Here is a 121,896-nt window from a genome sequence, read left to right as displayed (position 1 = left end):
ACGATTTATTCACCATATCGCTTGATCAACCAATCAACAGGAGCTGAGTTGCTGCCCCATAGATTAACATAGAGAGGGTGAAAAGGAAAATCGGGTGAGAGAGAACTCTGGACCGTATACTTTCCCATTGTTTGAGGTCTTGGAGAAGGAACCGGAAGATCCATTTGTGAGGGTTTTTTCCCACAAACCAATCAAATTGGTAGAGCCACTCATGAAGTGCTGTTGAGTGTGTTCAACGATATCTTTTAGCTTAAGTCGGGCCTGTAAGTTTAATATGATGCTGCTTTTCCAGGCCTAGGGGATTAATCAATATTCTGAGACAGTGCCCTCTAGTTGTAGACATTTTATCCAGGTGAAACAACATCCTCCCGTCTATCACATTAAGCTATATAAAGATTTTGCATGCTTCTACGAGATCAGCTTCCATTATCCTGAAGTCAAGAAAGTCTAGGCCCATTATATTCATTCACTTGCATTTTTATGAAATGGTGATAATGTTGTTCAGCAGGCTGAAAGCTTTAAATAATGGCTAGCATCAGCACAGTGGAGCTCCTTAAAACTGTGATTTCTGTGAGATTTAGAGTGCTTTGAGTGAGGTGCTATTCAGCAAAAAAAAAGAAATGTTGTGATAATTCAGTTAAATTGTTGGAAAATAAATTAATTCCTTGATGTGCTGTAAGGCATATAGGTGGCCTACTGAAGGTACTTGATGCCTCATTTGGCCATTATTATTCTAGCAAATTAAATCATTTCTGTAAAGTGCACATAGATTAAAGGAAAAGTACGTAAATCCGCAATAGTATTTGGAACAAGCTGCCAAAGAAGGTAGTAGTGGCAGATACAATCATAATATTTAAAAGGCATTTGCGGAGGCACTGCTATAGGAGGGACAAGGAGGAATCAGGCCAGAGATAGGAAAATGAGGTTAGCATAAATAAGCATCATTGTCAAGGTGGATGGAAAGGACTCCTATCTGTGCTCTGTTTCTATGATCTATGGCTGGAAATAGAGTGTGGAGAGGGTCACCTGTTCTGCAGGGAATGAATATGGAGTTCATTGTTGAGGATCATCCTTCAAAGATTGATGGATAGCGCAGAAAGTTAACAAAGGATACAGCAGGGTATAGATTTGTTACAGGCATGGGTGAAAAATAAGCTTAAACTAGACAAGCATGGATGTCAGACATAAAGGGTATGTACTATATACAGCAAGTAGTATGACATTGTGATTTTATGCCCCTCTATAAGGTCTTGTAGGTTCCAAGGAATAAGGTAATCTGTTCTAACTCTCCCCATGGTATATTGGTTTATGTGAACAACACTGTCAACCAGCTGATCTATGTCCATCTACGTTTAGGCAACCATCCTTGCTATCTACAACTCCACTAATCTGTTCAATAATCAGACGACAGACATTATCATCTGAATCATTTATATGAGTTGTACGTCTACTTCATTAGGATTTTGAGATATATCACCAAGACTTGCAAATGCCAGCTCGACTTACTTCAGTTGTTAAAGTCCATTATTAAGGATGAGGTTTCAGGGTAATGGAAGCACACAATAAAACAGGCTGGAGACAGCATGGTATCCTTAATGGGAAATCTTGCCTGACAAATCCGTTGGAATTCTTTGAAGAAATAACAGGCAGAATAGACAAAGGGGAGTAAGTGCACGCTGCTTACTTGGACAGCATTTTGGCAAGATGCCGCACAGGAGGCTGCTAAAAAAGACAAGAGCCTTTGGTATTACAGGAAAGATACTAGCATGGACAGAAGATTGATTGGCAGAAGGCAATGGGTGGGATTAAAATAGGACTTTGGTGGCTGGCTGCTGGTGACGAGTTGTGCTCAGCCAGGGTTGGTGTTGGGTCCAATATATTTCATGTTATATGTTGATAATCCAGATGATGGAATTGATGGCTCTGTCAACAAATTTGTGGATGATTCAATATAGGTGGAGGGACAGGTAGTTTTGAGAAAGCAGGGAGTCGGCAGAAGGACTTGGACAGATTAAGAGAATAGACAAAGAAATGGCAGATGGACTACTTTTCAGAAATATGCATGGTCATGAACTTTGGTGTAGACTACTTTATAAACTGGAGGCAAATTCAGAAATCAGAGGTGCAAAGGGACCTGGGAGTCTAAAGTGCAGGATTCTCCAAAGGCCACCTTGCAGTTGAGTCAGCTTCCTCAGTTTAAACTTGTTCACACCAAATAGCGGTGAACACAACTGCAGAGAAAAGTCGCACAAAATTGGAGTTGGAAAATTCAACAAGGCTTTACTGGATTCCTTAACAGGCAAGGGTCCCCCAAAAAACCCTCACAGGCAAAGTCAAAATCCAAAAAATATTAACTAGAATTTCAAAAAATTAGTAATTCCTACAAACAAAGGCAATACTTCACTTATAAAAGACAAGACAAAGAAACAAGAGGCAAGGAACTCATATAGGGTTACAAACAAGACACAGGGGATTAATTAGCCTAGGAAGCAAGTGAGCGGGAATGGGGTTAGCTTTGTCATCTCTGCCTCCCTCTGGTGGTCAGTTTGAGGTGTGACAATTTGGAGTATTGGGAAGTATTTAACGGCTCTAGGTCTGTACTCACTGGAGTTTAGAAGAATGATGGGGGATTGTATCGAAACCCTTACAGATATTGAAAGGCTGAGAGAGTGGATATGCAGAGAATGTTTCCAACAGTGGGAAAGTTTAGGCCAGAGGGCGCAGCCTCAGAATAGAATGAACAGAGAGGAGGATGAATTTCTTTAGCCGGATGGTAGTGAATCTGTGGAATTCATTGTCATAGACAGTTGTGAAGGTCAAGTCATTGTGTTTAATTAAAGTGGAAGTTGATAGCTAATTTATTAGTATTGGGTGTCAAAGGTTATGGGGAAAGGCAGAAGAATTAGGTAGAGAGGGGAAAAAACAATCAGCCTTTTAATAGCAGAGCAGACTCGACAGTCTGAATGGCCTAATTCTACTCCTATACCTCATGGTTTTATGGTTGAAATTTCTCTAGAACAGAGTTTCTCAACCGGGGTTCTGCGAGAGATTGTGATTACATAAAACAAACATCACTTTGAACTTTGCACCACGTGTGATGTTAGCGCTCGCAGTGGTGGGCAATGACTGAGCAGCCCTGTTAGCAATCTTGTTAGAGGTCTCAGCCTAGCATGGTGGTGAGCAGTACTGTGTTAATCTGGATGATGTGTGGTGTTTGGCTTATGCAAAATATTGCAATTAATCTGATGGCTAAAAAACTCAATTTTGGTTTCATCAGACCTTAGAAACCTCGTCAGAGTCTTCCACGTGTCTTCTGGCAAACTCTAGCCAAGATTTCATGTGAGTTTTATTCCCTGTGGCTTTCCCTTTGCCACTCTCCCATAAAGCTGTGACTTGTGAAACTACAAACGTTTGTACTAGGCAACAGTTGTTGTATGTGCAGTCTTTCCTATCTCAGCCACTGAAGCTTGTAAATCCTCTGGAGTTGTCACAGGTCTCCTGATGGCATCCTCACTAGTCCCCTCTTTGCACAGTCACTCAGATTTTGAGGATGGCTTGCCATATCCTTTCCATTTCTCGATGATTGACTGAACTGTACTCCAAGGGATATTCAGTGACTTGGAAATGTACTTGTATCTGTCTCCTGACCTGTGCTTTTCAATAACCTTTTCGTGGAAATGTTTGGAGTGTTCTTTTGTCTTCATGATGTAGTGTTTGCCAGGATACTGACTCACCAGCACCTGGATCTTCCGGATACAGGTGTATTTTTACTACAGTCAATTGAAACACCTTGACTGCACACAGGTCTCCAAAAACAGATTTTCCTTTAACTAATTATGTGACTTCTAAAACCAGTTGGCTACACGGTGATGATTATTTGGTGTGTCATATTAAAGAGGGTGAATATTATGCAATAAATTATTTCATTTTTTATTTTTGTAATTAATTTAGATCACTTTGTGGAGATCTGTTTTCACTTTGACATGAAAGAGTCTTGTTTTTGGTGATCAGTGTCAAAAAAGCCAAATTAAATTCACTGTGATTCAATGTTGTAAAATTATAAAACATAAAAACTTCCAAGGGTGGGATGGGGTGAATACTTTTTATAGGCACAGTAAGTGTCTGGAAGCAGATACAATAGATTATTATTATTATTATTGTTTTATTGTTGTCACTTTTAGATAGACACATGAATATTCAGGGAATGGAGGGATCTGTATTACGCACAGGTAGAAGGGATTAGTTTAATTTGGCATCATTTTCAGCATTGGCATCCTGGATCCAAGGTCCTGTTCCTGTGCGATACTGCTCTATGATAAATGTCTTGGAATCCTTTCTAAAACTTGCGATCCAGATCTGAACCATACCTTATACTGGTACTAGAACTTATACAGACTTACCTTAATTTTCTTGGTATGGTTATTAATCTTTTATTAATAAAGTTAAAAGTTACATCTACTTGACCTTACCATTGCCAATATTCATGATCACCCGTGTTCATATTTCTGTTCCTCTTCTCTTGAAAACTAGAACCATTTCTTTGTACTGATCCTCGCACCCAACATTTATCCGCATTAAATAGCGTTGGCCATATGTTTGCCCATTTCACCAGTCTGTTGCTAGTAATGTAGTTTACTGCATTGCTGTTGCTAATTGGAGGCATCCTATTGTACAAATGCTATACATTAAACTGTACTTAATAGGCAGCATAAGATGGACATAAAATCCAATCTACACTCAGTGGCCACTTTATTAGGTAACTCCTGTACCAGATAAAGTGGCCACTGAGTGTACGTTCATGGTTTTTGCTGCTATAGCCCATCCAGTTTAAGGTTTGACTTATTGTGTGTTCCGAGAAGCTCTTCTGCACACTAATTTTGTAAAGCATGGGTATCTGAGTTGCTGTCTCCTTCCTGTCAGCTTGAACCAGTCTGGCTTCTCTCCGTCTGCCCCTCACTGGAAGATTTTTTTGTTTTTTGCACCATTCTCTGTAAATTCTGGAGACTATCATGCATGAAAATTCCAGAAGATCAGCAGTTCCTGAGATCCTCAAACCACCCCATTTGGTACAAGCGATCACTCCACAGTCAAAGTCACTTAGATCTTATTTCTTCCCCACTCTAATGTTTGGTCTGAATAAAAACAGAACCTCTTGATCTTGTCTGCATGTTTTTATGCATTGAGTTGGTGCCACATGATTGGCTGAGTAGATATTTGCATTGCGAGCAGGTGTATATGTGTACCTAATAAAGTGGCCAATGAATATATGTAGGCTTGGCGTGCTCCAGAAATTGTAGCTTCAAATCATGAACATCAAAATCAAAGCTGTTTGTACATTTTCAAACCAGAAGTAGGAACTATTATTTATGTGTGCCCACCATAATTTCTTTCAAGGTGAACAGCATATTTTAAAAGCTGACAAATGTTGTTTACTCAACATGTCTTCATTATTGATACTTCAGATAAGCTTTTCATATTCCAGCCAAACCAAGAGATGGGGCTTATGGCAAAAATTTGACACATCTCTTCTCTTCAGCTGCAGACACAAGTGCATCTGTGAACTGAGATCAGAAAACTAGATAACTATAAATTTTTTTTTACAAAATCACAAGACATCACTAGATGGCACTCTAATCTTTAGAAGTCCCAAACTGCAGTCATACAGACTTCAGCCACATGTGTGCATAATATTAGAAACTCGCTCAAGGAGTTACTGAACATGATCAGTCCACAGATAAATATTGTATTTATGTAGATCTCTCTTGGTCTGTTCTGGATCAATGCCAGGAAACGGAATCTACTGTGGCGGAAAGACACTAACAATCCTGTATGAGAATTAAAACAACCAATTTGTCACCAATAGACCCTTTTTCAGTGACATGTTTTATGGTGTATGTTCCTCTGGTTTGATTCTGTTCTTGTAAGGTTATTTGCTGTCAAAGGCCACAAGACTTCACAAAAGTATATGGGTGTTTCTGACTCTTGCACAAGTTCAGTTAACTTACCATTTTTCGGTTTAGTCAGAACATTTTAGAGTATCCTTACAGACATAAAAGGCAACACATTTCGACAGGAAACCATTTCTTAAGTACCTAATGTAACACAGCTAAAGCTGCTTCATTATCTATTATGAACTGTGGTTGGTCACGGATAACTTCAGAGTGCAATGCCTTGTCAGTAAGCTATGATTTCTTCAAGAACAGTACAGAAGATTTTAGAATACAGATTAAGTTCTTTGGGATAGTATTCTACCTCATTCATCCACGGATGCTTTCTCAATGATCTTTCTTCTACCATAGATTTAGAAGCAGAGATGCTTGCTGACAGTTGCATTCCGTTCACAGCTCCTTGGTAAATGAAGCAGCCCACGTAGCAAGAAGCAAAGCGTAGACAATATTCAGGATGGGGAGATAAATGGCAGGTAACATTTATGCCACAAAGCTTCAGGCAATGACCACCTCCAAAAAAGTTTGTCTAATCCATTTATTCTTGGCATTCAATGGCATTGTTATGGCTGAGTTTCCCATCATTAATATTCTGGGGTCACCACTGACCAGAAGAACAGTTGGACCATTCCCACAGCACTGAGGTTGCTAGAATAGTTCAAGGGCTGGGTATCCTGTGGAGAATGACTCAATTCCTGACAGCGCAAATGTTTTCCACAATGTACCTGACGTGTGAAGGAAAACTCTCCACTTATGTGGATGAGTGAATCTCCAACAATGCTTAACAACACTCAAGACAGAACAAACTGATTGAATGACAACCCAGCAACTGCCCTAAGTATTCATTTCCTCCACAGGTGCAGTGCCTGCAGTGTATAACATCTGCACATGCAATGCGATTGCTATAATTGCCTCTGTACCTCCTAAAGTTGCAACCACTGCCATTAAGAACGCAGGGGCAGCAAGTACAAGTGAATACTAAAACCAGAGGTCATAGGTTTAAGGTGAAAAGTGAAATATTCAAAGTGAACTTATTTCACTCTGAGTGTGGTATTAGTGTGAAATGGCAGATGTGGCAGAAGTGGCAGATGTGGGCTCAATTTTGACATTTAAGTGAAGTTTGGATAGGTACATGGATGGTGGAGGTATGGAGAGTTATGATCTGGAACTAGATGGGGATAGGGAGAAAACCAGGCCAGCAAGGACTAGATGGGCTGAAGATTTTGTTTCTGTGTTGTAGCATTCCATGACTCTATGACCGGTAGATTCCTGTCCAGGTCACACATCATCATCACAGGATCTAAATCATGGAAGTCCTTCCAGCAGTACTGGGACAATATCTTCACCATAAAGAACAAACACAGTTTATTATCACCTTCCCAAGGGCAATAAGAGATGATCAATAAATGTTACTTTTGAAAGTGAATAGGTCAATTGCTATACTGCAATGTGGACTATTGTGATAGTTATTGGAAATTATCACACAAATTAATTAGAGAGAAAAGTTACTAGCAGAGGTCTGTTCAGGAGATGAAATTGTTTAATTAACTAAACAGAAACAAGGGCTGAGGACACCACAGCATTAACTTATAGTCTAGTATTTTAATTCAGTTTGATAACAGATTTGGTTTCTAGAGTTGAAATAAAGAAAATTAGTAATCTGCAACAAAAATAAGGAGATACTGAGATATTACTCTATCAAAAGAAAATTCAAATGTCTCTGACTTTCTAGTTTGTGAACACATGGCAGTATTTTCTAATTTTTGTGCTATTTTTGATTCTACGTACTAAATGTATACACATATTCCTTTTTAAGCCCTTTCATTGTGATTATCTTGTTTAAAGACAGCTTGCTAATTACCGTGTCTAAAAATAGCCATCAGCAATTAACACACACGATAAACACATTAAAAACAGCAACATTAAAAGTAAAGTCACATATACTCTTAGTAACCAAGTGGTACAGCTTATTATCTTGCATTTACAATAAAATCTAAATTCTGCTTGTTTTATATGCATTGATTAACTTGCAAATGTTGGCTTCATAGTCATGATAAGAGAATGAAAAGTCTTGTGCTATACATAGTAATATACCTAGAAGTATTTAAAGTAATTCAGATCTCTGCATTGTTGGATCCCCATCACCCAGGACATTCACTGCTACCATTAAGGAGGTAATCCAACATTTCAGAAACAGATTCCTTCCCTCCACCATCAGCTTTCTGAATGGCCAATGTACACTAACAATATTTTCCCTTTATTTTGCCTCCTTTGCACTACTTAGTTAAATTAATGTTTAAAATATATTTCTTATTGTCATTTATAGTTTTTAAGTTATTATGTATTGCAATACACCGCTGCTACAAAGCAACAAATTTCACTCCATATGCCAGTGATATTAAACCTAATTCTGGTTCTGATTTTCTAAACAACCACAAATGAGTTATTGACAGTATTTGTGTTAACAAGCATTGACCAATCCTCTGACTTAATCTAGCTGAAAATTATAAATAAATTACTTTGCTTTAAGTGACGAAGAGCAACATGTGAAAAGTAATTGTACATTGTATGTGGAAAATAGAATAATAATTCAAATGGAAAAAAACAAACAAAGGCAAGAGAAAAAAGATCATAAAGCTGTATGCTGGCATAAGCAATTATTACTGTCAGCGGCTACTAAAGTAACTTTGACCACCAGCTGCCACTAGGTTCTTGGGCAATTAGATTAAATTATACAAACACATCTTTTCTATGAAATTAAGAGAGTATCGCCAGCAAACTCATTTTATTTCTATGTGACTGAAAATTCTTTTAATGTTATTATTATATTTTTTGGTAGTTTTATTCTATCCTACTGAGAAAGCAACAATGAACTCAATGAAGACTCTACTATTCAAATGTAAAACAGTAAAATATCTCCATGCTAAATTTCTTGGTATTCAGATTGTAGGTAAATTCAATTTTTACATTAATGGTTCTTCTGTATACCAGAAATTTATTTATATGTGTGTGTATGTATATATATATATATATATATATATACACACACACACATATAGATATAGATACAGATGTTGGGAATGGTGAGGGTGGCGCACTGTGTGAGAGATGTGGGCCAAATGGCAGAGGTAGGGGTGGGGGTGGAGGCTTGGGTGCCGACACACCCAGGCCTTGAGACACCAGGCAAGGTCACTTGATTCCAAACAATTGGTTTATTGATCATTTCAGAGTGTCTCTCTGGTGTTTCTCTTCCCCTTCCCCTTTTCCTACCCATGATTCCCCTCTCCCTATCCCTTTCCACTCAGAATCAGGTTTATCATCACTCACATATGTCATGAAATTTGTTTTTTGCTGTGACAGCAGTACAGTGTGATATATACAATTACTACAGTATGATGCAGAAGTTGTAGGCACCCTAGCTATGTGCCTAAGACTTATGTACAGTACTATATACAGAGAAAAAATTTTCTCTCCCCTTATGGTGTTGTGCATGTGTATTTTTCCCCCAATCTCGGGTTCTCTCCCAGAGGCCTGGGAGTTTGAGGGTTCAGTGCAGTATCCTAGCTGTTCCTAGTAATCCACTCTTCTGGACCGAGATCGCAGATGTTGTCCGCGGGATGTGTTGGAACCACTCTCCCAGTCCAGGGTGTCACAGTGCCAAATGCTTCTATCATCAAGGGATTAGTCTGGCTTTAACCTTCCACTTCATTTCTATCTGCTCTTTCAAGCCTTGGTATTTCTCCAGCTTTTCATATTCTTTTTTTCCTGATGTTACTGTTATTTGGGACTGCCTCATCTATTACCAATGCTTTCTTCTGTTTCCTGTCCAGTATTACTAAGTCTGGTTGGTTGGGCAGTACCTGTTTATCAGTCTGTATTTGGAAGTCCCACAGGATCTTAGCTCTGTCATCCTCACTACCTTCTCAGGTGTTTCCCATTTGGACTTGGGGGTGTCTAATCCATACTCAGCATAGATGATCCCGCAACTAGGTAGTGCCATTCAATGTATGCTGTTGCTGCCTGCTTCTTGCATCCTGCTATTATGTTTGTGCATGTGTATATATATATATATATATACACACACACACACACAAGCACACAGTATATGCACTGTGTGCATATAACAAATAAAGATTTTCAAACAACTCACTGTATATATACATCTGATTCATTAACATATGATATTTTGAAGAATCATTTGCTCAGAGATGTTCGAATACTTTCTGAGTATGGACATGTGGACAGAAATCTATCCTAAAAGTGATGGAGTTACAGGCAAACAAGCTGGAGGAGTTCAGCAGGTCAGGCAACATCTACGGAAAGGAATAAAGAGTCAACATTTTGGGTCAAGACCCTTCATCCGGACCAAACTTGCAACAGACCTGGCAGCAACAATGGGGAGAGCGGTAGACTTCTAAATGATAGCACTGTGATATTTATCCAGGCATGAATTCAGAATTTCAGAGGAGGCATTGTTGTCAGGGAAAGCAGAGAACCCTCCCCCACCCCCCACAATCCCATGCAATTTTAGATCATCCACTTCAAATTTTCTTAACAAACAAGAAAAATCTTGTTGGAGTGGAAGTTGTTTCATGACCTGGTGGAATCGATGGATCTAGTGTGGAGCAGTGGGGGAGAGTAAAGATATCTTGTTGGGGTTATGGAGAGATTTTGAATACAGCAAAGACCATGTGTGGGAGTGAGATGATCCTTGGGGTGGGGGCAGGGATGCAGTTGATGGGAATGCAATGATCGAAAAACAACACCCACAAAATTCAGGAGGAACTCAACAGGTCAGGTAGCATCTATGGAGAGGAATAAACTGGACCTTATGAAGGGTCTCGGCCCATTGAGAGAGGTGGGGGGGGGGAATAATAACTGTGTCAAGTAGGCGGCAAGTTCATTTTGAAAAGATTGAGGTGTGGTTTGCAAGGAAGCTTGTAGTTTTTGCATTCAATTATTTTGCTGCTCTTGACCTTCAAGCAGTGTTATTTATCTGGACTGTAAATACAACCCGGACCAGGGTGTGCAAAGTGACCCGGGGCTGAAACTAAACTGTAAAGGCAACGGACCAGCAAATGTAACCGGACTTTAGATGCAAAGGGCTCCGGGATTAGAACGAAATAGTCCCAGGATTGTAACAAGACTCTAAAAGCAAAGAGTCCCGGTACTGTAACTGGATTGCAAATGGGAAGGGACTCGAGGTTGTAACGTGACTGAAATAAGCGCGATTTGAGAGACGACGTTTTGCTAGCTCAGCCGATTATCTTCGTCATACGCGAACTAATGTGGAGATAATTTCTATTGTCCGAAATGCTGGGGAGCTGGGTGTCGACTGTGCCGATGGGAACAGCTGAAGCAGCATTGCCTGGAACTGGAGTGAGTTCCGAGCTCTCTGCCAGTGATGAACTGGGGTGCAGAGCGCAGACTAGACGGCTCATTTTATTTTGACAATGGCCATGTGATCTTGCGCCAGGCAGATCGATTGGAGAAGCGAGAATCGCGCGGGGGAGGGGGGTAGAAAGGAAACTGAGACATCGAGTGCAAAAGCAAGGCACCGCTGCTGTGTTACTTGATTTTACATTCAAATAAAAAACTCACAGAGCAGAGCCCGAGGATAGGGGAGGTCGCTGCATTCCCGCAGCGAGCGGAGACCCTGGTGTTGGAAGTTGGGACAAACTTGCCCGAGCGCAGGCAGCCCGCCTGGGACTGTGCGAGGTGGACCGAGCGAGAGGGAGTGTGCTGAAAGAAGACCAGACCTGCCCCTGTTCAATGCAGCCGGCTCATCGTGATGGACAGAGATGCCCTGCTCCTTGCGCAGCTCCTGGCTTTCGCCGTTTTGGGTAAGATGGATACTTTTCACCAACCCATCTCCCCATCCCCTTTTCAACATAGGAAGTAACACCGTGCACCAACGCCGAGGTTGCCAGTCGACTCAGGCATGAGTACCCACCGCACTTACTCCTACCTTGTCGCCTCTCAGGCTCCCCCTGATTCATTGTAATACATGTGTTGTCCCACAGCAAGACAGTGTCGTATTGGAGAGAGACCCAGCATGCTTAATCCCATTCCATCTTTATATCTGCACTTTTGGTACATTTTGTCCTTTCCCTACTCACTTCATTAAAAGAATTTCATTAATTGCTCTTCCAGTGCGCATATATTCTTTGAGAAAATATCATTAATTAACACTTCGACCACTTTTTAAAAAATAATAAAAACTTACCTTCATTCGTATTTTTGTGGCTTGGTTTCGTTGTCCAAAAGTATGTACAGCCCTTGTCTCGGGTGGGTGGTGTTGTAGAATTGTGGCGGAGACGATTGGACCAGCATAGATAGACTGAACGACCGTCATACACGTACAGTGCTCTCCAAACAAGGAACCCCACTAACACATTAATCGTGGTCACATTAGCACGAAGTATAGAATCGTTCGTTTTGGGGTTTTTTTTTGTGGTCTTGTTTAATAACAAAGCACTTTATAAAAAAAAGTGTGAACGTCTGATCGTCTAATTTTGTTATTCAATGTTTTGTAGGTAATAATTTGTTGACCCCTGGGCTTGCAGGTAAGCAACATTGACAATTTACAAAGCTTAATGCTCGCTTTCGCCTTTTTAGCTTTGCAAATGCTCGCTTTTGTCCTGTGTATTTATTAATGAATGTTATTTGTAATTTGCTGTTGCATACGGTATGTCCCAACTACTTCCGTATATACATAACATCAGTTTGTAGCGGTTTGCAAAATGTTCACATGATTGACTCCTGCAACAGAAAAGTCCGGAATCAAAACTGTCAATCCAAAATTCTCCGTAACCACTATCTGGTTAATAACTACTTGTGCATTTGGGTGCATTCGCGTGTCAAAACGCCAGGTTGTTTGGCGTGCAAAGCTGAAGATTTCTGATAGGTATTTAATAATGTAAATTTCCTTGGCTCACTAAAATTAATTGTAATTAGTATTGGAGATGAGCACAATGTAAAGAAATGCTGAGTGCTCGAAAATTATTACTAAACCCCTCATTTGTTTTGAAGTCAACTGAATATCTCTACAGCACCAAATCTTCGTAACAACGCTACAAGTGTATAGTGAACCAAAGACTGAGCACCCAAACTTTCCTGCTGCAATATGGTAAATAACCATTATATAGGAATTCATAGGAAAAAAAATATAAAAAGAGGATAATTGGCTTGCATTGCAGGTAGGAATGCATTTGGTTGCAAATGACAGGAAATTTAACATAATTTTAATTTGAAAACTAAGATCTTATCAAAACTATTTAAATTCTTGGGGGGGGGTGAAGGTTGGATCAAAAGTTTTAATGCTTTATTGAAATACATTTTCTTCTTTGTTTTCAGCCAATGATCTTACAAACTTACATGATCAATTTCAATCAAACCAATCAGATGAAAAAATTGTAAGGATCTGCAATGTGACAGCTATGCTCGAAAAAGTATACTTATGTGGATATCTGTTTGAAAACCAGCTCAATGAAATGAATTCCAGTGACTGGTGCAACTTCACACTCATTGCAGAGTAGGATCATTTTAAGTATCTTTCTGTTTTGCCATTTCAAGCTTGTAAAACCAAATGCACAAACTAAGAATAATTATTTCATGTATATTGTTTTTGTGCTTTATAAATATTTTAGTCAGTTAAAAGCTGATAATCAATTTATGAATCTTTTGATAATAAATCATGCATCATTTCTTTTCTGGAAGAATTAAATTCTAGTGTAGAAATTAGTTATCAGCACTTTGCCTACGTAATGAGAGATTTCAGCAGCCTGCATTATATTATTTATGAAAGGATTGATCGTCTCAATTTGCTTTGTGGGTGGTTGCTGTTGGTTTATAATTAATTAAAGTCAAGAAATGATAACTGAAAGATCATAGAAAAGTGAAAGTGTTGAACTCAGAAATTATTAATGGAACATCATCCACAAAAGATGCAATTGTAAGCTTTTTCAGTAGAGCAGTTCTCAATGGATATGATTTAAATTGCCAAACAAGATGCTGGACTTTATTGCTAATTGTTTTGAAACTTAGACTCTGGGAGTAATGCAGCATGGAAACAGGCCCAATTGTTCCAAGCTGACCATAGCATCTTCCCTACTATTCCCAGTTGCCTGCATTCAGCCCATAACCTACTGAGCTCCTTCCCTCCATATACCTATCTAAATGCCTCTTAAATAGTGCGGTTCTACCCTCCTTGACCACTACCCTCTGTGTAAAGATGTTATGCCTCAAACTCTCTTATACATCTCTCCCCTCTTGTATCTGTGTTCTCTTCAACTTTGGGGAAAAGACTATATCTGTCCACCTTATCCACACCCCTCATGATTTTATAAACTTCTGTGAGGTCATCTGTCATTCTAAGCTTGATGGAATGGAGATTCAGTGTGGGCGACCTCTCCCTAGAACTCGGCCCCTAGGCTCTCCCTAGAACTCAGGCTCCTAGCCCAGGCATCATCCTTGTAAATGTCTTCTGCACCATGTGCCACTTGACAATTTCTTTCCTATGACTGGGTGACCAAGACTGTACACAATACTCACAAGAGTGGTTTCACTATTGTGTAACTGCAACAAAATGCCCCTACTCCTAAACTCGATGCCCTGACTGATAAAGCATGCTAAAAACTTTCTTCACCACCCTGTCTACTTGTGCAGCCACTTTCAGCAAACTCTACACTTGTACTTCCAGGTCCTTCAGTGCCATAACACTCGTCAACGCCCTGTTATTCACTGTTTAGATCCTATCCTGGTTCAAGTGTCTAACATGCATCACCTCACATTTATCTAAGTTGAAATCTATTTGTTATTCCTCTGTCCATCTCCCTAACTAATCAAGATCTCTTTAATTCGCGGTAATCTACTTCACTATGAGCAGCACCCTCTAATTCAGTGCTACCAGTAGAGTTACTAATTATTAATGTACATTCACACCCAAATCATTTACATGGGTAATGAATAACAGAGGTTCTAACACTGAATCCCTGTGATACCCCACTAGTTATGGGATTCCATTTGGAGAATCAACCTTGGCTTCCTATCATTCAGCAAATTCTGAATCCACCTTGGACTTCAGCCTGCAAGACACATTATAATTTGCAGTTAAAGGGAAGTAAGCCTAATTCTATCATATTTAGGTCTTTCATTAAAAATATGCATTCATAATGGCAAACAAAAGAAAATCTGCTGATGCTGGAAATCCAAGCAACACACACAAAATGCTGGAGGAACTCAGCAGGCCAGGCAGCATCAATGGAAAAGAGTACGGTCAATGTTTCGGGCCAAGACCCTTTGGCAGGATACCTGCTCTGCCTGAAATGTCGACTGTACTCTTTTTCATAAACGCTGCCTGGCGTGCTGAGTTCCTTCAGCATTTTGTGTGGGTTATTCATAATGGCATCTACTTTCCTTGCTTTTGTTGCCTTTCTATTGAGAGACTCTGTCCTATCTCATTATCATCTTGCCTTGATGGTGTACATCAGAGCAGAATTGGACATACAGAAAATACATAGCGGAGGGACAAATGTAAAGCATGACATAACGAGCTGATATGTAAAATGTGGACTTATGTCTGTAAGTATCAGAGGTTGTGTACATTTTGTAAATTTTAGGCTGCGTCATTTGGAATGAAAGTTTATCTCTTATTCAGAATGTGCCCAAGTCGATGAGGAAATATTGTAATTTATATTTTACATTTAGTTTACTTTATATTGAATTTCCTAAACTATTGTAGTGACCACAGGACTAAACTATTTCAATGAGATTTTGCAAGGTGTTACATACATTTAGGTAATTGTTTTCCCTTTTCTGAACATATGGTATGTTCTTAGCAGGTTAGGATCAACAAATGTGAGAGAAGTTTGGGATGGTTGTTGGTTGGTGCAGATTTGATGGGTGGAATTTCCTGAAAAAGACGCTGTATTCTGAGCTCTATTGTGGGAAAAATACTCTTGGGAAAGGTTCAAAGATGAGCTAAAACCCTCGCTACAAAATGCAACATCACCAACACCGGGACTATCTGCCCCTTCACTACTCAAGCTGGAAAACGAACATTCAAGATGGTATTGAGAGCCAAAGATTCTCACAGGGTACATATACCTCAGTGCCTGAAGGAGTACACCACTTCATGAACTACCCACCTGTTCTCCCCATCAGCCATCTGCTGTACCATCCGGGTAATAGTCTGTGTGTTCTACGTTAGCATCATTAGACACTTTAGAGCCCACAAGGTGGAAAGATACCATCGTTCTTAATCCCAAGGGATTATCTAAAATAAAGTGTATGCCAGCACTTCATGTAGTAGTGTCTCACATTCCAAACATTTTCTGTGGAGAAATTTGCTCTTAAATGCCATTAGTAGTTTATAGAATGACTTTTGGGAACTTTTTGGTTAACACGCTTGGACATAAATGATTGGACATAATTTACTGAAAGCAATTATATAAAATTGTATAAAACAAGGAACAGTACATGAGTGACTCGTATCTTTCGCAGTTTAAGGTTTGTCCATTAGTGACTTCAAAGAGAATGGTTGAAAATCGTTGAGCAATATCAAAGTTCTAATAAATGTTGTGATCTACTTTGGTCTGTTATAGCTCCTATTATTACTCCATTCGTGATACTGTATTCATGAGGAAAATAATAAACCTTAATATATTTTATGATTGTATTGGTAACGTATAAATAAATTAATGGATTGTCATGAACATAAGTCATGCTAGACGGATTGCATTGATTAAAGTCTCCTATTGGGGAATATTGCAGACAATACAAAAATACATATTACTTGATTTTGTTTCCTTTGGTTAACATTTCAGGAGAAATGCTTCCATCTTTAACAATTTTATTTCTGCACTGCCACTTATACAATATATATACAGACAATCAATTCTGACACATTTTCAATGAATATTTTTCTCTTTACACCAAAGTTTTGTTTACTTTGTACCCACTGTTGTGTTGCAATTCATTGCTGCTTTTTATGAGAGCATCTAAATACAGATACAGAAATTAGTGAAGCGGTTAGAATGTTTTTGGAGGTGATACATGCAGTATACAGATTGTTTCTCAATCAGGGTTCCACGAGAGATCGTGATAAAAAATAAACATTGTGTTTTGAACTTTGTGCAATGCGTGATGCTAGTGCTCGCAGTGATGGGCAGTGGCCCATTAGCAATCTCGTTAGAGGTCTTTTAGCCTAGTATGGCAGTGGAAAGTAGGACTGTATTTATTTGGTTGTGTCCGTTCTCAGTTTTTGATGCGAGATAAGGGAGGCCGTTGATAATTGGTGAGTGCAGTATTGCACGGTAGACTGATGAGCGTAAAGTTCCAACTTGCGCTGTGACGTCAGCCTCTCTCGCCTGAATTAACTAGCAGGTTTCACCTGCTAGGTCTATATTTGAGCCTGGTCATGTCACTTAGTTAGAAAATGTGTTTTCAAAGTCTTGTATAAAATTGAGTCTTAAGCTATATTTTTATTCATATTGCTTTTGCTTATCGTTTTTTCATAACCCTACTGTTCAACATTGTCAATGAAAAAATTCATGTTATAAATAGCATGAATGAAGATCAATTTACAACCTTTATTTAAATTAAATAAACCGAGCCTACCTTTAGAAAAATTAAATCCCATTTTGGCTTAGGCCAGTTATTTAACAGAAATTTATTATGTTTGCCTTATGAGTTTTAAAATTTATGAAAGGGAAAGAAAGAAATTAATTTCAAGAAAGGTAAGATAAGCTTAACTACCTGTTTTTTTCCCCAAAACTGATTGGCTAAAAGTTCATTCTGTATTAAAAAGAGCATTGACAATTTTTTTGGATTATTATATCTACAACTTACTGATTATGCTAATGTACTATGAGCTGTAGATATAATAATTTTTATGCAGTGGTTCCCTGAGACTTGAAAATTATTTTAAGGGCAAAAAGGTTGAGCAAAACTGGGTTAGAAAATTGATCTGGGTTGATGAAGAAGGAAGTTTCCTGGGTTGGAGAAAATTCTAGAAATCAGTTACGTTAAGTTGGATATATATTGATATACTATGTTCCTCTATGTTTCTAGTGATGGCACTTTTTTTGTACAGATTGTGGTTCATCCTCAGCAGTAGCGATTTTGTAGTATTTTCCATAAATTAACAGATTTATTGAAAGTTTTTTCACATCATATTATTGTAAATTTATTCAAATTTGTCATGTGGTAAAACCGTACAACTTTTATGCATGTTGCAGAAGTAGCATTGACCCAAAATTTTACCTGAAGAAATGGTTGAGCCCATTATGAAATATAACATTGCGTAAGGACTGAGATTATGCTTTGGTTGGGAAAGGCGAAGGAGATTGGGAGATTTTGGAAAAAGGATTCAAAGAAGCTGTTTGTGAATGACTATTTGAGAATGTTTCAGATAGTCCCATAGACACTTGTTGTTGCGATCCTTCGCTGTGTCTGACATTTGACTGGTGTCCTAGAGATACATGATGCTCTGTCCTTAACTTAATTGTTGTGCCTCCATTTTCTGCTGAGGTTATTAGAGTTATAAGTAGGAATTTTTCTCACCTTTAGCCAGAGAGGACTGTAATCTCAGTCTCCCCATGAGCTAGAAGGAAACTGCAAGGATTTTTATTTCACTTCGGGCAAGAGTAGTGGTTTGCTTCAGTGCAGTTCCCAGATATTTTCATAGGAATCAGCAGATTGGAATTCTATTCAGTCCTCATGTGCACTGTGTTAAATGGATTGAGTATTTGTACTGTCAAAAGATTTTTATATCACCCGTTTAGTGATATGTATTTCAACACCTAAGCAGGGCTGTAAGCACCTGTTTTGTCAATGAACAGAAGGAAATTACAAGTTGACATGCAACTTAATAATATCATTTGTAGCATTAGGTTGAAAACAAAATCTAATTTTAACACCTTGTGTTGATGTCTCATGAAGATGTATAATGCACATAGCAAGTGAACTTCCTTTTAGTGGCATAAATTGCTGGTAACTATCAAATTTTCAGCATCATATTTTTAACCATCAATACTCGGAATGAATTCTCAGTTGATTGGGCCAAGCTACTGGGTATTCTGTACAGTAATACAGTTAAACACATTTTGCCTTCACTGATTAAATTTTGAAAAAATGACTATTAATAGGTAGTCTATTTAAAAACCTACTCCTCACATAAGATTTCTCCCATAATGAATATTCCTAATTGAAATGCAATGTATCCTGTGCCAAGAAAGTGTTAAGATACTATAACAAAAGTAGGAAATTACATACAATTGCTTTGCCAGTCCTTTTCAAGGTTAGCAATATGGTCAGGCTCAAAGCAGTAAAATAAATAGAACCTTTGGATTATGGATGTTTCCTGATGGCAGGCGTGAGAAGAGAGCATGTCCTGGGTGGTGAGTCCCTGATGATGGATGCTGCTTTCCTGCCACAACATTTCATGTAGATGTGCTCAAGGTTTGGGAGGGCTTTACCTGTGATGGACTGTGCCATATCCACTACTTTTTCTGGGATTTTCCTTTCAAGGACATTGGTGTTTCTATACCAGGCTGTGATGCAGCCAGTCAGAATACTCTCCACTACACAGTTATAGAAGTTTGTCAAAGTTTTAGATGTCATGCCAAATCTCCGCAAACTCCCAAGGAATTGGAGGTGCTGCCGTGCTTTCTTCGTAATTGCACTTGTGTGCTGGCCCTAGGGCAAGTCCTCTGAAATAATAACACCGATAAATTTAAAGTTGCCGACCCTCATCACCTCTCACTGTTTTATACAGGAAGTTGTGTGTTTTTTGATGCATTTAAATACAATTGTTAATTTGTTATATTACTGTTGTTCAGTTCTGACTCTTGGTTTATTAATATAAACATTTCGAATTAAAACAAAGGGACCACAATTGTGGTCTGCTGTAATGCTAGAAATAAGAATTGCTGAGTTATGATGTTAACTTTTTTAATCTGAGAGAAACTAGCAGAATACATGCAATTATCTGCAGAGAATTCAAAACTGTAGCATATGTAAATGTTATTAAAAAAAATGTTAAACCCTATCTCACACAATACTCTGACATGTAATCAGTGAGTTAAGTAATTTTTGCAGATTATTCTGCAACCCCATTTACAAAATCAAAAATCTTACTCATTTTGATAACTTTTTTAAATTTGCATTGGCAAATTCAACATTTTTTGAATGCTATGCTTTTGTATCTTTACAGTCACAGTCTTCCCACACTGCATGAATTCACACTTTGCATTCAAATTCTTCTGTTCTAAGTATGCCCATGCTGTTTTTCTGGTGTATCCTCCTGAAGTTTGCCTCTATCAGACTTATTTCTTTCTCTGTAGGTGGTGCTGAATGTGAGCTGCTACAGGCGGATAAAGAAAACGGCCAAAGCAAACACACACGTTAAAAATGGACATTTTAGCCATGAAATGCACTAAAAAAAATTAAGTTATCTTCAGCCCGGTGCTTAGCAATGTTTAAATTTACCTGCCCAACTTCAGAATTTTATTCCTTTTATCAAATTGCAATGGGTTTAATACCGATTCCTGGCAACTCTACTGTGTACACCACCCAGAAAGAAAATCATTCATTGCCCTCTCTCCTATTGTGTAGCCAATAGCATTGGCAAATGACCAATATTGTTTTATTAGCACATGCTTCTATTACATCATTAAATCTGTTTGGGTTTTGCTTTATCAATTACATTATGAAAGTCCATATAAGATATGCACAACTGTGCCATCATAAGCCTTTTTTATTCACTGAAAAATTCTGATGATGTTAATTGGGCATGGCCTTTTACAAATCAGTCCTGGTTGTCCTATTAATCCAAGGTTCCCTGAGGAAGAATTACTTTGCCGTTGAATATGTTCTCTGGTAGTTTTTAATCACTGACGTTAGACTCATGCAACTAGATTATACCTCTTGCTTTTTCAGTAGAATATAACATCTATAATCTTCTAATTGTTAGAAAATCAACAAACAAGGGAGATTGCTGGAGTTTTCCTGATGCGATGCACCCCCCCCCCACTTCTTCAGTCTTTGCTGCACTCAACAACAGTGGACATATTCATCTGTTCAAGATGATGTGCTAGATATACCATTTAATACCTTCTTTTTTAATTTTATTTTCCCAACCATGATAGATGACTTTTGCTCTTGTAACATTAATTTTATCTCTTTTGTTTGTAATTTTAAAATATTCATTAGCTCAGCCAGCTAGTTGGCCTCTCCATTCCTTTAAGTATCACTTTATAATGAAATAAACTGGATTATTCTAGCCCCGTGCTGGAGCCTGGGCTCCCTGTGCCTTGATGTAGATATTTTGCTTCTGGAGGACAAAGCAATCTGACCTTCGTTTCCAATGAGAAGAAGCAGCACTAGAAACACTAGGCAATAATGTGGCCTTAGGTGACGTACCTTCAGAGAGTTCTAATATATATTGCCATTTAACAATTCTATATAAAATTCAAAAATATTTAACCATAAACACCATAATGCAGACAAGTAATTAAAATATGTAAAAATAAAGTAGTTATAAAGTGTGACCCAATTTCATTTATACACGAACCTATTGTAAAACTGAGGGGTCAGATTCAAAGTCTGTCATGTCGCCATTGAGTCCAGTGTCAAAGCAGAAGATTAGATATGTGAATATCTGCCTTCTAGGTCATTTTTGATCTTGTGCATTTGTCTGAACCTACACGGAATCTGAGGTAAGATGAACTGTGAATGGCTGTTAACTGCTCCTGGCTGCCAGTCAGTTGTATTTGGTTTGTTGAGATAAATGATTAGATAATTTTGGCGGTTGGGTCAAGGATAAAACTTGGCTCAGATTCTGATTGAACATTCCAATCATCCTCTAAAACACCATATTTAGTACCCACCTTCACACTTGCTTAGGTAATTAAATTCTATCAGTCAAAGAAAATGATATGTCTCTTTAAAATGTCACTTCTGAAGGATTTTGTCATTATGTCAATAACCTAAGAACATTATAAGGATGTTTAACTTTAGCACTCATCATAATTCATTACATCGCAGGCATAGTTACAATTAAGCTCCTTAACACTGTCAGCTCTTCTGCATTTTACATCAGTGATAATCTTGCTCATCTGATAGTTTTGTCACTTTTCTTTCCACCTGAATGCTGATCATTATTAAAATGACTAGTTGAATAAAATTTCATTAAGGTATTTACATACAAAAAAATCTAATACTATACCATCTTTTAGAAACAGTCTAAGCATGTTTGGGAAAATATTGGAAAGATGTATATATATTGGAAATCATATTTTAAGAGAAGCAGAGTGGTTTCATAAGATGATAAAGTGAATTCCTCTAAAAGCTTAAAGCTCTATTCTGATCATTCCAATAATTAATGAATGAGAAGATTACATACGAGTCCTAAGTTTAGTCTAACTAATCTTTAATATTTAGAACATAGAACATAAAATGGTACAGCACTGTACTGGCCCTTGACTCATGATGATATGCCACCATTTTAACCTACTCTAAGATCAATATGACCCTTCCCTCCTATGTAACCCTCCATTTTCTATCATCCATGTGTCTATCCAAGAGTTTAATAAATGCTACCACTACCCCTGGCAGAATGTTCCAAGCATCCACCACTCTCTGTGTAAAGAACTTGTATCTTAAATCTCTCTTATATTTTTGCTTCAATCATCTTAAAATTATGCCCCCTTCTATTAGCTATTTCCACTCTGGGAAAAAGTCTCTAGCTATCTACTCGATATACAGTATACCTCTTATCATCTTATACACCTCTGTCAAGTTACCTCTTATCCTCCTTTACTCCAAAGAAAGAAGTCCTAGCTCACACTATCTAACTTCATAATACATGCCCCCTAGTCCAGAAGCATCCTGGTAAATCTCTGCACCCTCTCTAAGGATTCCATGTCCTTCCTATAATGAGGCAACCAGAACTGAACGCAATATTCCAAATGTGGTCTAACCAGGGTTTTATAGAGCAGCAACATTAGCTACCGGCTCTTGATTCAAAATCCAGACTAATGAAGTCCAACGTACAAAACGCCTTCTTAACAACCTAATCAACTTGTGTGGCAACTTTGAGTGATGTACAGATGTGAACACTCAGAAGCCTCTGTTCCTCCACACCGTAAAGAATCCTGCCATTAACCCTGTATTTGGCCTTCCAAAATGAATTCCAAAACTCCATCCACCACTTCTCAGACCAGCTCTGCATCCTCTCAATGTCCTGTTGCAATCTGCAACAACCCTTCACACTGTCTACAACTCCACCAACTTCTCTGTCATCTACAAACTTACTAATGCATCCCTCCACTTTCTCATCTAAGTCATTTATAAAAATCACAAAGAGCAGGGGATCCAGAACATATCCCTGTGAAACACCACTAGTCACCGACCTATAGGCATAATACTCTCTCTGCAATATCTCCTTCTGCCTTCTATGGGTAAGCCAGTTCTGCCAAGTTTCCCTGGATCCCATGCCTCCTGATTTTCTGAACGAGCCTACAATGGAGAACCTTGTCAAATGCCTCACATATACACTATATATTCCATATCTACTGTTTCAAATTCATCAATGTGCTTTGTCACATCCTCAAATTCAGTGAGTCTTATGAAGCATGACCTGATCCCCTCAAAGCCATGTTGATTATCACTAATCAGATGGTGCTTCTCCAAGTGCTCGTAAATCTTATTTCTGTGAATTCTCTTCAATAATTTGTCCACCGCTGAAGTAAGACTCAGTGGTCGATAGTTCCCAGGGTTACTCTTACTTGAACAAAAGCATACCAGTCTGTTTTACATTGTCCTCACAATCATCAGGGTCCTCACTGTTGAATACCGAAGCAAAGTTTTCATTAAGAACCTCCCCCTACCTCCTGCAGTTCCAGGCACATGTATCCTCTTCTATCCCTGATCAGTCCTACTATCACTCTAGGCATCCTCATGTTCTTCACGTACATGCAGAAAGCCTTGAGATTTTCCTTAATCCTACTTGCCAATACCTTCTCATGCTGCGTTTTAGCTCTCCTAACTCCATTCTTCAGCTTCTTCCTGACTTCCTTTTAACTCTTGAATTTGAACCATAAGGGAAAAAAATCACCAGCCATACTGACATTAATGCAAATGAATCTCTTGTTTTACCAATTTAGTAAAATTAGCCCTGATTTCAAACTCAAACCATGAAATTCTATACTCCAGCAAATAGCATACTAATAGATGTGAGAGCATGCTGCTATATTAAATTTAGCACTTGGTTTCCATAACAGTTCTCTCTACCTCTAAGTTACAGATTTAAGCAATTTAAAATGGTTACAATTTATAATTTGCTGTAAACATAGCTAATAATCAGGCATATGCTTTGTTTTCAGATTTCAACATCTGTTTTGAAAAGAACCCCATTTAGAAAGCTGAAAATAATTTGTGCTTTCCTTTGCCTGTTAATCATTTAGCTGTGATTACTACCATTAATATGGCCCTCATTTAAGTGGAAGAGATCATTTTTGGTTAGTATTTCTGGAAAGACTCAACAAGTCAGGCAGATATGTGAAGAGAGAAATGAAAGTTCTTTTCGTTGATGTGAAGTGTTTATTTTGGTTTTCTCTACAGATGTGTGTTAACCTACCGAGTATTGCCAGTGCACAATTTTTAAACTCTTGGTATTTTTAACAGTTTGCTTTAATATTTTGTGATGTTTATTGCCTCATTTATCGTTTTTAAAAGTAAGAACTTAGGATGTGGGAAGTTAGTGCTGGCTCATTCAATAGAGCAAATCTATATGTTCTTCAATACTAGGTATTTTAATACTTAACTGTATTAATACTGATTAGAGTATCATTTTCATCATGACTCCACATTCTTAAAATAGGTTCAGTGCTTTAATATAAATTTTCTGTTGACTGTAATCAGAAGAATTCTCTTGATTTTTAAGGCTGGTACTTAAAGTTGTGCTGACACTGTCAAATGCACAGTTGACAATTCCCACCAGAGATTGGAACTGCACATGGAACAGCCAGGGGTTGTACAGTGATCTCTAAATTTGCATTTTCTCTATGTAACAGTATAGGTTTCATCTGAGTGTTCTGTTCCCTTTCACTTCCCAGAAACGTGAGCAATTTTGGGCCTAGGATGTAAAAAAGAGTTGTCCTGGCCTTGGAGATGTTCTGATCCCAGGAACAAAAGGCTTGACGTACATAGAACATTTGATATCTCTGTGCCTGTACTTGATAGAGTTCAGAAGGATGACTGAGGTTCTCATTTAAACCGACAGGATACTGAAAGGCATGGATATAGAGAGATGTGTCCTTTAGTTAGAGAGTCTAGGATCCAAGGGTACAGCCTCAGAATAAAGGGGCAACCCTTTAAAACTGAGATGAGGAAGAACTTCTTTAGCCAGAGGGCAATGAATCTGTGAAATCTGTTGCCATTGAAGACTGGATGCCTGGTCATTGTGTGCATTTAAGGCAGAACTTGGTAGGCTCTTGAATGGTAAGGGGGTTAAAGATCACAGGGAGAAGGTGGGAGAACAGGATTGCAGAATAAAATCAGCCATACTTTAATGATAGAGTAGAGTTGATGTGCTAAATAGCCTAATTGTGCTCCTACGTCATATGATCTTATGGTGTTAGACTGATAGGTTAGTAGTCTGCTGCAAATTGCCCCTTTAATTTTGACTGGTAGAATCTGAAAAGGGTGGGGTTATTAGGAATGTGGGGAATAAATGTCTTAAGATAGGTTTAGTATTAAAATATTGCTTAATGTTGACTGTTGGTGCAGGTTTCATGGATCATAGGGCCTGTTTTCGTGACATGATGCAGGTAAAGTGTCTGCAGAAATCTCTGAAAACCAATTCGCTGTTCAAACATTACCATAGCTGCACTTGAGGAACTCTTCCAACACTTGGAAGAAAAGCCTTGTATCATAGTCTATCATAATTTCTACTGATGATGGACACTTGGCAACAGGCATGCTTAGTCATACAACGTGGCCAGAAGCTGATCAGGATAAATTGTTATTTTCTTTCCTGCAGATAGACTATTGGTTGAGGATGCTTTTCTGAATTTGTCAGAAAGCAGAGTTTTTCTATTAGGAGCATAGACAATATAAAGTTCAAAATTCAATGTAAATATTGTTATCACAGTACATATACGTCACCATATGTAATCCTGAGATTTATTTTCTTGTGGGCATAGCAAATCTGTAGAAAAGCAACTATAACAGGATCAATGAAAGATCAACCAAAGTGCAGAAGACAACATACTGTGCAACTGCAAATGTAAATAAATAGCAAATAATAACAAGAACATGAGATAGAGTCCTTAAAGTGAGATAGATCATTGGTTGTAGGAACATTTCAATGATGGGGCAAGTGAGTGTAGTTACCTTCTTTTGTTCAGGGGCTTGATGGAAGAGGGGTACTAACTGCTCTTGAACCTGGTAGTGTGAGTCTTTCACCTTCTACCCGAGGGCAGCAGCAAGAAGAGAGCGTGACTTGGGTGGTGGGGATCTCTGATGATGGATGCTGCATTCCTATGACGGTGCTTCATGTAGATGTGCTCAGTGGGTGGGAGACCTTTACCTGTGATGTACTGGCTGAATCCATTACCTTTTGTAGGATTTTCTGTTCAAAGGTATTTGTGTTTCTATACCTGGCTGTGATGCAGCCAGTCAGTATACTCTCCACTACACACCCATAGAAGTTTGTCGAGGTTTGAGAAATCATGCTGGATCTTTGCAGATTCGTAAGGAAGTAGAGGCACTGCTGTGCTTTCTTTGTAATTGCTGGCACGTCGACTGAGTTGGGCATGCTGGCGTAGACGTGAACGTAGAACAACAAACCGGAGGAATCTTGACAAGGAGACAGGATTTACAGGGACTATCTTGAAACTAGAGCTGAACTTAGAGCTAACGGTTCACACTGAAGTATCACACGAGAATAGATCAACAAACTGGCAACCTATGATAGTGATGCCATCGTACTTATTTCACAGTCTCTGATGAAAACCAGGTGTACTGTAATTAAGTAAACTAGCAGTAATTGGCAATCTAATGACTGAAATTAGGGCATAATCAGGGAGAAAGGAGCGTTAAAGGGAAACAGCCAACCAGAACAATGACAGTTCTGGGTCCAGGATAGGTCCACTGAAATAGTAATACACAGGAATTTAAAGTTACTAACCCTCTCCTCCGATGAGGACTAACTCATGGACCTTTGGCTTCCCTCTTGATTTAACTTTGTAGGTGATGATACCATTCAAGCCCTGCCACAGCTGTCGAGCATCATTCATTGATTCAAACTTGGTCTGTAATTTACACTTTGCCCATGAGATGGCTTTTCGGAGATCATACCTGCACCTCTTGTAGCTTTCTTGGTCTTCAGATGCTGACTGCTTCTGATTTGGTCCTCAGCAGGTTTTGGATTTCTTGGTTCATCTGGGGCTTCTGATTGGAGAAGGCACTGAATGATTTAGTGGGACACATTCATTTATTGTTGTTTTAATAAAGTCCACTACAACCTCAATGTATTCATTCATATCTCTACATGAGCGCTTGAACATGGCCCAGTCCGTTTACTCAAAACAGTCTGAGAATTGCTTCTTTGCTTCTCACGGCCACCTCTTAGTTGTCCTGATCTCTGGAACCTTGCTTTTTAGGCTCTGCCTGTGTGCAGGTAGGAGGCGGATAGCCAAGGGATCTAGTTAACCAAAATGCAGTTTGGGCAAGGCATTCCTTATCTTAGTGTAGCAGTGGTCTAGTATGTTGGGACTTGTGGTGCTACAGGTTATATGTTGGTCATAGCTGAGCAGGGCTTTCTTGGGACAAGACCGGTTGAAGTCTCCGGCTATAATTTGAAATGCATTGAGGTGGGTTGATTCTCGTTCGGAGACAGCATCACGCAGCATGGCGAATGCTTGATTATCATCGGCCACTGGCGCTATATACACTGCAGTCAGGATCATACATGAGAACTCCGAGGTAAATAGAACGGTTGGCATCTGGCTGTTAGGTGTTCCAAGTCGGGGGAGCGCAAGTTTGACAGAACCGCCACGTTGGAGCACCAGTGAGAATTAACCATAAAGCTCTCTCCTCCTTCCTTTGGCTTACCTGAGTTCACAGTTACGATAAGGCAAGGGGAGAAGGATTAGATTTTCCCCTTTAGCCTGCTCCACCATTCAATCCAATCATGACTTATGATCAATCTCATCTCCATATTCTATCTCTTTCCCAGTATCCATTGATTTGATTTACACCTGGAAACTTTTCTGTTTCCTCCTTAAATATGATCAGTGCCTTGGCCTCCACAAGTAGCATATTCATCACCTTATGAGGCATAAAATTTCCCCTCATCTAAGCCCTATATCATATGACTTCTTGTGCTAAAACCTCAGCTGGGGGAAGCATTCTCCCCACAAAGCTTCAATGACCATGTTGGTTCAAAGTTTCAATGATATCTCCTGTCATACCTCTAAGTTGTAGTGTATACACACCTAAGCCTGGTTCTTATGTCAGTACTACCATCCAGGGAAATGGACTGGTAAACCTTTGTTGATCCCTGTCTTTGAGAAATGGTCACTTTATTAGGTCATTAATGTACGTATCTAATCACCCAATCACATGGCAGCAATTCAGTGCATAAAAGCATGCAGACATGGTCAAGAGGTTTAGTTTTTGTTCAGACTAAGGAACAGAGTGGAAAAGTGATCTAAGTGACTTTGACCGAGCAGTGATTGATTGTGCCAGACAGGGTGGTTTGTATATCTCAAGCTGCTGATCCTCATGGATTTTTGCCTACACTAGTCTCTGGAGTTTACAGGGAATTGTGCAAAAAACAAAAAAAATCCAGTGAGTGGCAGTTCTGTGGGCAACAGTGTCTTATTAATGAGAGATGTCAAAAGAGAATGGCCAGACTGGTTCAAGCTGACAGGAAGGTGATGGTAACTCAAATAATATTGTGTTCCAACAGTGGTGTGCAGACGAGCATCTTTGAATGCACAACACACCACCTTTGAAGTGGATGGCCTACGGCAGCAGAAGGCCATGGGCATACACTTAGTGATTACTTTGTTAGGTACAGGAGGTAATGTTACATGACAAAGTTACATGATCTGTTAGTCAGAGTTGGGAAGCTGGGATGCTGATGAACAAGGCTGCTTCAAACAATGCAGGTCACTCACCCTCCAGCTCCCCCCCCCCCCCCCCCCATAACTGTGTAGGTGCCATTTGCTGTCTCTCTATCTCCATCGTAGGTTTGTTTGGCAGACTATTCCTCCAGGCTGCCACGATGCCCTGTGCAAGGTGCCATGCGTTGATTATTTTTGTGACAACTTTTTGCTCAGAAGTATTATGACCTCAGAGGTAGAGAACAAAAAATGTACCTGATGATGATCAGTTGCAAGATGCACTGTTCCAGCAATTTTTGGCATGCAGAGAATATCAATGAACTGGATGATAATGTGGTAAACTGGAACAGCAAATTTTTAGATGACACCAAGAAATGAATAGCAAGGGCAACTATCAAAGTTTGCTGCATGATGTGGACCAACTGGAAAAATGTGTGAAAAATGGCTGATGGCATTTAATGCAGACCAGTAAGGTGTTGCACTTGAGAAGACAAACCAGGGTAGGCCTTACACAGTTGAGCTTTTGTCACTATGGCCTTCATAAATCAAAGTATTGAGTACAGGAAATGAAATGTAACATTGAAGTCTATTGTCTAATCAGTGAAATATCTCACAGTGGATGCCCTAAGAACCTCTAGGATCATTTTCAAGATGTTAATTTCTGGAATTTTACTTCTTTGGGCATTTTAATGAATATGCAGAAGCTTTCATCTCTGTATATGCCCTTCAGCTTGTAGATGTGAATAAAATATTACATCAATTTGTAATATATCATTTATTGGTTATACTGTTTTAGTTCCAAAAATCATTCATTAAAGTACCCAAAAGCAACTTTTACTTTTGTTGTGGCATTAGAATATTTCCTTTTTGCTTAATTGTACAGTATAAGGATCAGGTGTAATATCAATGCTGTATGTCATGAAATTTGTTGTTCTGCTTAGCAGCACACTGCAGTACATAATAATTAAAACTATAAAATATGGTAAGAAATCTATAAAAAAAAAAGCGAGTACTAAAGCAAAAAAGGATTAGATTTCAAACTCCGTACCCTGCTAAACTTCGAGTGTTTTATGACGACGGGACGCAGTTGTACCAGACAGTGGAAGAGGCGACTACAGACATAAAGACCAGAGGGATGCCCGTCAGCGTGATCAAACCGAGGGAAAGCCTGGCAGAGGAATTATCCCGCTCCGCTTGGGAAATAGTGCGAGAATCGAGAAGGCAGGAGACGGGAGGAGGCCGAGAGAAATATATCAGGAAGAGACCGGGAGTTTCCCAAAGACAGTCCTCACCCCCTCCAGAAGAGCCATAAGGTTTGGCTAACTTTAAAAATGTTGAGAAGCTAAACGGAAGCAAAAGTAGACGGTGATATACCTATCTGGAGAAATACCTATCATAATGTGGATTTTATATTACTTAGTTGTTATTTTTTATTCGCTCACTTACTCCTTTTTCCCCACCAAAATGAAAAAATATATATGTTTGCATATATTTGTATGTATGTAATGTATATGTGTGTATATATATATGTATATATATATATATATATATATACACATACACGTGTGTGTGTGTGTGTGTGTGTATAGGAGGAGTACACGGAAATCTTTTCTGTGTAATAGATTTGTTCACTGACTTTTATGAATACTGCAATGGGGGCCCTCAACTCACAAGTAGGAGGGGTTATCCCCCACAGCTAGGCATTTCCTCTAGCTCAACGCAGGGTCATCTAATAAAGACCTCAGCCTTGGAATCACATGTTCGTTGCCATTTTTGTTGTTATTTGCGTTTCTTGGTTCTTATTTGTTCAGAGAGTAGATTGATTAAGTTTTATTCTAATTTCAATGATACATTGACAGATAAATACAGATGGCTAAGGACAAGGTAAAATTCATTTCTTTTAATGTCAATGGGCTATTAAATCCAATCAAATGTAAGAAAATTTTATCCAAAATGAAAAAAAGAACAAGCCCATGTAGTATATTTACAGGAAACTCATTTAAGTGATAATGAGCATAGAAAACTAATGAGAATGGGCATCAGTAATTTGTTTTTCTCCTCATATAAATCGGGACATAGGAGAGGGGTTGCTATTCTTATCTCAAGTAAGGTAAATTTTGAAAAAGTATTCGAAATGGGAGGTAAAGAGGGCAGATATATTCTGGTAAAGGGGAATATAGATGGAAATTCAGTTACTCTATTGAATATATACGCACCCCTGGGTAACGATACTGGATTCTTTCAGAAAATTACTGATATTATGGTAGCGGAAACAGAAGGTCTCCTGATATGTGGGGGAGACTTAAATTTACAATTCCAACCAAACTTAGACTCTTCCAATAGAAAAACCTATGAAACAAAATCCTTACATAAGAAAGTTAATACACTTTTTGAGGATGTTAGTTTAATTGATATATGGAGGGACCTTTGCCCTGACAGAAGGGATTGTACTCATTATTCTGCTCCCCATTGTGCATATACAAGAATAGACTATTTCATAATATTTGGAAAAGACAAAGACAAAATAAACACCTGTGGAATTGGGACAATAGATGTAAGTGACCATGTACCTATTTATTTGTCTGTTGATTTTGACCTACAACCAAAGAATACTATTTAGAAACTAAATTCAAGTCTACTCAATGATCCGTATTTTAAGGAACAAATTAAAAAAGAAATTGGTCTCTACTTAGAATTTAATGATAATGGAGATGTTTCACCTCCCATTTTATGGGATACTCTGAAGGCTATCTTAAGAGGGAAAATTATAGCAATATCTTCATATAAGAAAAAATTAAGGAATAAAACATTAGAGGAATTACAAAATAGGCTGAAGGAACTAGAGAAAAAAACACAAATTGATTTTGGCACAGGATACATTAGGGGAAATTAAAAGAATTAGGAATGAAATAAATAGTTTGGCTATGTAAGAAATCAGGAAAATTTAATGTTTCTGAAACAGAGACATTATGAAAGTGGATCAAAATCTATGAAAATACTGGCATGGAAACTGAAAAAAAAGATAGCAGAAAATATAATTCATAGAATTAGGGATCCAAGAACAAAAATGATAAAAAAAATAAGCTAAGTGAAATTCAAGAAGCTTTTGAAGTGTTTTACAAAACTCTGTATTCCAAAGTTCCAGGGGGAAGCATAACCCAAATTGACACCTTCTTGAATTCTCTCGAGTTACCTACTTTAAGTGAAGAACAAAATAGAACGATGACTGCTGACATAACTGAAGTTGAATTAAAAAATGCAATTAGTAGGATTAAATTAGGCAAGTCACCAGGATCAGATGGGTGCACCGCAGAGCGGTACAAAGAATTAAAAAATGAGTTAATTCCTGTTTTACTCCCCACACTGAACTGGGCTCTAAAAAAGGCATAAATGCCACCCAGTTGGAAGGAAGCGATAATCTCAGCTATACCGAAAGAAGGCAAGGAGAAAATGGAATGCAGGTCATTTAGACCAATGTCCATTCTTAATGTAGATTATAGATTATTTACCTCCATCATGGCCAAACGATTAGAGGCGTTTTTACCCATACTGATACGTAATGATCAGGTTTTACACGACAATGCCAGACACAAGACAATATACGAAGGACACTTCACATTATGGATCATATACAAAAAAATAAAATTGAAGCAATAGTGATAAGCGTGGACGTTGAAAAGGCATTTGATTTGGTTAATTGGAATTTTCTTTACAGAGTTTTACATGGATTTGGTTTCCAAGACACAATTATTAAAACTATACAGACACTATATGACAATCCTACTGCTAGGATTAAAATCAATGGATATTTATCAAATAGTTTTACCCTAGAAAGGGGCACGAGACAGGGTTGTGCATGGTCACCGCTACTCTTCACATTATATCTGGAACCATTAGCTCAATACATCAGACAATGAAGATATCAGGGGAATTATATTAAAGGGACAGAGCATAAATTGGCTTGTTATGCGGATGACATTTTGATCTATCTAGGGCAACCAACATACTCTTTACCTACATTGATGTAATCCTTTGAACAATATGGTCAATAATCAGGATACAAGATCAACATAGATAAAACCCAATTACTTTCATATTACTATAACCCACCAAGGGAAATTGAAAGTAGATATCCTTGGACATGGCACACAGAGTCTTTCAAATATTTGGACATCATTATGCCAAAAGATTTGGCAAAATTATCAGAATGCAATTATCAGCCTTTCTATAAAAAATTAAGGAAGATATGTCAAGATGGAACCTGATTCCTTTTTTCAGTCTCAGTTCAAGGATTGAGTCTATTAAAATGAATATAATGCCCAGACTGTTATATCTCTTTCAGACTCTACCAATAGAGATTAATCAAAATCAATTCAATGAATGGAACAAGATGTTATCAAGGTATATTTGGCAGGGTAAAAGGCCCAGAGATCGTCTCAAAACTTTGCAATTAGCAAAGCAAAAGGGGGTATGGGTCCTACCTTCTCTTAGAGATTATTATTTTGCAGCACAGTTGGGAGCTGTGATATGTTGGTGCAACCCATCATATAACGCTCAGTGGAAAAACATTGAGGAGTGGGTACTTCCCATCCCTATACAAGCAATTTTGGCTGATAGCAACCTGCAAAGGTATATAAATACTATTGATAACCCATGGGTGAAATTGACTCTTAAAATATGGAAAACTACTATAAAAATATAATCTAGAGGGAGATATTGCAATTCTTAAATGGTGTGCATATGACTCAGATTTTACACCAAAGAAATTGGATGCTAGACTTAAGGACTGGACAGCTAAAGGAATAACAGTTCTTTGCAACATAATGAAAGAAGGAACACTGTTCAGTTTTGAAATGCTTAAAGAGAAACACTTATTAGAAAAACGAGATTTTTATCGATATTTACAGATGCGACAATATGTTAATAAGACACTTAAAAATGTCACCAAGGCAAGTACATGCTTGATAGAGCTATTTAGAAAAGCATATAATTCAGATAACGGTAGTAGGATCATTTCAAGCCTGTCTAAGAGGTTGTCAAATCTTAAAACACATTCGACTTAATACATTAAAGCAAAATGGGAGAAGGAAGGAGGGATAATTATATCTGAGGAAGAATGGACAACAATATGGAGATATCAATGGAAGTGTACCAGTTCACAGAAATGGAGGGAGTTTGGATGGAAAAACTTGATAAGATATTTTATTACACCCTCTCAGAAATCCCATTATGATAGTAACCTCCCTGTTTGCTGAAGAAATTGTGGAAATCAAAATGCAAATCATTATCATATTTTTTGGGACTGCCCTGTTATCAAAAACTATTGGAGGGGGATACACAATGCCCTACAAGACATCTTTAAATGTGAAATACCCTTTGCGAGTAAGACCATATATTTTGGATATATACCTCAAGAATGGTTGAAAAGAGATAAATATTTAATGAATATACTGTTGGTGGCTGGTAAAAAGACTCTTACTAGGAAATGGTTATCACAGGAGAGCCCAACTTTAAATGCATGGATGGAAATTACAATGGACATTTACAAAATGGAGAAGATAACAGCATCTGTTAATCATAAGCTGGGACAATTTGATTCATACTGGGAAAAATGGTTTAACTACATAATGCCTCATAGGCCTGATTTTATTCTCACAAATCAATGAATCTGTTGTAAAAAAAAGATCACTCCCTACTTGTACATAGTTTTTTCCTTTTGCTTGTTTTTTCTCTCCACTCTTTTCTATAAGTGTATACCTCAGATAAATACTTTGTGGAGATTTGTGATGTATATGATTATATGATATATATGTACAATGTCTGAAATACATCTTATGGAAATGTTTGTTTGATGATGAACTTCAATAAAAAACAAATTCCAAAAAAAGAAGAAATCTATAAAAAATCTATAAAAAGTGAGCAAAAATAGTGAGGTAGTGTTCATGGGTTCATTGTCCATTCAGAAATCTGATGGCAGAGGGGAAGAAGCTGTTCCTGAAACGTTGAGTTGAGTCAAGTCAATTCAAGTCAAGTCAAGTTTATTGTCATTTCGACCATAAACTGCTGGTACAGTACACAGTAAAAACGAAACAACGTTCCTCCAGGACCCTGGTGCTACATGAAACAACACAAAACTACACTAGACTATGTGAAGACAGCAGAAGGCTACACTAGACTACGTAAAACAACATTAAAACTGCACGAGACTACAGACCTGCACAGGACTATATAAAGTGCATCAAACAGTGCAGGGCAGTACAATAATTAATAAACAAGACAATAGGCTCAGTAGAGGACAAATTACAATATAATAATAAATAATATAGATGTCAGTCTAGACTCTTGGGTATTGAGGAGTCTGATGGCTTGGGGGAAGAAACTGTTGCACAGTCTGGTCGTGAGAGCCTGAATGCTTCAATGCCTTTTCCCAGATAGCAGGAAGGAGAAGAGTTTGTGTCAGGGGTGCGTGGGGTCCTTCACAATACTGTTAGCTTTGCTGGTGCAGTGTGTGGTGTAAATGTCTGTAATAGCTGGAAGAGAAACCCCGATGATCTTCTCAGCTGACCTCGCTATCCTCTGCAGGGTCTTGTGATCTGAGATGATGCAATTCCTGAACCAGGCAGTGATGCAGCTGCTCAGGATGCTCTCGATACATCCTCTGTAGGATGTGATGAGGATGGGGAGTGGGAGATGGACTTTTCTCAGCCTTCGCAGAAAGCAGAGATGCTGCTGGGCTTTCTTGGCTATGGAGCTGCTGTTGAGGGACCAGGTGAGATTCTCTGCAAGGTGAACACCAAGAAATTTGGTGCTCTTAACGATCTGAATGGAGGAGCTGTTAATGTTCAGTGGGGAGTGGTTGCTTTGTGCCCTCCTGAAGTCAACAACCATCTCTTTTGTTCACATTCAGAGACAGGTTGTTGACTTTGCACCAGTCTGTTAGCCGCTGCAGCTCCTCTCTGTATGCTGACTCATCATTCTTGTCGATGAGACCCACCACAGTTGTGTCATCGGTGAACTTGATGATATGGTTCGAGCTGTGTGTTGCAGCACAGTCGTGGGTCAGCAGAGTGAACAGTAGTGGACTGAGCACACAGCCCTGGGGTGCTCCCGTGCTCAGTGTGATGGTGTTGGAGATGTTGCTCCCGATCTGGACTGACTGAGGTCTCCCAGTCAAGAAGGCTAGTGTCCAGTTGCAGAGGGAGGTGTTCAGGCCCAGTAGGCTCAGCTGTCCAATCAGTTTCTGAGGGATGATTGTGTTGAATGCTGAACTGAAGTCTATGAACAGCATTCGAACATGTGGTTTTTTTTTGTCCAGGTGGGTGAGGGCCAGGTGGTGGGTGGTGGCAATGGCGTCATCTGTTGAGCGGTTGGAATGGTACACAAACTGCAGGGGGTCCAGTGAGGGGGGCAGCAGGGTCTTTATGTGCCTCATGACGAGCCTCTCAAAACACTTCATGATGATGGATGTGAAAGCAATGAGACAGTAGTCGTTGAGGCAGGACACCGAAGACTTCTTCAGCACGGGGACAATGGTGGCGGCCTTGAAGCACGTTGGAATGACGGCGCTCAGGGAGATGTTGACGATGTCAGTGAGAACACCTGCTAGCTGGTCTGCACATCCTCTGAGCACTCTACCAGGAAGATTGTCTGGTTCAGCAGCCTTCCGTGGGTTGACCCTGCATGGAGTTTGTGTGTCTTCAGGCTTCTGTACCATCTCCTTGACGATAGCAGTGAGAAGAGGGCATATTGTGGTTGAAGGGGGTCTTTAAAGTTGGATGCCACCTTTTTGAGGCATCACCTTTTGAATGTGTCCTCGATTCTGGGGAGGCTAGTGCCCGTGATAGAGCTAACTGTTTACATCTTAGTGCAGCTTTTTCCAGTCCTGTGCAGTGGCCCCTCCATACCAGACTGTGATGCAACCAGTTAGAGTGCTCTCTACAGTAACATGATAATGTGGGCAGACATGCAGTTCTTTAAGCTAAACTAGAACCACTCGCTGCATTTTATTTAAGTTAACTGGTATAATGGCAACAGCAGTTATGATGTTAGTATGTGTTAAGACCACAAACAATCCCTACTGTTGTTCTGCAACAGTGTACTTCCACAGTCTCAGATGAATATTTGTGCTGTTACCATTTCAAGAATATTCAGTTTTTGTAAGGGCAATCTATCAAATGTATTACTAATTATATTAAAGGTATTGTAGACTTTTTAATGCTGTCAACTAGATTTGTTTCATATATTGCCTGATGCTCATGGTCGTACGTTGCTGCTTCTTATACTCAATATGAACAGACTACTTCAAAATATTATCATTGTTGCCTGGGTATTTTCTCTGCTGATAGCATTAAATGTGCTATATAGCTGCATCAACATATTATACTGTATTTCCAAAACTTATTTGATTGTCTTTTCGATGGCATGAATGTTAAAGATAGAGCACAATGGACTGACAAAGCTACGTGGCACATTTAGTGCTGCCAACCGGAGATGAACGTGCTAATCTTTTGCCTTTAGTGTTCACATCTCTCTGGAAGGATGGAGCAATGATTAAGCTTTGAGCTTATTTAAGCTTCTAGTGCTTTTGAATTACAGATGTTGGGTTTTTATATACAGTACTTAACTGAAATTCAGCACTTAGTGTTTCCTAAGTGTTTACTTGCTGTTTTATTTGGTGACACATGACCAGCCTGACGTTCACTTCTGCTTTCTATTTAGCATTTCAAGTTGCCTTTATATAATGCTTATACAAATTGAAAGATCTCTGCCCAGAGTACAGAAATGGAGCAAGATTTAATCCTTTGTTATTTTGAACTCTGCATCTGAAATTTTGTTTCTATTGACTTTGATGGCATTGAATTTCAGAATTACACTTCCATAGTGGCACATTATATCATGCATTTATCAAGCAGCATTGAGCATAACTTCTACTCTGAAAATGTTAACCACCATTTAAATTTTATGGCCTTTAATATTTAAAAATATAAATGTAATACCTGTATTAAAATGGTGTTTTGAATAGTTACATACATTTATTACAGTAACAACTCAGAAGAAATATCTGCTAAGGCAATAGCTAGATATACACATGTTAAAATATTTTTATGCTTATTAATATTTTCAAGATGTATTTTGTGGAGTTCTGAACATTGAAGAAAAACAGCCCTAATATTGATCTAAACTTAACTGAGTTCATCATAATTCTTGCCAACTTATAAATGATTTATTATCTTAAGGGACAAAGTTAATACTTCATATCTCTTTCTGAGGGGGTAAGTTATACGTAAGGGATTATATTCCTGAAGTAAGGCTATGCAATTAATAATAATCAAAATGAGACTTGGCTTTTCTTTGGTATTAAGTATTGGCATTTACATTTAATTCAATACTCTCAAAGCTTCCTTGCTTTGGTAAACTCAGAGAAGTTAGTATGGAAGTCTGTTGGTAAGTCCAGAAAATAAGATGTGGGTCCAGATTTGTTGAGGTCTTCCTGTGAGCTAGTGATTTAAGGGAAATCATTCTAGGATGAATACCCTGTATAACCTTACAAAACCATCAGTGTGAGATCACATTCTTCAGCTGTTTAGACAGGATTTGGCATAGTATCAGATGTATGAAAGCAGAAACCAGCAGATATTTGATTGATTGTAAGTTTATGTAAAGGCAGGTCCTGATTCCTGAAGAGTGATGATGACAAAAATGTGAGGGCAAAGGTGGTGTAGGATGATGAGAAACAATTGTGACATTTGGAATTTTACTTCAATTTTTAAAGAAGCAATCTTTGTAAGAGTATGTCATAGGGTACGTTAGGAATTAACAGTTCTAGCAGATTTCAAATAAGAGATCATAGTGTTCATATTGATGAAATTCAATGGTTAATGCTATCTTAATGTACCTGTCAAGACTGGGGGCCTCCAGTGGGGGAGGGGGCGAGGAAGATCTATCTAGTTTCAGCAGATTTGTGCAAGATGCTAACTTGGAACTTTTTGTTGGCATGTAAGGAAGATCTCTGAACTGGCATATCACTAGATTCAGGATAACAATGGACAAGAATCTTTGATTTACAATTTTCAGCATGCCCATATAAACTTTTGTTCAGTGGGCTAGAAACGTGTTTCTCAGAAGTTTATTTTTAATTAGCTTCAGCTTTATTCCCTTTAACAGTTTCCAGGGTAGGAGCCAGGAGTGATATTTGTGGAAATTAACATTTTGAGACTAGAAAGGATTAGTGGACCTGATAATCTAATTGCTACCATTGTTCTAGACACATAGCTATAAAAATCCTGGGTGTAAAACATCTTTGTTTAGAGTAAGAACACGATTAGGAGTCAGATAATAGAATTTCTGATTAATGTTGGTTTGATAAAATTATTCTGCAAGACGTTTTATTTGTTTTGCCAGAGGTACCAACCTGTAAGAATGTTTTGTAAACTGAGTAGCAGATTCTAGAAACCCTTAAATAGTAACAGAGTTGGCAATTTTCAAATTTCCAGAATAAACTTTAATCAGGAATACACATTTGGTAAAATATTTCTTTGGGAAGAATAGTTTTACACAATGAAAAATGCAGTACAGCATTTGTCTTTCATTTGACCATTGAAGTTTCTTCAAGGTCTATTTTCTTACATTGCAAAATTAAAATTATTCTGAATGGTGTATTTAATCCAGTTAATGGTGGTATGTTTGTTTAAGTTTTGATTATACAGTAGATTCTGGTTAAGTGGGTCATCGGTTATTTGGAGCAGCCAATTTTTGGGGACAGCTTTTAAAGAGAAAAAACTAATCACGAAAATAGCTGGGATTCCTATTGTTTATTTTGGACTCTATGCCACTTAATTGGGACAGGAGGCTTGCCAAACAGATTCTAACTAGCGTCAGTCATGTGCATTTGTGAGGCAGTACACGGTGCTTGGAGCAAAGTTTTTAAATAGCATCAGTTGCGTGTGTTTGTGTTTAAAAAGCAGTGATTTTTGTCACTGATAGTTGGTGAGAAATAAGCAGTCAGGCAATTCAAAGCTGTTTAGCTCACTGTGGTTTCAAGCATTCAGGCTTGGAGATGCCAGAAATGGCTGGCAGTGAAAATGAAATGATTTCACTATTTCAACGAGTAAGAAACTACAAAGAATTTGAAGGTATTGACAACCGTCATGATTGTTACACTGAAAATGAAGATTTGGAGGATGCATTGTGTGAAGACAGTCCATTATCTACACTCAGGGTCTGCACTGATTTTGTTCATTAACAGTAAATCAAAAGAACTGGATAAGTTCATCTGTCAATAACCATTAGGAACTAATACACAATTTAATAGTATTATAGTAGTATTGGTAATGTTCTAATTTGTTCTGTATTTAAATACGTAATTTATTACTCAGTTAAACAGCAGTTAGTCTTTTTTTTCTGACTTTTCAACTATTTCCATGAAAAGTTGGCTAATTTGGGCAGCCACTTAATTGGACCAAAATAGACAGGTCCTGATGTGTCCCAATTAACTGGAATCCACTGTATATGTAACAAAGCCTTAACAAAAAAAAAATCAATGTTGGCTTGCATCCCCTGAGAGAGAGGCCAGACCTAGAGAGATATTTCGAGAGGCTCCATTAGTGTTATCTTGGTGGTGTGTATGTGTATGATTATAATGATGTTAGTTTATCGTACAGAGACCTTTGCTACATGTGACTTTGGGCTTGCCCAGTTCACATACAAATTGAACAATTATTGCAATTAGATCCACTGTCAACTCTTTAAATTGCGATGTTCCCTGCCTACATCGAAGTAGTCACTGAAATAAAATAGGAGCATGAGAAATTGCAGAACTTACAGTCGATATTTGAACAAGGCTTTTCTAAAAGGAAATTGCTTATTGTGTTTCTGGATTTGCTGCAGTTTGCTCAATGGTTTTAATTGCTCATTTTTGTTGTCATTTTCTCATACCCCTCTACCCGTTCCTCCCCCCCCCCCCCGTTACCATTCTCTTTCAACTACTGTTTTTGCTCTGTCCACCTGCATTTCATTATTGTTGATATTCTGTGGGGAATATTGTTATAATGGATAAGGGACATCAAATACGGCTTATCTAGGATATCTGTACAAATCTCACTAGCATGCTTTAATTCAAGATACCACTCTACTTGTACATATCCGATAATCCAGCTTCATATCTTTCAAAAGCGTAATTGAGAAAAATATGATCTTTTTGGTTGCAGTGGTATTTTTGCTGAAATGAACGGTGGCAAATGTCTTGTAAGGCACTTGTAAAGTAAGAGAAGATGTCAGATCTGCATCCTAGAAGCAACCTGAAACTTTTTTTTAGTTTAATGTTTCAATTTTTTCCTTTAGAGTCTTTAGAGTCATAGAGTTGTACAGCATAGAAACACGTCCTTCAGCCCACTGCACCCATGGAGACCATCACGGCTAGATATACTAATTGTACCTAACTCACTAATTCCGTATCCCTCTTGCACATGCCTTGCTCATTGAGATTCCTCTTGAAGTATCTGTTGGATGTTGATGTTGCTCCAGCCTTAACCACCTTCTCTGGCAGCTCATCCAGATACATAATTTCTCTGTGTGAACATTTACCCTTCATATCCCCCTTTAAACCTCCTCTTTCATACTAAAACTATGTCCTATAGCTTTAGACACCATTACAATGGGATACTGCTTCTGGCTATTTATTCTATTCTCTCATAATTTTATGTACCTCTATCATGCTATCTTTCAGTGTGTCCTTACGATTCAAGTACACCAGTCCAGACAATATCCCTATGAATCTGTTCTGTACTCTCTGTATCTTAATCACATGTCCCTGTAATTGGAAATTGGAAGTGCACACAGTATTCCGAGGGTGGCAAAATCAATGTGTTGTACAAGGAACAGGCAAAAATGATCAAATAACATGTGTATCATTTCTAAGAATAAAGAAAAATAAATCACTTTTGTATTTCAAAAATCAGTCACTTGATTGCTTAAGTAACATATTAAATACATTTAATATTCTAATCTGAATCAAGTTAAGAATATTTTTGGCTGATGGTGGGACGAACAATTTCATTGGTAAGCTTCAAGTTCATACAGAATTTAGACCTTGGAAGGGTCGAGCCAGACGGCACTTCTTTCATACTGTGGCTACAAAGAAGCATGTCCTTGGCAACCAATCTGGTTGTGATTTCTCACTGACTTCAAGTTTTTTTAAAAATATAAAGCACTCTTCTGCAGAAACTTAAAAATGAATCAGTTCCATGTGACTATCAGGATTGTCCAGAATAATGTTCTCACATTTAAAAAAAACTTTTGCCACTTGCCATTGAAGTGCTGCATTTCCCCCGTTGTTCCCAGTCAGAATCCTTGTGTTTCATTGCCTGTTACGTGGAAACAGAAGCATGTGCTACTTGTGGGTTCTACTTCAATTTAGAAACGTGGTGGAGGTTTGTTTGGAGCTTTACATTCATCAGGTCCCATAGTATTATGTGCATGATTACTTGTGGTGACGTTGGATTTAAAATATTCTTCTATCCTAGAGAGTACCCCGTCAATGACGATCAAGACCATGCTGGTAATAATGGTATCTGTAAAGTGCATTCTACAGGTGTTGACATAGCCTTTCATTGCCTGACCATAACAACCCTAGTGATAATGGTGAGCTTTCTCCTTGGATTGATGCAGTGGTCTCTCATGAAGGTATAAATGCTGTTGGGTAGGAAACTGCAGGATTAAACCCCAGGAATGACAAAGAAAATGACTAGTTTGCGGTTCAGTATGGTGCACAATGTGGGGGAAACCTTATAGGTGGCATGCTCTTCTCATCTTGATGGTAGAGATCGGGTACTTGGGAAGTTCTCTTGGAGCAGCCTCGGTGAGTAACTCCTTTGTATTTTGTAAATGGTTGACATTGTAGTCAAGATGTGCAGCCCCTTCTTTTTATGCTGTATATAAATGATTTAGATGTTGAAATAGCTCGCTTTGTTGCCAAGTTTGCAGATGATATGAAGATTGGTGGAGGGGCAGGTAGAGTTGAAGAAACAGGTAGGGTGCAGGAGGACTTTGATAGATTAGGAGAATGGGCAAGAAAGTGGCAAATGAAATACAATGTTGGAAAATGCATGGTCATACACTTTGGTAGTGGAAATAAATGTGTGGACTATTTTCTAAACGGGGAGAAAATTCAGGAATCTGAGATGCAGAGAGACTTGGGAGTCCTTGTGCAGAACACCCTAAAGGTAAACTTGCAGGGTGAGTCAGTGGTGACGGAGGCAAATACCATGTTAGCATTCATTTCAAGAGATCTAGAATACAAGAGCAAGGATGTGATACTGAGGCTTTATAAGGCACTGGTGAGGCCTCATCTTGAGTATTGTGAATAGTTTTGGGCCCCTCATCCTGGAAAAGATGTGTTGGCATTGGAGAGGGTCCAGAAGATGTTCACAATGATGATTCCAGGAATGAAAGGGTTATCATACGAGGAACATTTGATAGCTCTGGGTCTGTACTCGCTGGAATTCAGAGGGATGAGGAGAGATCTCATTGAAACCTTTCAAATGTTGAAAGGCCTGGACAGGGTAGATGTAGAAAGGATGTTTCCCATGGTGGGAGAGTCTAGTACAAGAGGGCACAGCCTCAAGATAGAGGAGTGCCCTTTCAAAACAGAGATGTGGAGAAATTTCTTTAGCCAAAGGGTGGTGAATTTGTGGAAATTGTTGTCGCATGCAGCTGTGGAGGCCAGGTCATTGGGTGTAATTAAGATAGAGATTGATAGCTTCTTGATTGGACATGGCATCAAAGGTTACAAGGAGAAGGCTGGGATCTGGGGTTGACGAGGAGAAAAAAAAGGATTGGCCATGATCAAATGGCGGTGCAGACTCGATGGGCCAGATGGCCTAATTCTGCTCTTATGTCTTATGGTCTTATAGTGGAGGGCTTGAATGTTTGTGGTAGTGGACTGGAAGTTGGATAGGCAGTTGTTTTATCTGGGGTTGAGCTGTTAGAGAGTTCTTAGTATTGCACTCATCCAGGCAAGCGGAGAGGTTTCCATCACACTCTTGATTTGTGCCTTAGGGTGGGAAGGCTTTGGGATATCAGAATCGGAGTCACTTTCAGACCATCAGGATGCTAGTTTCTGATGCTTTCTCTTGTAATGTCAGGGGACTTGATTGTCAGGTCTGTACAAGCAGGCACCTCCCAGTCTCCACCCATCCAATAGGAATTATCTGCCACTGGTTTCCAACTCATTACCTGCAGTATATTTAAGCCTAGCTCTCATCCATGATTCTTGTTCACTCATTGAAGCAGACAGCCTCAACCCATTGCACCTAGCCTTCAATTGTATCGCTTCTTGGGCTTCTCCAATTTCTACCACAGTTTCTTCAGGAACTACAGCCAAATCACTGCTCCTCTCACCTTCCTCACCAAATCACCCACCTCACAGATAATCTGGTCTGCTACTGTGGACCAGACTTTTGCAGAGTTCAGGAGATGCTTCACCACCGCTCCCCATTCTCTGCCATCCAAACCCCTCTGGACCTTTTAGCTAGAGCTTGACACATCTGACATGGGCGCCAGGGCAGTCTTCTCCTAGCGAGGAGCAGAGGATAAGACGCACCCTTGCACTTTCTTCTTGCTCAAGTTTAACTCTACACTGCGTCATTATGGAGTAGGAGACGAGCTACTGGCAATCAAATGGGCCTGGAGGAATGGAGATACTGGGTGATTGGAAATATCGAGTCCTTTCTGTTGTGGATCGACTGCCAGTACCTCGTATCTATTCAACAGAACTCACACCAGGCATGCAGGGCCCTCTTCTTTGAGCAATTCAACTTCTTCATGTCCTACTGATCTGGCTCCAGGAACAATAAGGGACACCCTATCACAGCAATTAGTCCCAACTGAAATGGAGTTCGACCCTCAGCTCAGCATCCCATACTCCCAGATCCTTGACCTCATTGTCTGAGATCTTGAGAATCAGATCTGCTAGGCCCTACAGCACAAGCCTGCTCTGGGCAATACAGTTGACAACTGCATGCATGTGCCGGTGGCCGTGCGCTCTGAGGCACTCTAGAGAGCTCACTCCTCAACCCTCTCTGGCCATCCAGGTGCTGGACAAACTCTGGATTTTCAGCAACGCTGGTTCTGGTGGTACATCACGATTGCAAATATATGTCAGTTCATTGCTGCCTTCCATCAATGTGCCCTTTCCAATTCCTCTAGCTATTGGCCCTCTGGGCTCCTGCAGCCCCTGCTAGTCCCTCGATAATTGTGGTCCCATGTCACCATGGATTTCAACATGGGTTTGCCACCTTTTAATGGGCCCACACTAATCATGACCTTGGTAGACCAGTTCTCTAAGGGGGTGATCTGGTTCTCCAATGTTTAGTTTGCTTCCATGACTACCCCAAGTCAGACTGCGGCCCTCAATTCATCTCCCTCTTTTGGTGAGCCTTCTGCTCCTTCCTCTGCACCTCAGTGTGTTTGTCCCCTGGTTGTCATCCACAGACCAACGGACAGTCAGAAAGCCAATCAGCAAGTGTAAAAGTTTCAACAATGCTTTGCCATCTTTAGTCCTTCCACAAGGAAGAAGTATCTGCATTGGGCTGAACTGTGTCATAGTCTACACACCTTCTCTGTCACAGGTATGTCACCCTTTGAAGTGCTTCATGGCTATAGACCCCACTTGTTTCCCATGGAGAAGCCAGCGGTGGAGGTCCTGTCCACCAGGGCCCTGGTTTGCCAATGCTGGAATGGTTGGAAGAAGGCATCGAGGGCCATCCTATCTGCCAATCCTGCCTACTGCCGCCAGGTTAACCGCCATCAGTGCCCAGCCAGACTACTCCTGCCTGGGGACTGTGCCTGGCTGTCCACCCAAGATCTGTCCCAGCACATTTACTCTTGCAAGCTCTTGCCTGGGATTATCGGTCCCTTCAAAATTACCTATTGTATCAATCCAGTCATTTAGTATCTCCAGCTGCCACCGTTTCTCAGGATCACACCTACTTTCTATGTGGCCTGCCTCAAGCCCGCTGGCCATGGGCCACTAAACATACCTGAGCCTGCACCTCCAGAACCGAGGATTGTGGAGGCGTCCCAGCATTATCTGTTCACGAGTTGATTGACTTACATTGTCGCAGACAGGTTGTGCAGTAGCTGGTTGACTGGGAAGAGCGCAGCCCAGAGGAGAGGGCTTGGGTGCTGCCGGTTTCATCTTGGACCCATCGCTCATCGAGGAGCTCCAGATTTTCCTGGGCTGTCAGGTACTGGCCGTAAGAGGGGGAGTCCTGTCAGGACTGCACTGGCAGGCACCTCCCAGTCTCCACCCGGCTAACAGGTGTCACCTGCTGCTCGTTTCCAACTGATTAATTGCAGCCTATTTAGACCCAGTTCTCATCCACAGTCCATGTTCACTCATTGAACTAGCCAGCCTCAACCTTTTGCTCCTAGCCTTCAGTTACCCTGATGTCATATTAAAAATCTGTTCACTCTTGTTTCGTGGCTTGTTCTTTTTGCAGTTTATTAGTAAAGTATTGTTTACTGCTGAAGTCATCTCTGCTGCTCTGCTTTTGGGTCAAACCTCCTCTATGTTTTCTAGTAATGATAATGCCATTTAATAGCAAAACTAAATGGTTAGTCTCTCACTTGTTGAAGGTGGTTGTTATCTGGCATGTTTATGGCGTGAATATTACTTGCCAGTCACCAGCCCATGCCTGAATTTTGTCAAGGCCTTGCTGCATGTAGGGATTGTTTTATTTCCTGAGGAACTGTGAATGGGAATGGACATTATGCAATCATCAACTGCATTGCGACTCATGAATTAATGAAAAAAAGAAAGATTATTGATAAGGTGGCTGAATATGTCACAAATAAAGTGGCTGAGTATGTTACCAATTAGGACACAGTCCTGAGAATCTCTGTGTCCTGGAGTGGATTGATTGAACTTCATTAACCACAATCATCTTCCTTTTAAATGCAACTTCAACCTTTGTCTTGTTTTTTCTCCCTGAAGCACATGGTAACCATTTTTACCAGGTAACTTTAGGGGAGACGTGGTCATGCAACTTGTAGAGCTGTTGCTTCACAATTCCAGAGTCCCAACTGCAGGTGCTGTCTGTGTGGAGTTTGCACGTTGTTCCTGTGGTTGTGTAGGTTTCCCCTATGTGCTCCAGTTTGCTAAATAGCACAAAGGTTAATTGGCCACTGGAATGTGTCCTTGTATGCAGATGAAAAGGTGGAATCTGGTAGGACTTGGTGGGATTGTGGAGGGAATAAAATGGGATTAGTGTAGAATGAATGTAAGTAGGAGCTTGATCGTTGGTTGGACCTGGTGGAATGAAATTCCAGACCAGTTACTGGCTTGATATTAAGGACAGGTACAGTTTGAGTACCTCTTAGCTGAAATTTCAAAATCCAAAAACCTACAAAATCCAGATTTTTTTGGTTTCTGACATGACGTCACAAATGGAAAATTCCACAAGATACTGGGAAGGTTTCCAGTTGATGCACTGGTCTCTGCACATCATAGACAGTTCTGAGAAGTGACCTCACATACATAATGATTAGAAGTTAATGAAAAATAAAAAAAACTGCATAAGGTGAAAAATGAAGGTGTTGATTGTCTATCATCAGCATCAAAATGAAGATATGCCACTTAATGGTATGCTGATCACAAAATATTCAAAGATCATTTATAGTGAACTGAAATTTAAGGCTAATTCTGGATATTCAGCAGGCCGGTTGCAGAAATTTAAGAAAAGGTACAGTATTGAATTTTTTAAAGCGTCTGCTGATCATGAAAATCTAGCAGCAGAACAAGTCTATGATGCTGATTGTTTTTATGCTTTGATACTTTCTAAATGGGAGAATATCCAAAAATCTGAGATGCAACGGACTTGGAAGTCCTTGTGCAGAACACCCTAAAGGTTAACTTGCAGGTAGAGTTGGTAATGAAGAAGACAAATGCAATGTTAGCATTTATTTCAAGAGGTCTGGAATATAAGATCAGGGATGCAATGCTGAGGCTTTATAAGGCACTGGTGAGGCCTCACCTTGAGTATTGTGAACAGGTTTGGGCTCCTCATCTAAGAAAAAATGTGCTGGCATTGGAGAGGATCCAGAGGAGGTCCACAAGGATGATTCCAGGAATGAAAGGGTTATCATATAAGGAACGTTTGATAGCTCTGGGTCTGTACTCACTGGAATTTAGAAGGATGAAGGAGGATCTTATTAAAGCCTTGTGAATGTTGAAAGGCCTAGACAGAGTAGATGTGGAAAGGATGTTTCCCCATGGTGGGGAGTCTAGGACAAGAGGGCACAGACTCCGGATAGAGGTGTGTCCATTTAAAACAGAGGTGCGGAGAAATTTCTTTAGCCAGAGGGTGGGAATTTGTGGAATTTGTTACCACAGGCAGCTGTGGAGGCCAGGTCGTTGGGTGTATTTAAGGCAGAGCTTGATAGGTTCTTGATTGGATATGGCATCAAAGGTTACAGGACGAAGGCCAGGGAGTGGGGCTGAGGAAGGGAAAGAAGAATCAGCCATGATTGAATGGCAGAGTAGACTTGATGGGCCAAATGGCCTAATTCTGCTCCTGTTTGTTATGGTCTTTTCATAAACCCTAAAAATATGTAAAAAAAAACAAATATCGTGTACTGTAACCTTTTAATCAAAACACAGCAACGTAGGTGGAGACTGATAGCCTGCATTGTTCGTTGTTGTTCAACAGCTGATTCAGCTATTCTCCCGATGCTGCTGTGCTTTTGTTAACCTGCACACATCATATTTTCATTATGTTAATCATGTGTAATAATGTTTACTGTAAGTACATGCGTGGGATAAGCAAATGTAAGACAAAGTCTGCTTACTGGTGGCACAGTCAGAAATGATGGTGATCTCTTCATCTCTGTTCTAAATGGACGCTCTTCTATTCTGAGGCTGCGTCCTCTGGTCATTGACTCACTCACCATAGGAAACATCCTCCCCACATCCACTCTATCCATGTTTGATAGGTTTTAATGAGACTCCCTCCTCATTGTTCTAAACTCCTCATATGTTAACATTTTCATTCTAGTGAACTTCCTCTGGACCCTCTCCAATGCTAGCACATTCTTTCTTAGTTAAGGGGCCCAAAACTGCTCATAATATCCAAGTGTGGACTGACCAATGCTTTTGAAGCCTCCGCATTACATTCTAGCACTTATGTTCTAGTCCCCTCAGAATGAATCTAACATTGCGTTTGCCTTCCTTACCCCTAACTCAACCTGCAAGTTAACCTTCCACCCAGCCCTCAAATTCGCTTGGTCCATCTTGGACACTTCTCTACCCTTTCTCGATCTCTTGGTCTCCATTTCTGGAGACAGACTGTCCACTGACATCTTCTATAAACCCACTGACTATCTCGACTATACCTCTTCCCACCTTGCCACATGCAAAAATGCTATTCCCTATTCCCAGTTCCTCAGTCTCCACCGTATCTGCTCCCAGGATGAGGCTTTCCGTTCCACTAAGCACATCTTGCCCTCTCTACCCTCTCCGCTTTCCGCAGGGATCGTTCCCTCCGCGACTCCCTGGTCCACACGTCCCTCCCCATGGATCTCCCACCTGGCACTTATCCCTGTAAGCGTAAGTGCTACACCTGTCCCTGCACCTCCTCTCTTACCACCATTCAGGGCCCCAAACAGTCCTTCCAGGTGAGGCAACACTTCACTTGTGAGTCTGTTGGGGTCATCTGTTGAATCCAGTGCTCCCGGTGTGGCCTCCTCTACATCGGCGAGACCCGACGCAGATTGGGGGACTGCTTCGTCGAGCACCTCCGTTCCATCTGCCACAACAGACAGGATTTCCCGGTTGCCACCCACTTCATCTCTGCTTCACATTCCCATTCAGATATGTTCATGGCCGCTTCTACTGCCATGAACAGGCCAAACTCAGGTTGGAGGAGCAACACCTCATATACCGTCTGGGTAGTCTCCAGCCCCTTGGCATGAACATTGAATTCTCCAACTTCTGGTAATTCCCTCCCTCTCCCTTCCCCCATCCCAGTTTCACTCTACCTCCTCCTCCAGCTGCCAATCACCTTCTCATGGTTCCGCCTCCTTCTACTACCCATAGTGCTTCCCCCTTACATTCCTTCTTCACCTTTTCTGCCTATCCCCTCCCCCACCCCTTGATCTTTCCCCTGGTTTTTCACCTGGCACCTACCAGCCTTCTCCTTCCCACCCTCGCCCCACCTTCTTTATAGGGCCCCTACCCCCTCCCTCTTCAGTCCTGATGAAGGGTCTCGTCCCGTAACGTTGACTGTTCGTTTCCACGGATGCTGTCCGACCTGCTGAGTTCCTCCAACGTGTTGTGTGTGTTGCTTTGACCCCAGCATCTGCAAAGTATTTTGTGTAACTTTTAGGGAATCCTGCACAAGGACTCCCAAGTCCCTTTGCACTTCTGAGTTTTGAATTTTCTTCCCGTTTAGAAAATAGTCTATGCCTTTATTCCTTCTATCAAAGTGCAGGAGCATATATTTTCCTACATTATATTCCATCAGCCACTTTTTTGCCCATTTTCCCAATCTGTCTAAGTCTTTCAGCTGACTCCCTGCTTCCTCAATGCGACCTGAAACATTATGGAGATGTGGTCAGAGAGGCCAAGATGAGGACCTGTGATAGCATTGTCAGTACTGCATTTTTTTGTATCAGCTTTGTCCATTCTGTTTGTTCCCCTAGTGACGTGTTGGTGGAATTTGGGTGAAGTGTCCTGCAGGTTTATATGATTGAAGTCTTGATGAGTTTCCTCTTTATGTTACTTTTTGCTGTAAAATCTTGTAAATGAATTTCAGACAAGGGCATGGGTGGGCTGGCATGGGATAGCCTTCCTAATCAAATAGTCATCAAATATTTTAGATCAATGTGTTTGAACAAAGAATAGCCGTTTGCATGAAGCAACAAGCCAGAAAGTGCTCACAGAGTTTTGCTTCAGTAAAAACAATGCCTTCATCAAAAAACGATACAGTTTTAATTCTGTGACCTGTTAACAAATGTCTGAAAGGGGGAAGAGTTTCTGACATTCCTATTAGCTTATCCTGCATCAGGATGTTTCCTCTAAAAATAGAACAGCTACTTCCTTTTGCACAAAACTAGGGAGAAAGCAAGCACTTCCACCACATGCATAGCAATTCTATTCTTACTCATGCTGGCTTTCCTGGGTTAGTAAAAGTCGGGGGAGGGGAAAGGTAGGGTTTAGCTGATCTGGCTTCATCACTTGCTTGCAAAGAAAAGCGTGTTGTTTGGGAGATTGCAGCAGAAGTGGAGATTAAATCTGCTCTTAAAGCTGATTTATACTTGTGCATACAGGCTACACTGCAGCCTACACCGTAACCCTGATTTTCACTTCTACGTCGCTGTATGCCGTAGCGGGCATGCGTTGGTGTGTGCCAAAACACTAGTTGGCGGTGGGGTGTCTATGCCACTGTGTTGAGTTTCTCTGTGAGAGACATGGACGAGGAAATGCATTTCAAACATTTTCGCATGTCGGCAGGTAGATTTGATGATTTGGTTCATCTATTTCACATCGGTGTACAGACATGGCGGAGAAGAAGCAACCGGAAACGCATGGGAGGAAATGTGATGCTACCAGGCGGACCAATCACAGTTGTTGCAGTCTGTGTCGCCGTGACGTGTGAGTTACTTTTTTGGGAAGGTGCACGTCACCCTGCAGTGTAGGGTATGGTGTAGGTATGGCGTAGGCAAACAGGGCTTCCATTGCTTTTGTCTTTTGGTATAATGTTTTGGATGGGTAATTAAGCAGCCTTCTACCACTCATGTGGTCTGCCTATACTTCTTGGACTTTTCCCACTGTTTCCATATAATGAGTGTATTCGGCCCACCGAGTCCATTCCAGCTCATAGAGCAACCCAAGTTCCTCCTCACTATGTTATCTATGTCTTGATGTTCCCATCATCCCCCTTGCAGATTCTCCCACTCACCTACACGTTAGAGTTAATGCGTAGCTGGCTAATTAACCTCCCAACCCTCACCCCTTTATGCTGCAGATGGAAATCAAGGTACCAAAAGGAAATCCATGCACAGTCACAGGAATAAAGTGTTAACTCCAAAGGTTACGATTGAACCTGAGTTGCTGGCACAGTGAGGCATCGAATTACCCTTCTGTGTCACTGCGTTTTGCTGTTTCATTATTGTTGAGCCAGAAGGATTTGACGTAGAGCTCTTGCCTCATAATTTCACTGGGGCAGAGCCGCCACTACTAGTTGACCTTCCTTAGTATCCTCACTATATATTTTTTTACCCCTTGCTTCATGCTGGTGGTTGTCTGGTGACTCTTGAGAGAGATTTTGCTGTAGGTGCTACAGTGGTAGCCAATCAATGGGAAAGAATCCCGCATTTCAAAGGAATCTATGAAAGCATCCTGATTTCACAGCGAGGTTTTAAACATCGTACTGAAGCATCCTGAGTGGGGCTGGCCTGACACTCTGTGAGTTGTCGGCAGATCCTTCAGTGGGCGTTGTTGCCTGAGTGCCAGTTTTATGCAGCTATCCAGCCATGTCAAAAATGGGAAGTGGGATCATTTTGCATATAGGCTGGGCACTTACCATCACACTGCTAAACCAGTTAGGTTTCCATCCATTCCTTACACAATAACTCTACTGGGTGTTTTTTATGTAACACCCAGTAGTAACAGGGACATCGAGGAGCAGATAGGGAGACAGATTCTGGAAAGTTGCAATAATAATGGGGTTGTTGTGTTGGGAGATTTTAATTTCCCCAATATTGATTGGCATCTCTCTAGAGCAAGGGGTTTAGATGGGGTGGAGTTTGTTAGGTGTGTTCAGGAAGGTTTCCTGACACAATATGTAGATAAGCCTATAAGAGGAGAGGCTGTATTTGATCTGGTATTGGGAAATGAACCTGGTCAAGTGTCAGGTCTCTCATGGGAGAGCTTTTTGGAGTTAGTGATCACAATTCTATCTTCTTTACCATAGCATTGGAGAGGGATAGGAACAGACAAGTTAGGAAAGTGTTTCATTGGAATAAGGGGAAATACGAGGCTATCAGGCAGGAACTTGGAAGCTTAAATTGGGAACAGATGTTCCCAGGGAAATGTATGGCAAAAATGTGGCAAATGTTCAGGGGATATTTGTGTGGAGTTCTGCATACGTACATTCCAGTGAGACAGGGAAAGGATGGTAGGGTACAGGAACCATGGTGTATAAAGGCTGTTGAAAATCTGGTCAAGAAGGAAAGAAAAGCATACGAAATGTTCAAACATCTAGGTAATAATGGAGATCTAGAAGATTATAAGGCTAGCAGGAAGGAGCTTAAGAATGAAATTAGGAGAGCCCAAAGGGGCCATGAGAAGGCCTTGGTGAGCAGGGTTAAGGAAAACCCCAAGGCATTGTACAAGAGGATAAAATGTGAAAGAATAGGACAAATCAGGTGTGACAGTGGAAAAGTGTGTATGGAACTGGAGGAGGTAGTGGAGGTACTTAATGAATACTTCGCTTCGGTATTCATTAAGTATGGAAAAGGACCTTGGCGATTGTAGAGATGACTTGCAGCGGACTGAAAAGCTTGAAATTTGGACAGCATCAGGTTGGGTAAGTCACTGGGACCAGACGAGATGTACCCCAGACTAGTGTGGCAGGTGAGGGAGGAGAATGCTGAACCTCTGGCAATGATCTTTGCATCATCAATGGGGACGGGACAGGTTCCAGAGGATTGGAGGGTTGTAGATGTTGTTCCCTTATTCAAGAGAGGGAGTAAAGATAGCCCTGGAAATTATAGACCAGTGAGTCTTACTTCAGTGGTTGGTAAGTTGATGGAGAAGATCCTGAGAGGCAGGATTTATGAACATTTGGAGAGGCATAATATGATTAGGAATAGTCAGCATGGCTTTATCAAGGGCAGGTCATGCCTTACAAGGCTGATTGAATTTTTGGAGGATGTAAACACATTGATGAAGGTAGAGCAGTAGATATAGTGTATATGGATTTCATCAAGGCATTTGATAAGGTATCTTACGCAAGGCTTATTGCGAAAGTAATTAGGCTTGGGATCCAAGGGGACCTTGCTTTGTGGATCCAGAATTGACTTGCCCACAGAAGGCAAAGAGTGATTGTAGACGGGTCATATTCTGCATGGAGGTTGGTGACCAGTGGTGTGCGTCAGGGAACTGTTCTGGGTCCCCTTCTCTTCATGATTTTTATAAATGACCTGGATGAGGAAGTGGAAGGATGATTTAGTAAATTTGCTAAGCACAAAGGTTGGAGGTGTTGTGGATAGTGTGGAGGGCTGTCAGAGGTTACAGCGGGACATTGATAGGATGCAAAATTGGGCTGAGAAGTGGAAGATGGTGTTCAACCCAGATAAGTCTGAGATAGTTCATTTTGGTAGGTCAAATATGATGGCGGAATATAGTATTAATTTTAAGACTCTTGGCAGTGTGGAGGATTAGAGGGATCTTGGGGTCCGAGTCTGTAGGACACTCAAAGCTGCTGTGCAGGTTGACTCTGTGGTTAAGAAGGCACATGGTGCATTGGCCTTCATCAACCGTAAGATTGATTTTAAGAGCCAAGAGGTAATGCTGTAGCTTTTTTGACCCTGGTCAGACCCCACTTGGAGTACTGTGCTCAATTCTGGTCACCTCTCTACAGGAAGGATGTGGAAACTATAGGAAGGGTGCAGAAGAGATTTACAAGGATGTTGCCTGGATTGGGGAACATGCCTTATGAGAATATGTTGAGTGAATTTGGTCTTTTCTCTTTGGAATGATGGAGGATGAGAGGTGACCTGATGGTGGTGTATAAGATGATGAGAGGCATTGATTGTGTGGATAGTCAGGCTTTTTCCAAGGGCTGAAATGGCTAACACGAGAGGGCACAGTTTTAAGGAGCTTGGAAGTAGGTACAGAAGGGATGTCAGGAGTAGGTTTTTTACGTAGAGGGTGGTGAGTGCATGGAATGGGCTGCCGGCGATGGTGGTGGAGGCAGATATAGTAGGGTCTTTTAAGAGGCTCCTGGATAGGTACATGGAGCTTAGAAAAATGGAGGGCTATGGGTAACACTAGGTAATTCCTAAAGCAAGTACATGCTCGACGCAGCATTGTAGGCTGAAAGGCCTGTATTGTGCTGTAGGTTTTCTATGTTCTATGTAAGAACAGATACAATGCAAAATAATTTTTGCACCATAGTTTGAACTGTCAGCATTTTGAGTTGCTACTGAGATGGAACTTTCTGTAATTGCACTTAGCTTTTGAAGGAGGTGCCTCCCGTGGCAGAAAACCTCTACTCAGCAAACTAAACCCTACCTATCAAGAAGCAGTACCACTAGTAGATGATGGTAAATAAGGTGTTTAGGAATAAACACAGATGACGCTGGAGGTACTTAACATGTCAGGCAACACCTGTGGAGAGAAAAAGACAGTTAACTTTTCGGGCCGAGACCCTTCAACTGGACTGGATGAAAGGTCTTGATCTGAAAGATTGTCCATTTCCTTCCATAGATGCTGCTTGACCCACTGAAATACTGCTGCATCAGAATTTACTTTCTCCCTATCAAACTTAAAGTTGAACTCAATCGTATTGTGATCACTGTCTCCTAAGGATTTTTTTTCCTTAAGCTCCCTAATCACCTCTGGTTCATTACATAACACTTAATCCAGTATAGCTGATCCTGTAGTTGACTCAATGATGAACTGCTCTAAAAAGCCATTCAACAAACTTGCTCTCTTGAGATCCATTACCAACCTGATTTTTCCCACTGACTTGTATGTTGAAATCTCCCTGCCCTTTTAATATGCCTTTTCTATTTCCCATTGTAATCTATGGTCCACAACCCAGCTACTGCTGGGAGGCCTGTATATAACTACCCACAGGGTCGTTTTGCCCTTACAGTTTCTAAACTTAACCCACAAGGTTTCAACATCTTCCAATCCCATGTCACATCTTTCTACAGATTTGATGCCATTCTCTACCAGCAGAGCCACACCACCCCCTCTGCCTACCTTCCCATCTTTCCGATACAGCGTGTAACCATGGATATTCAGCCCCCAACTACAACCATCCTTCAGTCATGATTCAATGATGGCTATAACATCATGCATGACAATCTGTAATAGTACAACAAAATCACCCACCTTATTTCTTATACTCCGTTCATTGAGATATAACACTTTGAATACTGTATTTGCTACTCTCTTTGATTCTGCATCCCTAATGCAGTAATACTAATCCTCCTGGTGGCAGTTCCGTCCTGTCATCTGCCTGCCCTTCCTGATAGTCAGACTGCATGCTATCTTTGCTTTTTTACTATCAGTTCTATCCTGAGTCCCTTCACTCTGGTTCCCACCCCCCTGCCAAATTACTTTAAACCCTCCCCAACAGCTCCAACAAACCTGCCTGCGAGAATATTGGTCCCCCTCGGGTTCAGATGAACCTGTCACTTTTGATTATGTCATACATCTCCCAGAAGGGATCCCAATGATCTAAGAGTCTGAAGCCCTGCCCCCTGCACCAGCTTCTCAGCCACTTATTAATTTGCCAAGTCATCTTGTTTCTACCCTCACTGGCACATGGCATGGGCAGCAATCCAGAAATTACTACCCCGGAGTTCCTGCTTCTCAGCTTTCTGCCTAGCCCTCTATATTCTCTTTTCAGGACTGTTGCTTTTCCTTTCTGTGTTATCAGTACCAATATGTACTAAGACATCTGGCTGCTCTCCCTGCTCTCCCTCCCCCTCCAAAATGCTGCGGACACGATCCAAGATGACCCTGACCCTGGCACCTTGGAGGCAACATACTATTTGGGTGTCCCATTCATGTCCACAGAATCTCCTGACTGTTGAGTTCCCTATCACTACGCTCCCCTCTTCTCCCTCTTTCCCTTCTGCACCACAGACTGATGCCCAGTGTCAGTAACCCGGCCTCTGTGGCATTCCCTGGGAGGCCAATTCCTACCACAGTATCCAAAACAGTAGACTTTCGTGGGGAATGGCCACAGGAATGGTTTGCGCTAACTGCCTATTCACATTTCCATTTCTCCTGACAGTCACCCAGTACTCGCCTCCTGTAACTTCGGGGTGACTACTTCCCTGTAACTCTGATCGATTATCTCCACACTTTCCTGTACAAGCTGAAAGTCATCCAGTTGCTGCTCCAGATCCTTAACATGGTCTTCAAGGAGCTGAAGTCAGATGCACTTCACGCAGATGTAGTTCCCTGGGAGGCTCTGGGTCTCCCGGGACTCCAACATCCGGCATGAAGAACACACAATGGCCGTTTACTATACCAGGTACAGTTAAGAGGGAAAAAAAAAGGAAACCTCAACAGAAACTTAACCAGAGTCAATGCCCCTTTGAGCCAAAGTCTGACACTCCTCTCCCCCACTGGCCTACTACCAATAGTGGCCGCCCCCCGCTAGTTCCTTCTGTGTTTTTAAACAAGAATCGCCGACCTGCGAGGGACCTCATCGCTATGGCCTGCTCCTGCCACTGAATGGGCCGCAGGAAAGAGCCTGAAACCCACGAAAGTCTCCTTTTAAACAAGCGTCACCAACCTGCAGGAAACCGCGTCGCTGTGGCCTGCTCCTGCGCTGATTGGGCTGCGGTAATGTTTACATACACCAAGATTTTAATTCTAAAGCAAACTACTGAAAACAACTGGAACTTTTTCCCCACACATGGCACAGTTCCCCAAATATGCACATTTGTGTGTTTCAGCAGCTAAATCCAGACACATACATGTGGTTTGTGGCAAGACTGGCCACTCATGCAGAACAGTAAATATGAAAACTGCTTCAATGAGAATAAGAGAAGCAGCGAGGCTAAATCTGAGACCATGAAGTCTGAACGTTAGGTAGTTCAGAAATAGACTTCGCCCTTTGTGAAATTGAATGGATTTGCAAATTATGGATAACTTGTGCCAGTATAGAATTTTTAGGTGCCTCTGTGCATAAGTACATCGTTACCAAGGAGGACATAGAACAAATGTAGTCCTTGGTAACCTGTGCTGCCCACACTTGATTATCTTTTTGATTACTTTCCTTCTCGGAGTGCACGATTACTTTATGTCTTGTGACTGAACTTTGAGTGGTGACAGATGTTTATTTTCTGGTCAGTGAGTAGCTCTCTGGAATATTTGATACTCATTGGAACTGGCAGAGGATGGCATCTTAATGATGTAAGTCCTTCTTAGAGTTGCACTGAAGCATTAGTGGTTAGTGTTAGTTTTACTTAACACTGAAGATTGAGACAAAAAAAAATCAGCCAAGATTGCATGGTGGACGAGACTCGATGTGCTGAATTTTTAAAATTTTGCTGCTATATTTCCACTGACCCAGTGGAGATAACTTCAATCATCTTCACTTGCCCCATCACTGAACCTATGGACTCACTTAAAGGACTCTTCATCTCACATTTCTCGATGTTCATTGCTTATTTATTTACTATTATTATTTTTTCTTCTTTGTGTTTGCAGAGTTTGCAGTCTTTTGTATGTTAGTTGTTTGTCCATCCTGCTGGGTGCTGTCTTCCATTGGCTTCAATATGTTTCTTTAATTCACTGTGCACCCACGCAAAAAATGAATCACTGGCTTGTACATGGTGACATATATGTACTTTGATAATAAATTTACTTTGAACTGTGAACTTTGAACTATATTTTGTGGCTTATGGTTCCCTGCAGCAGGTCTCAAACCACTACCTTTTGCTTATAGATAAGTTGTTGCTGATATCTCAACCATCTTTATCTTAAGATGGGAATTTGAAAACTGCTCTCTGCTCATTCATTGAGGTAGAAAATCTATAAATAAGGACATGACCGTGAGAATATCTGGCCCTGGCCCAAGCTTTGAAATTCATGTGTGTTTATTGGACTGGAGTTTCCTGAAGTTAGAAATTCCCATGTTCCTGGTACATGGACATGTAGTGGGTCAGTTGAGACCAAACATACTGACTCTAAAGATAATGGCAAATTAGGAGTGGACATACAACCCTAAAGCCTGTTTCACCATTCAGTAAGAGCATGACTAAGCTGAACTTTGGCCACCACATTTTCCTGCCCTGTCTATCACCTGCATCCCTCGTAGTCAAAGAATGTCTATCACTGTGTTAAAGATAGAGTACCCAAAATCTCATCAAGTGGCTGCACTGGATTTCAGGACTCGGGTCATAGTCAATTTTCTGAAAATAACGAAATAAGAGTTTTAAAAAAATCTTTGAAGATGTTTTGATGAGGGACAACTACTTTTCAGAAATCATGCAACTGACAGACACAATTGACAGACTTCCACTGAAATTTGTATGCTCTTTGAATCACTAGATGCCTGAATTGAGGCTTTGGTGGCACAAGCACCAATTTGATGCAGCAAATCAAGGGAACCCTTAAGCAGATTAGTGAATTGTAGGGACATGTGTGCATGTGCCTGTGTATTTTAATATCCACAGTACTTGAACCCTTACTTCAGTGTACCATTCTGTTCTGTACCAACATAATATTTTCCCTTTCACACCACACTTGTGGCTATTTTGAATGAACAAACATTGTGATACATTATGGACATCTTGTGATTTAGATAGATGAAAGCATAACCACAAACTTATTACACAAAAGCCATAAAGCAAATCAATTTCTTGAAATTTATCTGTGTTCAAGTTTTAAAATACTGTATTGGTTAATAATTTGTCATTAATTCCTGCCTATGTTTTTAACAGTATTATTTATTCAAATGTAAGATTTAGTCTGCAAAGAAAAGTGATGGAGATCGTTTGAGCATACAATTAGAAGCGAAATAAACACTCATCTCCTCAAACCTGCTTTGTCAATAATTTCACAGCTATTCTGTTTGTAAGCTGTCCTGCATTCCTGTCCACCCATGGTTAACTGTTATCCTCTTGCTTTTCAACCATCCATTTGCCTTTGACTTCAAAATATTCAAAAACAATGCTTCGATTTCCCATGGATGTGGAATACTTCAAAATCTCATGACACTTTCGAGAAATGTTTTCTTTTTGTGTCATCCCTGTTTTAAATGTTAGCCCTTTATGTTTAAAACTGTAAGCCCAAGGTCTAGATTCTCCCACATTCTCTCCATATTCTCCCTGAAAAGCTTCCTCAGGATCCTACATGTTTCTGTCATTCCTTCTCATTCTTTTAAATCCAGCATTTACAAATGAGCCTGTCTAACCTCTCATCATAAGACCATCCACACATTGTTGTTATTAGTCAAGTAAGCCTTCTGTAAAGTGCTTTCAGCATATTAACAAACTTCCTTAAATAAGAGACTAAAAATGCACACATCACTCCAGATGTGGTCAAGCTTTTGCCCCATGTAATTGAAGCTCAGTCACCCTATTTTTGTATTCAATTCCCTAAGCCAGGGGTGTCAAACTCATTTTAGGTCACGGGCCGGATTGAGCAAAATGCAGCTTCATGCGGGCCGGATCAGTCGGACGCGTGCGAACGCAGCTTTCGTTGCCTCCGTTTTTTCAGCCTGCTCTCATGTGTCTCAGTCTCTGCTATAACTACAAAGTGTTTCACTTTACAAATTCCGTTTCTTATGAAGAAGACTGCCGAATAAACACTAAAAACCCTGAAAACCTGGTACCTGAATAAACTCAGCATTAGCCATATCATACGCCATAGGCGCTTCGATTACTGGGGCCAGCTTTAATAGTAATTAGATATTATCTCGCGGGCCAAAGATAATTCCACCGCGGGCCTTGAGTTTGATATATATGCCCTAAGCAATAGATGATAGCATTCTATTAGCTTTCCTAGTCATTAGCAGAACCTGCGTCCATCTATTGAGAATCTTACTGTCAGAACACACAGAACTTCCGGCATCTCAGCACACTGCAAACATTCATCATTTTGAAATGCTCCTTTTATATTTTTCGAACATAATGGACAAATTTACATTTCCCGTATTATACTCCATTGGCCAGATATTTGCCAATTCATTCAAACTATATCCTCTAGCAATGACTGGTGATTATGATACAATGGTATGGGCTGGATTCAAACACACGCTCAGAGATTAAAGCATGAGGCTGATGTTATTGTACACAGCAAAACATTCATCCAACTGTACACTTACACATTCCCAGTGTACCTCAATTTAGGAATTAGTAAAATTCTTACTCCTAGATAGTTGTTATAGTACCCATTAGGTAGAGGGACAGACATTTTGAGCACAGCTGCAGCTGTTTATAATTCTGTTGTTTCCATGCCTGTTATTAAATTTGTACATTTCCAGTGATATGGAAAAAATTACTAAGCAGATCATATGCCAGAATATAGGACTGTATGATGAAGGAAAGTGATTACATTTTTTCATATTAAATGATAAGGTTGTGATCATATTGTATTTTATCTTTTTGTACTGAAATCTTGCAGAATGTTCAAAATCATGCAATCTTCTGAGCCTTATACTATTTTACATGGAGGAATAGAACATTTTAAATTCTGAACATTGTGGTATGCCATAAGACCATAGACATAGGAGCAAAATTAGACCATTTGGCCCGTTGAATCTGCTCTGTGATTCCTCATGGCTGATTTATTATCCCTTTCAACCCCATTTTCTTGCCTTCTCCCTGTAACCTTTGACACCCTTAGTAATCAACCTCCGCTTTAAATATACCCAACCACTTAGCCTCTACAGCTATCGGTGACAATGAATTCTACAGATTCATGACCATCTAACTAAAGAAATTCTTCTCATCTTTATACTGAAGGGACAGACATCTATTCTGATGCAGTGCCCTTTAGTCCTAGACAACCCCCTCCCCCACCATAGGAAACATCCTCTCCATGTCCACTCTATATAGGCCTTTTAATAGTTATTAGTCTCAATGAGATTCCCCCACATTCTTGTGAGTACATGCCAGTGAGTACAGGCCCAGAACCATCATAATACTCCGAGTGCGATCTGACCAATGCTTTATACAGCCTCACCATTACATCCTTGCTTTTATATTTAGTCCTCTTGAAATGAACACTAACATTCCATTTGCCTTCCTTACCACAGACTCAGCCTGGATTCCCATGTCCCTTTGCACCTCTGGTTTTTGAAAGGTCTCCCCATTTGGAAAATAGTCTGCACCATTATTCCTTCGACCTAAGTGCATGAGCAGACACTTCCCCATGCTATATTCCATCTTCCACCTTTTTCCTATTCTCCTAATCTGGCTTAAGTCTCCCTGCTTTCTCATCATTGCCTGCCCTTCCACTTCATATCATCTGCAGACATGGGCACAATGCCATCAATTCAATAATCCAAATCATTGGCATACAATGTGAAAGAAGTGGTCCCAATACTGACCCTGCAGAACACCATGATCCAGTGGCAGCCAACCAAAAAAGACTACTCTTTGCCTCCTGACGGTGTGTCAACCTTAAATCCATGCTAATAACCATTCCTGTAATACCACAGGCTCCTTTCCTGTTTAGCAGCTTCATGTGCGCCATCTTGTTACAGGCCTTCTGAAAATCCAAGTAAACAACATCCATTGACTCTCCTTTGCCCAGTCTGCCTGTTATTTCCTCAAAGAATTCCAACAGACTTGTCAGGTAAGTTTCTCCTGAAGGAAACCATGGTGACTTCAGCCTATTTTATCATGTGCCTCCAAGTTAGTCGAAACCTCATCTTTAATATTGGACACCAACATCTTCCCAACCACTGAAGTCAGGTTAACTGGCATATAATTTCCTGTATTTTGCCTCCCTCCCTTCTTAAAGAGTTGAGAAGGGATTTGCAATTTCCCAGTCATCTGGAACCATTCCAAAACCTAGTGATGCTTGAAAGACCACTACTAATATCACAGTCTCTTCAGCTGCCTCTTTCAGAATCCATCTGGTGCCAGTGACATATCCAACTGCAGACCTTTCAGCTTCCCAAGCACCACCTCTTTAGTAATAGTAACTATACCACTTCTGTCCCCTGAGTCTCTTGAATTTCACTGTCTTCCACAGTGAAGGCCGATGCAAAATACATTACTTACTCAGTCGCCTGTCATTTCTTTGTCTCCTATTGCTACCTCTCCAGCATCATTTTTTTTTCATTTCATTTTTCAATCTTTTTTATTGATTTTCAAATAAAGAATATACAAATACAAATCGAAAGAGGAGTTTAGCAAGTAGATAATATAAAAGACATATAAACAGCAATATTAAAGACAAAAAGCATATAATATCAAACTCAAATAGGTAATATATTATGCTGTTATATATACAATGGTCAGAGAGAAATTACAACTCATAGCAATCGTAAAAAAAAGATTGGAAATTTTATTGATAGAGAAAAGAAAAACCCCACTAACTAAACTAAAACAAAAAAGAGAGAAAGAAAAAAAAGAAAGAAAAAGAAAGATTGGGCAGTCAAATTGAGGATAAACTTAAAAAAGCAAGAGAGAGAGAAAAAAAAACACATCCTTCCAGTCATCTCCAAACCTTCATGGACAAGGATATTCTCCAAAGAGAATAAAGAAAAATAAATAAATAAAGATAAATTAAATCATGTGAAAATATTGAATAAAGGGTCGCCAGACTTGTTCAAAATCAAAAGATGTATCAAATGTCCGGCTTCTAATTTTCTCCAAGCTTAAACATGACATGATGGAGGAGAGCCAATGGAAAACAGTGGGCGAGTTAGGTGCTTTCCAGTGTAGCAAAATAGCTCTCCTAGCCAGTAAAGTTGAAAAAGCTATCACATGTTGGGCAGAGGCAGACACTTCGCTTGCTTCCTCTGGGAAAATCCCAAAAATTGCTGTAAGTGGATTAGGTTGAACATCCATATCTATAACTTTAGATAATATTCCAAACACATCCCTCCAAAAATTATTTAAACTTACACATGACCAAAACATATTGGTTAGAGTAGCCACTTCTGCATTACATCTGTCACAAATAGGGCATATATTAGGAAAAATATGCGCCAATTTATCTTTGGACATATGGGCCCTATGTACTATCTTAAACTGAATTAAAATATGGTGTGCGCAGATAGATGAATTATTAACTAAATAATAAATTTTACTCCATTGGTTATCTGAGAGTGAATGTTGAAGTTCTACTTCCCAGGAGCGTTGAACCCTATCATTAGGCATTGTGCGAGCGTTCATTAACTGTTTATAAATGATAGCTATTAATCGTTTTTGAAAAGGTTTAAACTGAAAAATAACATAAGACAAATTTGAAGAGCAGATCAAGGGGTAATTTGGTAAAAAATCACGTAAGAAATTCCTAACCTGTAAATACCTGAAAAAATGTGTATTAGAGATATCATATTTATCCATTAACTGTGAAAAAGACATTAAACAGTCTTGTAAAAACAAATCTAAAAAAGTTTTTATTCCCTTAATTTTCCATGTTAGAAAAGCCTTATCCAAAGTTGATGGTTTAAAAAAGCAATCAGAATAAATATTACGAGAAAGTAAAAAATCATTTAATTCAAAAAAATCTATGAAATTGAAACCAAATTTTTAAAGTATGTTTAACAATAGGGTTAAGAGCTTGTTTACCTATTCTGGAGAACGAAAACAGAAGAGGAGCTCCTAATAAAGAAGCTAACGAAAACCCCACTACTGAATTTTCCTCCAGCTGTAACCATGAAGGGCGATCTTGATCGTCTATATCATAAATCAAAAAGTAATATAGCAAATATTAATTGCCCAATAATAAAATCTAAAGTTTGATAAAGCCAGTCTTCCATCTTTTTTTGATTTTTACAATAAAAGTTTATTCACTCTTGAGCTTTTATTATTCCAAACATAAGACAAAATCAGAGAGTCTATTTTATCAAAAAATGATTTTGGAATAAAAGAGGGAACTGCTTGAAATATATATAAAAATTTCGGTAGAATAACCATTTTTATAGCATTTATTCGACCTATCAATGAAATCGACATAGGTGACCATTTAGAGAGTGCCTGTTGAGTATATTCAACTAAAGGGAAGAAATTATACCTATATAGGTCTTTAAAATTTTTTGTAATTTTGATACCAAGGTAAGTAAAATGGTTTTTGGCAATATTAAAAGGTATTTGATCATAATAATCAAAATAATTATTAATAGGAAATAATTCACTTTTATGTAAATTAAGTTTATATCCAGAAAAAGTACCAAATTCCATAAATATAGATAACATAAAAGGAATAGATTTCCTAGGATTTGAAATGTAAACTAATAAATCATCCGCGTATAACGAAACTTTATGTAATATATCCCCTCTCCTAATACCCAGCACAGAATTAGAATCCCTAAGAGCAATAGCAAGTGGTTCTAAAGCCAAATTAAATAATAAAGGGCTAAGGGGACAGCCCTGACGGGTACCTCTCTATAATCTAAAGTAAGGAGACTTTTGGTTATTAGTGAGAACCATAGCTACCGGGGCATGATAAATCAATTTAATCCAGGAGATAAATCCTGGACCAAAATTGAACCTCTTCAAAACCTGAAATAGATAAGGCCACTCCACCCTATCAAAGGCTTTCTCTGCATCCAAAGATACAATACATTCCGATTCTTTGGCTGAGGGGGAATAAATGATATTTAATAATCTTCAAATATTAAAATGTACCTATTTTTAATAAATCCTGTTTGACAGTTTGAGATAACATTAGGCAAGATACTCTCAAGCCTATTTGCTAGAATCTTAGAGAGGATTTAAAAATCTACATTCAGTAAAGAAATAGGTCTATAGGATACACATTCCAGTGGGTCTTTCCCTTTTTTTGGAATCAATGAAATTAGTGCTTCATAAAAAGTTTTAGGAAGGTTCTCAGAAGATGTAGAATCAGTGAACGTTTGATGAAGATGTGGTATAAATTTTTCCTGAAAGGTCTTATAAAATTCTACCGTATAACCATCAGGTCCTGAAGCTTTACCTAATTGCATAGAGGATATAGCCTTGGCTATCTCCTCTTGTTTAATAGGTGCATCTAACATATCAGCATCTTGAATCGAAATTTGAGGTAAGTTTAACCTTTGCACAAATCTATTCATAGTGATATTACTATCAGAGAATTCAGATTTATAAAGATTAGAATAAAAGTCCATAAATATCTTATTCATTTCATAAGGATCTAAAGTTTCTGTTCTATCTGGTCGATAAATTTTAAAAATCTGTCTTCTGACCATCCCAGCCTTTAACTGACCCGCTAAAAGTTTAGCAGATTTTTCCCCATGTGTATAAAATAAACTTTTGGATTTAAAAATTTGCTGTTCAATGGGAAAGGTCAGAAGTAAAATACTGTGATTGAAGTTCGACCCTTTCTTTATATAGGTCTTCAGTAGGTTTAACTGAATATGCTTTATCTATCTGTTTAATTTTATTAATAAGCACTGACCATTCCGCTTTAGTTTTCTTTCTCAAGGCTGCTGAATATAAGATTATTTGTCCCCTAAGAAAAGATTTCAAGGTGTCCCATATAACCAGATTTGACATTCCTTCAGTTGTATTAAATTCAAAAAATATAGAAATTTGCTCCTTAATAAAATTAACAAAAGCTGGATCCTGTAACAAAACGGGGTTCAATCTCCACTGTGAGATTTTCAAAAATCTATCCGGGAGCTTAAGGGTTAACTTTAAAGGCACGTGATCTGAAAGCACAGTGATGTCATACGCACATTTAACAACGGAGTTTAACAGACGTGTATCTAAAAAAAAGTAATCAATTCGGGAATATTTGTGATGGACGGGAGAAAAAAAGGAGAAATCTTTATCACTGGGGTTTTTATATCTCCAAATATCGACAAGGCCATATTCTAATAAAAAAGAGTTAATACAAGCTGCCGCTTTATTAGGAAGCGACGGATTGGTTGATGACCTGTCAATTGCCGGATTTAAGCAACAGTTAAAGTCACCACCCATGATCAGCTTATATTCATTGAGATTCGGTAACTCTGAAAAAAGTTTCTTAAAAAAATCAGAATTATCTACATTAGGTGTGTATACACACACCAGAGCTACCTTTTGCTTGCATAATAAACCAGTAACAATTAAATATCTTCCAATCAAATCAGTAGTAGTATTAAGGTGTACAAAAGGGGCTTTGGGACTAAGAAATATAGAAACACCTCCTGTTTTACTATCCGACAGTGAGTGAAAAAGAGGCCCTTTCCAAAAGCGAAAAAATCTAACCCCATCCTGTTTTCGTATATGATTTTCTTGCGCAAAAATAATATCAGCATTAAGTGTTTTTAATTTCTTAAAAATCTTTTTACGCTTAATGGGATGATTGACACAGTTCCAATTCCAAGATATTATATTAATTTGATTAACATCCATGTTTAAAATTGAGTTTAATATTATATAAAAGAAATGTTACGCAAGTACAGATTAAACCAAAAGGCGCGGGTACAACCAGAAGGAGTGACGCATTTACAAAAGAGAAATCCATCAAAACAACTGCCCAATCAAGAAAAAAAACCTACTCTAATAGACCCCTCCCCCCCACCCAATAGATAGAAAGGAAGGAACCAATAGGCTGGTCCCATGCTAACTAATCACCTTTGACCCTGTTCTCCAACTGCAGCTCCATATATATAAAAAAGCAAAAATCCCATGGAAAATAGCCATAATAAAAGGCACAAACAGAATTCAACTACTATAATGTTGTGTCTAACATTAATAAAAACATAATCAACAACGGCCATCTTAGAATCAGCTAAAGTAGCTTAAACACACATTCAAAAGAAAGAATAAATCCGAGCAAATAATGTTACAAAGAATATTCTTTCTCTCGAAAAATAATAATAAATGAATATATGTATATAACAGACCTAAAACTATAAGTATTGAAACAAATAAAAAAAATAAAAAGATTAATACACAACAGGTCCTACACAGACCACTAAAGTACAATACTATAAAGGTTCCCTACAAAACAGTTATATGTGTATAAATTATTAATAAGGTAAAAAAAAATTTAAATCGACCACATCCCATACCAGAGAGTGAAAAGGTATAACATGTACTTAACTCAAAAGCTCCATAAACAACTCATACAGCAGATACTTCAAAATTGGCTATTGAATAATTGATGTAACTTTAATATTTTATTCAGTAGGCATAACTTTAAAGTTTTTAATATACTCCCATCCCTCGTGAGGAGAGTAGATTCTCAATGGTTGAGATTTTTCAGGAAAAATTATCAGCTTTGCTGGAAAGCGAAGGGAGGGATTTAAATCTAATTTTTACATTTCACTCATAACTTCTCGATATTTCTTTCTTTCAGCAAAGATTTCAGGGGGATAATCTTCAACTATACGAATGTGTGTTGAACTAAAGAGTAATTTCCGTTTCTTTCTGGCTTTTCGAAGAATAGCTTCTTTAGTCGTGTAATAATGCAAAGAAAGTACAACTGCTCGAGGACGTAATTTGGCTGAACGGCGAGAGAATGGAATTCTGTCGATTAAGGGGCTAGTTTCGAGGGTCTCATTGAAAAGTGAATACAGCATATCTGAAAAGAATTTTAACAGATCGCCAGCTTCAGTATTTTCAGGCAGTCCCAGAATACGCAGATTCCTCCGACGCCCTCTACTATCTAAATCAACCGTTCTTTTCTTCGTTATAGATAGTTCCGAGGTAATTTCATTGATTTTCTTTTCCATCAAAGATATCTTCATTCCTTGATCTTTAATAGTTTGCTTGAATAAATCATGCTCGCTCTCGATTCGGGTTGTAGTCTGCTGAAGTGTTTGAAGTTGAGAATCCAAGTTTTTCAGCGAGTCTTGAATCGTAGAAATAGCTTTTTCGAGCTTCCAGTTTGAACCGGTCAGCTTATCAATTTTAATATTAAGCGATCCGAATTCCGACTTCATGTCTTGTATTGAAGAAAATATTCCCACTAGTTTAACAGGTTCCTCCGTTTTCTTGGTTTGTTCCGTTTGCTCCGTTTCGGGGAAAGTCTTGCCGCTTCTTAATTCAATACCAGAACGACTTTTTTCAGCCATTGTAATTAGGTCGTAAAATCCTTCAGTAGAAGTAGTAAGTCATTAGAACTAAAAGGGATCTGTTAGTGGGATATCAAATATATTAAAAGAGAGAGAGCCGCTAGAAACGCGACCTACTCCATATGCTGCAAAGATGGAGAATCCCAGCATCATCTTCCAGCACCCAATATCCATTTGGCTCTATTTTACTCTTTATATATTTGATAAAACTTTTGATATCCTCTTGTATATTATTGGCTATCTTATCTTCATATTTCATCTTTCTTCCTTTATTGCCTTCTTAGTTGCCTTCTGTTAGTTTTTTTTAAAACTTCCCAATCCTTTCTAATTGTATGCCCTCTCCTTTTGTTTTTACTGTAATTATATGATTAAATAGTCTACATGGAAATGTTCCTATAGATATGTTATTGAAAATATAATTTTCTCTATAATTTTCAATAATAGAGAAATGTCTGTATTAAACTAATTTCTTATGGAACTGAAGAGAACTGTTTGCAAACATAAACCACTCAACTGTGAAGGAGTGGGGTTGAGTGGGAGAATAAATCAGCCATGATGTAATGGCAGAGCATGCTCGACGGGCCAAATGGTCTAATCTGCTCCTATGATGGTAATTTAACTAAAACTGCTGGAGGAATTCAGGGGAGTCAAGAGCCTTTTAGTGGAGAGATGGATTGTTGATCTGATCAGCAATTCCCCTAAGCCCCACAAATGCTGCGCTACCCTCTGAGATTGTCCAGCAGTTTGTTTGTGCTCCCAATTCTTGCATATGCAACCTCTTATTGTCTTCCTAAAAAGATACCTTCATTTCCACCCTGTGGTGTTGCAAGAAGCTTTAATATCACTGGTATATGCCGTGAAATTTGTTGTTTTGTGGCAGCAGTACATTGCATACATAATACTAACTATAAATTACAATAAGAAGTATATATAAAAAATTAAATAAGTAGTGCAAAGCTAAAGGAAAAAACATGCTGAAGTTGTGTTCATGGTTCATTGACCATTGGCAGATTTGATGGCGGTGGGGATGAAGCTGTTCCTCAAACACTGAGTGTGTTTTCAGGATCCTGTACCTGCTCCATGATGGCAATAATCAGAGGAGGGCATGTCCTGTGTGATGGGGATCCTTAATAAAGGATGGCGCTTCTTGAGGCATCACCTTTTGAAGGTGTCCTGGATATTGGTGAGACTAGTGCTCTTGGTGAAGCTGGCTGAGTTTACAACTTTCTGCAGCCTTTTCTGATTCTGTGCAGTGGCCCCTCCATACCAGGTGGTGATGCAACCAATTACAAAGTTCTCCACGGTACATCTTTAGAATTTTGCTGGAGTCTTTGGTGATATACCAAGCCTCTTCAAACTCCTAATGGAATATAGCTGCTGTGGTGCCTTCTTTGTAACTGCTTCACTATATTGGGCCCAGGATAGATCTTTAGAGATGCTGACACTCAGGAACTTGAAACTGCTCACCCTTTCCACTTCTGATCCCTTGATGATGACTAGTGTGTGTTCCCTTGAGTTCCCCTTCCTGAAGTCCACAATCACTTCCATGGTCTTATTGATGTTGCGTCCGAGATTGTTGCTGTAACAGAACTCGACCAGCGGATCTATTTTGTTCCTGTGTGACTCCTCATCACCATCTGAAATTCTGCCAACAATAGTTGTGTCATTGGCAAATTTAACGAAGGTGTTTGAGCCTCACTGAAGTAAAATGAAGTAGACTCACATTCCTGGCCCCTGTGTTGTTCTTTTGGTTAGTTTTTGGAGATACAAAAGATAACAGTAAGTTTTAAAACAAGCCCAAGATGACTACTTACCTGTTGAAGTGTAGCATATTTTTCTTCTTTGCAAAGGGAAAGAGGTGGTTGAGTTTTTTCTTAAAAGCAGAAAACAGACAACATCTATTGGTTCATAAACAGTGAGTACTAGGTGATAATAATAAATAATAAAAAACAGAAATGGCTGGCTACATTGGAAAGACAGACACACTTGATTGCACAACAGCTAACTGGGTGATATATCCCGAACAAACTGAGCATAATTTTGAAGCAAATGAAATAGCCAGTGGAGAAGGTGTGCTAATTTTGCTGAGTGCAGTAGGTAGAAAAATAAACAGTTTTCTTAGAAGTTTATCTACTCCAATCAAACAAGCCGAAACAAACTTCGTAATATTATGAAAGTAATGCTGGAGCATTTGGAACTGAAACCATTGTTGATTGCAGAACACTTAGGTTTCATAAATGGAATCAGAAGGAAGGCGAATCCATTTCAGCTTACACAGCTGACTGAGGAAATTGTCCAAGCATTGTCAGTTCAGTGATAGACTTAATGATGTGCTGAGAGATTGGTTAGTTTGTGGAATCTTACAGGAGTGCATTCATAAATGGCTCCTAACTGAAGCACAACTCACATTTAAAAAAACAGTAGAGATCACAGGATCAATGAAAACAGCAGCCAGTCACAGTTGAGTTTCAGTCAGGAATGAAAGTGAGCATAAAGAAATCTGCATATTTAAACAGAAACTGCCTGGCCAGTCAAATGGTTTTACCATTGTGGCAGAGGTGCACATAGACCAATGCAGATTTAAAGGCAAAACTTGCAGAAAATGCAACAAGGAGGACACATACAAAGGACATGTGAGGCAGACCAAAATAAATGGACTGAAGAGGGTAGAGAAAAAGTTGAAAAGTCAAATTGCAGTTTCAAAAAGAGCATTAGTCTGCATGCTGTTGATGTAAAATTGATAATGATGAGAGTGGCACAGGACTGGGTAGCCTTGAGATTTACAATGTGAAAACTAACAATAGACAAGGAGTATGGCTTACACCAGAAGTGAACAGCTAATTAATTAAAATGGGATTGGACACTGGCTCAGCTGTTTCAGTTTTTCCAAAAAATGAGTTTGAATGGCACTTCAAAGATACTGAACTGAAGCCTGCAGATTTCCAACTAAGAATTGAGACTGAGTCAGTTGAAAGTGAATTAAGAAAGGTATGAGATGATACCGCAGCAGTGTTCATCAATGGCATTAGAGAATGAAAACATATCAAGGATAAAATAGTGCTAAATGATAATGCAACATCCAGGTTTAAAAAAGCCCATTTGTTTCCTTATAGATCTGTGACAAAGTAGCCAGTGAGTTAAATTGCATGGAAGCTGAAGAAATTCTTTCCCAGGTTGAGTGGAGCCCAGTTGCTACGAAGAATGTGTCTACCAGGATCTGTAGTGATTTTAAGGTTATCATCAACCCAGTACTGAAAGTTGATGAATGCCCTCTGCCCAGGATAGAAGATATCTTTGCAAACCTTTCTGGAGGAAAACATTTCAGCTAAGTGGAGTTAACTGAGGCTTACCTACAAATGGAGATGGAAGAAGAGTCCAAGCTGTTTCTCACCATAAACACTCACAAAAGGCTTTACCACTATAATAGGCTTATTTTTGGAGTAGCATCTGCGTCTGCTCTGGCAGAAAAATACGGACCAGGTGCTGCGAGGCTGCCCAGGCACTCAGTGTTACCTGGATGACATCATTGTTACCAGTGAGGATGATAAGGCACATCTCCAAAATCTCAAGATAGTCTTAAAGATACTAGAAGATTATGGGCTCAGAGCATGATGCAGCAAGTGTGAATTCTTTAAACCAAGCATCACTTATGGTGGTCACACCACTGACACACAGAAAGTACACAAGTGTGCCGAGAAAATTCAAACAGTGATGGATTCTCATTTGCTGAAGGATGTGTCATAGCTGTGGTCCATTTTAGGATTTGTCAGTTACCATAACAGGTTACTGGCTAGACAGGCTACTGTGCTTCATCCTTTGAACTCGTTGCTACAGATCGGGAAGAAATGGCTATGAGCAAAACAGTGTGAGGTGGCTTTCAAAACGGTATAGGAAGTGGTAATTTCCGACATAGTACTCACACATTTTTATTCACATTGTCTAGTGAAGCTTGTCTGTGACGCCTCGCCGTATGGTATAGGTGCAGTCATTTCACATGTTATGAGTGTTGGAAGTGAACTCCCGACAGCATCTCATTCCCTTAGTGCTGCAAAGAAAATTATGCACAGATTGACAGAGAAACCCTGAGTCTGGTTTGGGGTATAAAATGTGTGGGAGAGTGTTTACCCTCTTTACTGATCATCAGACGCTAGCGTCCATTTTCAGTCTACAGAAGGGTGTTCCACTAACAGCAGCAGCACAAATGCAGAGGTGGGTTCTGTTTCTTGGAGGACACAATTACCATGTTGAATCCAAGAGGATGACTAATCATGGAAAGGCAGATGGATTGTCCTGTTTACCTTTGGAAAAGGAAATAACTGAAAAATTTACATAAGAGGACACTCCTCTTGATATATTCTCCCTAATGCAAATTGAAAGTCTCTCTATTACGGCAGAGATGATCCAAAGGGAAACTAGAAGTGACCCCACACTGTCTCAGCCTACATGGCCACCCAGAATGGCTGGACTGTGCAGCAGAAATCCCAGTTCCCTCATTTTTACCAATACTGAGGTGAACTTGCCCTTGATGGGTGTTGAGAGTTGGGGATTGAGAGTTGTACGATCCAAGCTGAGAGCTAAAGTGTTGGAGAAGCTACATGATAGTCACCTAGGCATGGGCAAAATGAAACTGATGGCTGGAAGTTTTGTCTGGTGGCCTGGGATGGATCAGCAGATCGAGCAACTTGTCATACACTGTTCTGGATGCCAGCATATCCAGAAAATGCTAATAACAGTGCCTCCCCATACCTGGGAATGGTCTACATTGCCATGGCAGAGGATACATGTGGATTTTACTGGACCATTCATGGGCACAAATGTCTTGGTAGTAGTGGATGCAGCTACAAAGTGGCCAGAGTGTTCCCAATAGTCTCCGCTACAGCCTCACACATTGGTGATGTGTTGAGAAACCTCTTCTCAAGGAAGGGTGTTCCAGAAACATTCTTCACAACACGGTTTGTTGTGAAACATTTTCAGTCATTCCCGAAAATGAATGGAATAAGACATATTGTATCTGCACTGTACCACCGAGCTACAAATGACTTGGTGGAAAGGGTTGTTCAGAGCCTAGATAATGTATTGTGAGCAATGTCAGCAGAGCACACTACACTAATTCTGAGTCAGAAGCTCGCCAATTTCCTCCTTCTATATCATTATGCAGCACACTCTACAACCAACAATTCATCAACTCTGTTTTCCTGGGTCGTCCCTTGCACTCACCTTTGGATCTCCACAAACCACTCTCAGAAGGAGTATGCAGGACAGAAAGCTGAGACAAATTGAAGGCTCCTCAAACACGGACGTTTGATGTTTCACTTCTGGACAAGATGTCCTGGCAAGGGACTAATAAGGTGACTAAAAATGGGTGCTTGGTAAGATTAAAGACTGAACTGGATCACTTTTCTGATGTCATCTGGAGCTGCGACATCGATCAATTGAGGAGAGCAGAGCCAATTGTTAGAGGAGAAAGGTGGCTAGTGCTGCCAGAACCACCTCCTGCATTCCCAGTCAACTCCTACAACCACTGCAGAGAGGACCCAGATCCTGAGATTGTTTCACAGCCAAAAGTCTCACCTGCCAAGCAGAGTGACTCCCCCCTTGTCAGGAAAGACATTTATGATGTATATGATGACTAGAGAGCAATATGTTACATATTCGATTTGAGATGCAGACTGAGTTGCAGTTTATAGATAAGCAGGAAGGATTGTTGTGTATGGAATACTTCAGAAATAGTGGAATAATATTGTAAATATGTTGTTGATTAAGCATTTCTTGTTTTTCATAATTCATTACGGGGTTATATGTAAAAGTATGTGAATGATATACATCATTATGCCACCATGACATATTTGAACACCTCACTAAAGTAAAATGACATAGACACATTATTCCTGACTCCTATGTTTTTCATTCAGTTAGTTTCTGGAGTTACAAAATGTAACAACTGTTGTCTCCCAATGAGGAAGTCAAGGATCCATTTGCAGAGAGAGGTATAGAGGCCCAGGTTTGGAGCCTGTTGATTAAAACTGAGGGTATCATTGTGTTGGACACTGAGCTGTAGTCAATAAAGAGCAGCCTGACATGGGTATTGCTATTGTCCAAGTAATCCAAAGTTGAGTGAAGAGCCAGCGAGATTGCATGCATTGTGGCAATTGGCAATTTGCAGCGGGTCCAGGTCCTTGCCTAAGCAGTAGTTAATTCTAGCCATGACCAACTTCACAAAGCACTTCATCTCAGTCGATGTGCGTACTGTTGGGTGAGCTGCCTTGATGCAATATTCTTTGAGGCTGCTCACCCTGCTCTTCTTGGGCACTGGTATGATTGTTGCCCTTTTGAAGCAGGTGGGAAACTCCAATTACTGCAGTGAGGTTGGATATGTCTTTCAGCACCCCTGCCACAGGATTTCAGAATCCCACAGGTACACTGTCAGGGCTTGACGTCTTGCAAGTGTTCACCCTCTTGAAAGATGTTCTGACGTTGGCCTCAGAGAGAGATCTGCAGGAATTTGCAGAGGTGTACTTTTATTCTTCCTTTTAAAGTGTGTTTAAAGTGCGTTGAGCTCATCTGGGAATGAAGCGTCATAGTCATTCATGATGCTAGGTTACGCTTTGTAGCAAGTAATGGCCTGAAAACCCTGCCAGAGCTGACCTGCATCCTATTTTGTCTCTAACTTCAATCAGAGTCGGGTTTTTCTCCTAGAACAGTAGGGTCGTTCCTGGACTTTTATAGTTCTGGATCAGTGGTCTTGCATTCCACAGATCTAGCCCTAAACAGATTATGAATCACTTGGTTCATTCAAGACTTTTATTTTGGAGATGTCCATTATGTTCTCGAAGGCATACACTCATTCACACAGGTCTTGATGAAGTCAGTGACAACTGTGGCATATTCATTCAAACTTGAAGATGAATCCCTGAATATTGTCCCTAGTGCATCTGGCTGAAAAAGTATCCAGCTATGATTCTGGCACTTTTCTGCTATTTTAGACATCCCAGAAGTTTTTGTAGGGTGTTAGTGGTGCAGCAAGATTTTGTTTTAATAATGTTTATTTATAGAATGTGCTGCACAATAGAAGTTTAGTCCAGAATAGAATCCTCAATAATGCAGGAAACAATGAGGAAACATTAGTCAGTAGAGGTGTAGAATCATTTGCCTGGATAGCCATATGAATAAAACCTGCAAATTTGTGAATGAGGAAAGACTTGTATCTCTACATCCTTTTTGATGATTAAATTGGTTTAGAAGTGTTATGTGGCAATGTAGTGAAAATATACAAATGTGAATAAAAAAGAGTCGGCCATCCAGTCTCTTAATCCTGCTCCCTTATTTAATAAGATCAGAGCTGTTCTGGTTGTGACCTGTACTTCAGATTTCTACATCCTCCTGTAACCTGTGGTTACATCCACAGTAACCTGCATTTCTATCTACCTTTGCCTGAAAAAATATTCAAGCACTCTCCTAACTCAATAGGGAGGCTACAGGCACCTTCAGTAGAACGACCAGTAACTGCATTCCACCACTGACTTTTTCGCCTTCCCTTCCTTCTAGCAACTGAAATCAAATGTGGGAAAATATGGAATTGTCCATTTTGACAGGAAATATGAAAAGAGAAACATAGTTTATAAATGGTGAGACATGGTAGAGCCCTGGGAGGCAAAGGGATCTGGTTTTCTTCGTACTGGTTGTCCTCAGGTTACGGCAGGATTCTGTTCCTGTGAACCATTCGTAACCAGAGCAGTTCAAAAGTCAGAAATGCGACTGACTGCAGGCCTGGTTCTCATGTGGCAGAAGGTTTCTGCAGCATAAGAACCGGAAATTCCTTCTGGCTCGCCTGCCAATACTAGTACGTAACTCAGGTGTAAGCTGAGTTACACCTGGTGTGTGGAAGCTTACAGGTGTAAGCTTCGAGGATCTGTATGCGACTGACAAAAGACTAATAAGGCACGTTCAGTGAGTAAGCGGGAAAGCTAACTTTAGAATACTGTTATTTATTGCTAAGGCAAATTAAATGCAAAATTAGATACTGAAACCACAAAAATGCTGATAACACTTCATGGCCCAGAGAATATCAGTGGAAGGAGAAACAGTTAATGTTCCAGGCCTATCTATTTTCCTCAGAACTGAATTATTCAAGTCCATAATTCAGTCTGATAAGTTAAATTTTCCTTCTCTAGTCAAATGCTGCCTGAACTACTGAATGTTTTCAGCATTCCCAGTGGTTAATTTAGACTTCCAGAATCTGTAGTTTGTTTATTTATAAAATAATGGGGTCATGTGACATTTATGTTAGCTGCAATATTAAAAACGAATACTGATGATTACAGCTGGGGCAGCTTGGTATCACTTCTCACCTAGTTCTTGAGAAAAAAGGAGTTAGCAAATGAAATTATGTCAACCTGGAAATGGAATTCAAATTAGTTTATTATTGACACATTACAGTTAGACAGTAAGGTGCAAGATCGTAACAAGGTAGATTGTGATGTCAAGTGTCAATCTTATCGTACTAGAGAACCACTCAGTAGTCTTTAACAACGGGGTAGAGTGGTCATTGAGCCTGCTGATATATGCTTTCAGGATTTTGTACCTTTGGCCCAATGGAAGAGGGGAGAAGAGAGAATGTCTAGAGTGGGAAGGGCCTTTGATTTTATCTTCAATTCTGAGGCAGTGAGGTGTCCATGGAGAGAAGGCTAGGTTTTGCGATGTGGAGTCCACAACTGTCTGTAGTTTCTCGTTGTCATGGGCAGAGTAGTTGCCATGCAAAGCCATTATGCATCCCGACAGGATGTTTACTATGGTCCATGGAAAAACTTGGTAAAGATCAACAGGAATCTGCCAGATTTCTTGTGTGCAAAAAAAGGAAATCATGTCAGGTTTACATGTATGAATCACTGTTGAAGTTCTAGAATAGTGCAGTGTGTCCTGGAACATTATTACAGGCAATCCCCTGGGAGAAGGGCTCCATTCCTATCAAATGGTCCATGTTAGAACATAGAATAGTACAGCACATTACAGGCCCTTCAGCCCACAATGTTGTGCCGACCCTCAAACCCTGCCTCCTGTATAACCCCCACCTTAAATTCCTCTTAAATGTTGTGGTTTTCTATAACATGAAGCAACAGCATCTGCACGTATCAAGAAAGATGAACTGAAGAAAAATTCTCTTTTTTTTCACATAACTTCTGTAAGAGTGAATATTACTTGTGCCTCAAATTCTTGGGTAATGATTTGTGACTTCCATAGGAGCAATTTTCTGTTCCTCAATGGTTGTAATGTAGGGGCTTGCCTGTATAATTCAATTTTCAGTTGCGTAACACTGAATAAATAATGTTATGCGATCTCATTTCTTGTTTCCAGTAAAGTGAGATTAGGCAATGCCATGTTTTGGTTTTGAAAATTAATAGATTTTAAAAAGATAAAATGCATAGGGTAAAAATAAATTCTCAAGTTTTGAGAATTTGTTAGGATCAAAGGCAATTCAAGAAATGTTGATTCAAAGGTAGAATAGAATTTTCATCTTTATTGCATTTATGTGAGTGAAATATACAGTTTATCTTTCCTATCATAAAACTCACTTAAATTCCATTCAGTAATCCACAGGGCTATAGAGTATAATAGCTATAATTAATACTCATTCAATGTCGTAGCAGTTTAGCTTCGGTTAAGATAGAGTAAAGCTTAAAAAAAACTAACTTGTTCAACATGTTACTTTTCAAACCATGTATGTTAATTAACTCTGTGTTTCCTTTTTCAGCCATTACAGTACCTTCTCATTCTGCATGGAGCTTTCAGCAGAAAGTGTTTATTGCTTCTGGCCGAATCCTCAACTGGAAACCTATGTAATTAACATTCACAAATTATTCTTTTCAAACTGTACTTCAGAAATCTTAATTTTTCAGGACCCTCCTGACAACATCCTCTGTATCCTCATCGCAGTTCCTATCTGTCTAACTATTGTAATGATAGCTGTGGTGGTGTGGTGCAGCAAGAGGAGTGATATACTGGTGTAGATTTAAGGAAGAATATTGCACTGCAGTATGAAGCTGTTGTTTTATGTTAATGTGATCTAAGTCAATTCCACTGACAACGTGTTGATCAATAATCATCATCTTTAGTTGTAAGAGGACAAGGGCCAGTGATAATCACAGAACTGTTAAAGTCAATGGCCTGCAACAAATATATTTTAAAACATGAGCCCTATTGGGGATTCAGCTGTCTGATTTACAGAAAGAAAAAGGATTGAATGCCCCACCCTACTGTGGACTCCAGTGTACATACTTCAAGCATAGTACACAATCAGTGACTCAGCGGCCGAGCTCATTACATTATCCAGTCGTCGTCATGAATGACAATTGTAATTATCTCAGATCTTCTGTACATTGAACTATGAACAAGTCAGGAGGGACCTTTTTTGCGATAATCTAATGAAGAAGATACAAGCACTTGTTGAAGGAACCTTTCTCAGTCCACTACCGGATAAATTCTTGGAGTTGTCGGGTGTGGAGCAGCCACCAGGAAGGATGTTGAGAAGAATGAAAGGAAATGCGCTGACTGTAATTTCATCAGGAGTGGTACGGGAACGGACAGGACCTCTGCATTTCTTAAACTCTTTATTATGACTTAAAAGTAAATACGCTGCTCATCTCTGCCCAGTGTATTTTGCATGGAAGAAACATGATCATGGACAAAATGTGATGCCATTAAGAACTCTATGTTAAACAGATAATTCAAACTGAATAATTGTTACTGTAAAACGAGCAATTGGCAGAATACAGTAGCTTCAGCCCAGTTTCACTTTGCTGTGATACAAGTAGATGTGAAGATTGCTGAGTGATGTCCTACTTTCTGTCTAAAATGTCATACACCAATTTTTATATATTTTAAACTGATGACCTTGTCATACATTGGCAGGAAATTAGTGTGTTCCACTTAAAGCTAAAATGTGCCTTTTTTGGCAGGTCCCCGGACATAAATCCATACAACTTCAAAACAAATGTGTTAACATGCTTAGAGATTACCATAGCAATTTTTAAGGCATTTAAATAAATTGCCCAGAAAACTGTGGTTAAATTATGTTAGTTATTAAAGTCATTGGCTGGCAGCAGAAATATGTTGAAACTGTGGACCATATTATAGAAACAATGGGGTATAAATAACTCAATAACAAAAAGCTGAACCTCAAGGAGTTTAATGAATGCAATTTGTAACTTACTCAAATCTCCATTATAGTAAGTTACAAGGAGATAAGCCAGAAAGGACAATTGTAAAAAGAAATCTTTAACAGCCTCTGAGAAAAAGTTTCTCAGTATATTCAACTGTGATTTTTGCTGTTGAATTCTTCGTTATATATAGGGACTGTATAGATTTACCTAATTTAAATGGCTCTAATTAGACAAAGCTGCCATTCTTGGGTACTTGCCTTCTAATGGAGGCTGCATATTGCTGTACAAACAGCCAGGTTCTTTGTAAGGAATCCGAGATTTCTCATAATACAAGCTGCACCTCTGCCATTTGGAAAATAGGACCTGCCATTGATTGAATATTACACAACAGCTCGGATGTAGGAATCCTTCCAACGAAAGAGTCCCTGATCTGGCTCTGAGCCGACTCTACCACATCAGTGTTCTTGTTTAGGACAACTGGAGAAACTACCATCCCATTGAGACTATTGAGAAAAATCAGGGAATTGTTAGAACCCCAGGTATCAAAGAGTTCACCAGATTCTCAATTTCCTGCTCAACTTCAGTTGCTACAATGAACGCTGTGGAATTTCACCAAAAGGCCAAGGTTTTTGGTGCTTCTAACTTTTGTGTAAAAGAAAATTGGATGTCCTATGGGTGAGAGAATTGGCTGCTGCTTACAAAATTTAGAAGAGGTTTTATGTGTATCTGTCCCAAATTTTAAATTATTTGGGGGTGTAAAAGGTATCTGTAATTGTGGAAAATAAGATTTCAAGTTATTTGTGAGGACATATTCATGAAGTTTTATTTGAATTTCCCATCTGTGCTGACTTGGAGTAGGACACAGAGGTTTATTGAGAAGGAAGACCAGAGTCTCTTGTGCTCCATTCCAAAGAAGTCATTTGGCAAAAAGCATCCTTCTTCAAAAAAGATTAGATCAACAAAATATACCTAAGAATAATATATATTTTAGTATTCATTAAAATTTTATTTAAGTATACTTCAGTCCATATTGGATTAGAAATCCTTAAATATTGAAAACACAATTAGCTTATTTTCTATTTTAAGAAACAACTATTTTAAATACACAATGACCATGGAGAATGGACTGACTGGCTTCTATGTCTAAAATCCAAGTTGCACAGAACAAAATGATGTGTTAAATTGGACTACCATTATAATCCAGTGCTACATTCTGATCTAAGCAATATAAAATATGTTAGTGTATTACTGCTAAAGATAGCTTTTCAAATTGACAACAGCATATTTACGACTGACTTAAGTTATAATAGTTGGAAAGAGACTGCTGTGTATCTTCCACGACTAAAATGATATATTCCCTATCCTTTATTAGCTGGCCTTTACTTCAGCCCCTTCATGAATCAAATCACTTGCTGAGTATTTCTATTGTTCCTGATTGAGGGTGTTCAGTTTCTGTCCAAGTGAGATTAATGATGGGTGTTGACAGGAATTTGAATCTTCAACGTGAACAATGTTGTAATGTTACTATGAACCCTGGAGTGGTGATATATTTCTCCATTGCTGGAATCTGGCCTCTCTTTCATTTATAAACAAGAATATGCAAGCATCACTTTACTGCAAAAATTCAAAAGATAGCAATGGGATATGATCTGCTTCAATCTTGACATGAAATATTTCATCTGGGGCAGAACTGATTTGATACTTCCAAGCGGAGGATGTGGGAGAGGGTGGATAATGCTGACTTTAGTCCTTCTTTGTAGCTGAGAATAAAAGAGATTTCAGGATAGTCTTTAACAGATGTACACAACATTGCTAAGTGGTGAGGTACTCAGTTCACTAAATGTATATTCTAATATACTTTCATTTCCATGATTGTCTTTCCATTTTTTTGTCTAAACTAAACGTATGATGCTTGGAAGAAACAAAAAAAAGTCAGTATTTTAGTACTGTTCACCTGTAGTTGACTGTTGGAAGCCATTTGGCCAATCTACTGGAAAAGGTTATATACTCACTCAGCTTATCTCAGTAATGATAAGCAGAGTGAGTGCTGTCAGAAAGATGAACACACAAAATGCTAGAGGAACTCGAGTCAGGCAGCACCGACGGAGAGAAATGGACAGTTGACATTTTGGGTCGAGAACTTCCATTTGCACCCTCTTGCGTCTCTGTTTTGCTCCTTGATTGCACAGTTTCTTCGGGTATATCTGCTTCAAAGAAATTTTACTCCTCTCTTCAATTGGGTCCCGTGAGACCCTCTGTCACTGCACCCCCCCCCCTCTGTGATTTCTGCTACCCTCCTGCTCTTTGGCCATGTGCTCATCGGGATGCACTACCACACCACATGTCCTTCCTCAGTACTTCTCTCCACTGGTACCTTGTCCATTTTCAGGAATCTCAGAAATTGATGTTCCGTTCATTGCTTCTTCCTGCGTATCCCCCTCGGTATCCTATGTACTACCCTCATGGCTGGGAGTTGGTACCTTCTTCCCCTCTCATTTTCCCTCCCACAGTTCCTGGTCTCTTCATCCAAAACCTGCTGAGGACCTCTCTGCAACTTCACCCTCTTCTGGATCCATGCATTTAACCAGCCATTCTCCTTCCATGAGTACGTGAAGGACTGCAAGCTTGCCTACCTTCAGGCTGCAACCCTTGACATTGTCACTGGGTCCTGCTGTTCTTCCTCCACCACATAACGTGCCACCACTCTCCTCCCTCCCTGGTTCCTCACACAACCCCTAACTGCTCATCCTCGTATCACTCATCTTCCTACCCCCTCACCTCTCCTGATCCCAGTACCTTACTGCCGTCCTCTGATCCCATGCTTGATCCCAGCCCTAAACCCTTCCATACCTTCACCTTTCCCTCTGATAGAAACATAGAAAACCTACAGCATGATACATTGCTGTGCCGAACATGTACTTGGTTTAGAAGTTACCTCGGGATACCTATGGCCCTCTGTTTTTCTAAGCTCCATGTACCTATTCAGGAGTCTCTTGAAAGTCCCCATCGTATCTGCCTCCACCACCGTTGCTGGCAGCCCATTCCATGCACTCACCACTCTCTGCGTAAAAAAACTTACCCCTGACATCTCCTCTGTAACTACTTCCAAGCACCTTAAAACTGTGCCCTCTCATGTTAGCCATTTCAGACCTGGGAGGAAGTTTCTGACTATCCGCATGATCAGTGCCTCTCACCATCTTATACACCACCATCAGGTCACCTCTTATCCTTTGTCGCTCCAAGAAGAAAAGGTCAAGTTCAACTCAATCTATTCTCATAAGGTATGCTCCCCAGTCCAGGCAACAATCTTGTAAATCTCCTCTGCACCCTTTCTATAGTTTGCACATTCTTCCTGTAGTGAAGTGACCAGAACTGAGCACAGTACTCTAAGTGAGGTCTGACCAGGGTCCTGTATAGCTGTAACATTACCTCTGGGCTGTTGAACTCAATCCCACAATTGATGAAGGCCAATGCAACATATGCCTTCTTAACTACACAATCAACCTGCAGAGCAGCTTTGAGTGTCCTATGGACAGGAACCCCAAGATCCCTCTGATCCTCCAGACTGCCAAGAGTCTTACCATTAATATTATATTCTGCCATTATATTTGACCTACTAAAATGAACCACCTTACACTTATCTAGGTTAAACGCCATCTGCCACTTCTCAGCCCAGTTTTGCATCCTATCAATGTCCCGCTGTAACCTCTGACAGCCCTCCATACTATCCACAACACCCCCAACCTTTGTGTCATCAGCAAATTTACTAACCCATCCCTCCACTTCCTCATCCAGGTCATTTATAAAAATCACGAAGAGAAGGGGTCCCAGAACAGATCCCTGAGGCACATCACTGGTCACCAACCACCATGCAGAATATGACCCATCTACAACCACTCTTTGCCTTCTGTGGGCAAGCCAGTTCTGGATCCACAAAGCAAGGCCCCCTTGGATCCCATGCCTTGTGTTCTACCACAATGTGGAGCCCCTCTTCCATTGCCTTCATTTAATCAGCAAGGGTTTCCCACAATCCCACTTATGATCTCTTCTTACATCTCAAACTCTCCACCTGTAATGCTCCTCCTTCTGACCTTGTCTTCTCTATCAGCCTTTTTATTTCTAACTACCAATTGTCTTGAGTTCTTCACTCTTCTCATTTACTCCAACCTCACCCCCTCCACAGCATCCAAGCTTATAATTCTCTAACCGGAAATGCCCGCTTCTCTTTCCAGCCTAGAATTCATAAACAAGACTGCCCCGCTACGGCCGTTGTTTCCATCTGCACTTGCCCCACTGAACTTATTTCCTCGTACATTAACTCCATGTTGACCCCAGTCCAGTCGCTTGCCACCCACATCTGGGATGCCTTGCATAATTTCTTTGACTTCAATCATTTTTAATTCACTGGCTTCCACTGCCTCAATAACACCATGGATGTCCAGTCCCCATATACTCTTCTACCCCGTCAGGAAAGCCCTGGCACTCTCTGTTTCTTAGTATAACTCCCACGTAACCTGCTGCCCTCTACCAACACCCTCCTTTATTGGTATTATTATCACATGCCAAGATACAGTGAAAAGTTTGACTTGCGAACTGTCCATACAGATCAAATCATTACACAGTGCACTGAAGTAGAACAAAGTTAAATAAGAATGCAGAACAAAGTGTAAAAGCTATAGAGAAAGTGCAGGGCAGGTAGACCCTAAGGTGCAATATCATAGCGAGGTAGACTGGGGTCAAGAGTCTATCTTATTGTATATGAGTTTGATAACAGTGGGGTAGAAATTGTCGTTTAGTATGGACTTTCAGGCTTTTGTATCTTCTGCCCAGTGGGATAGGGGAGAAAAGAGAATGTCCAGAGTGAGTGCATCAATAAAAACTGCTAAGGGTCAATGGGGACATGACAAATTATTTTAGCCGCCTGAGGAAGTAGAGGCCTTAGATGGCAGAACTTGTGCTTACCCTTAAATATCAGTTCAGATGAAGGGTCTCAACCCAAAATGTAGATTGTCCCATTTTCCTCATTGTCCTAACTCACTGAATTGCATCAGATTTTATATGTTGCTCCAGATTCCGGCAACAATATGATAAGGTGCCTATAAACAAGAAATTGCTAAAGATATTTCCTTTGGTTTTACTGCTGAATTGGAAAGAGCACAGAGATATCTGGTTCAGTGCTCCACTTGCAGAGCTTGAAAATGTCTCCTCTTTGTGATTACCATTAAAGTAGTATTTTTCCAAATATATTACAACTGTGTTCATGAAAGCAACCAGTAAGTGATTAAGTATATGACAGTGCACATTACATCTGAGGTCATAGCATACTGAAAGTTAGAAAGAAGTCTTGAAAATGATCTATGTATATGTTAGCTTCTATATAAAAAACAGAAATGAAGCCCAATATTTGGAAATTAACAGGAAAGCTGGAATATGTAAAAAGAGATGCTGTGCATCCTTAATATTCAATATTTCAAAATACTGCCCAAATTTAAGTAGTCCATTGGAATAGTGAAAATCCAGCTTTGACTTGGTTCAGCTTTATATTATTTACAATGGAATTTTGGAATAAAATGTGAATGATTGAAAACATGGAACAGTTTGAACTTTTCATTTCAAGCCATTTTAAATTGTTATAAGTATTCCAAGAATGTTGCTTTTAAAAATAAATACGTAGTGTCCACATTTCATGATATTTTATTTATTTAGAGATACAGTGCAGATTAGGTCCTTGCGGATCTTTGAGCCACACCACCCAGCAACCTCTGATTTACCGTCCCTCCCCACCTCCCTCGTAAGTTTTCATGTTCTATTGTTAAACAACATTGAATCTCAGTGGATTTAATTTGGCTTTTTTTTAATACACTGGTCAACAGAAAAAGACTATTGTGTCAAAGTGAAAACAGATCTCTACAAAGTGATCTAAATTAATTACAAATATAAAACACAAAATAATTGACTGCTTAAGTATTCACCAGCATCACCCACTTTAATGTGACACACCAAGTCATCACTGGTACAGCCATTTGGTTTTAAAAGCTACATAATTAATTCAATGGAGACTTGCATGCAGTCAAGGTGTTCAATTGACTGTACTAAAAATACACCTGTACCTGGAAGGTCCAACTGCTAGTGAGTCAATATCCTAGCAAAAACTATACCATGAAGACAAAAGAACTCTCTAAACAACTCAGTGAAAACGTTATTGAAAAGCACAAGTCAGGAGATCGATACAAGAAAATTTCCAAGTTACTGAGAAGGTTCCACATGGTAGGCTTATTCAGAAAGTCAGAAGGCATGGGATCTAGGGAAGTTTGGCCAGGTGGATTCAGAATTGGCTTGCCTGCAGAAAGCAGAGGGTCGTGGTGGAGGGAGTACATTCAGATTGGAGGGTTGTGACTAGTGGTGTCCTACAAGGATCTGTTCTGGGACCTCTACTTTTCGTGATTTTTATTAACGACCTGGATGTGGGGGTAGAAAGGTGGGTTGGCAAGTTTGCAGACGGCACAAAGGTTGGTGGTGTTGTGGATAGTGTAGAGGATCATCAAAGATTGCAGAGAGACAGTGATAGGATGCAGAAGTGGGCTGAGAAGTGGCAGATGGAGTTCAACCCAGAGAAGTGTGAGGTGGTACACTTTGGAAGAACAAACTCCAAGGCAGAGTACAAAGTAAATGGCAGGATACTTGGTAGTGTGGAGGAGCAGAGGGATCTGGGGGTACATGTCCACAGATCCCTGAAAGTTGCCTCACAGGTAGATAGGGTAGTTAAGAAAGCTTATGGAGTGTTAGCTTTCATAAGTCTGGGGATAGAGTTTAAGAGACGCGATGTAATAATGCAGCTCTATAGAACTCTGGTTAGGCCACACTTGGAGTACTGTGTCCATTTCTGGTTGCCTCACTATAGGAAGGATGTGGAAGCATTGTAAAGGGTACAGAGGAGATTTACCAGGATGTTGCCTGATGTTGCATTATGACCAGAGATTAAGGGAACTAGGGCTTTACTCTCTGGAGAGGAGGAGGATGAGAGGAGACATGATAGAGGTATACAAGATATCAAGAGGAATAGATAGAGTGGACAGCCAGCACCTCTTCTCCAGGGCACCACTGCTCAATATAAGAGGACAAAGCTTTAAGGTAAGGGGTGGAAAGTCCAAGGGGGATATTAGAGGAAGGTTTTTTACTCAGAGAGTGGTAGGTGCGTGGAATGCACTGCCTGAGTCGGTGGTGGAGGCAGATACATTGGTGAAATTTAAGAGACTACTAGACAGGAATATGGAGGAATTTAAGTGGAGGGTTATATGGGAGGCAGGGTTTAAGGGTTGGCACACCATTGTGGGCTGAAGGGCCTGTACTGTGTTGTATTGTTCTATGTTCTATGAGTATCCCTTGGAGTACACTTAAGTCAGTCATCAAGAAATGGAAAGAATATAGCACAGATGTAAATCTGCCTCAAGCAGGCCATCCTCAAACAGTGGCTGCAAGAAGGGAACTAATGAGGGAGGCCACCTAGAGACCGATGAAAACTCTGGAGGAGTTACAAGCTTTGGTGGCTGAGATGGGAGAGTTTGTGCATACAGCAACTGTTGCCCAGGTGCTTCACCAGCCACAGCTTTATGGGAAAGTGGCAAAGAGAAAACCACTGTTGAAAAAAACTCACATGAAATCTTGGCTAGAGTTTGCCAGAAGGCATGTGGGAGATTCTGAAGTCAGCTGATGAAACAAACATTGACCATTGTGACCATTAGACTAAACGCTATGTTTGGTGTAAGCAAAGCACTGCACGTAATCAAAAACACACCATCCCTTCCTTGAAGCCTGGTGGCAGCTGCATCATGCTGTGGGGATGCTTCACTGCAGCAGGCCCTGGAAGGCTTGAGAAGGTAGAGGGTAAAATGAATGCAGCACAATACAAAGAAATCCTGGAGGAAATCCCGATGCAGCCGACAAGAGAACTGTGACTTAAGAGAAGATTTGTTTTCCAGCAAGACATTACCCCAAGCATAAAGCCAAAGCTACACACGATTGGCTTAAAGGCAACTAAGTTAATGCCCTGGAGTGGCCAAGTCAGAGTCCAAACCTCAATCTAATTGAGAATTTGTGGACGGACCTGAAAGAGCTTTCACGATCCCCATGAAATCTGACAGAGCTTGAGCAGTTTTGTAAAGAAGAATTGCAGAGTCCAGATGTGCAAAGCTGATAGAGAATTATCCACACAGACTCAAAGCTGTAATTGCTGCAAAAGATGCATCTACTAACTATGGAGGCGAAGGGGGTGAATACATAAGCTATCAATTATTTTGTGTTTTATATTTGTAATTAATTTAGATCACTTTGTAGAGATCTGTTTTTACTTTGATATGAAGGAGTCTTTTTCTGTCAATCAGGTTCAAACAAAGCCAAATTAATTCCACTGTGATTTAATGTTGTAAAACAATAAAGCATGAAAACTTCCAAGGAGGTTGAATACTTTTTATAGGCACTGTAACCCCAGCCTTATTATGGAACAATTTACAATGACCTATTAACTTGCTAACTGGAATGTATTTGGACTAAGGGAGGAAACCGGAGCACCTGGAGAACTACAGGAGAGTGCACAGACTCCTTAAAGAGGACAACGGAATTGAACTCTGATCTCTGATGCTCTGAGCTGAAATAGTGTTGTGCTAACCACTATGCTACAAAAGCTCCCTGTTGATAAGACTAGTTCTGTAATGTGATGTATTTTTCTCCACAGTTGCACTACTTTCCATTCAGGATATTAAATAGGATATCCTTCCAACTGCTCCCATATTTTGTTTCCAACTGTGTGTATATTGAAATATGTTCAAGCATTGGAGTACTACATTGTTCCGAGATGTACTGTGTATTGGAGAATATTACTCACTCCCTTGTCCTGTATTACAATGCTATTGCTGCCATTTCAAAGCCAGCTCCTGTGCTGCCAAAGTAGATAGAATCAGGTTTGTGTTTATTAACTCTGATTTATTTGACATGAAATTTTGCAACGTACAGAGCAAAGACATAAAATTACTCCGTATATTACAAAATAAATATGTGGTGCAAGAAAAAATAATGAAGTCACATTCACGGGTTCATGAACCACTCAGAAATCGGATGATTGAGTGTGGGTGAGTGTCATTAGATATATAATTCAGATGCAGTTCATCAATGAATATGCATCTATCCTCCTTGCAAAATATTAATCTATTTTACATCTACTGCATTTTTTTCAGTAGGGCTGGATGGAAAATATGTTATCATTCATTTATCCGCCTCTTCCCCTTCACTCTACCTCCTCTGATTGCACGCTTCACTCACCTCCGACCCTGCTGAGTCTTCACTATATATCCCCTCTCTTCAATGTTTCGTGCAGCCTGACAACAGCCGAGGCCACAACTTTGACCGTCTAAAGCTGCACCTCAGTATGTTCCAGGCCTGATACAATGTTGAACTCTTCGCTTTCTGTGACTATTTCTTATTTCTTTGGCAAGGAAAAAAGAATCCTCAGCCTCCACCCATACACTGATGATCTTTCTTCCCATTTTCCATTTGTAGTATTCCCTCTCCTCTGGAACATGCCTCCCACCCACCCCCAGCCCCTTATCCTCTTTTGATCTTTTCATTCCTAATTATTTATGTGGCATTACTCTCCCTTACCCGTCCAGTCCCCTCACCCACTCCAACCTTACCCCCTCACTCACTCACTCACTCACTCCAGACCGATCTCTGCTTCATCATCAAGCCTCCAGACAAGAGCGGGTACTTCTGTAGTCAGGTTCACTGATCTGTACCGTGCAGAGGCCGGATACCAGGTTCCTGACACATTTTCCCATCTCCCTCTGAACCATGAACCCATGTACAAACATCAGGCTACTGTTTCCTGGACCATTGTAGATCTCATCCCATTAGGACATTTCCCCTCCACACAATTCAACCTCTTAGAACCTCAATCCTGCTTCTTCCTCTTGCAGAAGAACCATCTTCTTGACAGAATTCATTCTCATCCTTAACACCATCCTCCTACTTTCTGCAGATCAGAGAGGTAGCCATCAGGACTTGCATGGGCCCTACTGTGCCTGACGTTTGTCCACTTTGTGGAACAGACCTTGATCCAAACCTCCCCCCATCTCTATTACATCAACAAATGCAACAGTGCTGCTTCTTACACCCATGCAGTACTCATCAATTTCATTACCTTAGCCACCAACCTCAACACAGCCCTGAATTCACCTGAACTAACTCTGCACATCCCTTCGTTTTACTAGAATTCTCTCCTTCCACCTCAGGAGATAGAATTACCATTGACATTTTTCAGAATCTCACTACTCACATAGCTATCTCAAATATACCTCTTTCCACCCTCTTTCCACCCTGTTTGCTGTAAGGATGCCACACCTCTTTTTCAATATCCCTGTCTCTACTGCATCTGTTCTCAAGGTGAGGCCTTCAGCTTCACATTTTCTGAAATGTCCTCCTTTTTCCTAAAACATGGCTTACCCCTCGGCTGTATTTGATGAAGCCACTACTCCCATTTTTCTTCTCCCACTTGCTCCCGGCCCTAACAGAACAGTGATAGAGTTCCCTTGATCTTCACCTTTCACCCCATAGGCTTCCACATCAAATGCAGCATCTTTTGCTATTTCTTCCAAATCCAATGGGATCCTGTCACCAGTCAACTTCCCCTCTCCCCCTCCCACCCACATCCTACTTCTGACAGAGACAACTGATTTAATGGCTCCCTCATTTGCTTGTCCCTTCCTTTTCACCCCCTCCTATCCCCTGACAATTTCCGCTGCTACTGTAGGAAATGTATCACCTGTCCCTCCATCTCCTCTCTCTTCAGTGTCTGGAGAGCTAAACGTCCTTCCAAGTGAGCCAGATGTCCGTTCACTTGCACTCTTCCAATCTACTGCAGCTGGTGCTCACGATATGGTGTCCTCTACGTTGGAGAAGCCAAGCATAGGCAATGCAGCTGTCCTATGGAGCACCTGTACTGGGTCCGAGGCAGCCATCTTGAGCTCCCAGCTACATGATATTTTAGCTCTCTTTCCCACTCCCACACTACGAGGGGTGGTTGATAAGTTTGTGGCCTAAGGTAGAAGATGAGTTATTAACTTAAAACTTTCTGCATTTTCACTCAAAGAATTGAACTTGAACATGCATGTAACGAGAGCTGTATAACTCATCTCCTTCTACCTTAGGCCAGGAACTTATCGATCACCCCTGCTGTGGACCACTTCTACAAAGAAGGGATCCATGCGCTCCATGACCACTGGACTAAGTGCGTACATGTAGGAGGGGGCTATGTTGAAAAACAAATCTGCTAGGTTTTCTAAAATTGACTCCTTCTACCTTAGGCCACGAACTTATCAATCACCCCTCGTAATCTTGGCCTTCCCCATTGCTGTGGAGAGACCAAACACAAATGAGAAGAAAAAAACCCATATTTCACTTTGATAGTTTACAACCCAATGGTATGAATATTGAATCTTCCAATTTTAGGTAACTCACATTGCCGATTTTCTTCTCCTAGACATACTCACCCATCCATCTATGCTGCTTCATCCCTTTGTTCACATTTCCTATCAATCCACAATCTCAATCCTCCGTCTGCCCGTCAGTTTCCCTTCCCCTGTTCCAATGATCATCTACCAGCCTCTGTTCCACCACTTCTCCATACCGCTATACACTGCTTTGATCGTTCCTCTTCCCTTTCAGTATTGAACCAGGGCTTCAAAACCCAAAACATCACTTACACCCTTTCCCTCCCCCAATGCTGCTTGACCCAGTAAGTTCTTACACTATTCTGTTTACTGCATCTAGTGTCATTTTGCATATTTATTAGGGTGCAGAGTCCTTTTAATGAAAGGCTGCAAAGTTAAGCAGACAGAACTTATGGAGACAAAAGGTGTTGTTGATAGTGGAATCTGGAGCAAAAATTAAATTGCAGAAGGAACTTTGTTGGACAAGCATCATCTGTAGAGGCAAAGAGATGGTCCTGCATGGACAGTGATTGACCTGCTGAGTTCTTACAACTGTTTGTTTTTTGCTTCGATCTGAACTATAATCAATGCTCCAGTGGTCTCTCATTAAATGATTACTCCAACAAAATGAAATGAGTGGACTGTTGCATAATATAAATTAGATCCAATAAATAACTCCAGCCATTTAGTACAATGCAAGCTCTTTGGATGATTGATGACTGAATTATCCATCAGATTGCTGAACGGTCCATGAACCCACGAACAATACCTTACTATTCCTCTTTTGTGTTATTTACTTATTATTGTTTCTTGCAGTCATTTGTTATGCTTGCACTGTACTCCTGCCACAAAGCGTCAAATTTCATGACAACTGTCACCAATAATAAACCTAATTCTGATTACGATCTTAGTTGTTGCTAATAAGAGTGCCTTTTATCATGAGTGCCTTAAATAGATGCAGATTTTGTCTAATGCATCATAATAAGTAATAACAGCCAGGTTAAAATAATTCTGCTGCAGATATAAATATGAGCCACTGCAGTTTTGTGAATGTGTGGCTTTGTCCACTTTGGAAAAGGAATACAGAATTGATGCCAATAACAAAATGCTCTGCAGGAACAGTCTGCACTGAATGCTGGCAACCCATGTAATCAAGCACCTCAGGATCTGTTTTACTTAGTGTACTGCAGACCAGGAATTCATTAACCTCACTAAAGATTCAAAGGTAGTTAGGGAGGCCCATAGACAAAATTCAGCACATGACTCAATAGGTGATATAAACAGCAGAATTGGCCATAAAATGCTTCTGTTCCTTAAATTGATTTAGATGTGTTTTAGCTGCACATTAGACAAATGACAGCATTGTTATTTTTTTCATTGTTCCAGCTATTAACAATTTCATTGTTCCTTGCTGTGGTTACTCTGTCAGCAATTTGTCCATATTAGCCAAGGCAACTGCAATGTCCATGGTCTGAATCAGAAGCTGGCATTATCCTAATGGGCCACTGCTTGTGAAAGAGGATTAGGAAAGCAAACACAAGTTCATCTGACCATTAATAGTTGCCACAATATTTTACCCTACAAAATTACCTTGAAGTGAAGCTTTAGGAGAAGGTAGAAAACAGCAATGCAGAAAGCAGTAGATTGGGTGTACAATGAAACAGCTGTTTATTCAAGAATCATGTGAGAATTGGAAGTAGAAGATCAGCCCCTTTGCCATTCATTAAGATCTTTTACTTCAGTGCTCTTTCCTGAACTTGATGTCCTTTAATGCTAAAAATCTGCCAGAGTGAATTTGTGGAATTCATTGGCACAGAAGGTGTTGGAAGCCAAGTCATTTGATATATTTAAAGCAGAAGTTGATAGTTTCTTGATTAGTAAACACATCAAAGGTTCTGGGGAGAAGGCAGGAGAATCGGGTTGAGAGGGATAATAATCAGCTAGGGTGGAATGCTGGAGCAGACTCGATGGCCAAATGGCCTAATTCTTCTCCTATGTCTTATGCCTTTATGGTCTAAAATCCATTGATCTCGGAGTACTTGAATGTAATCAGCAATTGATCATCTACAGCCCTCTTGGGCAGTAAATATCATCTTGGCGAAGAAGTCTCTTCTCTATACTGAACATCTGAAACTTTATTTTGAGACGATGATCTCTGCTCAGAATCAGGTTTAGTATCAGTGACATACAATATGTTGTGAAGTTTGCTGTTTTTCAGCAGCAGTACAGTGCACTGCATAATAAGCTATAAATTACAATAAAATGTAAATTTAACAATTAAATAAATAGTGCAAAAAGAGAGCAAATATAGTGAGGTAGTGTTCAAATTTCAAAGTAAACTTATTATTGAAGTACATATATGTCACCATACACAACCCTGAGATTTGTACTTTTGCAGTCATAGTACCCATAATAGAACCAATGAAAGGCGGCACTAACTTGAGCATTCAACCAATGTGTAAGAGACAAGAAATTGTGCAAATACAGAAAATAATAATAATAACAATAATAATAATAATAATAATAATAATAATAATCCTTGAAAGTGAGTCCATATGAGTCCATAGGTTATGTGAGCATTTAAATGGCGGGGAAAGTGATGTTGAGTGAAGCTATCCCCTTTGGTTCAAGAGTCTGATGGTTGACAGGGTAATAACTGTTCATAAACCTAATGGTCTGAGTCCTGAAGCTCCTGTACCTTCTTCCTGATGGCAGCAGTGAGAAGAGAGCATATCTTGGGTGATGTGGTCCTGATAATGGATGAAGGTTTCCTGCAACAATGCTTCGTGTAGATGTGCTCAATGGTAGGGAAAGCTTTACCGATGATGAGCTGGATCATATCTGTAGAATTTTCTGTTCAAGGACATTAATGTTTTCCTGTCAGGCTGTGATGCAGCCAGTCAATATACTCTCCACCACACATCTATAGAAGTTTGTCAAGGTCTTAGATGTCATCCCAAATCTTCACAAACTCCTAAGGGAGTAGATGGCGCTGCGATTCTTTCTTCATAATTGCCCTTATATGCTAGACCCATGATAGATCATCTGAAATAATAACAGAGGAATTTAAAGTTGCTGATCCTCTCCACCTCTGATCTTCCAATGAAGACTGGCTCATGGACCATTGGTTTCCTCCTCTTGAAGTCAATAATCAGCTCCTTGGTCTTGCTGACATTGAGTAAGAGTTTGTTGTTATTGCAGCATTCAGGCAGATTTTCAATCTCCCTCCTACATGCTGATTCATCACCACTTTTGATCTGGTCTATGACAGTGGTGTCATCAGCCATCTTGAATATGGCATTGGCACTATGCTTAGACACACAGCCATAAGTGTAAAGTGAGTAGAGCAGGGCGCTAAGTACACATCACTCTCTTCGACTCTTTGATCATGTCCTGACACAGACACGGTACCACAGCTACGTCTCATTTTTGAGAATGTGTCTCTGCTGCCATCTTGTACTGCAGGGATTCCAGCTCCGGTTCCAGGCTTCCCAGTTCGGGCCCAGTGAGGATCCCTGTTACCACCGTTTTATTGACCGTTGCTCCCTCTGCTGCTCGCGCCGGATTCGTGCGGAGATACCTAAGGAACCTGTCTCTCTCTCTCTCTGCCACCACTGCGGGCCTTGCTCTCAACTGTCTGCCATGGACCTCTCCTACACTTCATTCTCCGCCGGACTCACACCTCCAACCACCGTTTCTTCTCCTTCCTCGCGTCCAAAAAGGATCACAAGCTCGCCCGCCTGCAGCCCACGACGACCGCCTCCAGCCCGGACCCCAACCTCTCGGACTTCGACTTCTCAGGCCTCCGGCAGGCTGAAGACCCAACTGCCGCGGACTCTAACACCGACTGAAATCACAGCCTCCCAGACATGGGCATCAGCCCCCAGCGCGCCATGGACTCACCCGCTTCTGATTCAGACCTCAGTTCTGGCGCACTGCAGGCCACAGACTCTGACACCCATAGCTCTAGATCCAGCTCAGACTGAGATCCTGACCCTCTCCAGACCGGGACCGCTCTTACTGCCGCTGGGTCCTACCATTCATCTTATTTCTCTACTACCCCATCTTCCCAGCGACTCCCAACCTTCCCTCCACCCCTCTTCCCCCTCCATTCCTCTGATCCCTCATCCTCCCCTCAGCCAGCTCTCCCTGAACATCCCAAACACCCTCTCCCTCCTGAGACCTCCCACTCCTTACCCTCCTCTGACTCCAGCCTCAACCCTTGCCATGTCTTCACCATCCCCTCTGACCTTCCCCTCTCTGAGGCAGAGCATTCTGTGCTCAGCAAGGGCCTCACTTTTGTCCCCCTCTGTCCACACCTCAGTGAGTTCCGTGCCCGGTATGACGTTGAACTCTTCTTCTGTCGCTTACGTCTCCGAGCCTACTACTTTAACAAGGATTCCCCTCCCCCTATTGATGACCCCTTCTCCCATCTTCAACCCTCTTCCTCCTCCTGGACACCCCCACCGGGCCTTCTACCTGCACTCGATCTTTTCATCTCCAACTGTTGCCGAGACATCAACCGTCTCAACTTCACCACTCCTCTCTCCTGTTCCAACCTCACTCCCTCTGAACGCACTGCCCTCCACTCTCTCCGCACTAATCCTAACCTCACCATCAAACCCGCAGACAAAGGTGGTGCCGTAGTGGTCTGGCGGACAGACCTCTACCTCAGTGAGGCCAAACGGCAGCTCTCTGACACCTCCTCTTACTTACCCCTGGAACAGGACCCAACCAAAAAACATCAAACCATTGTCTCCCATACCATCACTGCCCTTATCAACTCAGGAGATCTTCCATCCTCAGCCAAAAAACTCATAATTTCCACACCCCGCACTGCTCGCTTTTACCTCCTCCCCAAGATCCATAAGCCTGACTGTCCTGGTAGGCCTATAGTTTCGGCCTGCTCCTGTCCCACCGAACTTGTATCTGCCTACCTCGACTCCATTTTGTCACCCATAGTTCAGTCCCTCCCTACCTACATCTGGGATACATCCCATGCCCTCCACCTCTTCAATAACTTCCAGTTCCCTGGTCCCGACTGCTTCATTTTCACAATGGATGTCCAATCCTTATGCACTTCAATTCCCCATCAAGAAGGCCTCAAAGCCCTCCGCTACTTTCCGGACAATACACCTCACCAGTTCCCCAACACCACCACACTCCTCAGGTTGGTGGAACTGGTATTCACACTTAATAACTTCTCTTTCGGCTCTTCCCACTTTCTCCAGACCAAGGGTGTAGCTATGGGCACTTGCATGGGCCCTAGCAATGCCTGCCTCTTCGTGGGTTATGTGGAACAGTCTATGCTCCAAATCTATACTGGTACTGCTCCCTAACTTTTCCTTCGATACATTGATGACTACATTGGTGCTGCTTCCTGCACCCATGCTGAGCTCGTCAATTTCATTGACTTTGCCTCTAACTTTCACCCAGCCCTCAAATTCACTTGGTTCATCTCGGACACTTCTCTCCCCTTTCTCGATCTCTTGGTCTCCATCTCTGGAGATAGACTGTCCACTGACATCTTCTATAAACCCACTGACTCCCATAACTACCTCAACTATACCTCTTCCCACCCTGCCAAATGCAAAAAATGCTATTCCCTATTCCCAGTTCCTCCGTCTCTGCCGCATCTGCTCCAAGGATGAGGCTTTCCGTTCCAGGAGATCCCAAATGTCCTCTTTCTTTAAGAATTGTGGTTTCCCTTCTGCCGTCATCAATGATGACCTCACCCGCATCTCCTCCATTTCCTGCACTTCGGCCCTCACCCCATCCCCCCGTCACCACAACAGGGACCGTGTCCCCCTTGTCCTCACCTATCACCCCACCAGCCTCCGGATTCAGCATATTATCCTCTGCAACTTCTGCCACTTTCAACAGGACCCCACCACTAAGGACATCTTTCCCTCTCTACCCCTCTCTGCTTTTCGCAGGGATCATTCCCTCTGTGACTGCCTGGTCCACACGTCCCTCTCCACAGATCTCCCACCTGGTACTTATCCCTGCAAGCGTAAGTGCTACACCTGTCCCTACACCTCATCTCTTCCCACCATTCAGGGCCCCAAACAGTCCTTCCAGGTGAGGCAACACTTCACTTGTGAGTCTGCTGGAGTTATCTATTGCATCCGGTGCTCCTGGTGCGGCCTCCTCTACATCGGCGAGACCCGACGCAGATTGGGGGACCGCTTCATCGAGCACCTACGCTCCATCCGCCACAACGGACAGGATCTCCTGGTTGCCACTCACTTCAATTCTCCTTCACATTCCCATTCGGATATGTCCATACATGACCTCCTCTACTGCCATGATGAGGCCAAACTTCGGTTGGAGGAACAATATCTCATATACCGTCTGGGTAGTCTCCAGCCCCTTGGTATGAACATCGAATTCTCCAACTTTCGGTAATTCCCACCTTCACTCTGTCTCCTCTTCTAGCTGCCTATCACCTCTCATGACTCTGCCTTCTTCTACTACCCATAGTGCTTTCTCCTTAGATTCCTTCTTCACCTCTCCTGCTTATCCCCTCCCTGCTTCCCCTCCCCCACCCCTTGATCTTTCCTCTGATTGGTTTTCCACCCTCCCCCCACCTTCTTTATAGGGCCTCTGCCCCCTCCTTCTTTAGTCCTGATGAAGGGTCTCGACCCAAAATGTTGACTGCTTCTTTCAACGGATGCTGCCCGACCTGTTGAGTTCATCCAGCCTTTTTGTACTTCTTGAAGTACACATCGCTGTGGTGCACCTGTGCTGATGGAGATTGTGGAGGAAGTGATGTTGCCAATCCAAACTGATTGGGGTCACCAAGTGAGGAAGTCAAGGATCCAATTGCACAAGCAAATATTGAGGCCAAGGTCTTGAAGCTCATTGATTAGTTTTGAGGGGATGATGGTACTGAATGCTGAGCTGTAGTTGATATCGAATGTTCTGATGTATTCATTTTCACTGTCCAGATGTTCCAGGGTTGAGTGAAGAGCCAATGAGCTGGCATCTGCTCTAAACCTGTTGCTCTAGTAGGCAAATTGGAGCTGATCCAAGTCACTTCTCAGGCAGGAGTTGATATGTTTCATCACCAATCTCTCAAAACACTTCATCACTGTGAATGTAAGTGCATCTGGACAATAGTCATTGAGGCAGGATACCACGTTCTTCTTAGTCACCGGTATATTTCAAGCCTGCTTAGCTCAAGTGGGTACCTCAGACTGCCAAAGTGAGAGGTTAAAGATCTCAGTGAACACCCCAAACACTCCAGCCAACTGATCAGCCCAGCTCTTTAGTACTTGGCCAGGAACCCCATCTGGGTCAGATGTTTGCCATGGGTTCACCCTCCTGAAAGCTGCTTGCATGTCGGCCTCATAGACTGAAATCACAGGATCATTGGGGATAGTGGGAGTTCGTAATGATTCCTCCATGTTTTGATGGTCAAATCGAGCAAAGAAGGCATTGATCTCATCTGGAAGCGAAGCTCTGTTGTTGCTATGTAGCTTGATTTAACCATAACAGATGATGGCATTCAAGCCCTGCCACAGCTGTCAAGCTTCCTTCATTGGTTCAAGTTTAGTTCAGAATTGCTACCACCTGTGAGATGGCTTTCCAGAGATTGTACCTAGACCTTTTTAACTTTATTGGTCACCAGACTTGAATGATCTGGCCCTCAGCAGATTATGGATCTCATTGGTCATTCAGGACTCCTGGTTGGGGAAGACTCTGAATGTTTTTGTGGTGACACATTTGTCTACAGCTGTTTTAATAAAGCCTATGACAAGCATGGTGTATTTGTTCAGATCCGCAGATGAGTCCTTGAACATAGCCCAGTCAACTAACTCAAAGCAATCCCATAGTCACTTCTCTGCCGCATTTAACCACCTCTTTGTTGTCCTAATTTCTGGAGCTTTGCTCTTTAGCCTCTGCCTGTATACAGGTAGAAGAAAGAAGGTCAAGCGATCAGATTACTGAAATGTGGTTTGGACATGGAGCAGTAGGCATTCCTTTTCTTGGTATACCAGTGGTCTAGTGTGTTGACACCTCTGGTGCTGAACGTTAAGATAAGATAAGATAAAATTTTATTTATCCCGAAGGAAGTTATTGCTGCAAGGTTGCCCAGGCAGAAAAATGTACTCCAAAGTACAAAATGTAAACACTGAGATACGAAAAAGAATACAAAATGTGCACTAAAAAGTAATCGAAAAGTGAAAATATGCTGATAGTAATTAGGCAGGGTTTTCTTCAAACAAATCTGATTGAAGTTCCTGGCTATGATTTGAAATGAATTGGGATGGACTGTTTCTTGTTTGGAGATGGCATCACGCAATATCTCAAGCACTTGATTATAGTCGACTACTGGTGGTATCTAAGCTGTGGTTACATTTAATGATGAGAATTCCCTAGGTAAATTAAATGGATGGTGTTTGACCGTTAGGTGTTCAAGGTAGGAGGAACATGAGATTGATAAAACCGCCATATTGGAGCACCATTGATAGTCTAGTATGAAACACACACCTCCACCTTTTGGCTTTTCTGAATCAGCAATTTGGTGCATTCTATGAATCAAGAAGCCTTTGGGTCTGATCGTCATATCTGGTGTGCTGGGAGAAAACAACGTCTCATTTAAACATAGAACACAATAATTTCTTATTTCCATCTGATACAGCAATCTTGCCCTCAGGTCCTCAGTTTTGTTCTCCAGTGACCGCACATTTGCTGACAAGATGCTGGGTAGAGGAGGCCTCATCCCTCTACATTTCAGCCTGGCTTGGAGCTCCCCTCCACTGTCCTGCTTCCAGCCATGGCGATGAACTTTCCTCCGCTTAAAGATACTACGTGTTCTGTGTTTGAATGAGTTGTAGTTTTTTTTCCCAGCATGCCGGATACGGTGATCAGACCGAAGGCTTCTCAATTCACAGAATGAACTGAACTGCCGTACATACTTGGTCTGCCGAGTCCTTCATAAGATCGTGATCATTAAGTTGATTTATATACTTTGATTAAAGGGAAATTACATGCTGCAAATTGCAGTGAGAGTAGTTCAAATGAGGTAATCTTAGAAAAATTGTATGCAGTGTGCAGAATGTCACAATGGTTGACTGGCACCATCTTAGTATTCATTCTTGGTGTTCAGGCATTGGTTCATTGTCCATTCAGAAATCTGATGACAGAGGGAAAGATGCTGTTCCTAAGATGTTGAGTGAGTGGCTTCAGGCTGTTGTACCTCTGCTATGATAGTAGTAATAAGATGTCCTGGGTGATGGGGGTCCTTCATGATGGATAACTTTTTGTGATGTCCTTGATGCTATGGAAACATATACCCATGATGTAGCTGGCTGTGGTTGTAACCCTCTGCAGCTTTTTCTGATTCTGTGCAGTGGCCCCTCCACACCAGCCAGTAATGCATCCAGTTAGAATGCTCTCAGCAGTACCTCTGTCGAAATTTGCTGCAGTCTTTGGTGACATACTGAATCTCCTCAAACTCCTAATGAAATATAGCTGGTGTCATGCCTTAATCATAATTACATTGGTATGTTCGGCCCTGGATAGATCTTTAGAGATATTGACATCCAGGAACTTGAAACTGCTGACCTTTTCCATTGCTGATCACTCGATGAGGACTGTTTTGTGTTCCCCCAATCTCCACTTCCTGAATGCTGCAATCAGTTCCTTGATCTTACTATTGTTGAGTGCAAGATTGTTGTTGTGATACCACTTGTTACACATTGAGCATAAATATTAAATCTGCAATTTGTGAAACCCTGTAAATTTGTTTGAAAGTTTAGATATGACTGTCTCTCAGTCTTCTAAATTCAAATGTACAGCCCTGGTTAGTCAAATCGATCCACTGATGATGCAATAGCCTCGGCCTTCCGCTCTGTCCTGTTCCACCTGAAAAATGCGGTCTCATATGCCAGACTGCAGTTCGGCATTCAACACCATCATACCCCATGGTGGGGAAACTGTCCTCGCTGGGTCTGAACACCACCTTCTGCAATTGGACACTGGACATCTTAACAGTAAGGCCACAGTCAGTCCACGTGGGCAGCAATGTCTGTCGTCCCATTACACTGATCTCCAGTGCTCCCCAAGGCTGCGTGCTCAGCCTGCAGCTGTTCACATTGCTCATGCATGACTGTGGCCCAGGATCCAGCTCAAACTGATACAACAGGTTTGCGGATGACACAACAGTGGTTGACCTTATCAAGAACAATGACGAGACGGAGTATAGAAAGGAAGTGAAGCGGCTGGTGGATTGGTGTGAGAAGAACAACCTGAGCCTGAATGTGCACCACAAGACTGAGGAAATCATTGTGGACTTCAGGATGACGGAGGCGAACCATCTCCCTCTGCGAATACATGGCTCCTCCATAGAGAGAGTTAAGTGCACCAAGTTCCCGGGAGTTCACATCACGGATGACCTCACCTGGTCCCTTAATATCACCTGCCTGAACAAGAAATCTAAGAAGATCGAGGCAAGCAAGGCAACCCTCATTCCCTGCCCCCCCCCATCTTAACTGTGTTTTACAGGAGCACCATTGAGAGTGTGCTGACAATTTGCATCTCCGCCTGGTATGGGAGCAGTCGCGCATCGGACCAGAAGTCCCTGCAAAGGACTGTGAGAACAACTGAGAGGATCATTGGGGTCACCTGACCAACCATCAGGGACATTTTTCAGGAGCGCAGCTGACGCAGGGACTTCAGTATTATTAAGGATCCCGGTCACCCATCCAGCATCCTCTCTGACTTTCTACCATCAGGCAGGAGACTACAATGCAAGAACATTTACAATGAGAAACAGTTTCTTCCCTCAGGCCATTAGGTTTCTGAACTCCCTGCTGCATCACATTTGTGGTGTTACTGGTTAATCTGTTCCATACCTTACAATATTTAATATTAGTGCACTTTAGTTTGGTATTTATGTGTGATTCATTTGTAGATTTTATCCTTACCTTTATAAGTTATCATGTTTTACACCCTGGTTCGAAGAAACGTTGTCTCGTTTCTATATACATTATATGGTTATATATGTTATATACATTATATAGTTAAATGGCAATAAACTTGTCTTGACTTGACTTGTTTATTCTGTCCTCTATCCCAAAAAATTATTCTGGTGAACTTTCACAACAGTTTTCCAATAGCAAGTATATCCTTCCTTAGGCAGGAATACCAGATTTTCAATAGGTTTGAAAGTGTTACGTACCCCGTAACTGGGTCACTTACCAGCAAAGATAGAGAGGTCCGTTGAAGTCTGATGGTCCTATTTTTAACAGTATTTATTGATAAAAATACACAAAAATAATATCAATGCAACCATACAGATAATATACGTCGTCAATACTAAATCTAAAAGCGCGGGTATAATAATAATCAATCAGAAATAACTCTGTCGTTGTCTAGGGGATAATGTATTGTCCGATGGAAATATAAAAGTCACTCAAGTTCATTCAAGCTGCAGGCTGCAGCCTTTGGTTGGGGTCAAGAGAGAGAGTTTAAACTTGCCCGTTCCTTTTATGATGTCAATCCCTCGAGAGTCGTTGGGGGCTGATTTCTCCTTTATTTAGCTAAAGCCGTTCTTCCGTGGCAAGGCCCACCAATTCTGAGGCAAGTGGAAAAGGACGCATGTGGGCTTTTCACCGGCTTTCGCTATTATGCTGTTACAGGATTTCTAGCGTTTCTTCTGGTGCGTCTGAGGGGCTGTTCCCACAGACCCTCTTTTATCCCCACTCACGGAATGATGCCATCCCCCAACCAGCCCATGTTGCCTGAGGGCTTCCACGAAGCACAGTACTCAATACACAATTCCGTCTCCAAGAGACAATGGCCGTTTCCCGTAGCTTTGTATTGCCGAGGGGCCAAGACATTTCAAATGTCTCTCTTTGATTTCCTGGGTCTCCTGACCTGAATTAATAGTGATCTTGCGATTCTCAAAAAGGAGGGGGCTACTTTGGGACCCTTCGACCCCTCAGAGTTGGGCACAGGCGTAACACCCCCTTTCTTCAATGCGTTTTTACCATCGGTAAAAACGAAGTAATACAGAGTCTTACAGGATTTTAGAATCTAACACAATACAAAAGGTTTTTTCTTTCACTACAGAGTAATACAGTTATACATTCAATTCAGCATCTAAACAGTTAACGATTACATTGTCACTTCCTTTAATATCTTAACATCTTGTAGCTTACTAAAGTCTTGTAGCATCAGACTTCAATTTAACCATATAACCATATATAACAATCACAGCACGGAAACACCTATTTATTAACCACCTATTTTTAGTTCTTATTTTTCTTTAGCAAGCAAAAACTAAAGAGTTGTGATCTTAGCTTACGGGTATACTACAAAGTTCATGCAAATACTAATCTTTATGTTACTTTCAAACTTAACAGGCAGGCTTCCATGGGGGTTGTCTTTTATTATTCACATGCTTTGTCAAAATCCCTTAAAACCGGCTTCTGCTATTTAAAAATGGCGTCCCCATTAACCCTCACCTCTTTTCTAGTTAATTCCCATGTGGGGAGCTTGTGCACCCTGGCGAAATAGGCTTTCGTCTGCTCCTTTCATAGGAGTTACTTTATCAACAATGTGTTCCAGACTTAGACCATTTCCCGAATTTCCACCCAATTCTTTAATTTTACGCAAGTTGCTAGTTTTCTCTTCAGGGCCCTTCAGGCCATTAGTTTTCAGATTAAACTCTTTGCTCAACCAGCACTTCAAATTCTGCCTTTTTACACCACACTCTGGAATAACAATCGCGTGTGGGGCCCCTTTACCTTCCAACTCAACCTGTAATTGATTCACAGGCTTTGTGGTACCGAGCCATTGTCTCTGTAGCCTGGTTGCTGCTTCTGATATCAGTCCAGCCTTTCAATTTTCTTCATTCAAATTGGGAACTACACAGTTCCCTTTTCCTTCAATAATAATATTCACCTCATCACCTTTGATCTCCTCACTGACTTTTACCACACCTTCGAGCACAAACACCTGGGAACTCTCACTTCCCACTATTACCAAGGTTAACCCTTTTTTCACTGAACCAAGTCCATCTGACCCACAAGGATTGCATTCCTTTTCAACTGAATCAAATACCTCAGACTTTTTCTGAGCTCCATTACTAGGTTCAGTACCACGTGCATCCACATCTTGGACACACTCAAACGGGACATTTGCCTCTTCCAGGCTTTCAATACCCGTACCCAGTTCAAATTCTAAATTCCCCTGATTCTCCCAGCTACTCTCTGGGCAACTCCCTTCCGGAGTAAACTCACTCCCGTGGGCTGAAACAACCTCATCTGCCAACCCAACAGACTTCTTCAAGGTAAGAGCACCCTTTTCATGTAGGACTGCCCTCATTTCATTATTGGGGACACCTCTAGAATTTTCCACTTCTTCAAACAGTTCTGCCAACGCAGACAGATCATCCATGTCCAACCTTGGACCTTTTAACAGCTTTATCTGTTTCTCATCTTTATTTCGTGCCTCTAGAACTTTTCTCCTCGCTAAGGGCAGGTCTACCTCCTCTCCTTTACACTCTTTCACTTTACTACTCTGAGTTTCACCACCCTCTAAACCCTCGTGGTACAGGGTCGGTAAAAACGTCTCAGCCAACTCAATACCGGCTGGATTTAAACTGCTCTCGTTCTCAGCTGCCTTTCTTGACAGGCTGCGAGTGATCGCACATGCGGGATAGATCTTTGAATCTAGGGGCGGGGCCTCAACACTCACAGGCGGTCGCGTCACCGTCATTGCTGACCAAACCTTACCACCGGCTAAATCATTACCCAGAAGGATGTCCGCGTCAGTTCTCGGGAATTCTGATCGCACCCCCATTTCAACTGGTCCAGAAACTAGCTCACAATTCATAATGATCCTATGCAAGGGCACCATTTCCATCCCTTTTCCTATTCCTTTCACAGCTACCATTCCCATCTTGCGACCAAAATCTAGTACCTTACTGCTGATCAATGACAGTTCAGTGCCCGTGTCTCTCCAGATCCGCACAGGAACTGGTGGATCTCCCTCTCTCACAGACACGGTTCCGTTTGACATACAAGTCTCAGACCCTTCTCGTACTCTGTCTACCCGGGGATCTCTTGTCGATTTACTGATTACCACGGCACATCCGATAGGGACCGCTGCTTTCCCTTTTCCTGTCTCCTTCCTCGGAGCAAAGCACCTAGATGCAATATGTCCCCCCTTTCCACAATTAAAACAGGTCAAGCCCGGAAATCTCTGGCCGTCCTGCCTCTCCTCCCCAACCTTACCACTAGCTCCCGGTGGGACCTCTGCCTCAGCCGACGGACTTTCTCTATCATTCCCACAGTCTCTCTAGGAACTTTTATTTGAGGAAAACTTTGTCTTGTGAGTTAGGGCATATTCATCTGTGAACGTAGCAAATTCGGAGATGGACTTATTCGGCTTCTCATTCAAATACATCCGGATATCCTCTGAAACACCACTTTTAAATTCCTCAATCAGAATTAACTCCCTGAGATGCCAAAAATCCTCTCCCACTATTTCTGCTGTGCACCAGCGATCCAAGAGCACACCCTTCTCATAGGCAAACTCGGTATACGTCTGATTCCACCCTTTCTTTAAATTTCTGAACTTTTGTCTATACGCCTCAGGTACCAATTCATAAATCTGGGGAATGGCCTCCTTTACTTCGGCATAATTCTCCGCTTCTCCCTCCTCCATGGACAACGCCGCATATGCTCGTTGTGCCTTCCCTTTTAACACACTTTGTAACAACGCCACCCACTGCTCTTTGGGCCACTTCTGATTTACTGCCACCTTTTCAAAAAGCAAGAAATAACTATCAACATCTGTCTCCTCGAACGGAGGTACTAACCTCAACTCCCGACTAACATTAAACCACTCCTCTCGGTCGGACCCTTGATCTCTTCACTCTTGCCTTAATTTCTCCATCTCCAAGTCATGTTTCCTCTGTTTCTCTGCCTCCCTCTCCTTCTTGGCTCTTTCCTTTTCTTTCTCAGCTCTCTCCCTGTCTTTTTCAGCTGCTTCCAGCTGTTTTAACTGAATTTCATGCTCCCTTTCTTTCTCAGCCCTGTCCTGCTCTAACTCCTTTAGCTGGAGCTCATGATCCCATTGCTTCTCGGCTCTTGCTCTCTCTTTTTCAGCTGCTTCCAGCTGCTTTAATTTAATTTCATGTTCCAACCTTAATTTCTCCAACTCTAACTGAGCCATCCCACTGGCTGGTACCTTTTCAGGGATATCTTCCAATACCTCAGCTGCAAACACATTCTTCTCAATATAATACTGAGTTATGGCCCTTTGCACCTTCCGCTTTTTCATTGACAACCTCACCTCTGCGAGGTTTAACCCCTTCGCCATATTTATCAAGTCTGATTTGGTGGCTGCCTCTAGCACCTCCAGTGTCGGGTTTTCTATAAATTCACCCAGGTCCATCTTTGCTGGTTTCCCGTCTGGCTACCTGCGTAACCAGATCCAAGTTTGGACTTACAAGCCCGATTCACTGGCCTCCCAATTTGGTGTCAAATCCCGGATGAGCCCCCAATTGTCACGTACCCCGTAACTGGGTCACTTACCAGCAAAGATAGAGAGGTCCGTTGAAGTCTGATGGTCCTATTTTTAACAGTATTTATTGATAAAAATACACAAAAATAATATCAATGCAACCATACAGATAATATACGTCGTCAATACTAAATCTAAAAGCGCGGGTATAATAATAATCAATCAGAAATAACTGTCATTGTCTAGGGGATAATGTATTGTCCGATGGAAATATAAAAGTCACTCAAGTTCATTCAAGCTGCAGGCTGCAGCCTTTGGTTGGGGTCAAGAGAGAGAGTTTAAACTTGCTCGTTCCTTTTATGATGTCAATCCTTCGAGAGTCGTTGGGGGCTGTTTTCTCCTTTGTTTAGCTAAAGCCGTTCCTCCGTGGCAAGGCTCACCAATTCCGAGGCAAATGGAAAAGGACACACGTGGGCTTTTCACCGGCCTTCGCTATTACGCTGTTACAGGATTTCTAGCGTTTCTTCTGGTGCGTCTGAGGGGCTGTTCCCACAGACCCTCTTTTATCCCCACTCACGGGGTCTCAGATGTCAATCAGGGTGGAATGATGCCATCCCCCAACCAGCCCACATTGCCTGAGGGCTTCCACGAAGCACAGTACTCAATACACAATTCCGTCTCCAAGAGACAATGGCCGTTTCCCGTAGCTTTGTATCGCCGAGGGGCCAAGACATTCCAAACGTCTCTCACTCATTTCCTGGGTCTCCTGACCTGAATTAATAGCGATCTTGCGATTCTCAAAAAGGAGGGGGCTACTTTGGGACCATTCGACCCCTCAGAGTTGGGCACAGGCGTAACAAAAGGTACATTTAATGTCAGAGAAATGTATACAATATACATCCTGAAATTCTTTTTTCTTTGCAAACACCCACAAAAACAGAGGAATGCCCCAAAGAATAAATGACAGTTAAATTTTAGAACCCCAAAGTATTCCAGATTCAGTATTGCCAAGCCCTCTGTAGTTGAAGTAAGTTATTTATATTCTTGTCATCTAGCTCTTTTGCACTAAAGGGCAGTATAATGTTTGCCTTCTTAATTGCTGTTTGTATATGCATATTAACTTTAAATGCTTTGTGTGCAAGGTCCTTCTGAAACCAATACCTCTCAATCTCTCACTGTTTTAAAAGTATTCTGCCTTTCTATTTTTTTCTGTCTAAGTGATCACTTTTCCACATTTGCATTTTCCACATTATATTCTCTCAGACATGTTTCTGCCCTTTCACTAAACCTGTTGATACCTTTCTGAAGCACCTTTGCAATCTTTTCAGAGTCCAGCACTGTATCACCAGCAAACTTAGATATATTAGACCTGATCATCTCATCTAAAGCACCAATGTTGATTATGAACAGCTGGGGCTATTAATCACTTCGGTAGTCCAGGTGTTGGAGCCCCCCAACCCAAACCCTTTCCAAAATTACATTTGTTTCTACTTCGTTTTCTATCCATTAACCAAACCTCAATTTATCTATATTATGCTCAATACTGCGTCTCTAACTATTCTTACGAGTGTTTTATATATAAAGCCTTCCTGATAGTACAAATACATCAACTCAATCTGTTTGCCATTATTTATTCTGCTAGTTACAACCTCAGAAGATCCCACAGGATTTGTCAAATGTAAGTATCAAGATGGTGAGTTTTTAACACCAGCAATGCCATCCACACATGGTATTCTTTCACCTTCGTATCAAAAATCGATCTTTTATCTGACTTTAAAATATTTAGCAAATACTTCCTCCACCTTTTGTAGAAGCGTTCAGGTGATTCTTAGTCCTCTGGGAGAAAAATAGAAGTAACTGCCTCATCCCCATCTTAAACATGTCCACCCTTATTTGTAAACAGCAACTCCTACTTTTAGACTTTCTCACAAAAGGAAATGTTTCTCTACGTTCAGAATCCTTCATGTTTCAGACAATTCTTTCACACTTCTAAGCTCCAATGTATACAAACTTAGCCTAACCAGCCTTTCCTCCAAAGACAACCTGGCCATTTCAGGTATTAAACCAATAAATCTCTGAACTGTTTCCACTGGAGTGAGGTCCTTTCATAAATAAATGGACTGAAAGTGTACATACTAATCTGAATGTCTCCTCATCACTTCCCTCTATAACAGCAGTATAACTTTCGTAATTTTCAATTAATTTCCATTAGCAACAAATACTCTGTTAACTTTCTTAATTACCTCCTGTAATTGCAAACTGGCCTTTTGTGATCTTGGATATCCAGATCTCCTGCATCTTAGAGCACAACAAACTTTCACCACTTAGCTATTCTTTTCTTTACAAAATTTTCAATTTCACTTTTTCCTTTATTGTATTCCATTTGCCAGCTCTTTGCTCACTCAGATAATGTGTTTATATCCCTGTGTATTCTACTTCTCATCTTAATAATTTCCATTCTTCATGTGTATCATCTTCCTCACCAAAACATTGATCTCCATCGGTTTCATGCATAGTCAAAATGTGGTTCCCCTCAATTACCTTAGCACTGGGAACTGGAAGAATGTTGAAGAAATCTTCTGTTGAAGAATATTACTCTATATTGGTCAGCCATTTAGTGTGTTTAGTGGGAGACTTTTCAACTCCTATTTCAGGTGAGAACACTGAATTAAAGGGTAGAAAATTGTGTGGGCCTGTATTGCCTTTTGGTCTACAAAGTGATCAGATGTTATTTGTAGTGGTGAACATACCATAGTTTATTGATCACTTTTCATTCGGAGTGCCAGTACTGGATTGACACAAATAGTGCAACTCTCTGCTGGCTCTTGCTTACTCTTTCTGTTGCTGCCTCCCACCCAAGCAGAAACGCTGGATAGTTTAACATAATACAGGATGATTTTTCACCCTTCCACAGGTGACTAGAGAAAAATGACAAGGTTTCTGATTATTTTAAATTTTATATAAGAATGCTATCCTGACTGTTTTTTTTTCAGTGCTTCCCTTTAATGAATCTGCAGAACGCGTGTGTTTTATTAACTCTTATCTGAGTGGGAGGAAGAAGTAAGGTTGGCGTCTTCTGAGCATCTGCCTTTAAGGCAATCAAATGAAAACGATTGTGGCTGTGTGCAGCTGTGTCATTTGGGTGAAACAGAAAACTATAGAAGCACTCAGCAGGTCAAGCAGCATCTATTAAATGAGAAACAGTGGTCATTTCAGACCCCAAACCATGTATCAAAACTATCAGAGTACCTTGGGTGCTCAGTATGTGGGTTTGAGGTTATTCAGATATTTATTCAGATAATTAATTCCAAGAAGTAATAATTGTAAAGCAAATAAAGAATAGAATCATAGAGTCACATACTTATCACACATGAATGGGCCATTCATCCCTTTGTGTCTACGTTAACCAGCAATCCTACTTCCCAGTTCTCAGTTCATAGTCATGACTAAGCCTCTCATAATCGTTTGTGACGTGATTAAATTGGTTATATTTTCCTTCCACCTCACTTGTTCCAGAGAAAACATCTCTGGAACAATTTTTTCCAGAGAAAAATTCTCCAATTACAATTCTCCTTCCTTACAAGTCATCTCAGCACCCTCTCTAGTGATGTCTCAACCTTCAATTGTATTGGCCAGAACATTGCTCAGGATGCAATATAAAGATATGGTTATCGTTTTGTATATTTTTAGCCTTCCTCAACTTTTATGTTTATGCCTCAGCCTTCAATGTCAGTTTGCTGATATCTCCCTGAGGATTAGTCTCTCCCTTACAATTCGACTGTTTTTCTTGGAATCATCCTCAAATGTATTAGTCATCACACAAAACAAGAAAAAAAAACACACAATTACCATACAGAGTTAATATTTAGGTCAAAAAATTAACTATTTCTTCCTCCATAATTATTGCCTGAACTGCTGAGTTTTACAGATAATGTGCATCATAGCTGAGTGATCAATGTTGACTGAGCTTGAACTACAAACTACAACTACAAATACAACTACAACCTGTTTACTTCTCAAATGAAGATATGTTTGGATATAGATCCATGGTCACTTGATTGTTCTCTATTGCCTCTTGCTAATCTGTGTCTGAAGGCTGTTTTTTGTTCAATGGAGGACATTTTATGAGCACTGGAAATAAAGAAAGGTACTGTATGTGGATAGGGAAGTTTTAAAGGGATACTAGCCAGATGCAGGTAAGTGGGATTAGTTCAGGTAGGTCATGGATGGGTTGGGCCATGGAGCCTGTTTCTGTGCAGTTATTGCTCAATGACTCTATAATCTTATCAGAAACTTCTGCTGCCAGACTGAATATTTTCAGTGTTCTTGCTTATTGCAGAATTACAGCCTCTACAATAATTTACTTTGTATAAAATATTCAGATACTGGTGAAATTGGACATTATGGATTAACCTCAGTGCCAATGTCTCCAAAGTGAACCACCAGCATAGTTACTTAATTACATGACCTTACATAATTCTGTCAATTGACTCCATTGGAATATAGAGCTTATAGAGTTACACAGCATGGGGACAAGTCCTTCAGCCCAACTAATCCCTGATGACAAAGGCTAGTCTCATCTGCAAATATTTGGCCTCTGACTTGATAAGCTTTTTCAACACATGTACTCCATTGTTGGAATCAGTGGAGTCCAGATGCCCTGTGATTCCCTGTGCAGACTGGACCTACTGTGGGATTAGAATCCCCATTCATCTGAAAGGAGATTCCTGAGCAAGAAAATAAATGTCATTATCTTTTTCTATGCTTGTTTTAATGATCTTAATGCTTTACAATATTTATTAAATTTTAATGTGATTTTGATTCCTTTATTTTTGATATTTTAAAAAAATGTTAATGATTTTTTAATGCCTCTGATTGTCAGAGACAGTGAACAGTTTCAGCAATGCATCACATCTTTGGGTAGGAAGTGAGTTTTACCCCCAGTCTTACTTGGCAAGAACGCCCAGAACATTCCATGGGCAGTGCGTCAACAATACACTGGATCCAGATGTGTGGGTCCTCGGCATTCCATTCCAAGAAACATTGGCATGCCTTAATTGTTTCTGCGAACGAGAGGCCCAGAACCCAAATATCTGTACCAGACGAGCTGGATGTGAATGAACATGGGGTGGAAGAGGGAAGTGACGTGTTTAAGTGGCTGGTCTTATCCATTTGTTCCTTGGAATTCAGTCACTCTGGAAAAGGAGAACACCACTTGTTGGATTTTTAACTCCTAAGAAACCTCCTAAGTTCTTCTTAGACATTTAATGTAAGTAGCCCCTGACAGTTCTGAAGGTATAAATTTCCAAAAGGGGAGATTACTCTTTGGAGTTGTTCCAGCCAAGACCTTAGAGATTAAAGTAAAAACTATGAAAGAGTCCAACTACATTTTATGCATAAGAAGTCTGAGCCACTGAATTTGAATGGCGAAAAGGTCATATGAAAGGCAGAGTAGAGCTGGGAAAACACAATGCTGAAATTGTCCCATATTGATTGTATTGCAAATCGCAATATTTATCTTGAAAGCAGATTGCCCTCAGAGCTTTTTTTGTCAATCCAATGATTGCTACAACTACAAGAATAATGGTTAAGACCATAAGAACAGAATTAGATCATTTGGCCCATTCAGTCTGGTTTGCCATTCAAACATGGCTGATTTCCGTGTCCTGCCTCCTATCTGTAACATTTGATGCCCTTACTAATCAAAAACATAATCAGAATCAAGTTTAATATCACTGTCATATGGCATGAAATTTGCTCTTTTGTGGCAACAATACAGTGCGGTACATAATAATAATAATAATAATAATAATAATAGATGTATAAAATAAATCAGTAGTGTAAAAGGGAGCAAATCAAATGGAAAATGAAATGTAATAGTGAGGTAGTGTTCATGGATTCATTGTTCATTCAGAAATCTGATAGTGGAGAGGAAGAAGTTGTTCCTGAGACATCACATTCCTTGTGATGATAGCAATGAGAATGGGGCATGTCCTGGGTGATGGAGGTCCTTAATGATGGATGCTACCCTTTTGAGGCATCACCTTTTGAAGATGCCCTCGACGTTGGGCAGGCTAATGCCCATGATGGAGCTGGCTGAGATTTGCAACTTCCTGCCTCTTTTTCTAATTCCATGCAGTGGCCCCACCACACCATACGGTGATGCAACTAGTGTAGTGAACTACATATACCTGTCTGGACACGCCCCCTGCTGACTGCTCCTGTGGCTCCTCCCACAGACCCCTGTATAAAGGCGATTGTGGTCTGAGCCCGGCCTCTCTGTCTCCAGGATGTAGTATGGTGGTCAACCACTGCTTGTTCCTTCTTCCAGTCAATAAAAGCCGATATCTCGCCTTCACGTCTCAGAGAGAGTTATTGATGGTGCATCAACTAGTTAGATTCTTCTCCACAGTACATCTGTAGAAATTAGCAAGAGTCTTTGGTGACATACCAAGTCTCCTCAAACTCTTAATGAAATATAGCTGTTTGCCTTCTTTGTAATCACATTAATATGTTGGGCCCAGGACAGATCTTCAGAGATGTTGACAACCAAGAACTTGAAACTGCTCACCCTTTCAATGCTGATCCCTCAATGAGGGTTAGTGTGTGTTCCCTTGGCGTCCTCTTTCTGAAGTCACAATCAATTCCTTAGTCTTACTGATGTTGAGTGTGATGTTGCTGCGACACCACTCAACCAGCTGTTCTACCTCACTTTTGTGTGTCCACATCACCACCTGAAATTCTACAATCAATAGTTGTGTCATTGGCAAATTTATCGATGGCATTTGAGTTGTGCCTAGACATGTATTTGTGGGTTAAGAGAGAGTAGGGAAGTGGTCTAAGCATATATCTTTGAAGTGTGCCTGTGTTGATTGTCAGAAAGGAGGAGATGTTATTTCTAATCCACACTGACTGTGGTTTCCTGATGAGGAAGTCGAGGATCCAGTTGTAGAAGGAGGTACGGAGGGTCAGGTTTCAGAGCTTAAAACCTAGTACTTCACTGAGGAAGACACTAGCTGTATGATGGAAGTCCCAGGTGTCAGGGGGCATGAAGTGTGTGAAGTTACCATAACTAGAGAGAAAGTTTTTGCAAAACTGAAAGGTTTGAAGGTAGATAAGTCACCTGGACTAGATGGTGAACACCCCAGAGTTCTGAAAGAGGTGGCTGAAGTGATTGTGGAGGCATTAGTAATGATCTTTCAAGAATCACTAGATTCTGGAATGATTCTGAAAGACTGGAAAATTGCAAATGTCACTCCACTCATCAAGAAGGGGGAGAGAGAGAGAGGGAAGAAAAGAAACTATAGGCCAGTTAGCCTGACTTCAGTGATTGGGAAGGTGTTGGAGTCAATTATTAAGGATGAGGACTCTCAGTACTTTGAGGCACATCATAAAATAGGCCATACATAGTCTGCATGGTTTCTTCAAGGGAAAACCTTGCCTGACAAATCTGTTATAATTCTTTGAAGAATTAACAAGTAGGAAAGACAAAAGAGAATCAGTTGATGTTGTGTACTTGGACTTTCTGAAGGCCTTTGACAAGGTGCCACACATGAGGCTGCTTAACAAGCTACTAGCCCATGGTATTACAGGAATTATTCTACTGTGGATAAATGTGACTGGCAGGAGGCAAAGAGTGATAAGAATTCCACAGGGGTCTGTGTTGGGACTAATTCTTTTTACATTATATGTCAATGATTTGGATGATGGAATTGATGGCTTTGTTGGAAAGTTTGCAGATGATATGATGATAGGTGGAGGGGCAGGAAGCTTTGAGGAGTACTGACGCTACAAAAAGGACTTAGACAGATTAGGAGAATGGACAAAGAAATGGCAGATGGAATACAGTGTTGAGAAGTGTATGCAGTTTAGTAGAATAAATGAAATTGCTGACTATTTTCTAAATGGAGAGAAAATATAAAAAACTGACTTGCAAAGGGACTTGGGAATTCTTGTGCAGGACTCCCTAAAGGTTAATTTGCAGATTGTGTTTGTGGTGAGGAAGGAAAATGCAGTGTTAGCATTCATTTCAAGAGGACAAGAATATAAAAGCAAGGATGTAGAGTTGAGACTTTACAAAGCACAGGTGAGGCCTCACTTGGAGTATTGTGAGCTGGTTTGGTCTCCTTATCTTAGAAAGGATGTGCTGAAACTGGAGAGGTTTCAAAGGAACTCACAAAAATGAATCCAGGATTGAATGGTTGTCATATGAAGAACATCTGATGGCTCTGGGCCTGTATTCAAAAATATTCAGAAGAATAAGAGGTGACCTCATTGAAACCCATTAAATTGTGAAAGACCTTGATAGAATGGATGTGGAGAGATGAGTCCTATGACCAGAGGACACAGCCTCAGAATAAAAGGGTGTCCTTTTAGAATGGAGATGAGGAAGATTTTCTTCAGCTGGAGGGTGGTGAATATGTGGAATTCTTTGCCACAGACAGAATGGGGCCATGGCTTTATGTATATTTAAGGGAGAGGTTGATAGATTCTTGATTGGTCAGGGCATGAAGGGGTAGGGAAGAAGGCAGGAGATTGGGGCTGAGAGGAAAATTGGATCAGTCATGATGAAATGAAAGTGCATATGCAATGGGCCAAATGACCTAATTCTCCTCCTATATCTTATGGTGTTATGGTCTTACTGAGGATATGATGGTGTTGTACACTGAGCTGTAATTGATAAACAACAGTCTTATGTAGGCTTTACCTTTGTTCAGGTGATCCAAGGCCAACTGGAGAACTAGTGTGATTGCTTCTGCTCTAGGCCTGTCATGGCCATAGGAAAACTGCAGGTCCAGGTCCGGGTCCAGGTCCCTCCTTCGGCAGGAGTTGATTCTGGCCCTAACCAACTTTGCTTGGAAGTGTGGAGATTTGCTCCAGTCCTCAAGATCATTTCATTTTTAGCACAGTGGCCAGATTAACAGCTAAATCATTTAATTGTTGATGATTATGGAAGATCATTTATAGCATTATGTAGTGTGGCTTACTATTTGCTGTTGCCAATGATGGTGATTTTCCATGAATTTAAGAAAAGCTAGAATGCGAAAAGACCAGCTGGGTCAGTAAATAGAATAGTAATCGTGGGCTCTTGCTAATGAAAGGTTGTTTGTGCTGCTGCATACTCTCCAATTTAATAGTAGCCTGTTATCATCTTCCAAGTGACAATGCCTTTTGGCTTCAGCAGCACAGCACAGGAAGATAAGGCCTGTTAATCAGTTCCTAGTACTCTGACATTTGAGTTGTTGCTTCCTGCTGACCAGCAGGGCAAGGTGAAGGCAGGTCATCTTATCAGTCAAACTGGAACATCGAAAATAGCAATAAATTAAAAAATTAATTTCTCAACGCAGACATAGGTAGCAAAGGCTAACAGTTATTGTCTACTTTAAGTTGCCCATAATACTTTATCAGACTTCAGGATGCTCCAGGGTGCCTAACACGATGAACTATATTTGCGTGTACTGTTGCAAATTGTAGGAAACATTCTGCTAACCAAGACAATATGATTTGATTAAATCCCATGCTTATGATTGTGTTGAGAGTGACATGATACTCCACCCATTGGTTTCCTAGCATGAACTGGTAATCTCTGTCTACCAGTAATTATATCTTTACTTCCTTATCACTCTGTGCTGCAGCTTTTCTGCGCAGTTTCAACCTTTGGCTGACCAATGTCAGAATTAAGTGAAGGCCAGAACTAAGGTTGTTCAAGTTTCAAATCAATGCTACGAGGAACACTCACAGTTGCCCTTCACATCTGAATACTAATCCCAATCTTTTCATTTAATTGTGCTGCCATTTATTCATCAACCATTTAAGATTATTTTTGTTTCTATGGATTCTTAAACTCGATTTATGAAATTGCACAATTTCTTTACGATTTTATTTTATTTATTAACTTTATTTTTTAAAGTTAAATTATGGAGTGTAAATTTATAAAGGCTCTGGATGGAATAAAATGAAAAGAGATGTTTTGCATAGCAGCAGGGTCGAAACTATTCAGTGGAATTGGTCAAAGGATTAGAGAGGAAATGAAGAGATGTTTCTCCATCCTGAGGATGGAAGTGTTCTGGCAACTCATTGCTCAAAAGGACAGCAGAAGCAGAAAGACCATGAGAACATAAGACAGAGGAGAGGTGTTAGACCTCTTGGCCCATCGGGTCTGCCCCACTATTCCATCATGGCTGATTTATTTTCCCTCTCAACCCTATACTACTGCCTTTTGCCAATAATCTTTGATACCCTGACTAAAAAAAACGTATCAACCTCTGCTTTAAATATACTCAAAGACATGGCCTCCACAGTTGTCTGTGGCAATGAATTCCACAGATCCACCACCCTCTGAACATAGAAATTTACAGCGCATCACAGGCCTTTCAGCCCACAATGTTGTGCCGACCATGTAACCTACTCTAGAAACTGCTGAGCATTTCCCTAGTGTATGGCTCTCTATTTTTCTAAGCTCTATGTACCTATCTAAGAGGCTCTTAAAAGACCCTACTGTATCCACTTTCACCATCACCACCAGCAGTACCCTCCAAGCACCCACCACTCTCTGTGTGGAAAAACTTACACCTGACATCCCCTTGGTACGTATTTCTAAGCACCTTAAAACTATGCCCCCTCATGTTAGTGATTTCAGCCCTGGGAAAAAGCCTCTGATTATCCACACGATCAATGCCCCTCATCAACTTATACACCTCTCAGCTCTCATCCTCGTCACTCCAAGTAGAAAAGGCCAAGTACACACAACATATTCTTATAAGATATGCTCTCCAAACCAGGTAACGTCCTTGTAAATCTCCTCTGCACTTTCTCTATAGTATCCACATCCTTCCTGTAATGAGGTGTCAAGAACTGAACACAATACTCCAAGTGGAGTCTGACCAAGGTCTTATATAGTTGTAACATTACCTCATGGCTCTTGAACTCAATCCCATGGTTGAATAATGCCAACACACCATACAGCTTCTTAACAACATTGTCAACCTGTGCACTGGCTTTGAGTGTTCTATGGACACAGACCCCAAGATCTCTCAGATCCTCCACGCTGCCAAGAGTCTTACCATTTATATTATATTCTGTCTTCAAATTGGACATGCCAAAATGAATCACTTCAGACTTAACTGGGTTGGAGTCCATCTGCCACTTCTCAGCCCAGTTTTGCATCCTATCAATGTCCTGTTGTAACCTCTGACAATCCTCCAGACTATTCACAACACTCCCAATCTTTGTCATCAGCAAACTTACTAACCCACCCTTCTGCTTCTTCATCCAGGTCATTTATAAAAATCACAAAGAGGATGGGTACCATAATAGATCCCTGTGGAACAACACTGGTCACTGACCCCCGACTTCCACTGATCTCTGGCTAAAGAAATTCCTTCTAAATGGATGTCCCTCTATTCTGAGGCTGTGCCCCATGGCCTTACTCTAACCCACTATAGGAAACATCCTCTCCATATCCACTGTGTCCAGGCCTTTCATTATCCAATAGGTTTCAGTGAGATCCCCCTCATTCTTCTAAATTGCAGAGTACAGACCTAGAGCCATCGAGAGCTATTAACACTTTCATTTCCAGAATTAGTTTTGTGAACCTCCTCTGGACCCTCTTTAATGCCAGCTCATCTTTTCTCACCTAAAGAACCCCGAACAGCTCGCAATATTCCAAGTGCTGTCTGACCAATGTCTTATAAAGCCTCAGCATTGCTTATTTGCTCTAATATTCTAGTCCTCTTGAAATTAATGCTAACATGCATTTGCCTTCCTTACCACTGACTCATCCTGAAAGTTAAGCATCAGGGAATCCTGCACAAGGACTCCCAAGGCCCTTTGCACCTCCAATTATTGAATTTTCTTCCCGTTTAGAAAATAGTCTACACCTTTAATCCTTCTACCAAATTGCATGACCATACACTTTCCTACACTACATTCCATCTGCTGCTTCTTTGCCCATTCTCCCAATCTATCTAGATCCTTAAGCAGACTCCCCACTTCCTCAACACAACCTGTCTGTCCACCTCTCTTTGTACATTTGCAAATTTGGTCACAAAGCCATCAATTTAGTCATCCACATCTTTGACATATGACATAAAAAGAAGCAGTCCCAATACCAACCCCTGCAGAACACCACTTGTCACAGGTAGCCACCCAGAATAGCCCCTCTTTCTTCAGCCAATCTTGTGTCCATGCTAGTATGTTTCCTGTAAGAACATGGTCTGTTATCTTGTTAAGCAGCCTCATGAGTGCCACCTTGCCAAAGGCTTTCTGAACATCCAAATAATCACCATATCCTGACTCTCCCTTTTCTATCCTGCTTGCTATTTCCTCAAAAAACTCCAAAAGATTGGTCAGGTATGATTTCCTCTTAACGAAACCACCCTGACTTTGGTCTACCCTATCATGTGCCACCAAGTACACTGTATCCTCATGCTTAATAATGGACTCCAACATCTTCCCGACCATGGAGGTCAGGATAACTGGGCAATAATTTCCTTTTTTCTGCCTCTATCCCTTCTTAAGGATGGAGTGATATTTCCAATTTTCCAGTGCACTGGAACCATTCTAGAACCTAGTGATTCTTGATACATCATTACTAATGCCTCCACAATCTTTTCAGCTACCACTTTCAAAACCTTGGGGTGTTGTCCATCTGGACCAGGTGACTTATTTACCTTCAGACCTTTCAGCTACCTAAGCACTTTCTCCTTAGTAATAGTAACTACATTCACTTCTGCCCTCTGACGCTTATGAATTTAAAGCATACTGCTTGTGTTTCTCACGTGAAGACTGACACAAAATAATTATTATGTTCGTCCGCCATTGCTTTGCTCCCCCCCCCATACCACCTCTCCAATGTCATTTTCCAGAGGTCCAGTATCTACTCTCACCTCTCATTTACTCATTTCTGAAAAAAATACTTTTAATATCCTCTTTTATATTATCGGCTGGCTTATCTTCATATTTCATCTTTTTTCTCCTGATGTTTTTTAGTTGCCTTTTGTTGGTTTTTAAAAGCTTCCTGTGCCTCTCTCTAACTTCCCACTAATTTTTGCTATAGTATATGCTCTCTCTTTTGCATTTTTCACTTTCCTTGTTAGTCATGGTTTCCTCATCCTTCCTTTAGAATACTTCTTCATATTTAGGATGCATCTACCCTGCACTGTCCCAATTTTCCCCAGAAACTCCAACCATTGCTGTTCTGCTATCTCCCTTGCTGTTATCCCCTCTGACTTTGGCTGGCTCCTCTCTAATGCTTCTATAATCCCCTTTACTCCACCGTAATACCCATATATCTGATTTATATATACCCATATACCCATATATCTGACTTTATCTTCACGCACTTAAACTGAATGGTGAATTCTGTCATATTGTAATCGCCTCCTCCCAAAGGTTCCTTTACCTTAAGCTCCCTAATCAAGTCTGATTCATTACATAACTCCCATTTCCCCTAGTGGACACAACCACAAGCTGCTCTAAAAATCATTTCATAGAGATTTTACAAATTCCCTCTTTTGTGATCCAGCACCAACCTGATTTTCCCAACATAACTGCATATTGAAATCTCCTATGACTATCATAATAATGCCCTTATTACATGCCTTTTCTATTTCCCATTGAAATTTATATCCCAAACCCTGGCTACTGTTTGTTGGGCTGTATATAAATCTCATCAGGTTCTTGTTACCCTTGCAGTTTCTTAACTCTATCCACAAGGATTCTACATCTATGTCATTTCTTTCTAAGAATCTTTTACCAATGGAGCCAGCCCACCCCTTCTGTCTACCTGGCTGTTCTTTTGATTCAAGGTGTTCCCAACTATGATCTTCTTTCAGCCGCATTTCAGTGATGACCACAATGTCATACCTGCCATTTTTAAGAAGTGCATGATATGCACTTGAAGAGCATGATCTGCTATAGATTTGATGCTGGATGGTGGGATTAGTCTAGATAGTTCTCTTTTACTGGGTAAAGACAGGAATGATTTGATGGTCTCCTTCAGCAATGTAAATTTTCTAAGCATCTCTGATTCTATTTAACCAGTCACTTTCTCCACATTATTTTCTTCTTACTTAATTCCTTTTTTGTTATAATACTAGTCTTCAAGGTTTGTTAAATTCTCTGTATTCAAGCTAATTTCCTTTCTAATTTCTCTATATTTTCTTGTTTGTTTTTCAAATTTAGGCTGACTTTGTACCCAATTTCTGGCATATGTTATTTGTTCACAGCCTTATTTGGTAATTTTTCTTTCACTTATGTCATGATTGATGTTTCTCATATATCTTGGTACCTTTGTATTATCCTCATGCCTTATTCCATACTTAGAACTCAACCTGACAATATCTTCTTCAGAATTGGGTTTATTATCACTGACATGTGACGTGAAATGTGTTAACTTAACAACAGCAATTCAATGCAATACATAATCTAGCAGAGAAAAAAAAGTAATAATAATAAATAAATAAATCAATCAATTATGTATATTGAATAGATTAAAAAACGTAGAACAACAGAAACACTGTATATTTTAACAGAAGTGAGGTAGTGTTCAAAGATTCAACGTCCATTTAGGAACCGGATGGCAGAGGGGAAGAGGCTGTTCCTGAATTGCTGAGTGTGTGTCTTCAGGCTTCTGTACCTCCTAGCTGATGGTAACAGTGAGAAAAGGGCATGCCCTGGGTTCTGGAGGCCCTTAATAATGGACACTGCCTTCCTTTCAGGTTACAAAAATTCTATCCTGGAAGTACTCCTGGGTGTGT

At 40.5% G+C, this 121,896-nt stretch overlaps 1 protein-coding gene across 1 annotated transcript; it reads left to right on the top strand.

The window, feature by feature from the left end:
- Positions 1-11,120: 11,120 nt before the first annotated feature.
- LOC140732149 (receptor activity-modifying protein 3-like) lies at positions 11,121-85,768 on the top strand. The gene is made up of 4 exons (XM_073054368.1): positions 11,121-11,788; positions 12,482-12,511; positions 13,302-13,479; positions 78,767-85,768. Exons 1-4 carry the CDS (start codon positions 11,737-11,739, stop codon positions 79,020-79,022), a joined length of 516 nt encoding a protein of 171 aa, XP_072910469.1. The 5' UTR covers positions 11,121-11,736; the 3' UTR covers positions 79,023-85,768.
- The last annotated feature ends 36,128 nt before the right edge of the window (positions 85,769-121,896 follow it).

Source organism: Hemitrygon akajei, chromosome 8 (genome assembly GCF_048418815.1).
Source record: "Hemitrygon akajei chromosome 8, sHemAka1.3, whole genome shotgun sequence".
Classification (NCBI taxonomy): Eukaryota; Metazoa; Chordata; class Chondrichthyes; order Myliobatiformes; family Dasyatidae; genus Hemitrygon; species Hemitrygon akajei.
The sequence above is the reverse complement of the archived record's forward strand: the minus strand, read 5'-3'. Positions and strand labels throughout refer to the sequence as shown.

Coding starts and splice junctions, on each gene's coding strand:
- LOC140732149 (XM_073054368.1), top strand. CDS start 11,737: ATGGACAGAGATGCCCTGCTCCTTGCGCAGCTCCTGGCTTTCGCCGTT. Junction 11,789..12,481: donor CCTGGCTTTCGCCGTTTTGG/GTAAGATGGATA, acceptor AATGTTTTGTAG/GTAATAATTTGTTGACCCCT. Junction 13,480..78,766: donor AACTTCACACTCATTGCAGA/GTAGGATCATTT, acceptor TTCCTTTTTCAG/CCATTACAGTACCTTCTCAT.